Source organism: Callithrix jacchus, chromosome 7, assembly GCF_049354715.1.
Source record: "Callithrix jacchus isolate 240 chromosome 7, calJac240_pri, whole genome shotgun sequence".
NCBI classification, from domain to species: Eukaryota; Metazoa; Chordata; class Mammalia; order Primates; family Cebidae; genus Callithrix; species Callithrix jacchus.
The window spans coordinates 63,712,420-63,825,935 of NC_133508.1; the positions used below are offsets into that span (position 1 = coordinate 63,712,420).

The following is a 113,516-nucleotide window of genomic DNA, read 5'->3' on the forward strand; positions in this document are numbered from 1 at the left end:
GACTACAGGCATGTGCCACCACGCCTGGCTAATTCTTTTGTATTTTTTTAGTAAAGACAGGGTTTCACTGTGTTGGGCAGGATGGTCTTGATCTCCTGACCTCGTGATCTGCATGCCTTGGCCTCCCAAAATGCTGGGATTACAGGTGAGTGCCACCGCGCCTGGCCCACAGGGCTTCATTCTATGTCTTTATGTAACTCTTAAGAAAATCAGGAGTCCATTTGGATCCCCTGGGTGGACTAAATGCAGGTGGAACTCAGGGGATCTGGGGGAGGCAGTGAGGGTGGAGGGAGGGGTCAAGCACCCAGGGCTTCAGGTCATCTGTGTCCATCCCCTGAGGCAGGCTCTGGGCAGCCCTCTCTAAGGAGGCAGCTCTGTCTCCAGGGCCTGGATGGTGAGGGTGACCCAGCCTTCACACCCCTGCCCTTACCCACAGCAGTCGCTCCAAAGCTTGCTGGAATAATCGGAGGCTACCAGTGTCTACAGCATATCGAGCTGCCCATATGGAGCCTGGGACCAGCCCCAGGAAGCCAATCTCAGCTCAAGAGCCAGGATTTTCGTGCAAAGCTGTATGCTGTTCTGTAAACCAGTTTTTCTGAGAAATAGCTAGTGCCTTTGGTAAGCTGGTGGACCCTGGGGAGATGAAACACCTGACTTGTGGCACCTGGGGACCACGTGACCAGAGCTGAGTGCTGTCTGACCTTGCCACAAAGTCAGGTGTGCCCAGCAGTTTCTGTCATCAAGGGGCAAAGGCACATGTGGATGAGGCCTGAGCACAACTGAGCCTCTCATCAGGCGGCTCCTTCCCCAGAGTCCCTTCTCCAGCTTCCCAAAGCCCCTGCCTCCTCCCATACCTTGGAACCTAAGACCGACTGAACACTCGAGCCTGTGTCATGCAGAGAGACCCGATAGATGCCAGCAGAAAGATTGGCGAAGACTAGATTTCCTGGGCAGAAGCACTGACAGACACAAGGGGTCCTGGATGAGGCTGGAGGCATCAGGGAGCAGCGTTCTACTTGTCATGGCTGGGTGCGAGAATGACCTTGGGCAGTGGAGTAGGGCATGAATATTTTGATCTGGTGCCAGCTGTGTGGCGGAGTGTGGGCTTGCATGGAGGCCTCCACCGCTCGGCTCCCACCTCCCTCCGGGGGAAGCTTGAGTTCAGGCACTGCCCCTCCTGCAGGGACAGAGAGCCACTGGTTCCAGCTTGCTGGTTGCCAGGCAACCCAGCATGAGCCTTCGAGGTCATTCCTCAGACAGCTCGGAGCTCACTCCACAGCCTGGGAACAGATGGTTCCGCAGCAGCCAGCCCCAGCTAGAAATGGGTTGCAGAGGCTCTACTGCCTGTCTCCACTGGCAAGAGGGAGGAGAGGCCCTTCCTGGGCCTGCAACAGTCCAGGGTGGATGCCAGCGGAAAGACTGGTGAAGACTGGATCTCCTGGGCAGAAGCACTGACAGGCACGTGGGTACTGTGTGAAGGGCTGCACTTTGTTTGAAAGGAAAGGTGGCCTGAGGTCCTGGCTCTGCTTTAGCCAGAGCAGTGGCAGGTGGCCTTGTGGGGTGGGCCAGTCTTGGAAGTGGGTGATGGGGGAATTTGGTGACACAAAGGCGCTGGCTCAACAACTATGTGGCGGAACTCTCAGAAAGGGCCCAGATGATAAGAGAATGCTTGACCTGAGTGGCCATTCATCAAAGCCCTCCCCCTCAAAAGAGCCTGTTAACAGATGACACCTGTGGGTGTCACCATCTTCCCTTTCTCTATTGTCAGGACCTGGACAAAATTCAGGAAGATGTCCCAACCACACATAGGCCTTACCTTTGATACTACCAATTGAAATGAGACTTAAATTTTAGAATAAGAGATATAGGCTGGGCGCGGGTACTCACACCTGTAATCTCAGCACTTTGGGAGGCCAAGGTGGGTGGATCACCTGAGGTCAGGAACTCAAGACCAGCCTGGCTAACATGGCGAAACCCTGTGTCTACTAAAAATACAAAAATTAGCTGGGTGTGGTGGCGCACTCCTGTAGCCCCAGCTACTTGGGAGGCTGAGACAGGAGAATCGCTTGAACCCGGGAGGCGGAGGTTGCAGTGAGCTGAGATCGTGCCATGGCACTACAGCTACAGAGTTTTGCCTGGTCCATTATCCTGCTTTAATAATGCCAAGCAACAGCTGATCATTATTCCCTGGGGACAGAACTGGTCACCACTAGTTTGTGACTCTACCTCATTCAAAGTGGCATCCAGGGTGATATCCCAGATTTTGTTTTATCTATCTTGAAGCACAATGAGCTAATAGAAATGTTAACTAGCAAGCCAGCTTTTTTTTTTGTTTTTTCCAGGACAAGGATAAATTCCCTTAAGAATTACACAAACATCACGTTTTCTTTCCCCTTGTTGCAATATGTGTAATTGATCTCCTGGTATAACTTGCTTAATAGTTACCGTTTGTTAATTCCATCTGCTTCCCAAGAGGAGGCCATATTGTTACCTGGTGATGTTCTGGGTTCTGTGAGTCTCCCATAAGCTGCAGCTGGTCAGCAAAGAATCAGTGGGCCCATGAACAAAGTGGTCATGGGGGCAGGCATGGGGGCAGGCATGGGGGAAGGCATGGGGACAGGCATGGGGACAGGCATGGGGGAAGGCATGGGGGCAGGCATGGGGACAGGCATGGGGGAAGGCATGGGGGAAAGCATGGGGACAGGCATGGGGGAAGGCATGGGGACAGGCATGGGGGAAGGCATGGGGGCAGGCATGGGGGCAGGCTTGGGGGCAGGCATGGGGACAGGCATGGGGGAAGGCATGGGGATAGGCATGGGGGCAGGCATGGGGGAAAGCATGGGGACAGGCATGGGGGAAGGCATGGGGACAGGCATGGGGGAAGGTATGGGGACAGGCATGGGGGCAGGGATGGAGGTTTTGCACAGCCTCTCCAGTGTGAGCTTCCCTCACCAAATCCTACCTGGTTGCCATCACTTCTGAGTGGCCACACCTGAGCCCTTGTGGCTCAGCCAGCCAGCTGGCGGCTGCCTGATTACACACTTTTCCTTCATGGAAGACAGCAATTTGTCCTCCTGCGATGGATCCTCATTGTCGAGCTGTTCCTGCGTTTTCATCCTCCCTCTGCACCTCCAATCAGGGTCTCACTGAAGGCCACTGGTTGGGGGTCCTGCAGGGCATTGCCTCCCCTCTGAGAAACTCATGCTTCTGTGAAGACTGCAGAGGTGTAAAACAGTGGGCCAGGCCAGGCGCGGTGGCTCACACCCATAATCCTGGCACTTTGGGAGGCCAAGGCAGGTGGATCACCTGAGGTCAGAAGTTTGAGACCAGCCTGGCCAACATGGTGAAACCTCATCTCTACTAACAATACAAAAATTAGCCAGGTGTGGTGGCACACACTGTAGTCTCAGGTACTTGGGCAGCCGAGATGGGTGATTCACCTGAGCCTGTGAGGTCAAGACTGCAGTGAGCCGTGATCACATCACTGCACTCCAACCTGGGTGACAGAGGAAGACCTTGTCTCATAAAAACAGGTGATGCTATTTCTCCTGGACTCAATGTCCATGGGTCTGGGAGCCAGCGCAGGGAGTGGCACATCCTTGGTCCCGACAACTGGGTCCATCAGGAGGTTAAAAAATGATTCCTCTGAAGTGGAAGCTCAGACTGTCACCACCACTGAGAAAACAGATGATAAAATAAGAATCATGATGGTGTTGACCCTGAGTCTCAAAGGGGAACGGAGGCTGCTATCGAGCAGAGGCAGGGAGGATCTGGAGAGAGCCCGGGGTGGGGTGGGATCATCTGAGATGCATCCTGGTTCCTCCATGCCCAGTAACGAAGTCAATGGAGAAGTCCCACCCTACATGGGCAAACACACAGGGTTCAGGTTCTTCCTGAATAAAAGTTTGTGTCGTGAAAGCTGCAGTGCTAGCTAAATAAATGCAAAGGGAACCTCAAATAGGTGGAGCTGGAGAGAAATACTGCCCTCAGGACCAATAGGATGGGAAGCCCCTTCGAGGGGCCTGTGGAGGGACCTGGGGGCTGGACTGGAACAGTCAGAGGGAGCCTGGCCAGTAGCCCCTCCTGGAGTCACCCGTGACCCCGAGTTCTTCCAGCCTCTCTTTCTTCCTTTTCCAGCCCAAGGGGCCTGGCTCTCTGTAGAAAAGGACAGGGCCACTAGCCCTAGAGAATAGTTTGGTCTCATTCCTTCCTTCCAGAGATCCCTACTGCCTTGAGGAGGAGGCCCCACTGCCCCTTTTGGAAGTGGCACTGAGTGGTATCAGAGCCTGGGTCTGTCCTGCTCTGGGTCTGTCCAGTCCCAGCACAATCACTTACTAGGAGTGTGTGTGCACGAGTGCGCATGCGTGTTCCCAAGTGCTACTTAGCCTTTCTGTGGCCTTAGTTTCCTCCCTTATAAAGAGAGAAAAAAACACCATCTTTTTTTTTTTTTTTTGAGTCAGAGTCTCTCTCTGTGGCCCAGGCTGGAGTGTAGTGGCATGATCTTGGCTCACTGCAACCTCTGCCTCCCAGTTCAAGTGATTCTCCTGCCTCAGCCTCTCGAGTAGCTGGGATTACAGGTGTGCACCACCATGCCCAGCTAACTTTTGTAATTTTAGTAGAGATGAGGTTTCACCATGTTGGTCAGGCTGGTCTCAAACTCCTGATCTCATGATCCACCCACCTCTTCCTCCCAAAGTGCTGGGATTACAGGCGTGACTGTGCCCTGCCAAATTTTTATGAGTTGTCAAAATCAAATGTAGAACTAAAACCATAGAACTAGAAGAGAGCAGCAGAAAATCTTAGCAACCTGGGGGTAGGCAATGGCTTCTTTCTTTTCTTTTTTATTTTTTGAGACCGAGTCTTGCTCTGTTGTCCAGGCTGGAATGGAAAAGCAGGATCTTGGCTCACTCACTGCAACCTCCGACTCCTGGGATCAAGTGATTCTCCTGCCTCAGCCTCCCGAGTAGCTGGGATTCCAGGTGTGTCTCACCATGCCCAGCTAATTTTGGTATTTTAGTAGATAAGTGGGTTTCACTGTGTTGGCCAGGCTTGTCTTGAACTCCTGACCTCAGGTAATCCGCCCAGCTTGGCCTCCCAAAGTGCTGGGATTACAGGTGTAAGCCACCACACCCAGTCAGCAATTTTTCTTAGACTGGACACAGAAAGCAATAACCATTAAAAAATGATAAATTTGACTTCATCATAATTTAAAACTCCTATCATCAAAAGTCATCATTAGGCTGGGCATGGTGGCTCACACCTATAATCCCAGCACTTTGGGAGGCTGAGGCTGGCAGACTGCCTGAGGTCAGGAGTTCGAGAACAGTCTGGCCAAAATGGTGAAACCCTGTCTCTATTAAAAATACCAAAAATTAGGCCAGGCGCAGTGGCTCACGCCTGTAATCCCAGCACTTTGGGAGGCCGAGGCGGGCGGATCACAAGGTCAGGAGATCGAGACCATCCTGACCAACGTGGTGAAACCCCGTCTCTACTAAAAAAAATACAAAAATTAGCTGGGCATGGTGGTGCGTGCCTGTAATCCCAGCTACTCAGGAGGCTGAGGCAGGAGAATTGCTTGAACCCAGGAGGCGGAGCTTGCAGTGAGCCGAGATTGCGCCACTGCACTCCGTCTGGCACCTGGCGACGGAGTGAGACTCTGTCTCAAAATAAATAAATAATAAATAAATAAAACAAAAATTAGCTGGTTGTGGTGGTGTGAGTCTGTAATCCCAGCTACTTGAGAGGCTGAGGCAGGGGAATTGCTTAAACCTTGGGAGGTGGAGGTTGCAGTGAGCCAAGACTGTGCCACTTGCACTCCAGCCTGGGTGACAGAGCAAGACTTCGGCTCAAAATAGAAGAAAAAAGTCATCATTAAGAAAATGAATAGACAAGCCACTTTGGAAGAAAATATTCACAAAGCATATATCTTGACAAATGATTTGTTTCCAGAATATAAAGAACTGTTTTAGGCCGGGCACAGTGGCTCACACCTGTAATCCCAGCACTTTGGGAGGCTGAGGCAGGCAGGCAGATCACAAGGTCAGGAGTTTGAGACCAGCCTGGCCAATATGGTGAAACCCTGTCTCTACTAAAAATACAAAAATTAGCTGGGCATGGTGGTGCGTGCCTGTAAACCCAACTACTCAGGAGGCTGAGGCAGGAGAATTGCTTGAACCCAGGAGGCAGAGGTTGCAGTGAACCGAGATCATGCCACTGCACACCAGCCTGGGAAACAGAGCGAGACTCTCAAAAAAAAAAACGAATTTTTTTTTCCAATAATTTTTTTTTTTTATATAGTCTTCCTCTGTCGCCCAGGTTGGAGTGCAGTGGCAGGATCTCAGCTCACTGCAGGCTCTGCCTCCTGGGATTAAGCAATTCTTGTGGCTCAGCCTTCTAATTAGGTGGCATTACAGATGTGTGCCACCATGCCTGGCAAATGTTTGTATTTTTATTAGGTTGGTGCAAAAGGGATTGCTGGTTTTTCCATTTTCGAGTAATAGTGGAGACATGGTTTTGCCATATTGGCCAGGCTGGTCTCAAACTCCTGTCCTCAAGTGATCTGCCTACTTTATCATCCCAAAGTGCTGAAATTACAGGTATGAGCTGCCATGCCTGGCCCGAATATAAAGAACTTCTTTTTTTTTTTTTTTTTTTTTTGCACCTGCATCATCCACCATTCGGTGTTTTATCCGAGAAGAAGGAAAGAACTTCTAAAACTCAATAATAAAAAGCCAAACACCCAATTTTAAAACGAGCAAAAGATTTGAACAGACTCTTCACAAAGAAAGATATGTTCATAGCCAATAGATATAAGATAAAATGTTCAATATCATCAAGGAAATTCAAATTAAAACCCCAATGAGATGCTGTGGAATGAAATGACCCATCAGAATGGCTAAAAATGAAGACTGTGAACACCAAGTGTGTCCAAGACAAAGATCGGCTGAAACTCATACATTGTTGGTAGGAGGTTAAGTTTTCCTTCCTTCCTCCTTCCTTCCCTCCTTTCCTCTTTTTCTCCTCTTTTCTCCCCTCCCTTTCTATCCTCTTCTTCCCTTCCCCTCCCCTTCTTTTTCTCTGCTCCTTCCCCTTCCTTCTTTCTCTCTTTCTCTTTTAGAAATGGGATCTTACTAGCTGGGCACGGTGGCTCATGCCTGTAATCCCAGCACTCTGGGAGGCTGAGGCGGGTGGATCAGCTGAGGCCAGGATTTTGAGACCAGCCTGACCAACATGGTGAAACCTCGTCTCTACTGAAAATACGAAAATAAGCTGGGGTGGCAACAGAGAGAGAAAAAGCATGACAAAAGTTACTATTTTATGTAACCTAGTCATTGAAGTGACATTGCATTACCTTTGCCATATTCTATTGGTTAGAAACAAATCACTCATCCCGCCCACACTTAAGGGCAGGGGCTTATACCAAGGGTTGATAACAAGAGGCAATGATCACTGGGGATCATGGAGTCTGCCCACTTTGTGAGTAAAGGAATTGAATCAGTAGTCAAGTATCTTCCCGTAAAGAAAAATCCACCCATGCCTGCTCAGTTCTGCCAAGTGTTGAAGTAACAATTCTGATCTTACATAAATCTTTGTCCTCATTTCCAATTATTCCTTTAGAATGGGGAAATTAATGCAGCAAAGCTCTTGACAAATGCTGCTGATTTCTTTTCCAGGAATGTTGTGCTAATTTACACTCCTATTATTTCCTATGCCTAATCTCCCCAACATTTTATTATGAAAATTTTCAAACATACAGAAAAATGAAGATTACTGTATAAGTGCACATACACCTAGATTCTTAGTTAATAGTTTGCTCTATTTGCTTTATCATAGAGCTATCCCTCTATTGATTCATCAACAAATTTTTTTAAAGTTATTTTCCAGAGATAGGTTTTGCCTATTCTGTAACTTCATGCAATAAGTTTTTTATTTTTTAGACAGAGTCTTCTTCTGTTACCCAGGCTGGAGTGCAGTGGTGCAATCTTGGCTCACTGCAACCTCCGCCTCCCAGTTTCAAGCGATTCTCTTGCCTCAGCCTCCTGAGTAGCTGGGATTACAGGTGTAAGCCACGGCGCCTGGCCCTGCCTTCTTTTACTAAGCCTAATGTTTTTGAGACTCATCCACACTGCTGTCTGAATAGTAGTCCCTTCTGTTTTATTGATGAGTAGTATTCTATTGTTTGAATACAACAATATTCTTCTTTTGATGAACAGCTGGGCTGTTTCCAATTTTGGACTGTAACAAAGCTGCTATGAACCTTATACAAATCTTTTTGTGGATATATATTTTCATTTCATTGCAGGTAAATATCTGCAAGTGGAATTACTGGTCATGGGTTATTTAGTTTTATAAGAAACTGCCAGAAAAATTAAAAAAAAAAAAGAAAAATAAGAAACTGCCATTGGGAGGCTGAGGCAGAAGGATCACTTGAGCTCAGAAACACAAGTACAGCCTGGGCAACATGGCAAGACCCCATTTATTTTCTTTTGTTTTTTCTCTTTTTTTTGAGATGGAGTCTCACTCTGTCACCTGGGCTGGAGTGCAGTGGCTCGATCTCAACTCACTGCAACCTCCCCGTCCCGGGTTCAAATAATTCTCCCAGGATCAAGCAATTCTCCTGTTACAGCCTCCCCAGTAGCTGGGACTATAGGCACAAACCACCACGCCCAGCTAATTAAAAAAAAATATGTTGCTTTTCCTCCCTGGCTGTCTAAGTATAGGCCGCCATCATGAACGACACAGTAACTATCCGCACTAGAAACTTCATGACCAACCGGCTACTTCCGAGGAAACAAACGGTCATTGATGTCCTTCACCCCGGAAGGCAACAGTACCTAAAACAGAATTTTGGAAAAACTAGCCAAAATGTACAAGACCACACCGGATGTCATCTTTGTATTTGGATTCAGAACTCATTTTGGTGGCGGCAAGCCAACTGGCTTTGGTATGATTCATGATTCCCTGGATTATGCAGAGAAAAATGAACCCAAACATAGACTTGCAAGACATGGCCTGTATGAGAAGAAAAAGACCTCAAGAAAGCAACGAAAGGATCGCAAGAACAGAATGAAGAAAGGCGGGGGACTGCAAAGGCCAATGTTGGTGCTGGCAAAAAGCGAAAGGAGGAAAGGTGCTGCAATGATGTTATCTATGGCCGTTGTGGATTTTTCACGAGAAGCTTAATAAACTAAAAACTTTCATGCGAAAAAAAGATGTTGCAGAGATGGGGGTCCCACTGTGTTGCCCAGGGTTCTATTGACTCTTTGATTGCACACTTTGATGAAGCAAGTGGCCATATTGGAGAGGTTCATCAGCAAGAAACAGAGGGTGTCCTCTGGCCAACAGCCAGCTAGGAACGGAGGCCCAAGGTACAACAACCTTTTAATAACTGGCTGCCAACAACTCTGTGAACTTGAACATGAGTCTTTCCCCAGTTGAGTCTTCAGATCACACCCAGCCCTTGCCAACAACTGCAATCTTGTAAGAGACCTTGACACAGAGCACGCAGCTAAGCCATGCCCAGACTCCTAACCCGCAGAAACCATCAGGTAGCAAATGTATGGTTTTTTGTTTGTTTTTTGAGATGGAGTCTCGCTCTGTCACCCAAGTCACCCAGGCTGGAGTGCAATGATGTGAGCTCAGCTCACTGCAACCTCTGCCTCCCAGGTTCAAACAATTCTCTTGCCTCAACCTCCCAGTAGCTGGGCCTACAGGTGCATGCCACCATGCCTGGTTAATTTTTTGTATTTTTACTAGAGACAGGGTTTCACCATGTTAGTCAGGCTGGTCTTGATCTTATGACCTCGTGATCCACCCACCTTGGCCTCCCAAAGTGCTGGGATTACAGGTGTGAGCCACTGCGCCCTGCCGTAAATGTGTGTTTTTAAGCAGCTGAGTTTCTGGTAATTTGTTATGTAGCAATAGCTAACTAGTGCAACTAGTTGTAGGACTATTCAGATATTTTATTTCTGTTTGATTCCGTTTTGGAGAGTAATAGTTTTCTAGACATTTGTTCATTTTGCCTAATTTTTTTTTCTTCCTGAAATGGAGTTTCACTCTGTTGCCCAGGCTGGAGTACAGTGGTGTATTCTTGGCTCACTGCAACCTCTGCCTCCCAGGATCAAGTGATTCTCCTGCCTCATCTGCCCCCATAGCTGGGATTACAGGTGCCCACCTCCATGCCTGGCTAATTTTTGTATTAGTAGACACAGGGTTTCACCATGTTGGCCAGGGTGGTCTCAAGCTTCTGACCTTAAGTGATTCATCTGCCTCAGCCTCCCAAAGTGCTGAGATTACAGGCATGAGCTGCTGCACCTGGCCCATTTTGCCTAAATCTTTAAATATATTGGTATAAAGCTATTCATACTATCTTCTTTGTGTTTAAAAAGTTGACTGTAAAATATAACTCACAAACAGAAAGGTATATAAAATAGAAGTGCATAATATAATGTGTAATTATAAAATAAACATCTGTGTTTTCATCACCCAACTCAAGAAACAGAAATAATTGCAGCACCACAGGAATCCCCACGTGTCCCTTTGCAACACATCCCTCCTTTCCTCTTAGGGGTTATCATCCTTGTATTTTTATGATAATCTCTGTCTGCCAGTATAGTTTTATGGTTCTTTATAGTTCATCTGTCCCTATACGATATAATTTAGATTTTTCTGTTCTTGAACTTTATGTAAATGGAATCATTCCCTGCAGATCTCTCGTGTCTCGCTTCTCTTGCTCACCATTGGATTTACAACATCAATATATGTTATTGTGAAGTTCTAGTTTGTTTATTTTCATTGCTGTTTAATATTCCACAGTATGATTATAAAAATTATTTATCTACTTTACTACACACACACACATACACTCACACACACATATGTATGTATTTTTTTTTTTTTTTGGAGACAGAATCTCACTCTGTTGCCCAGGCTGGATGTGGTCTTGGTTCACTGCAGCCTCAACCTCCAGGTCTCAAATGATCCTCTCCACTCAGCCTCCCAAATAGGTGGGACTACAGGCATGTGCCACCATGCCTGGCTGATTTTTGTATTTTTTGTAGAAGCGGGGGTCTTGCCATATTGCCCAGACTGGTCTTGAACTCCTGGGCTCAAGTGATCTGCTCACCTTGGCCTCTCAAACTGCTAGGACCACTTTACTATTGACAAGCATTTGAATTATTATTATTTTTTTGAGATGGAGTCTTGCTCTGCTGCCCAGGCTGGAGTGCAGTGGCAGGATCTTGGCTCACACAACCTCTGGCTCACACAACCTCCACCTCCCTGGTTCAAGCAACTCTCCTACCTCAGCCTTCTGAGTAGCAGGGACTACAGGTGCACGCTACCATGTCCAGTTAATTTTTTGTCTTTTTAGTAGAGACGGGGTTTCACCATATTGACCAGATGGTCTCCATCTCTTGACCTTGTGAGCCGCCCACCTTGGCCTCCCAAAGTGCTAGGATTACAGGCATGAGCCACCGCACACAGCCTGAATTATTTCACTTTCAGTGTAAATAAACAATTCTACTTTGAACATTTTTGGACATGTTTTCTGGTACATAGTGCATACACTTCTTCGAGGACTTTTCCCGTCCTGTTTCTGAGTCATGAATATTTATGCCATTTTACTGGAAAATGCCAAACTCTCCCGGGAGGCAGTTATACTGATACACACCAGCAGCACATGAGAGCCCTTGCTGCACCACACCCTCGCCACTATTTGATATTGCCAGGCTTTTGAGGTTTCCTAATTGGCACATGTATCATGGTATTTCATTACAGTTTTTGCATTTCCCTGATTATTTATGGAGTGAAGCACTTTTCCATATATTTATCGGTCATTTGAATTTTCCTTTTCTGTGACATGTCTATTACATTTATTTGTCTATTTTTCTTTTCTTTTTTTTTTGAGACAGAGTCTTGCTCTGTCACCAGGCGCCAGGCTCGAGTGCAGTGGCGCGATCTTGGCTCACTGCAACCTCCATCTTCCGGGTTCAAGTAATTCTCCTGCCTCAGCCTCCTGAGTAGCTGAGAACACAGGCATGTGCTGCCACCATGCCCAGCTAATTTTTGTATTTTTTAGTAGAGACAGCGTTTCACCATGGTCTCAATCTCTTGACCTCGTGATCTGCCGGCCTCGGCCTCCTAAAATGCTGGGATTATAGGCATGAGCCACCGCACCCGGCTCTTTTCTCTTTTTAAAAAATCGAGACAGGATCTCGCTCTGTCACCCAGGCTGGAGTGCGGTGGTGTGATCTCAGCTCACTGTAGCCTTGACCTCCCAGACTCAAGCCATCCTTCTGCCTCAGCCTCCTGTTTAGCTCATGCCATCACACCTGGCTAATCTTTGTATATTTTGTAGAGATAGGGTCTCACCATGTTGCCCAGGCTGGTCTTGAACTCCAGGTTTCAAGTGATCTGTCGGCCTCAGCCTCCCAAACTGCTGGGAATTACAGGCATGCCAATTTGTCTATTTTTTCTACTGCTGGATTTGTCTTTCTCTCTTTTTTTTTTTTTTTTTGAGACGGAGTCTTGCTCTGTCGCCAGTCTTGTTCTGTCACTGCAGTGACATGATCTTGGCCCACTGCCACCTCCAGCTCCCTGGATTTAGTGATTTGCCTGCCTCAGCCTCTCGAGTAGCTGGGATTACAGGCATGTGCCACCATGCCCAGCTAATTTTTGTATTTTTAGTAGAGACGGGGTTTCACTATGTTGGCCAGACTGCTTTTGAATTTCTGACCTCAGGTGATCCACCTGCCTCAGCCTCCCGGAGTGTTGGGATTACAGGCATGAGCCACAGTGCCCAGCTAGATTTGTCTTTTTCTTATTAATTTATAGGAGCACTTTATATATTCTGGATAGAATTTCTTTATCAGTTTTATGTGTTCAAGGATTATTCCATTTATGCCTTGTCTTTTTTATTCTCTTCATGGGGTCTCTGAATTTTAACATACTTAAGGGCATGTGTCTTTTATGGTGTCCCATGGTACCTTATTCCCTTGTTGGCATGGTTAACAGTTTACTTGTTTTTTCTTTGAGACGGAGTCTTGCTCTGTTGCCCAGGGTGGAGAACAATGGCACGATCTTGGCTCACTGCAACCTCTGCCTCCTGGGTTCAAGTGATTCTCCTGCCTCAGCCTCCTGAGTAGCTGGGATTACAGACATGCTAATTTTTGTATTTTTAGTAGAGACGGGGTTTCACCATGTTGGTCAGGCTGGTCTGGAACTCCTGAACTTGTGATCCACAATTCTACTGTGAACATTTTTGGACATGTTTTCTGGTACATAGTGCATACACTTCTTCACCTGCCTTGGCCTCCCAAAGTGCTGGGATTACAGGTGTGAGCCACTGCACCCGGCTTTGCCTCATTATTTATTGAGAGAATTAATGTCTTCAATCACACAGACACCTTTTCCTCTTTCTTCCACAAAATCTGCAAACCCATCTGCCTTTTCCTACCTTGGAGAAGTTGTCTCTACTTCTCTAAAGGGTGTCTTTTTATCTTTTTTTCCTTTCCTTTCTTCTTTTTCTACTTCTTCTTCTTTTTAAGACAGGGTCTTGCTCTGTCACCAAGACTGGAGTGCAGTGGTGCAGTGATGCCTCAATCTCCTGAGCCAAGCGATGCTCCCACCTCAGCCTCCTTTGTAGCTGGGACCACAGGCATGCACCACCGCTAACACTTGGTTAGGTGTTTTGTTTTTTTTGTAGAGACAAGGTCTCTCTATGTTGCCCAGGCTGGTCTTGAACTCCTGGGCTCAAGAGATCCTTCTGCATCAGCCTTCCAAAGTGCTGGGAACCACTGTGCCTGGTCTCAGGAATGTCTTGATTTTGAATCTCTACCTCTTTTTTTTTCAGAGACAGGGTCTCGCTATGTTGCCCAGGCTGGAGTGCAGTGGCTATTCACAGGTGTGATCCCACTATTGATCAGCATGGGAGTTTTTGACCTGCTCCGTTTCCGACCTGGGCCAGTTCACCCCTCCTTAGGCAACCTGGTGGTCCCCCGCTCCTGGGAGGTCACCATATTGATGCTGAACTTAGTGCAGACACCCGATCAGCATAGTGCACTACAGCCCAGAACTCCTGGGCTCAAGCAATCCTCCCACCTCAGCCTCCCGTGTAGCTGGGACTACAGGCACGCGCCACGGCGCCCAGTGAATCTCTACCTCTTTCGCCTTATTAAAGTGTTTCTTTCTCTACTGGGTCATTTCTCACTAGTTTAAAAACCTTTCTAATAACCACTCTGCACCTCCAACACACACACAAACAAAACTAAACTAATGCCTGTATTAGTTTCCTATTGCTGTGTAATACATTAACACAAACTTAGTGGCTTAAAAGAACACACATTTTTTGCGCCACAGTTTCTGTGGGTCAGAAGCCCAGCATATTTTGAGTCCTCTGCTTAGCATGTCACCAGGCTGAAATCAAGGAACTGGCTCAGACGTTGACCCCAGCTGGTGCTCAGGGTCATCTTCCAAGCTTACTGGTTGTTGCAGAATTTGGTTTCCTGCAATCGGAGGACTGAGGTTTCCACTTTCGTGCCGGCTGCCAACAGGGGGCCATTCTAGCTTCTAGAGGCCACCAGTTGCTCACTGACATGCGACCCCCTTCACAAGAGGGCAGTTTGCTTCTTCAAGGCCAGCAGTAAAGCTCTCTTTGAAGGGCTCACCTGATTAGATTAGGCACACCAAGATGAGCTTCTTTTGATTAATTCAAAGTCAACTGATTAGGGGCCTTGATTATATCTGCAAAATTCACCTTTGCTATATAACGTAACCTAATCATAGCAATATCCCACCATCCAGGTTCTGCCTATACTCAAGGGGAGGAGATTATACATGTCATGGATGCCAATAGGCAGGAAACTTGGGGGCCATCTTAGAATTCTGCCAGCCACAACATCTCCTACAGACCCCAGGGTCTCGATTTGTCTCCCAGGCTGGAGCACAGTGGTGTAAACATAGCTCAGTGCAGCCTTGAACTCCTGGGCTCAGCAGATCCTCTCGCCTCAGCTTCCTGAGTAGCTAGGACTTCAGGCAAGTGCTACATACCTGGCTAATACAATTTTTTTTTATTTGTAGAGACAGGGTCTCCCTATGTGGCCAAGACCAGCCTCAAACTCTGGGTTCAAGCAATCCTACCATCTTGGCTTCCCAGAATGCTGGGATTATAGGCATGAGCCACCGTGACTGGCCCCACAGTATCCCGTGACTCTCACCTGCCTTCTCTCTGAGGTCGAGAGCCTAACAAGGGTAGTCCAGACTCACTGTCTCCATTCCTCATTTCCTCCTCAACCCACTCCAGCCTGGCTTCCATCCACTGAGAGAGATCTTGTCAAGTTACAGGTACCTTTCTAGCCAAATTCAATAGGCACTTTTCTTTTGAGTTTTTTTTTTTGTTAACATTTTTATTATGGAATTTTTTGATCATAAATAAAATGGAACAATATAATGAATGTTCATGAACTCAAACACCCAGCTTCAAAAACAACATGCAGCTGGGTGTGGTGCACCTGTAATCCTAGCTACTCGAGAGACTGAGGCAGGATAATCGCTTGAACATAGGAGGTGGGGGTTGCAGTGAGCTGAGATCGCACCACTGCACTCCAGCCTGGGTGACAGAGCAAGACTCCATTTCCAAAATAAGTAAATAAAAATAAATAAATAAAAAACATCAACATATGGCCAATGTTTTGTCTGTACTTCATGACTTCTCTCCCCTCTATTCTTAGGGGCTACTTTAAAGTGAATCCCAGTCACTCGCAAATAAATCACTACTGCAGTATAAATAGTTAAGAGATAATGACTCTTTAAAATCTGACCACAGCAGCACTGTCATGGAAACAAAAATTAACAATGATTCCTTAAATACAACCTAAGGTCAGCCTTCCACTTTCCCTGACTGCTACATAAATGTCTTTTCCAGTGGGTTAGTTTGATTCAAGACCCAAACACAAGCCTGTCATTGCATTTGGCTGATACGTTCCTTGAATTTCATTTAATTTATAACCTCTCATTTTCCCTTTTTTTCTTTTTTTTGAGACAGAGTTTCGTTCTGGTCGCCCAGGCTGGAGTGCAATGGCGTGATCTCGGCTCACTGCAACCTTCGCCTCCCAGGTTCAAGTGCTTCCGCTGCTTCAGTCTCCCAAGTAGCTGGAACTCCAGGTGTGTGCCACCTGTATTTTGTATTTTTAGTAGAGGCAGGGTTTCGCCACGTTGGTCAGGCTGGTCTCAAACTCCTGACCCCAAGTGATTCTCCCACCACAGCCTCCCAAAGTGCTGGGATTACAGGGATGAGCCACCGTGCCAGCCTGGGGGACCTTGTTTCTAGAGAACTCCCCACCTTCTGTACTTGGCTGATGGGATCCCTGTGGTGTTTCCTACCATCAAACGCATCCTCTCAGCAGCATTGAATACCTGCCCCCTTTCTCCTCTTTGAGATACTCTCCCCTCTGGGTTTTGAGGATGCCACATGCCTCGAGCTTTTCTCATTTTTTTTTTTTTTTTCAATGTTGGAAAGGATAAATTAACAAGTATTATCACACACTGGTGTGAAGTGTAAAATGATTAACACTTTCTTTTTTTTTTTTTTTTAAATGGAGACCTCTATTGTGTTTATTTGTTCTGCCTCTGAGTTCAAGTCCTGGATATCGTTATCAATTTGTTGTCTCGTTGAATCTAAATCTCATTATGTGTCTTATGTATCTGGGTGTTAAGATCTCTTATTGTTACATTAATCCTTTTACCCTTGCATCCTTGTAGCTTTGAAATCTATTTTATTAAGTGTGAGAATTGCAACTCCTGCTTTTTATTTATTTATTTATTTATTTAATTTTATTTTATTTTTGCTCTCCATTTGGTTGGTGAGTTTTTTTCCATCCCCTTGTTTTGAGTCTTTGTATATCTTCAGATATATCGTTAGATTTTGTGGATAATGTATATTTTGTGTGTTTAACATGGAGAGCTCTATTGAGTTTATTTGTTCTGGATCTGAGTTCCAGTCCTGGGTATCATTATCAATTTGTTGTCTCGTTGAATCTAAATCTCATTATGGGTCTTATGTATCTGGGTGTTAAGATCTCTTATTATTACATTAATCCTTTTACCCTTGTATCCTTGTAGCTTTGAAATCTATTTTGTCAAATGTGAAAATTGCAACTCCTGCTTCTTATTTATTTATTTTTGCTCTCCATTTGGTTGGTACATTTTTGTTTTTTTTTTCCAACCCTTTATTTTGAGTCTATGTATATCTTTGGATATACCGTTAGATTTTGTCTGTATCTTTTGATTGGGAGATTTGGTCGATTTAAATTTAGGGTTGCTGCCATTTGTTATTAACTGGCTATTTTGTCCTTTCGTTGATAAAAATTCTTCTTTATGTTAATGCTCTTTACTTTTTGGTGTATTTTTAGAAAGGGTCATACTGGTTGTTCCTTTCTGTGTATAATGCTTCTTTTAGAAGTTCTTGTAAAGCAGGCCTGGTGGTAATAAAATCTCTGAGTACTTGCTTGTTCCTAAAAGATTTTATTTTTCCTTCAAATGTAAAGCTTAAATTGGCAGGATATGAAATTCTGGGCTGAAAGTTCTGTTGATTAAGTATATTGAATATTGGCCCCCACTCTCTTCTAGCTTGTAGGGTTTCCGTTGAGAGATCTGCTGTAAGCCTAATAGGCTTACCTTTATGGGTGACTTGATCTTTCTCTCTGGCTGCCCTTAATATTTTCTCCTTCGTTTCGATCTTGGTGAATCTAATGATTATGTGCCTTGGGGTTGGTCTTCTTGAGGAATATCTTTGTGGTGTTCTCTGTATTGCCTGGGGTTGAATAGTGTCCTGCTTTGCTAAATTAGGAAAATTTTCCTGGATAATGTCCTGGAGAGTATTTTCCAGCTTGACTTCATTCTCTCCGTCACATTCAGGTACACCAATCAAGCGTATATTAGGTCTTTTCACATAGTCCCATATTGCTTGGAGACTTTGCTCATTCCTTTTTATCCTTTTTTCTCTATTCTTGTCTTGTCGTTTTGTTTCATTAAGTTGGTCTTCTACCTCTGATACCCTTTCTTCTGCTTGATCCATTCGACTGTTTAAGCTTGTACATATTTCACTGAGTTCTCGTGTTGTATTTTTCAACTCCATAAGTTCATTTGTATTCCTCTCTATATTGTCTATTCTTTTCAACATTTCATCTAACCTTTTTTCCAAGTTCTTAGTTTCTTTACATTGGGTTAGAACAAGTTCCTTTAACTCCCAGAAGTTTCTTATCATCCACCTTTTAAAGCCTACTTCAGATAATGGAACACAGTCCTTTTCCATCAGGGCTTGTTCCGTTACTGATGAGTCCTCTTCCATCAGGGCTTGTTCGGTTGCTGATGAGTCCTTTTCCATCAGGGCTTGTTCCGTTGCTGATGGGTTCTGATTTTGAGTATACTCGGCCTTCTTAGGCTGTTTTTTTCCCTTCATTGTAAATGAACCGCCTTTCTAGTTAGTTTTCTGAGTCGACGTCCGACTTATTGATTCCCAGTGCTGGGATCCGAGCAACCCACTGTGGCAGCCTAAATAGCAGCGATAAGACTGATGGTGCTCTTCTGCCCGGGAATCTCTGGTCTGGCTTCCCTCTTGAGTCCGCAACAAGCGGCTCTGACTTCCTGGAGCTCCAAACTCCGGTCAGTAGGGGAAGCAGTCCCGTTGGCTCTTCATGAAGAGCTGCTGCGCGGAGACGCCGGCAGAACCACTGCGGCGGCCACAAGAGTCGCGCTGGCGACCCGTGGGGCTCCTCCACTGGGAATCAGCTAATCGGTGAGTGACGAAAATTCGTCTAATGATGTGGCATCGTCTCGTTCTCTGAGCTTTCACTGGGAGCTACAATCCTGAGCTGTTAGTGGTCGGCCATCTTGGATCCTAATTTCGATTCTGCCTCGAGCTTTTCTTCTGCCCCTCTGGCCAGTCCCCTTGGTGTCTTTCACAGTTTCTTCCTCTCCCATCGAAACTTGAAAAGTCAGTGGTTCTCCTCCGGGTTGTTGTTCAGACCTGGGACTGGGCCCTTGTCCCTTCGCCAGCCACACTCTCTTCCTAGGTTACCTGCTCTGGTTCTAAGGCTTTAAATGCCTCTTTGATGCTGAAAGACTCATGACCTTTCATCTCCAGCCCAAACATTCCCCTGGCTCCAGATTCATGATGTGGAGACACCTGATAGTACTCATCAGCTCTCATTGGCTTCTCAAACTCGGGCACTCTGGATTTCCTGCTTCCCACGCCTGTTCTCCCTCTCCCTCAGCTGAGCGAGCAGCGCCGTCACCCACCCAGTCCCCAGAGCCAGGAACCTGCCTCTCCCTCACTTCCTGCATGCATCCCAGCCCATCAGAGCTTGTCCCGAAGTCACACACATCAGCTCCATGGCTGCCCCCATGCTAGTCCTGGGCACTAGGTAAGTCCTCTTACCTAGACCTCGGGCCCCTGACTTCCTCCTTCCTGATTCCTTCCCTGCCAGATCCGCTCCACCCATTATCCATACAGCTCAAAGTCATCCTTTCAAAGCATAAATCAGAGAGGTCCCTTACTCAAGTCACGTGAAGTCTTTCTCAATGTACTTCAAATGAAACCCACTTCTTTCTGGCCTAGGAAGCCTGTGTCATCTACTGTTACCACCTCTCCCATACTTCTCTCGCTTGCCCACTCTAGCCACAAGAGGCCTTCTCTCAGGGTCTCCACAATGTCATAGTCCTACCTGTCCCAATGACTGGAACGTTGTCCCTGCTGCTCCTCATGGCTGGTTCCTGCTTTCCTTCATAAAGAGAGCCTTCACTCAGCACTCAGTCCGGGGGGCTCCCTCTGATCACTCCCTTTGTTTCCTTCAGTGCACTCAGAGCAAACTCATTGATGTGTGCACCTGTTTGCTGTCCACCTCCCCCCAATGCTGTGTCAGTTTCCCTGATGCATGAATGGAGAAGCTAGGGCCAACATCCACCCAGACTGGCTCCCAGGAGCTCTCCCAAGTGGCAGCAGGACACGGGGCACTGCACAGACTGGTCATTCAGGATGTGAACTCCATAGCTGGTGGCTAGATTTGTGAATTATAAAAAAATCACTTATTTTATTTTATTTTTGAGACAGTTTCGCTCTTGTTGCCCAGGCTGGAGTGCAGTGGTGCGATCTCAGCTCACTGCAACCTCTGCCTCCCAGATTCAAGTGATTCTTCTACCTCAGCCTCCTGAGTAGCTGGGACTACAGGTGGCCACCACCACACCCAGCTAATTTTGTATTTTTTAGTAGAGATGGGGTTTTGCCATGTTGTCCAGGCTGGTCTTGAACTCCTGGATCCTGATCAAGTGATCCAGCCATCTTGGCCTCCCAAAGTGCTGAGACTACAGATGTGAGCCGCCACTGTGCCTGGCCTAAATTAATTATTATTTTTTTATTTTTATTTTTTATTTATTTATTTATTTTTTTTTCTTGAGACGGAGTTTCACTCTTGTTACCCAGGCTGGAGTGCAATGGCGCGATCTCGGCTCACTGCAACCTCCACCTCCTTGGTTCAGACAGTTCTCCTGCCTCAGCCTCCCGAGTAGCTGGGATTACAGGCAAGCGTCACCATGCCCAGCTAATTTTTTGTATTTTTAGTAGAGACGGGGTTTCACCATGTTGACCAGGATGGTCTCGATCTCTTGACCTCGTGATCCACCCGCCTCGGCCTCCCAAAGTGCTGGGATTATAGGCGTGAGCCACCGCGCCCGGCCTAATTATTATTTTTTTAGATGGAGATAAAACTTACAGTGAAATGTACAAATCCTAAGCATACAATTCAGTGAGTTTTGACAACACACCAATCAAAGATATCAAGACTTTCATCACTCCAGAAATTCCTTCCTGTTGCCTTCCAGGCATCCCAACCTCCGCTGATGGTAGCTGGTGTGATTGCAGCTCACTGCAACCTCCGCCTCCCGCATTCAAGTGAGTCTCCTGCCTCAGCCTCCTGAGTAGCTGGGATTACAGGCATGGGCCACCACGCCCAGATAATTTCTGTATTTTTAGTAGAGACAGGGTTTCACCATGTTGGCCAAGATGGTCTTGATCTTTCGACCTCATGATCTGTCCACCTTGGCCTCCCTAAGTGCTGGGATTACAGTCATGAGCCACCACGCCTGGCAATTTTTTTTTTTTTTTTTTTTTTTGAGATGAAGTCTTGCTCTGTTGCCCAGGCTAGAGTGTAGTGGTGAGATCTTGGCTCACTGCAGCCTCCCCCTGCAGAGTTCAAGCGATTCTCCTGCCTCAGCCTCCCAGGTAGCTGGGACTACAGGTGCATGCCACCACGCCAGGCTAATTTTTTTATTTTTAGTAGAGACAGGGTTTCACTGTGTTAGCCAGGATGGTCTCGATCTCCTGATCTTGTGATCTGCCTGCCCCAGCCTCCCAAAGTGCTGGGATTACAGGCATGAGCCACCACGCCCGGCCGAGATCCATTTCTAATAGTCAGTGTGCTAATGGCCATCCTCTGTGGTTGATGGGAAGATTATAAGCTGCAGCTCTTGTAAGTAGCCCAGTCTGGAGAATGGCTCTTTGGGTTAAATGAGGGCTGAGGACCTCCACCTCCACCCTTCTCAGTGTAAGTTCTCCGACAGGAGCCACTCTTTCGCCTCTGGAGCAGAGATTAAACCAATGCACATCTAACATCACACTGTGTCTGCTAAATTTCAGATGCCTCAGCAAAGTAGAACCAGTGGAACAAGCTAGGCAAACTTTGTGGGGCTGGCTGGTGGGCCTGGAGAGCCACCTATAGGACCCAGCATGGCTGGTCTGCTGAATGAGTGAGTCTGCTTGGGCATGCTCCCAGCGCTGCAGCTGTAGCTCAGAGCAGCCCAAGTAAGAACACATTCCTGGCTGGGTGTGGTGGCTCACACCTGTAATTCCAGCACTTTGGGAGGCCGAGGCAGGAAGAATGGTTGAGCTCAGGGGTTTGAGACCAGCCTGGACAATGTGTTAAGATCCCTGTCTCTACAAGAAATATGAAAATTAGCTGGGTGTGATGGCGTGCACCTGTAGTCCGAGCTACTTGGAAGGCTGATATGGGAGGATTGCTTGAATCCAGGAGGCAGAGGTTACAGGGCCAAGATTGTGCCACTGCACTCCAGCCTGGGTGACAGAGACCCAGTCTCAAAACAAACAACAACAAAACCACAGTCCTTTCTGATCACCTGCCACTTGGTTTAAGAGCCAACCTCTGACCTCGCCCCCACCTTCCACAATGCACCATGCTCTCAGATGCTCCCTTGGGACTGTGGAAGGAGAAATAGCTCCAGAGATGCATGACCAAGGCCACCCTCAGACTTTCCACTTTGGATTTGAACTCCAGCTTCTGGGCTCAATTCTCTTGGTCCTCTTTTCTGAAGTCTATTTCTGGGGCACCCTGGGGGCTAAGGAGGTGGGTTTCAACTCTCCACAGTGCTCCCTTTCAGCCCCTCCCACTTCACTGAGCACAGAACAGCACATGGTGACTCAAGAAATAGTCCTCAACTGAAAATTGCTTTCCTGGCTCTTATATGATCCCTTTGCTGGGTCTATGTTGTGGTAGAAATTATGAATGGCCTGTTAGAGACAAGGAAATGAGGCTGAGTGTGACATCTCCCTCAGCATCCTGCTGCTTCTTCCAGGATACACACACACCCCATACGCCTCACACACCACACACCCTACACACTCCCCAGCCTCCCCACACCACACATCCCACACACCACACCCCACACACTACACACACATACCACAAACACACCATACATCACATCACACACACCATCATACATCACATCACACACACCACATCACACACACAACGCCATACACACACCACACACAACACACCACACACCACATCACACACACACCACACACCCCACATACGACACACACCACACACATCACATATACCACACTTCACACCACATATGCCCCCCACACACCACATCACACACACACACCACACACCACACACACCACATACGCCACATACACCATACACCACACACATCACACATCCCAGACACACCACTCAACACAACACACACACAACATACACAGCACACCACACATACACCACACACCCAACATGCTGCATCACATACACATCATACACACCAAACACTACACATGCAACACATACCACACACACCACACACCATACAGCCCAGACATCACACCACACACACAACACACAACACACACACGACATATACACCAAACACCACACACACCACACCACACACACAACATACCACACCACACACACCACACACCCCACATGCCACATACCCCACATACTACACACACACACCCTATACATCACACCACACTACACACCACACCACACACACACAACACACCTCACATGCCACACCATATACACATCAGACACACCACACCACACACACACCACAGACCCCACATACCACACATATCCTACATACCAAACACACGCACCACACAAACACACCCTATAGACCAAACACCACACACAACACACACATGCCATATACATCAACACCATGCACACAACACACACCACAGACCCCACACAACACACACACCCCACATACCACACACACACCACACAGCACACCACACATATCATACACCACACACACACCATGAACACCAGACACACGACATACACATCACACACACCACACAGACTACACCACATACACACACACCACACATACAACACACACCACAAACATCATACAACCACACACCATGTACGCACCACATACAAACACCACACACACCACAGACACCCCCCATACACCACACACGCACCATATATACTACACACACCATGCACACCAAACCACACAGAACACATAGCACACACACTGCACCACACATACCATGTACACCCGACACACCCCACACACACTATACACACCCTGCACACCACATACCACATCACACACAGACACCACACACACCACATACCACACCACACACCCCATACACCATACCACACACACACATCACACCACACACACACACATACACTACATACACATACCATACACACCCACTGACACCACACACTACACACACCACACCACACACGCCAAACACCACACACAACCACATACCACACACCAAAGACACACCACACACATACCACTCACCACAGACCACATACACCCTCACACCACATACACCCTCACACCACGCTCCTCCTCTTCCCCCAACAGGCTATGGACCTATCTGTCAAATTGCATGGGGCAGGTGAACCTCATTTTTCTTTTCCTTTCTTTTCTTTCTTTTTTTTTTTATTAATCAATGAGAGCTTCTTATGTTACTCAGGTTGGCCTTGAACTCAAAGCCTCACCTCCTCAAGCGCCAGGACAACTGGCCGGAGTCACCACGGCTCCCTTCTTTTCTTTTTTTTGAGACATAGTTTGACTCTTGTCATCCAGACTGGAGTGCTGTGGCACGATCCTGGCTCACTGCAACCTCTGACTCCCGGGTTTGAGTGATTCTCCTGCCTCAGCCTCTTAATAGCTGGGATTACAGGTGCCCGCCACGACGCCCAGCTAATTTTTGTATTTTTAGTTAAGATAGGTTTCGCCATGTTGGTCAAGCTGGTCTCGAACTCCTGAGCTCAAGTGATCCGCCTGCCTCTGCCTTCCAAAGTGTTAGGATTACAGGCGTGAGCCACCGCACCTGGCCCAGTTTTCTTCTCTGTAAAATGGGTGTCATGTCATGTTCCTCTTGACAGTCCAGGTGCCCTCTTCACCTTTCACCGTTCTGCGCTGGGCCTGGAGGTTGACCTCTCCCCAGGCCCCAGCTCTCCCCAGATTCCAGGACCTTCCCTGCTCCTGGCTGCTAAGAGCTTCCCGCTGCTGCAGACCCTGTGTGCTTCATCAGCCTTTCTTGGTTCCTTTAACTCTGCCCAGCACTTTGTAAGAGTCCCTTCATCAAACCCACATTTCTTACCCCTTTGAATGTGCCATCTGTTTCCACACGGGGCCCTGATTGCTGCAATAATTGGTACCAGAATAACTCTGGGAGACAGATCCTTGGGTGGGAGTCTGGGACTGGGTTGCTCACACTTATTGATTATTAGTACATGAATAACCTCCTTGACATAGTGTAATGGACAATGGTCATCTATGGCATGCAGTGTCATCAGAGGTAGTCACTTTATGACCAGTGGTGGCTTGATGTTGGGAGATCGAGTGGCTATGGCATTTAGTCAATATGATGACAATAATGACTAAGAAATAGTGACAAAGACTGTGGCGTGGGCTTCTGACTGCACATCTGCCTGCCCTAGAAACACACGCAAAAGAGCAGATTGAAAGCCTTGAATTCCCAACTCAATGCAAGGCTGGAGATTCCGAAAGGCCCTAGGATGGCTCTGAAAGTCTCTTTGATCTCTACCAGCCACAGGGCAGATGTGGCTGAGAACCAAGCTCAGCCTCTGACTGCGAGGATCACAGATTTGCAGAGCCAATTAAATGCACAGCCTCGCTCAGTCTCTTCTGCTAAGGGAAGGGCCCTAGTTAAGAAGGAATGGAGCCCAAGATGGGGATATTCTGATAGAACTTTGAACACCAGCATCTCCTGAATCTTCCTCGTTGGTCAAGACAGCAGCCCTTGTCTTCAATCTGAGAACACCTGTCTTTCGCAGCATAGAAGTCTTTCCTTTCACTTGAGGCAGTTGCCTTGCCAGGGAAGGGGCACTCCAGGATGCACCCACTTCACCTCTCGTTGCCTCCAGGCCTATAATGAGAATTACATCCCCACAGAGCCCAGCCAGAAAAGGACAAGGTATACCCCAGAAGGAGAGAGTTTATACATTAAAGGAGTTGCAGAACCTTGACAATTTGTATTGGCAGGAGTCTGGGTTGCATTCAAGGCTGCAGACTAAGGAAGACAAAATATAAGATTAGGTCGGGCACGGTGGCTCACGCCTGTTATTTCAGTACATTGGGAGACCGAGGCAGGTGGATTGCTTGAGCTCAGGAGACCAGCCTGGGCAACATAGGTAGACCTTGTCTCTCTTTTCAGTTTTTTTGAAACGGAGTTCTGTTCTTGTTCTCCAGGCTGGAGTGCAATGGCGCCATCTTGGTTTACTTCAACCTCCGCCTCCTGGGTTCAAGCGATTTTCCTGCCTCAGCCTCCTGAGTAGCTGGGACTACAGGCATGCACCATCATGCCCAGCTAATTTCTTGTATTTAGTAGAGACAGGGTTTCACCATGTGGCCCATGCTTGTCTCGAACTCCTGACCTCAGGTGATCCCCCTGCCTTGGCTTCCCAAAGTGCTGGGATTACAGGAGTGAGCCATTATGCCCAGCCAAGACCTTGTCTCTTAAAAAAAAAAAAAAAAGATTAGATCAGGCCAAAGTGACTGATACGGGTGTGCACCCCGTGCTGGGGGTTGTGTTGCGTTGAGCACATGGAGTGGGATTACCAGTCTGAGCTGGTGATTTGCGACCTGGATCCAGTCGTGACCTACAAAGAGGCTGAGATGCTGGCACTTCCCTGGCAAGCTGTAGAGGAAGGCAGAGGGAGAAGGGAACCCCTTCATCATAGTTCCCAAGCTCCATGTGCATTCTCCTCTATAGACTGGAGATAATGTAGGACATGCCAAATGCAATTTGGCATCCTGCTCTCCTGACTCAATGGATGTCATGTCAATGAAGTTTCTAGGAAATGCAGTGGTCTGGGGCATGGCATGTCAGGATATCTCCTCTAAAAGAAGAGACAAGTTGCTGAGCCTTATACTGCCCTCTACAAAGAAAGAGGCAAAATCTTGGATGGGACTTGGATTTTTGAGGCCACATATACCACATTCAGACCCAGCAGTGGGAGAGGCCCAATGGTGGAAATTAACCTTGGAGACCAGGTTCTTTATGAAAAAGCCCAGGGAAGGAGTGACCCTCGTGGGTCAGTGCCATGGCTGATCATGGTGTCCCAGGGGTGATGCAGCTGGAAGGTCAACCATCTATTATTATTATTTTACTTAAATAAGTGGAAAAATTCTACTAGTTCAAGTGGGTAGAACTCTGAGTGCAGTTTTCCTAGTAAGGATTCACTGCTCCTTACCTAGTTTCTCCGACCCCTTGACTGAGGCAAGACTAGTTCCTTTAAGGAAAGACTCTGCAACACTGCTTGAAGTGTAGACTGATTTTCCCCCTGAATCTTCTCCAGGGGGACCTGAAGTCTACTCGTCAAAGAGGAGAGTCCTGGCTATGAACTGATGATGAACCCTGGAGATGCAAATGCCACCACGGCCCACCAGTTAGAGCAGGGGTGTATGGAGGTTGGATGATAGAGTCTTAGCCCAAGTGGATTCAAGGGGGCCACAGACCCATCTGTGTCCAGATATTAATTGGCAGAACAGTCACTGATTTCCTGGCTCATGGAGTGCCAGCTCCTAGGGTCAAGTGGAAGTCCTGAACTCACCATCAAAATAGCAAGCCAAAGGCAATACTACATTCCTAAGGGAATTTCAGAGATTAGTACCACCATCAAAGATCCAGCAGGCGGAGAGGTAGTCATTACTATCATAATCCCATTTAACTCGCCTATTTGGCTGGTGTAAAAACCAGTTGGTCTCGGGTAATGACTATAGATTACTGTAAAGTTAGGTGCAGGCCAGGCGTGGTGGCTCACGCCTGTAATCCCGGCACTTTCGGAGGCCGAGGCGGGCAGATCAGGATCAGGAGTTTGAGACCAGCCTGGCTAACATGGTGAAATCCCATTTCTACTAAAAATACAAAAAATTAGCCAGGTGTGTTGGCACGCACCTGTAATCTCAGCTACTCTGGAGGCTGAGGCAGGAGAATCACTTGAACCTGGGAGGCAGAGGTTGCAGTGAGCTGAGATTGTGCCATTGCATTCCAGCCTGGGTGACAAGAGCAAAACTCCGTCTCAAAAAAAAAAAAAAGGAAGAAGAAGAGAAGAGAACAACCCCTTGATCCACCAAAGCCTGAGCGCCGCTGCATCCTGCACCCAGCACCTATGTCCGCCACCACGCCGAAGAGAGATGCTGAAGGGGATGCTGAAGGAGATAAAGCCAAGGTGAAGGACGAACCACAGAGAAGATCCGTGAGGTTTTCTGCTAAACCTGCTCCTCCAAAGCCAGAGCCCAAGCCTAAAAATACCCCTGCAAAGAAGGGAGAGAAGGTACCCAAAGGGAAAAAGGGAAAAGCTGATGCTGGCAGAAAGGGAATAACCCTGCAGAAAACGGAGATGCCAAAACAGACCAGGCACAGAAAGCCGAAGGTGCTGGAGATGCCAAGTGAAGTGTGTGCATTTTTGATAACTGTGTACTTCTGGTGACTGTACAGTTTGAAATACTATTTTTTATCAAGTTTTATAAAAATGCAGAATTCTGTTTTACCTTTTTTTTTTTTTTTTAAGCTATGTTGTTAGCACACAGAACACTTCATTGTTGTTTTGGGAGAAGGGGCATATGTCACTAACAGAATGTCTCCAAAGCTGGATTGATGTGGGGAAACGACTTTCCCTTCTAGTTTTGAGAGACTTCCTCTTGGCTCCCAGGAGGAGGGATTCCCTGACTTTGACACACATGGCCACCTTGGCACACAAAAGCCTTGTGGTATGGAAAAACAAATTCGCTTTTATGTCCTCTTCTCCCTTTCCGTCTTTCAGCATAGACTTAACTCCCTTAAGCCCAGGCATCTGTTGGGACCTGACCCCCAGTCATTGGTTACCAGTGTGTCAGGCAATCTGGTCTTGCCAGTGATGCCATTGAGATGGCACCTGTCAAAAGAGCAGTGATTCCATTTCTAGATGTGGATCTTCAGATAAATTCTGCCATTTTCATTTCACTTCCTGAAAGTCAGGGTCGGCTCGTGAAAAGTTGTTAAACAACGTGCTAAATGTGAAATGTCAACCCTCACTCTAAACTTTCCCTGTTCAGAGCATCAGATGAAGACTTCATTGGGTTTTATAGTGGCTTTCTGATTTTTGGTAGTCCATCAAAGAAGGGAGTTTGAAAGTTGTTGTATACTGTTAATGATTGTCTGCCCATGTCCTGCCTGAAATACCATGATTGTTTATGGAAAGTATCTTTAATAAAGCTGGATACAGTTTGGTTTGGGAAAAAAAAAGTTAGGTGCACTGCTGGTTGCAGCTTCGGTCCCAAACATGGAATTTTTACTGGAACAAATCAGCACCACCCCGGCCTGCTGTGCATCTTCCATCCCCAGATGCTTTCTTTTCTACTTCACTAAGTGAAGACAGTTGGACATAGTGTGCCTTGTGTGGCAGGGACAGCTGTACACCTTTACTCTCTTGCCTCAGGGCTTTGCCGGCTCTCACAATGTCAATAATAATCTAGTCCAAAGGGTCACTGATCATCTTGACATAGTTCAGAACACCAGGCTGGCCCATTACGTTGATGGCATGTGGTAATTGGCCCCAGTGAGCAGGAAATTGCAAGCACTCTAGTTTCTTAGCAAAATATATGTATGCCAGCTGAAGGGGGTCACACTCCACAAAAATTCAGCAATATGCCAGGTCAGCGAAGTTTCTAGGAGATCAGTGGTGTGGGGCATGGCATGTCAGGATATTTCCTGTAAAAGCAGAGACAAGCTGGGTGCGGTTGCTCACGCCTGTAATCCTAGCACTTTGGGAAGCCGAGGTGGGTGGATCACCTGAGGTCAGGAGTTCAAGCCAGCCTGACCATCATGGTGAAACCCCAACTTTAAAAAGAAAGAAAGAAAAAGAGGAGGGACAAGTTGCTGCACCTTGTACTGCCCACTGCAAAGAAAGAGGTAAAATCTTTTACGGGACTCTGGATTCTTGAGCCAACATATACCACATTCAGCTGTGCTACTCTACCCATTTACTGCAAAACCCATAAGACTGTAAGTTTGAGTGAGGCATGAGCAAGGCAGGGCTCTGAAGCAGGTCCAGGCTGCAGCGCAAGCTCCCTGTCACATGAGCTTATGACTTGGAAGTGACTACAGCGGATGATGCTGTATGGAAAATCTCCAGCAGGAGAATCGCAGTTACTGGCCATCAGGTTTGGGATAAAGTCATGCTGTCTTCCGCTGAGAACTAGTCACCATTTGAAAACTAGCTCCTTGTCGGACACAGTGGCTCATGCCTATAATCCCAGCACTTTGGGAGGTTAAGGTGGGTGGATCACCTGACATCAGGAGTTCAAGAACAGCCTGGCCAACGGAGTGAAACCCCATCTCTACTAAAAATACAAAAATTAGCTGGGCATCATGGTGGGTGCCTGTTATCCCAGCTACTCGGGAGGTTGAGGCGGGAGAATCACTTGAACCCAGGAGGTAGAGGTTGCAGTAAGTCGAGATCGCACTGTACTCCAGCCTGGGTGACAGAGTGAGACTCTGTCTCAAAAAATAAAAAATAAAAAAACAGCTCCTGGCTCACAGCTGGACATGGTGAAGGTGGAAGGCCTGACTGTGGGACACCAAGTGACCCATGCAACCAGAAGTAGGTGTGATCTGATCCACCTGATTGACGGATTGGACATGCACGGTAGCGTCTATTCTTTTTCTTTTCTCTCCCTCTCTCGACCGGTTGCCAGCACTAGAAATGGCATTCTATTACTGAATAGTATATATAAGATCAGGTCTGAGCAAGTCCAGAAGGCGCAAAGAAATTGCATGAGCAGGTGGTTCAAATTCCCAGGGTATCTACCCTTATCGCTTCACTGTTTCTTCCTCTACCCACACTTGGTGAAGTTGCTATGACCAGTTAACACAGAGGAAAAGCACAGACGTGATTTCTAAATGAGTCTGCGTGGTACCTCAGCACAACTACAAAGAGACAACTACTGCATCACAGCCACACTCAGGGTGTCCCTGCAGGACAGCAATGAAGGTTCTGTCCCAGCAGGCAGAACCTCTGACTGTGGATTATCCACTTGCATGGGAAGGAGAGATGACCTGAGGTGCAGACCCACACTGACTCATGAGCAGTGCTAATGAGTTGGTGGCTGGTTGAGGGCTTACAAATCACAAGACCGAGAGACTGGTGATGAGCAGTACGGATGGGCTGCTTGAAATGGGTATAGGTGGTGAAGCTAATTTTAACACACACGAGGACCCTGAGAGGGCATCCATTGTGGTGAAACCCTCAATAACCAGGTGGATGAGATGCAAGATGACCCATCCTGTAGATGGCAACTTCTACCCCCAGCTACCCTGGTTCTTGCTTCATGGGCCCACATACATGATATGGTGTCAGGGATGGCTGGCTGTGTGTGTAACAGCACTCCAAAAATGTCCATGTTCCAATCCTCAGAACTAAATGTACAGCAGGGTACATGGCAAGGGTACATGGCCTCCTGGGTTCAAGTGATTCTCTTGCCTCAGCCTCTCAAGTAGCTTGGACTACAGGTGGGTGCCACCATGCCTAGTTTTTTTTTTTTCTTTTGAGACAGAGTCTTGTTCTGTCGCCAGGCGCCAGGCTGGAGTGCAGTGGCGCAATCTTGGCTCACTGCGAACTCTGCCTCCCGGGTTCAAGCAATTGTCCTGCCTCAGCCTTCCAAGTAGCTGGGACTACAGGTGCACACCACCACACCCAGCTGATTTTTGTATTATTTTTTTTTTTTTAGTAGAGACAGGGTTTCACCATGTTGGCCAGGCTGGCCTCTAACTCCTGACCCCAGGAGATCCACCCACTTCAGCCTCCCACAGTGCTGGGATTACAGGCATGAGCCACCATGCGCACCTGAAAAGGGTGAATTAAGGCAGCAGATGGAATTAAGGTTGCTAATCAGCTGACCTTAAAAACAGAGAGATTATGGTTGGGAGCGGTGGCTTACGTCTATAGTCCTAGCACTTTGTGAGTCTAAGGCAGGAGGATCGCTTCAGCTCAAGGGTCTGAGATCAGTCTGGGCAACATGGGAAGATCTTATTTCTACTACTTAAAAAAAAAATTAGCTGGGTGTGGTGGTGTGCACCTGTAGTCCCAGCTACTTGGGAGACTGAAGCGGGAAGATTGTTTGAACCTGGGAGATTGAAGTTGCATGAGCTACAATTGTGCCACTGCACTCCAGCTCTGGTAACAGAAAGAGACCATCTGAAAAAAGGTGGGGGTGGAGATTTTCCTGAATTATCTGGGTGCGCCTAAGGTAATCACAATGTGAAAGAAGTCTTTTTTTTTTCCTTTGAGACAGAGTCTTGCACTATTACCCAGGCTGGAGTGCAGTGGTGCGATCTCCGCCCACTGCAACCTCTGCCTCCTGGGTTCAAGCAATTCTCCTGCCTCAGCCTCCCAAGTAGCTGGGACAGGCGCAGGCCATCATACCTGGGAAATTTTTGCATTTTTAGTAGAGACAGAGTTTCACCATGCTGGGCAAGCTGGTCTCGAACTCCTGACCTCGCGATCCCCCTGCCTTGGCCTCCCAAAGTATTGAGTGTTGGGATTACAGGAGTGAGCCACCATGTCTGGCCTTTTGTTTTTTTAAATGGAGTCTCAGCTGGGCACGGTGGCTCACGCCTGTAATCCCAGCCCTTTGGGAGGCCGAGATGAGTGGATCACCTGAGGTCATGAGTTCGAGACCAGCCTGGCCAAGATGGTGAAACCCCATTTCAATTAAAAAAAAAAAAAGAAAGAAAGAAATGGAGTCTCACTCCTCTGTCGCCAGGCTGGAGTGCAGTGGTGCGATCTCGGCTCACTGCAATCTCTGCCTCCCACGTTCAAGTGATTCTCATGCCTCAGCACCCCGAGTAGTTGGGACTACAAACATGTGCCACCATGCCCGGGTAATTTTTAGTAGAGATGGGGTTTCATCATGTTGGCCAGGATGGTGTCTGTCTCTTGACCTCATGATCAGCCCACCTCAGCCTCCCAAAGTGCTGGGATTACAGGTGTGAGCCACCGCGCCTGGCCTGGAAGAAGTTTTTAAATCCAGAAGAGTCAGGCAGAGTGATGTGATGTGAGAAAGACCCGACCAGATGTTGCTGGTTCTCAAGATGGCAGAGGGCACCTAGAAACTGGCAAGGGCAAGACAGGATTCTCTTTAGAGCCTCCAGAAAGCAGAGCAAACTTGCTGACACCTTGATTGTAGCCCAGGGAAATGCATTTCAGACTTCTGACTTTTAGAGCTATTAAGCTTGTGATAACTTTTTACAGCAGCCTCAGAAAACTAATACACATAGGCTCAGCACAGTTCCCTGACCAAATCTGACATGGCAATGGCGCTGCTGAGTGCCAAGCTGGCCAACAGCAAAGACCAAGCTGAGTTTCCTACATGGATCATTCCCTGGGGGTCTCCAAGACCCTTGCAGGAGTTGTGAGGTCAAGTCTATATTGATATTAATACTGAGACATTATTTGCCCTCTTTACTGTCACCGAGTATAGAGTGGAATTTTCCATAGGCTACATGACAAGTATACAACAGATCAAATGCTGAAGATTCTAGAATTTTGCTGTCTTCTATTAAGCCAGCTCTAGAGATTTGCCAACATGTCAAATGCCATTCTTCTAACAATTTTTGTTTTGAAACAGTTATTTTTCATTAAAAATTTTATATTTATATTAACATGTAATGGGTTTATTAGTTTTAAATAAATTAATACAGTTTTAATTTCTAATTCAGTAAAATTGATAGCTATAACTCACATAAACAAAAACCCACTGGGATCCTCAAAGATCCCGAATTTGTAAGAGTGTAAAAGGCTCCCGAGACCAAAAATTGTGAGGATCACTTAAGGGGGCAAGCTAGCCAGCTGCCGGCAGATTGGTTACCCCGACTCTGTCATGAAGAGAGCAGCTGTTTCTTTTCTTCTTCTTTTTTTTTTTTGAGACGCACCACCACGCCCGGCTAATTTTTGTATTTTTGGTAGAGACAGGGTTTCACTGTGTTGGCCAGGCTGGTCTCAAACTCCTGACCTGTTGATCCCCCTACTTTGCCCTCCCAGAGTGCTGGGATTACAGGCACGAGCCACCACACCCAGCCGAGAGCACTTCTTTCTTTCCTCTTGGTAATGCGCTCTCCCTGCTTGCTGTGCTTTGGCCAGTGCCACCCTTTCTGGACTTCACAGAAAGCCCTACTTGTCACTCTGCTCTGCCACATATTGTCTACCTACCTTAAAGGACACACAGCAACCGTCTTGAAGGACATAAGCATGGAATACACTGTTTTTTGTTTTGTTTTGTTTTTGAGATGAAGTCTCGTTCTGTCGCCCAGGATGGAGTATAGTGGCTCGATCTTGGCTCACTGTGACCTCTGCTTCCCCGGTTCAAGCAACTCTCTGCCTCAGGCTCCCTAGTAGCTGGGATTACAGGCACCTGCCACCACGCCCAGCTAATTTTTGTATTTTTAGTAGAGATGGGGTTTCACCATCTGCGTGGGCCTCCCAAAGTGCTGGGATTACAGGCGTGAGCCACCATGCCGTGCCTTTTTTTTTTTTTTTTTTTTTTTTGAGACTGAGTGCAATGGTGCAATCTCAGAGATCGCTCACGGCAATCTCTGCCTTCCAGGTTTAAGCAATTCTCCTGCCTCAGTCTCCCAAGTAGCTGGGATTACAGGTGTCTGCATCACGCCCAGCTAATCTTTGTATTTTTGGTAGAGACAGGGTTTCACGATGTTGGCAAGGGTGGTCTCAAACTCCTGGCCTCAAATGATCTGCCCACCTTGGCCTCCCAAAGCTCTGGGATTATAGGGTGAGCCACCGCGCCTGGCCCAGAACGCACTGGTCTTAAAACAGGCCCTGAAACCAGAAGTAGCTGACTGGGCAGAATAGCGTTACAGCGCCAAGTGGGAGCCAACCCCCGCAGCTGAGCTGTTGTTGGGTAGGAGGCAGTGCCTGCTTGAAATCAGTGGCTAATATACGGTCTCAGCTCTCTGACTGCCAAAATGCATAGGCCCAGGGACCAAGGGATATGGGAGAAGCTTTTCTCACTACTATTCCCAATTATCTACAAGAGGAATTTGGCTTCCTAGCCCCTCAATTTTGTGTTCAGTGGGTCTGGAGAGCTTAATGCTCAAAGGAGGAACACTGCCTCCAGAGAATGTGGATATGACTCCTTGAGAATTGGAAGGAGAGAAGCTAGGCACAGTGGCTCGTGCCTGTAATCCCAGCACTTCTGGAGGCCAAGGTGGGCAGATCACTTGAGGTCAGGAGTTCAAGACCAGCCTGCCCAACATGGTGAAACTCCATCTCTACTAACAACACAAAAATTAGTTGGGCATGGTGGCACATGTCTGTAATCCCAGCTACTCAGGAGGCTGACCCACGAGAATCACTTGAACCCAGGAGGTGGAGGTTACAGTGAGCCAAGATCGTGCCACTGTACTCCAGCCTGGGTGACAGAGTGAGACTCTTGTCTCAAAAGAAAAAAAAGAATTGGAAGTAGAGTGTTCTCCCCTGGGCATTTTGAGGTCTGTATGTTGCTTAACTGAAAGGCACAGAAGGGGGTCAGCTGTACTGTACCTGACAGGGTGATCATCCAGGATTGCCAGAGGAAAATAAGTTCCAGCTACACAATGTGGGGAGGTCAGAAGACAATGACGGAAAACGGGATTCATCAGGCACCCCAGTGTCCCAACCCCCTCATCCATTATTGACAGTGAAGGGGAAATGTGACAACCCAACAAACATAAGACAGAAGAGGGCCAGGTGTGGTGGCTCATGCTTGTAATCCCAGCACTTTGGGAGGCCAAGGTGGGTGGATCACCTGAGGTCAGGAGTTCGAGACCAGCCTGGCCAACATGATGAAACCCTGTCTCTACTAAAAATAGAAAATTAGCTGGGCATGGTGGCCCATGCCTGTAATCCCAGCTACTCGGGAGGCTGAGGCAGGAGAATAGCTTGAACCTGGGAGGCAGAGGTTGTGATGAGCTGAGATCGTGCCACTGCACTCCAGCCTGGGCAACAAGAGTGAAATTCCATCTCAAAAAAAAAAATTAAAAAAAAAGAAGAAGAGAGAAGAGGCTGAATTGCATAGGAGTAAAGGTTTAGGACACCCCACTGTATAAAAACTCCCATCAGCCAAAGTGCTAGCACATGGTTAGAGGAAAGTGGGGGTGGAGGAAGGATGCTGGGATTGCTAACTTGGGCCCGGTGACCAGCTGCCAAAGTGGGGCTGTAGCAAGTTTCTGTTGTTATTTGCATGCCCTGTTGTCTTATTTAAAGAGCCCTGGTGATGACTAATGTGTTAAGTAAGGCTCCAGGTGAGTATGACTGAAGGTTAACAAGAATAGGGTGAATCTGACAAGGTGCTGATGAAACTGTTTCTTCCATTGAAAAAAATGAGATGAAATTCACATAACATGAAACCATTTTAAAGCAAACACTTTGGTGGCATCTAGTGTATTCATAGTATCGTGCAACCATCACCAGTCTATTTCCAAAACTTTTTCATCATCTCAAACAGAAATTCTGCAACCATTGAGTAATAGGGACATGAGGTTTTCCCCCAAAGGACAAGAGTGGGTGCTGAGGGGTGAAAGGAATAGCCCTGCTTGGCTCTCCTGTTTCCTTTCCACATCCACACTCCCCATTCAATGAAGGGCTGACCTGCTCTGGCTGCCTTCCTTTCCAGCTTTCAGTTGGGATTGGCCAGTGGAAAGCACCATCATGATGAAAGATGTCCACCCCCAACCTCCCCAGCTCCCTCTCTGATAGGGGCTTTCTAAGCATGACCACAGCTCTAGCTGGGCAGTCTCCTTCCATGATAAAAGCTCCCTCCTCTAGCCCTTTCAGGTCTAGGATTTGTAACAACTTCCTGTAGTGTAAGCCCTGCTGGGTCCCGTCCCTGGTAGGTTCCCATAACCCCACCCACATCTCTAATTAATCCCTTAGTTGAAGGCTTTTGGTGCCCCTTTGAATACACAGTCACCCCTGTACCCTCGGGTTCTGTGGCCTCAGATTCAACCAAGCACAAATTAAAAACATAAAAACAAATAAAAAATAACAATACAATAAAAATACAACTTTAAAAACCAGTATAACAACTTAATTTTTTTAGACAGAGTCTTGCTCTGTTGCCCATGCTGGAGTACAGTGGTGCGATGGCTCACTACAGCCTCGGCCTCCTGGGCTCAAGAGATCCTCCCACCTCATCCTCCCAAGTAGCTGGGACCATAAGATGTGCACCACCATGCCTGGCCAATTTTTCCATTTTTTGTAGAGGTAGGTTTTCACCATGTTTCCCAGACTGGTCTTGAATTCCTGGGCTCAAGTGATCCTTCCAAAGTGCTGGGATTACAGGCGTAAGCCACCGTACCCAGCAGACAACTACTTACACAGCATTTACATTGTATTAGGTATTATAGGTAAGCTACAAATGATTTAAAGCATATGGGGCCAGGCACGGTGGCTCACGCCTGTAATTCTAGCACTTTGGGAGGCCAAGGCGGGCAGATCACTGGAAGTCAGGAGTTTGAGACCAGCCTGACCAACATGGTGAAACCCTGTCTCTACTAAAAACACAAAAATTAGCTAGGAATAGTGGCATATGCCTGTAGTCCCAGCTACTGGGGAGGCTGAGACAGAAGAATCACTTGAACCCAGGAGGCAGAGGTTGCAGTGAGCTGAGATCCTGCCATGGCACTTTAGCCCGGGTGATAGAGCAAGACTCCGTCTGTCAAAAAAAAAAAATGTATATGGGAAGATGAGTGTTAGTTATATGCAAATGCATTCATCTCTTGGTTATCCATGGGGATTGGTTCCAGGACCTCCCACAGATACCAAAATCCACAGATACTCAAGTCCCTTATGTAAAATAATGTAGTATTTGCATATAACATACATACATTTTTCCATATACTCTTTTTGCCACCCAGGCTGGAGTGCAGTGGCATGATCTTGGCTCGCTGCAACCCCCACCTCCCAGGATCAAGTGATTCTCTTGCCTCAGCCTCCCCAGTAGCTGGGACTACAGGCCTGCACCACCACACTCAGCTGATTTTTTTATTTTTAGTAGAGACGGGATTTCACCTTGTTGGTCAGGCTGGTCTTGAACTCCTGACTTCAAATGATCCACCCGCCTCGGCCTCCCAAAGTGCTGGGATTACAGGTGTGAACCACTGTACCCCACCATCTCCCAGATAGGTTAAATCATCTCTAGATTACTTATAATACCTAATACAATGTAAACACTATGTAAGTAGTTGTTACACTTTACTATTTGAATTTTTTCCCCAAATATTCTCAATTGCAGTTGGTTGACTACATGGATGCAGAATCTGTGAAGGGCCAACAGTATTACCCTTTTTTTTTTTTTTTTTTTTGAGATGGGAGTCTCGCTCTGTCGCCCAGGTTGGAGTGCAGTGGTGCCATCTCGGTTCACTGCAACCTCCACCTCCTGGATTACAAGCGTGAACCACCGTGCCTGGCCAGTACTACACCATTTTATATCAGGAACTTGAGCATCCAAGAATTTTGGTTTCCATGTGGGTCCTGGAACCAATCCCCAGAAAATATGGAGGGATGGCTGTAACATCCATTTTCTGCTAGGGCACCGACGAATACAGGAAAAGTCTTTTAATAATAATCCCGTAATTCTCTTGGCGCTGACCCTCTCAGAGTTTGTGAGTCAAACCAGCTCCATACTCTGGTCCCAGGCTGGGCAATGGAGATGCTTCCCTAGAGAGCCCAGGTTCGAAGGGTGCCTGGGGTGCGCGCCAAGGCCCTACTGCCCTCTAGTGGTCAGCTCCAGGAACTGCATCTCAGGACTACAGCCTCTCCTGAACCAAGCCCATTAGCAATCCTTACCCAAAATGCTTGAAAGCAGAAGTATTTCAGATTTTGGAATATTTGCACATATATAATGAGATATCTTGGGGGTAGAATCCAAGTCTAAACACGAAATTCACTTATGTTTCATATACAGCTTATACACATAGCCTGAAGGTAACTATGTATTTTTATTTTTTTTGAGATGGAGTCTTGCTCTGTTGCCCAGGCTGGAGTACAATGGCACGATCTTGGCTCACTGCAACCTCTGCCTCCTGGGTTCAAGTTATTCTCCCTGCCTCAGCCTCCTGGGCAGCTGGGATTATACGCATGTGCCACCACACCTAGCTAATTTTTGTATTTTTAGTAGAGATGGGGTTTTGCCATGTTGGCCAGGCTGACCTTGAAACTCCTGACCTCAGGTGGTCCGCCTGCCTCGGCCTCCCAAAGTGCTGGGATTACAGGCATGAGCCACTGTGACCAGCCCAATTTTATATATTTTAAATAATTTTGTGTAGCCTGTCTCATGAGGTCAGGTGTGAATTCTCCATTCATGGCACAGTGTTGGGTTTTCTGATTAGGGATGCTCCGTCTGTACACACCTGATCTTATTTCACGATGGGGGGGGGCACTGTCCCCACTTTACAGGTGAGAACTTAAGGCCTTCAGTGACTTCCCACAGTTAAGACCAAAATCTTAACTGAGGAGCATGAGGCCCCATCCTTGCCTCCCCTGCTGTCACCCTGACCCAGCCACCTGGCCTTTTCTTGGGTCCCAGTGTTCGTGGGCACAGCTGCCAGTTAGAATGTTTGGGTACTTTCTGAGTCCTTCTCCACCTGGAGGCCTCAGCTCCTTCTTCAGTCCCCTCCTGGGATATCATTCACTCAGGACTCAGGAGGGTCCTCCTCACAGCCCCTCCCTACCCTCTGCCTCTTATTCACCTCTTGCACAAACATTGGGCACTGGTTGGTGCTGTTCTCTCCCGTGGGGCAGGGCGCATCCTGCTTAGCTTGTCGCTGCAGCTCAGCGCCTGGCACGTGGGAACCACCACCCGAGCCACTGACAGTCATGAAGTGTTTCTGTGCCAGCTTCTGAACTAAGTACTTCAGGCTCCCATGCCAATCTCCCTCCTGAAGACCCTTGTCCCCAGGAAGCAGCCCTGGACTCTATCAAAAACTCACATTGATTTATTAGAGTATGAAAAAGATTCAGTTTCTTCTGTACAGGCGGCAGACTGGCAGCAGCTGCGGTGGCTTGGTACATGGTTGCCAATGTCACCCTTGCATGGTGACTCCTGCCCAAACAGCACTTGCATGGAGAGGAGGATGGACAGATGGGCCGAGGACTCACGGCCCAGTCCCCTGCCAAGAGGGACACTCTGACTATTGCACGATCCTGGGGGAGTGCCCTGGGGAACAGGGGAAGGAGTGTGTGTGAGCAAAGGCCTTTTGGGGGTCCAGGATTCTGCCCAGCCCACCAGCCCTGGGAGACAGGAGATTCTCAGGGGAGGCCTTCTCCACCCTCCGCTGCCCCCGCCTCCACAATGGGCTCCACAGCAGGCAGCGTGTGGTACACACGAGTGGAACTTCCCAGGGGTCAAACCGGGGTGGGGGAAGTAAGAGCAGGTCAGCAGGACTGAAGGTCAGGCCCAAGAGGCCCAGCATCTGTGAGGTTGGAGACTCTTGATTAGGAGTGGGAGTCACTTCTGATGTCAGAGCCTTCAGGCCACAGTCAAGAGGTCAGCAGGCAGAGAAATGAGGGGGAGGGGGTTGGACAGACAGGCACAAATGAGGAGGGGTCATTCCTGGAGTGTGAGGAGGGAGTTAGAGGGCAGAGCACTGTTCAGCCAGGAGTTTTCAAAATGTTTTAAAAACAGGAGTGCCCTCTGTGCAAAAACAATCATATATATGGAAGTATGAACAAACGAAACTTAAAAAGGCAGCAGATTCTGGAGCCACAACCAGTCCGTCCCCAGCAGCATCCCCTCAGGGCCAGTGGTCCCCATGGGAGCACAGTTCGGAAAGCTCTGAGTCACGTCACTGTCACCGTAGAAACCACCCCTGCTCCAGGCAGAGACACTCAGAGATGCCCTCAGCCCGCAGCTCTGAGTAAGGACAGGTCGAGGTGGTAGCCAGGGTGACAGAGCTGGCAGGAGGAGTGTGAGACCTTGGTGGCCAGCAGTCCCTCCCCCAGCCAGATGCCTGGTACCCCTGGTGTGTCCCCTGATAAAGCAGGGCCTGCTTGAGGGAGGCCTCAGCTCCCTCCCTTCCTGGGTGGGACCACAGCTGAGCCAGAGACTCTTTGGTTGGAAACTAAGATTGGTCTGAATGAGGACGGGGATGGCAGAGGGAGGAGCCTCCGAGGCCCTAGTCCAGGTCCTGGAAAAGCCTGGATCTAGGGAGGGGCAGGACCGGCCTCACCAGCCCGAGCAATTCTGCCACATGGATTGGGGAGGCAGTTCTGGTGCGGAGGAGGCTTCCCAGGAGGTGGGGGAGGAAGAAGCTGTGCTGGGGTGGGGGCTGTGGGCCCAGCTGCCATGCGGTAGGGGGAGGGGCAGGGCCCATCCGGGTCAGGAAGGGCAAGGGGAGCCCCCAGCAGCCCCTGCTCTGGTGGGAGAGTCTGTGAGGGGACGGGCGCTGCCTGCTGGCCCTGGTGCTACTGCCCCTTGGGGATGAACGGTTCTCCCTCCCCAGGCTCAGGGTGTGGGCCTGGGTCACTGAGGCAGCGCTGTATCCTCTGGGAGCTGGGGCTGTCACTGGGCCCGGGGGTGAAGACATCATCGGTTCCTGGGGACGAAGTCCCCTTGCTCCGCATCACAATGCCCCCATCGTCATCCTCGTCCTCCTCGGCCACCTTCGCAGGATCCCGGCTCAACCCCAAGCCCTTGCCCTTCAGCTCTTCATTCACCAGGTCCACAGACTCGGGTGACTGTGGGGAGGCAGGGTCAATGGTGATGACAGGCAGGTCCTCCTTCGGCTCATAGGCCAACGGGTCTGGGGACCAAGAGCAAGGCACAGGCTGGGTTTGGCTCCTGAGCCAGGCAGGGCACGCGCCACTCAGCTGTGTCAGCGCCTCCTGCAGGCCTCCTCACCAGTGCAGCTGGCCTGGTCCTGACTGGCCTCAGAATCGGGCCTCTGTGACCCTCCAGCCCACAATGTCTCTTCCTCAGACTGTGGCCCTCTCCTCTGCCAGGGACTCCCAGAGGTGTCCCTCCATAGCCCAAACCTGGGGCTCCCCCGAGTCACAGTCTGCCCTGGGGCCCTGCCCTCCTTCCCCACACGTTGGGATCCCCATGGGGCAGACACCCTGCCTTCCGGCCAGGCCAGGCCCCCTGTCTCTCCCAGCTCCTTGCACCATCCTCACCCAAGGGTCTCTCTCCCTAGGGATGGCCCCTGACCTGAAAGCAGCTCACGGCTTGGGAGGGGCCCCTGGGGTCAGCAAGGGCAAGGTCTGTCCTCCAGGTGGTGGAGGCCCGTGCCCGTCCTCAGGAGGCAGGGGTTCAGAGGCCTTACCTGAGCCGATGCGGGCCCGGGACATGGTGGGCGAGTCCAGTTTGTGGGCTGGCACTGTCAGGTAGTTGTTGATCTGACAAGAGAGGATATGTGGGGTGAGCACAGGCAGCTGGGCAGAGAGAGCCCCTCAGGACAGCACGCGATCATGCACACCCCACCTTCCGTGGATGCGGGCACTCGCGCCCCCTCCCTTGTGCCTGTGCCTTAAACAGGCACCTACACTGCCTGGCCTTAAACGCACCCATTCCTGTCCCTGCCACTGCCCTAACCCAACCACGCCCCCACCTCCACGCCAATCCCTTGCTTAGAACTCTTCACGGCTTCCCACGCCCTTACACTGCCAACAAGCCCCTCGAAAGCCAAACCCTGCTTCTAGAATGGGCGCAGTTCCTCAGAGGGCCGTGGCGGAGTCTGGGTGAGTCGGGAGGGATACAGATTCCCGGAGACAGGCAGTGGCTACCTTCTGCTCCAGCTGCCGGGCCTTCTGCCTCCGGAGCAGCATCTGGTTCCAGGCTTCTTCATAGGGGTCTGCCACCAGTGTGTGTCTGTTGTAGGACCGCAGCTGTGGGTAGGACAGCATCAGGGCAGGGCAGAAAGCTGGGCCTGGAAGGCTCTAGTCATGGAGGGGCACGGGCAGTGCGGAGGCCAGGCCAGCCCTAGGGTTGGTGCCGAGGTGCAGGGCAGGGCAGGGCTGTGGGGAGAGGGCCAGGCTGGGAAGCAGGTCCTCACCCGCTGCCTGGTCTTCTGCAAGTTGTTCCTCAGAATTTTGCGGATCTCCTCCTCCTTGTCCTTAGACAGTGCGGGCAGGATGCGCTCGGAAGGCAGGGACTTGGGGTGGATGTTCCTGGGGCAACAGGGCAGAGGTTAGGTCCCCAAGACTCCTGGGACCCTGGAGCCTTCCAGGCTGGGGCAGAAGAAGGTCACCCTGGGGATGACCCAGGTGGGCACAAAGCCTCAGGTCCTTGGTTCGAGCCCACAGCTCTCTTCTCCACCCCAATAAGACAACAGAGGGCCCCACCCCCAGCTGGGCTTTCGGGCTGGTGTGTGGGAGAGAAGCCCTCTGGGTGGCCCCGGCACTCACTGCATGGAGACGGTGGAGACGGCAGAGGGGATCTTGCCCATGCCCCCACTCTCCACCAGCTCAATGGCCTGCTTCATCTCCATCTTGTGGTAGAAGGCAATGAGCTGGGGCTCCTTGGAGCGCTCGCCAGCTATCAGACACTTCTTCACATATTTCTTATTAAACCGGTTGAGCCTGGTGGGAGGAGGAGGGAGACGATGGACCCAGCTCCCAGGAGTGGGGAGATGCCCAGGCTGGGGAGTCCCTTGCCTGCCCCTCCCTGCCTGCCCACCAGGCCTGCTACCTACTTGTCCTTCCAGTGGTGGTGACCGTAGTGGCCACAGATGTCCTCGATGCCTGTCAGAAGGTGGTCCAGGAACTGAAAGGGGCCCAGGGCCAGGTCAAGCCTCGCTGTGGGGCGCCTTCCCAACCAAGACCTCTGACTAGTCCTGCTTCCTCCCCGAGCTGCAGCCCTGCTGGGTCCAGCCCTGTGGTTCCATGAGCAGCCAGGAGGTGGTGTCCACACCCCACTCATTGAACCCACTAGCCCTGACTCTGGGTATCTCAAACCCTCACCTGTCTCCGGCTGAGCCCCCTTCTCTAATCCCACCTGGGACCCATGCCTGGCATTGGTTTCAAATGGAAGCAGAGATGGCATGATGCCCCCCTCCTCAGGCTCCCAGCTGCTCACACCACACCTTCCTATGGCTAGACCCTGGCGGCCTCCTGAGCAGAGGGAGCCCCTGGGCACCAACACAGGGAGGAGGGGCTGATGGGGGGCAGGGACATGAGGCACAGCTGCTCCCCGCTCCTTTTCCTGCAACCGAGGACCCAGCCCGCACTCCAGTACCTGTGTGTGGATCTCCTCGTTGATGGAGCGCTTTGTCTCTTGCTTTTTCTTCACAGCTAACAGGTCTACCAGGGGTCGAATGGTCATGCCCTGTTGGGGGCAGGCAGGTGTCAGGCACTCCAGTTCTGCTACCCAAGTAGGGAGGCCGCAGAGCCTCCCTCCCGCACCCCAGGCCCCGAGGGCTAGGATGCCCTCTCTATTTTGCCCTCTCCCAGGACCCAAGGGTGTGAGAACTCCCCCACCTCCCAGCACTTATCTAGAGAACCCTGCCTTCCTGCCAGGCCCTCGTCTCTCCCAGCTCCTTGCAGGGTCCTCACCCATGCAAGGTGAGGTCCTTAAGGCCTGCCTCTTCCTGGGGACATGGCCAGAGGTTTGACCACCAAATGACCCCCACGCTGGTCATCTGGCCTGGGCCAGGTGGCAGAGAGCCTGGGTTCAGATGTGGACTGTACCATACACTTGCTCTGCAAGCCCAAGGAGGTCAGGCCCCACACAGGGAGAACCACCTCTGCACTGCCTTCCCCCAAGGACTGCTGGGAGGACCCAGTAATAACAGCAGCAGCAGCTTCAACTGCATGCTTGCCATGTGACCAACGCATGCGCTTGTAAGTCTTCTAGTATCAGCTCTCCAGTACCCACAGCACTAAGTGGGAGACCCTTCCTTGTTCCTATTTAACAGATGCAGAAACTAAGGCTCAGAGAGGTTAAGCGGCTTTCTAAGATCCCGTAGAAGCAGTACAGCCATGATTCAAACCCAGGCAGGCTGGCTCTGGAGGGAGGGCTCCTCCCCAATGCTGCCTTCAATGGGCTTGGAAAATCATTAGCATATAAAAAAATTTTTTTGAAGACGTAAGCAGGGCAAGACAACAAAAGTGGCAGCCTCCTCTCCCTTTTTTTTTTTTTTTTTTTTTTTGAGATGGAGTCTCACTCTGTCACACAGGCTGGAGGAGTACAGTGGCACAATTATGGCTCATAGTTGCCTCAACCTCTTGGGTCCAAGCTATCCTCCCACTTCAGCTTCCCAAGTAGCTGGGACTACAGGTGTGCACCACCACACCTGGCTAATTTTTTTTATTTTTTGTAGAGACAAGGTCTTGCTATGTTGCCTAGGCTGGTCTTGAACTCCTGGGCTCAAGGGATCCTCCTGCCTCATGCACCCAAAGTACTGGGATTATAGGTATGAGCCACTGCACCAGGGCACCCTCTCCTTTTAAAGGACAGAAAATAAGCCCAGCCCCAGGTTTCCCCTATCTATTTTTCTCAAGAGAAAGCAAAGATATATCCCATCTAGGGCTTTTTGAGGATTAGTGCCCAGAAAAGACAGACAGGATGGTAAAGAAATGGAGGCTCAGGCCGGGCGCGGTGGCTTACGCCCATAATCCCAGCACGTTGGGAGGCCAAGGTGAGCAGATCGCCTGAGGTCAGGAGTTCGAGACCAGCCTGGCCAACATGGTGAAACCCTATCTCTACTAAAAATATAAAAATTAGCCAGGTTGTGGTGGCACATGTCTATAATCCCAGCTATTTGGGAGGCTGAGACAGGAGAATCACTTGAACCTAGGAGGTGGAGGTTGCAGTGAGCTGAGATCATGCCACTGCACTCCAGCCTAGGTGACAGAGCAAGACTCTGGCTCAAAAAAGAAAAGAAATGGAGGCTCAGATAGAGTATTTCTCATTTGTCCAAGGTCAGACAAAGTCAGGTAAGGTGGAGTAATCTGTACCATCAGATTACTGTACAGGCTGGGCTTCCTTGGGGACCTTAGGCAGGAGAGTGCTCTTAGCTAAGCCTGGGCCATTTAAATATACAGAAATCACTGACCAGCAAACTGGAAAGAATCTTGGGAATCACCTCGCCCGGTTTCCTCACTTTACAGATGGGAACTGAGACCCAGAGAAGGGAGGGTCTTTCTTAGGGTCAAAGAGACAACACAGAACTAGGGCTGACCAGGCCTCCTGCTGCTGGCTCAGAGCCCTTTCCAGTTCCCCATGCTGTGATATTATTCCCATTTTACAGATGCAGAAACTGAGAACCTAAGATATGAAATCTCTTGCCTAAACCCATACAAAGAGTTTGTAGCAAAGAGAGATCTTGGGCCTGTTGTCTGCACCCACTTCTCTCGCTCTCTCTCTTTTTTTTGGAAGATGGAATTTCACTCTTGCTGCCCAGGCCAGAGTGCAATGGCACGATCTCAGCTCACTGCAACCTCCACCTCCCGGGTTCAAATGATTCTTCTGCCTCAGCCTCCTAAGTAGCTGGGATTACAGGCATGCATCACCACACCCAGTAATTTTGTATTTTCAGTAGAGACGCGCTTTCACTATGTTGGTCAGGCTGGTCTCAAACTCCTGACCTCAGGCATTTCACCCACCTCAGCCTCCCAAAGTGCTGGGATTAGAGGCGTGAGCCACCGCGCCTGGCCAATACCCACTTCTCTTAATGCACCATGGCTTCAAAATTATGTTGGGCAGCATTCTGGTTCCTTTACATTCTGATCAGTCACTCTGCAATGACTCATCACAATTCTCACTTTACCATTGAGGAAACTGAGGCCCAGAAAAGGGGAGTGGCTTGCCCAAGGTCACACAGCAAGTTAGTGGTAGAGCTGGGACTAGAATCACATTTGAAATCACACGCTTTCCTCTCTTTCCACGGGAGCAGCATCAGGGTCCCCAAGGCAAGGGCCTGCTCTGCTCTGTCCCAGCACCTGCACAAAGACGGTAAAGAAGATGACGGTGATGATGGCAGTGAGGAACAGGTCACACATAGGGAAGTGCTTCTTGTCCAGGAGGTAGCCCAGAGAGAAGGCGATGGCCCCTCGCAGGCCCCCATAGGCGATGATGAACTGGTCCTTGGGAGTCAGCTTCACGATGCGGAACTTGTTGATGAACCAGGTCAGGCCCAGCACGCCTGCAGGGGAGGGCAGCGGGGGTAAGGGTCAGGTCCAACTGTGCCCAGCCGCTCCTGGCTTCTGCACCAGTGATTTCTCTGCATTCAGGAAGTCTCCACTACTAAGCCCACCCTGCTCACTCAATTCCTGGGCCCCTCAGCCCAGAGTGCCCTGAACTCCTCAATCCAAGAACTGGCTGGATCCTGAAGGGGCTTGCCCAGCCTGGATGTGCTTTAGAGACATCAGGGGGCCTCCAGTGGCTGGAGGGTGGGGACAGGAAGGGGGAAAGATCAAACAAGATGGGTCACAAGTCGATACTTATGTGATGGGTATGTGGGGGGTCATTATCCTATTTGCTCTACTTTTCTAAGTACTTGAAATTTTCCATAATAAAGCATAAAAAATGTGGAGGGCTGGGCCCAACCTCCACCCACAGAACCAGAATCCCTGGAGGATGAGGCTCAGGAACAAAGGGGATTTCAAAAGTGCACCAAGTCAGTGCGAGGTCTGGCCAGGCTCAGGGACACAGACCTAACTCAGAGAGGAAGTGAGAGAGGCCCTGGGGTGAGGTGTGTTGGGCATACGTGAGTGAAACCCGTGCACCTGGGGTCTGGTCCCCATGTGTACCCCAGCCTACTGCACAGGTTTGGAGGACTGCATGCTCCTCTGCACGTGCTCATGTCACCTGTGCTTGAGACATTATCGCCTATGGGGGCCTGTGAGGGGCCACAGAGAGCACTCAGCTCAGAGTCACAGACCTGGGTTCTGTGGGCCTCAGGCCCCTCCTCAGGGCAACCACAGGCTCAGAGTCAGAGGGTCTCAGGGCCCCCTCACTCTCACACAGCATGACTGTCTGCAGAGACGACCACAGCCTGGCTGTGACACAGGCTGCTTTCTCCCTGCTCAAGGGCCCATCACGGAAAGGGGAAGCCCCTCTTGTCCAGCTGTGCTGGGAGCAGGCAGGAGTCAACCAGGGCGCTTCCATCACAAACTGCATCACACACACACACACACACACACACACACACACAAACACACACAAACAGCCCCTCCAACACACACACACAGCCCCTCCACACACACTCAGCCCCTCCACATACACACACCCCCAGCCTCTCCACACACACACACCCAGCCCCTCCACACACCACACCCAGTCCCTCACACACACCCAGCCTCTCCACACACACACACCTAGCCCCTCCACAAACACACCCAGCTTCTCCACACACACACGTACACCCAGCCCCGCCACAAGGTACTACACACAGCACATACACTGCACCACAGCCTAAACCCCCCACAGCTCAGCTTCTCCACACAATGCAATATATACACACCATACACATAATATGCATACACATACCACAGCCCCACCCCTCCACATAACATAATACTTACACACTATACCACAGGCACACACCACACAGCCTGGCCCCTCCACACACCGCACCACAGCCCACTCACCCCCACACACCACACCCTACCCACCTACCCTGCCCCAACCCTGGCCCTCACCCAGCACGCGGGCGATGAGGCAGAAGAGCAGGGTGCTGATGACGAAGGTCCAGTTCCAGTGGTGGGAGCCGGCCACGGTGGAGACGCCAAGGAAGATGAAGATGAGGGTCTCGCTGACGCTGCTCCACATCTTCAGGAAGTACTTAATGGTGGTGTGGGACTTGTGGGAGATGTTGGCCTCCACGTAGGGGCGCATCACCACTCCCGAGGCTATGAGCCTGGAGCAGGAAAGAGTGGGTTCAGGACTCTGCGTCGAGCTGCACCTGCCTGAGCCCCTCCCTGGCAGGGGGTGATGGGGCCATGACCAAGGTGCCCGTGTTCCAAGCTCCTTTATGGGCCAGGGGCCTGCTGCCTGCTTTACACCCTGTTCCCACTCATCCTGGCATCAACCCTACAGACACAGGTGTATCCCTCCATTTTTAAACTGAGTGATCTTGGCTAGGCTGGGTGGATCACACCTGTAATCCCAGCACTTTGAGAGGCCAAGAAAGGCGGATTACTTGAGGCCATGAGTTCGAGACCAGTCCTGGTCAGTGTGGCAAAACCCTGGCTCTTCTAAAAACACAAAGCTTAGCCAGCCACGGTGGTGGGCACCTGTAATCTCGGCTACTTGAGGAGCTGAGATGGGAGAATCTTTTGAACCCAAAAGGTGGAGGCGGCAGTGAGCTAAGATTGTGCCACTGCATTCCAGCCTGGGTGACAGTGGGACCATGTTTAAAAAAAAAAAAGATGAGGAGTCTGACTCTAAGACAAAGAAAGTTACCTGCCCACTGTCATGCTGCCTCTGGGCAGCAAAACCAAGACACAAACCACACTGTGTCCAGCTCCAGAGCCTGTACCTTTGCCCCGAGGGCACACATTGCCGCTCCACCCAATAGGAATCAATGGTGCAGGCCCATGGTCTCTAGGAAGTTTGTTCCCCTCAAGGGTGGCATCTGCCATTGCACACAGGGGTCTCTGCAGGGAGCTTTGTTCCAAGCAGCTGCTTGGAGCTTGGAGTCCTCCCAGCCCAGCACTCACACCCAGGCTCTGCTCCTGGGAGCCAGGTGCCCTGAACCTCAGTTCTGCCTTCCCTCTGCACTGGAACCCCTTTGCCCCTCACTGCCTGTCCACATCTCATTCTCCCCATTTCCAGGCCCAGCAGGGCCTCAGGACCGCCAGGACTCAGGCCTGGTGAGACTCCTTGCTTCCACAGAGGCCTCCAGCCTCCAGCCTCCTAACTGGGGCTGCTGAGGGGACTCCCTTTGAGACAAGTGAAGTAGCAGGGCTGTGGCTTTCCTCAACTGGAAGTTTAGTAGCTTCCAAGGTTCCTCCCTCCTGTGCCCTGGGCTTGCCCTTGTGCAGGTCACTTTTGCCTCATCTGCTCATAGCCTGAAATGCCCTCTCCATATTCCTGGACCCCAGGGTGCCCAGCGGAAGTACCCCTCCTCTTTTAGGAAGCCACTGATGACCTTGGCCATTTAAATGTCTACCAAGCAGGTCTGGAGCCTGGAGCTCATGTCTCATCCCTGGAGCTCAAGGCTGGGCCCTGGGAGCTCCATGACCCTACGAGCCTGGGGAAACCAAGCCGGCAGCCCCTGCCCCCACCCCGCCAAGCCCGCTGCCTGCTGTGCGCAGACTCACGCCATGATGCCTGACAGATGGAAGAGCTCGGCTGACAAGTAGGCCATGTAGCTGTAGAGGAAGACGAAGAGCGGCTCGATGACCCGGATGTGGGAGGTAAATCGGGAGGTGAAGGCTGCGATGACCCCGTAGACCACGCCCACAAACACCCCGCCCAGGGCCACCACGAAGAAGCTCAGGAAGCCGAGGAAGATGTCCACGATGCCCACGTGTTCGTAGTTGGCAAACTCCTCAAAGAGGTGATACAGGACCTGGGGAGGATGTGCAGACTGGTGGGTGGGAGGAGAGGGCCCTGGCCTCACGGCTCCCTGGGGTCTACCTGGGGCGATCCTGTCCTCTCCGTTAACCATGGTCACAGTCACAAGAAGAGGCCACAGGGTAGCAGAGAAATCGTATTGCCAAGCAGGTGCTCAAGACCTTGGCCTGGGGCTGAGGAGCTTGCTCTGAGTTGGCCGCGTGCCACACTGGTGAAGGGGTGGCCCTGGGGAGCTCTACGACGACCCTGAAGCCAAACTGTCTGGGCTGGAATCCTGGCCCCGCCACTCCTGAGCTGTGCAAGGAAGCAAATTCATCTCCCCGTGTTTCAGTTCTCCCATCTATAAAATGAGGATAATCACGCCAACTTTTAGGACTGCTGTGAGGACTAAATTAGTGAATAAAGTGCTGGGAACCTTACCTGATGCAGGGTTAGCTACACATCAAGTCTGCCTCTCACTGCTTGACCCTGGCATATCGTGCCCATCACTGGGTTTCAGTCCCTCCTTCAGCACAAAAAAGGCAAGTTCACACAATGAACTAGAACATGATTTCTTAACCTCTGAAGCTTTCCAAAAATACACATGTTCAGGCCATACTGGACTTGGACTCTCTGGGACAGGGCCAAGGAATCTCTATGTAACAAGTTCCCCAGGGGTTGCAATGAACAGCCAAGTTCAGATGCTATGGAACTAGAGGCTCTCTAAGGCGTCCCTGTCTCCTGGGCTGGGAAATAGATGGTCATTGCAAAACTATCATCAGATGTTTAAGTGGCATTTCATACACTGTAAAGCCCTTTGATGTGGCCAGGTGTGGTAGCTCACACCTATAATCCCAGCACTTTGGGAAGCTAAGGCAGGCAGATCACGAGGTCAGGAGATCAAGACCATCCTGCCTAACACAGTGAAACCCCATCTCTACTAAAAATACAAAAGATTAGCCAGGTGTGGTGGCACATGCCTGTAATCCCAGCTACTTGAGAGGCTGAGGCAGAAGAATGGCTTGAACCCAGGAGGCAAAGGTTGCGGTAAGCCGAGATTGCGCCACTGCACTCCAGTCCTCCCGCCTAGGCGACAGAGCTAGACTCTATCTCAAAACAAAAAAAAAACCCCTTTGATGGTCTTTATCCAAGTTGATACTCAACAACCATATGAGGCAGGTGGGTCAAGGATGCTCCTTGGCTAAACTGAGGTTCACTGCAGTAAAACAACATGTCGGGGGCCCCCAGCCCAGAAGCAGAACTGGGCCCAGAACTTGTTCCTGACAGCCATGGGCTGAGACCTCCCCAGCAGACAGCTTTGAGGATCTGGCTCCTATTGCTGGCTTCCTGAGCTGCCTGGCCTACTCAAGTCTGTCCTAAACAGCTCTACCAGGAAGGAGCAGGGAGTTTCTAGGCCTGGGGGAAAGGAGGGGAGGACCTGATGATCCATGAGAGGGAATCCTCCAAAGCCCCCAGGACCTAGAGCAGGAGGAATGGACTGTGAGAAGTGACCTGCTCCAGGGCACAGACCTGTGACCAGGCAGCTGAAAGTCAGCCTCCAGCTTTACTCTCTGGGAAATGGGGCACTCACACCTATGCCCAGAGCTCCAGAAAGGCCTGACTTGGGCCAGGCAGGAAGGGGAGATGCTGAGCACTGGCCAGGCCTGGTGCTGCCCAGCCCCAGCCATCTGAGGGATAAGGCAGGGCTGCAGCAGCAGACTCATTCCTGAACTGAGGGGATTCATGGGTCCTCATGGTCCACCACATGGGCCCATGGAGTGGGCACAGACAGGAAGGTCCTCCTTTCTGGCCTGGTGCTATTATCCCTGGAACTACAGAGAAGCAGAGTAACACAGTGGCAAGCCCTTGGGCTTTGGACTTAGACTACAGATTTGAACCTCAGCTATATCATATATCAGGCTAATGTAACCTCTCTGTTCCTCAGTTTCCTCATCTCAAAGAACTAGGATAATAACTGTGTCAACCTCATGGAGTTACTGCACAGATGAAAAGACACAACGCAGGCCGGGCACAGCGGCTCACGCCTGTAATTTCAGCACTCTGAGAGGCCAAGGACAGAATGTCTGTGCCCAGCAGTTTGAGACTGGCCGAGACAACATAATGAGACCCCACATCTACAAAATAAATGAACAAATAAATAAATTAGCTGGGTGTGATGGCTAGCACCTGCAGTCCCAGCTACTCGGGAGGCTAAGAGGGGAGGATCATTTGAGGAGTCTGAGGCTGCAGTGAGCTACAATTGTGCCACTGTACTCCTGGGTGACACTGCGTGACAGAAGGAGACTCTGTCTCTAAATAAATAAATAACAATGAGGCAATACACATTCAGACAGGAAGCACCCAGTGAACACCAGCAATCACTACCACCACTGCCATGGCCTTTGGGAGACATGACCATTGGTTCACAAGTGGCCAGGTCTATTACCTACTCGATACAACCGTGCCCCAAGCTCCACAGCAGCGCTAAACTGAACCCCAACACCCAGATCCCACTGGAGAGGGCTTTATCTTTGGCACCCACTGGCTTCACAGACAGTAGTGAGTCATACACACTAATGTAACCCTGTAAGAAGCCGGGGAGGACGACAGATTACTGTAATCCCTGTGTCACAGATGGGGAAACTGAGGCTCATGTGGTAACCCTGGGCAAGAGCTGGTGCTGGAGGAGGCCAGGACAAAGGCCTGCCTGCTCAGGCCAGGCTTCTGCTCTACCCAGCTCCATGAGTAGGCAGGGAGGAACAGGAAGCCGAGGCTGCTGGCAGCTGAACACCAGTCAGTCTCTACTCTGAGGTGTTGCAGAGGAGGGAGGCATGGCCTGAGCATGCACATGTGCCCTTGAGCTTTCCTGTGTGTGCAGCTGCTCTGAGGGGGACAGCTTAGGAGGGGGTAGGAGTGTTCTCACAACACGATGTGAGTATGCACATGCACACATCTGTTTCCCAAGGAAACCAGCTGGGAGGAAGGGTGTGTGAGGTGTATATGGCGTCACCAAGTGCAGACCCTGGAGGAAAGCACTCTGCCACTTTGTAGCTATCAAAGGTGAGGCCTGGCCAGGTATGGCGGCTCACGCCTATAATCCCAGCACTTTGGGAGGCCAAGGCGGGCAAGATCATCGAAGGTCAGGAGTTTGAGACCAGCCTGGCCAACATGGCAAAACTGTCTCAACTAAAAACACAAAAATTAGCTGGGCATGGTGACACATGCCTGTAATCCCAGCTACTTGGGAGGCTGAGGCAGGAGAACTGCTTGAACCTGGGAGATGGAGGTTGCAGTGAGCCGAGATTGCGTCATTGCACTCCAGCCTGGGAGAAAGGGCAAGACTCCAGCTCAACAGCAGCAACAGCAACAATAACAACAACAACAACAACAACAACAACAAAGGTGAGGCCCACAGAAGCACAGCATTTGCTTAAGGTCACACAGCAAGCAAGTGGCCAACTTCTTTTACTCATCACCTTCTGGAGATTTTGGAGACAAGGCCCTTCCCATAATCTCTGCCCAAAAACTGTGCACAAACCAAATTCTAATGAAAGATACAGCCAACATGAGAGCTGAAAGGCCCCTCACAGATGATATGGTCTGTGAAGAGGAAACTGAGGCACAGAGAGTATAAGTAATTTGCCCAGATCATATTAAAATATAAGCAAAGGGCCAGGCTTAGTGTGGCTCAGGTCTATAATCTCAGCACTATGGAAGGCCGAGGCAGGAGGATCATTTGAGGCCAAGAGTTCAAGACCAGTCTGGGCAACATGGTCAAACCCCATCTCTACAAGAAATTTAAAAAATTAGCCAGGTGTGGTGGTGCATGCCTGTAGTCCTAGCCACTCGGAAGGCTGAGGCAGGAGGATCTCAAGCCCAGGAATTTGAGGCTGCAGTGAGTTATGACTGCACCATTGTCACCAGCCTAGGAGACAGGGCAAGACCCTGTTTCTTAGAGAACAAAAAGCAAGTCAAGTCAAGGGGGGAGCACATAATCCAGCAAAACCAAGAGCTCAGGCCCGGGAGTCAGACAGACCTGGTTCAATCACAGATTGGTTCACACTCCAGTAGGTTATTTTACTTCTTTGGGCCTGTTTCCTCTTCTGGAAAATGAGAATCATAAGCACCTCCTAAGGCAGCCATGAGGACTTAAATGAGATAATCCATGTCGAAGGGCTCAGCATGGTGCCTGGCACACAGGAAGCAGGAATGGCCTTAGCTGTTTTTATTACTATTTTTCGCGGGCGGATGAGGGATTCACTGCTGGGCCTGGATTTGGGTTTATACCCTGTTTGGACATGGGCATGGCCCCTAGCCTCCTCACCACAGTGACGGCATCATTGAGCAGGGACTCCCCAAAGACAAGGATGTGCAGCAGCTCATTGATGTGAATTTCCTCAAAGACAGCCAGAACCGCCACGGGGTCCACGGCAGAGATGATGCTGCCGAAGAGCAGGTTGTCCAGGAGGCCGATGTTGTTGATCTGCTCACCGCCCACCAGGCACACGGCGTACATGAGGCCGCCCAGGAAGAAGGCGTTCCACAGCGTGCCCACCACAGCAAAGATCAGGATGGTGCCCAGGTTTTCTGTGAACTGCCGCAGCGGCAGGAAGTAGCCCGCATCCAGGATGATGGGTGGCAGCAGGAAGAGGAAGAAGACGTCGGACTGCAGGAAGGGGGGTGTCTCGCCTACACCCTTGATCAGGCCCCCTACCAGCAGCCCCACCACGATCAGCAGGCAGCTCTCCGGGACGATGCTTGAGATAGTGGGGATCACATGGAAACCTGCGGAGGGCGAGAGAATGGGAGGCCATGGGCTTTCGGAGGAGTCGGGAGAACAGAAGGTTGGGGACGGGCCAGGGAGGAGGAGCGCAGCTGGCGAGGGGTGCACAGGCTGGGTCTCAGAGGGCTGCTCTGTTAACTCTCTGAGCCTCTGCTTCCTTGCCTATAAAATGGAAGGGACAATGCTAGCTTCACAGCTTTGCCATCATAAACCAAGTGACAGTGTTTTTAAAGCACTTTTTTTCAAAGGATATATATGTGCTATCTCTGTTGCTGTCATTGAATGTTAGAAAGCAGCATTCTATATGCCTCCAGAAGGCAGAAATTGTAAACTGATTACTGACGTGCCAGGTACCTAAGGGCATCGCCTACGCCTGAACCCAAAGCATTTTTCCAGGCACAAGTTCAGGGAGGCAGATCTGAGCTCAACCTGAGGAATAACAATCTAACAATTCTGTCTGAGGGAAGATGGCAGTTCCCTATCATGGAGCTGTTTAAGCAGAAGGCAGACAACCAGCTGGTGGGGAGTGGCATAGGAGACAGAAGAAAGCACAGAAGAATCTAAGAATACCAGCACGGGAAGGAACTTGGGGATAATGAGGCCTGGGGTCTGCAAGCCTGCAAAACAGTAGGCTTTCCTGCTGAGTCCAGGCAGCTGTTCGAGACACGGCTGAAGGATGTCAACGGCAACCAGCTTTGGCAGGTGAGATGAACTCTATTTGCTATCCTGCTTCTAGCTCAATGCCATCCACTTTAAAGATGGGGCAACTGAGGCTCAGAAGAGGGAAGGGACTTGCCCAAAGTCACACAGCAAATGGGGAGCAGAACCAGAATAGAACCCAGGTCTGATGACCCGGTTCCCATCAAACTGTACAGTTCTGTAATTCAAGCTCTCCTATCTTTCCCTTCCATCAAGGCCTCCTCACACCCCTCTGCCTGAGACCCACTAGCCATCTCCCCAGGCCGTGTCCTGGTCTGCTGTAGTCCACCTGGAGGCTCCAAACCCAGAGCTGAGAAGTAGCAAAAATCCCCGTGAGAGGGCCTCTCTCAGTACCAGGTTTGGCCCCAAGCTCCTGTGAGTGGTTTTTATTGTTTGTTTTGTTTTGGGGTGGGTAAGTGGGTGGGAAAAAAAACCTGAGCATCTAGTTGCATGTTGGGCACCATACTCCCAGGGTCAGCATGGCCAAGAAGGTATGACCCTTTGCTCAAGAGAAAAGCTCTCTCTGGCCTGGCACAGAGGCTTATGTCTGCAATCCAAGCACTTTGGGAGGCTGAAGCGAAAGGATCACTTGAGGCCTGTAATTTGACACCAGCTTATACAACACAGGGAGACCTCATCTTCTCTTAAAAAAAAAAATAGCTGGGCATGGTGTGAGCCTGTAGTCCCAGCTACTCAGGAGGGCCAAGGCAGGAGGATCGCTTGAGCCCAGCCTCAAAAAAAAAAAAAAAAAAAAAAGGATAAGGATGAAAGCAAAGCTGTCTCTCCTCCCCTTCTCTATCTTGCAAGCTCTGTGCAGGCAGATGCCGTAACTGCTTATCATCATACACCCAGAGCTAGGACACAAGATGAGCTCAACGAATATCTGCTGACTTGAAAATACACAGGGCTGGGACAGCACCCAAGATTTCTGATAACCTGTCTGCCTGGCCAGGCCTCTGCTCTCATTATTTACTCCTGAGATCCTTGGGACAGAGGAGGAACTTCCATCTCCATGCTCAAAGAACTTCCTACACTCAGGTAGGGATCTGGGCAGTGCTAGTACAGCTACAAGTCAAAGTTCACACTCTTGACTGGGCACGGTGGCTCAGGCCTATAATCCCAGCACTTTGGGAGGCCGAGGTGGGTGGATCACCTGAGGTCAGGAGTTCAAGACCAGCCTGACCAATATGGTGAAACCCTCCTGTCTCTACTAAAAATAGAAAAATTAGCTGAGCGTGGTGGTGCACGCCTATAATTACAGCTACTCGGGGGCTGAGACAGAAGAATTGCTTGAACCCAGGAGGCGGTAGTTGCAGTGAGCTGAGATCTCGCCACTGCACTTCAGCCTGGGCAACAGAGCAAGACTCCGTCTCAAAAAAAAAAAAAAACAAACAAATTCACACTCCGAACACTATCCAGGCCCAGAATCCTGGCACAGTACCAACCAAGCACCCTGGTGATACTCAAAACACATTAAGAAAAAAGATCTCTCCATCCTAGGCCAGGAGGACCTCACAACCACCCTGTGCATTCTCCTGATTTCAAAATAGACCTGACCAAAAGTCACTTTTTGTTCATCTACCTCCTATATCAATAAAAGGGAAAATAATTCTAAGATCACCCCTTTTGCTGAAAAGTCCCCCAGTCTTTGTACTGCCCACCAGTCAACATCCAGTGTGTAGCCGGCTGGTCCCCTGGGAAGGGCTAGTCATGTTGGTCCCAAGTCTCTCTTGCTGTAGAAGATAAAGCCCACATTTTCAGCACTGCCTCTGTCATCTGGTCTTGCCTCATGTTCCATTCTCCCCACTGTCAACTCTTAGGTTTCAGCCTTGCCAAATTCCTTGCAATTGCCCCATATGAGCCACATCCTCTTTTGTCTGCCAACCTTTGCCTAGTCTAGTTTCTCCCTCTAGAAAATCATGCCTCTACCTCTACCCCCACTGTATGTGGCTGACACCATATTCTCTACCTGCCTCCTCCTCCAGGAAGTGATCCCTGACCACCACTGTCTGCACAGGTTAGGGCAGGAATCTTCTCCCAGGTTCCTCTCTCTCTCTGGCACTTACTGAGATCAGTCAGACAACCCAGGCAGAAGCAGCTGAGACAAAACAATGATGGCACAACACCCCAAAGACCTGCAGTGTGCTGGAGGGGTCAGACACAGTGCAGGGGGGATAGGCAGGCATGAGGGCAGCAGAGCTCCTATAGGCAGGGGCCAGAAAGCAGCTTCCCAAGGCCAGAAGTCCAGCTCCAGCCAGCTGCACTGACCCATCTCCACAGCCTCCCTGTCCCTGCCCTGGTATTAGCACCATGAGCTGCCTTAGGAGAAGGCACAGTCTAAAGAGCTAGTCTGGGGCAGGCAGATGATGGCTTCCATCTCCGCCTAAGAGGTCAGGCTCTAAATATGCCTCCCACCCCACTCTGTGCCATCAACCCAATCCACAGAGCTTTCTTGGCCCCATAAATCACCATATAGTGCCAGGGAGACCCAGAGAAGAGTTGGCCACAGCTCTTGCCTGGGGAGGGGACAGGCATGTGAAACAAGCCAAGAGCAGCAACATGAAGAAGGCTCCTCAGCTCTGAAGGCATCCCACGAGCCAGAACTGTGCTGGGAGCCTGGAATGTACCCTCTGTCAGTCCTCACCACAGCCCTTGGGATGGGTATTGTCCCCATTTTGCAGAAGACAAAGCTGGTTATGGCGCTTCCCTAGTGTCTAAGGGAGAACCCTCTGTTGTAGCTTCGGTGTCTCAAACCTGTAGCAGAGAGCGCCAAATAATTCTTTACTCAAAGCTCAGTATTTTCTCTGAGCCAGGCCATAATGGACACTGGGGACATTGAGGTGACTCAGACTTTGAACCTCCGAAGCAGCTGATGGGGAGGGTCATGCTATTCCAGACCTTGGAGTCTCTATGACCAGGCAGACAGACAGCTGGCATTATATTGGACACAAGAAAAACGAGCTGGGTCCCAGGCCTCCTGACTGCAGTGCAGGGACTTCCTTCTCCTTTAGCCAGCTCCAGAGTACCTGGGGCTGGAGCCGTGTTCCTGGAGCTGGTTTCCCTGGCTTTCCTGTTCTGGCTCCAATGCTCAGTGAGCTGAAGGAGCTCTAGGCCCTGATGGGCTCTCTAGGACCGAGGGGAGGGGAGGGGAGGGGAGGGGAGGGGAGGGGAGGGGAGGGGAGGGGAGGGGAGGGGAGGGGAGGGGAGGGGAGGGGAGGGGAGGGGAGGGCCTGCCCAGGCTGAGGAGGAAGGTCTGAGATCTACTCTTGGCTCCCTGCTCATGGGTAGGCAGCACATTACTGGAAAGCGCTTCCAGAGCTGGGGAAGGGAGGGATTCTGTCATCAGGAGGAGGCTCCTTCAGGAGCAACGGCTCAGGGAAGTGGGGAACAGCCCCTGGGCCTACACTAGCTTGTGTCTCTCCCAACGCCCTGACTCCACCAACTGCGATCACCCTGAATCTCTGCAGAGTCCCCACAAAGTACAGGGGGCTTGCTGACATCCAGTGTGGTGAAAAGGGCACAGAAGGATGGCTGGGGCCACTAGCACCCTGACAAAAGCCCCACATGGAGGCAAGATCCCAGGATGCCAAGAAATGAGGCAAAACTTTCAGGGCCCAAATGTACAGCAGCAGTGATGTCACCAGGGTGAAATCAGGGGTGGGAAGAGGCAGTTAGAGTAAGAACCAGAGACGTGAGAGCTGGAATGGATCTTGGAGAACATCTAAATTCTCCATTAGTCAGGGAAATGAAGACAGAGACAGCCAGTAGCCTGTCAATGATCACATGTCCAGTTCTACCCCAACAGTCCCGTGGCCTGCACAAGCCACACAGCCTTCTTCGAGGATGTCCAGTCCTCCCAGAATAAGGAGGCACAAAAGTGTGGAATTCAGCATCTCCAAGCCACAGCCACAGGCTAAACCCTCTGACACAGTTCAGAGTTGGCTCTCCTTTTAGAAGAGGCAGGGGGAAGGGAGAAGTGGTTTTCATTCTATCTAGTGTAGGTGGTATCTGGAACGAACAGTACACACACACACACACACACATACACACACACTCTCTCTCTCCTCTCTCTCTCTCTCCCTCCCTCTCTTGCTGAGCAGACATTTCACCAAACTTCCACTTGATAGGGGGCTACTAGTCCCCTGCAGCTGCTCTGCACCACAAGAATGTTTTATTTATATCTCATCGGACTGTCCCCATCTGCTGAGACGGGCTCAGTGGAGCAGGCAAGGCTGTCCCACCTCACCCTGGGTTGCCAGGGTGACCAGACCTGCCTGATCACCCTTCCTGTAACCCTCCCCTGGCCTGGGAAGTCAGAGGGGAGGGCTAGGAAGAGGGGTCTCTTTGGCCCACGGTGCCAGGTAACCCAGGGGCACACTGAGGGCTCTGTCGCCCTACTTCCAGGCCTGAGGACTGCTCTGGGGCTGCAACTCGGCCAGATCCCAAGGGATTCCTGGTTGCACAATGATTCCATTTCTTTAACTCCCTCTTCAACTGCCCCGGCAGCCAGTCTCAACTACGGCAATGAAATACTTCCCAATGAAAGCCCAGCACTCTACAGTTCACAGCAGCACACTCTGATACTTCTTAACCCATTTGCTCTTCACCACAGTTCTGGAAAGTCACAATAACCAACCCCTTATTTTACAGATGAGGAAACTGAGGTGTAGAAGGATTAAGCAACTTGCTCAAAGTCACACAGCTGGTAACTGGGATTCAAACCCAGGCAGTCTGGCTCCAGAGTATGTGTTCTTGGCCACTTACCGTATCATCCCTGGCTTTATTCTTACTTTGTTTTTAAGGGGTGTACGAGCCTAGGACTAAAGATTCCCGAAGCAGTTTCCAAAGGGCCAGAGGTAGGTATTTCTTTCCATGAGCTCTTCTCCAGGGAAGTTTCCCACTGCTCCCCTTCTACTCTAGTAGCCTAGTAAAGACTTCATGAAATCCTTCCTATCTTCTAAGGCTGCCCACTCCAGGAAGCCCTCCTGAATTAACTCAGCCAGGAGGGGTCAATCTTTTCTAACAAACTTATGGAGCAAGAAGTGATAATTATTCAGACTGTTGAGGCCCTGCCTGGCTGATCTGCGCTCAGCCCTGGTATCCACTGGGGCTGGGGATCCATGGGTCTGGGAGGGCTCTCTTTTTGAGTCTGATTGTTCTCGGGCTGATTCTTCCTACCACCAATGTCAGCTATGAGGACCAGGGAGAAAGATAAGCCACATTAAGATAGACTTAGCCTCAGCAGCTTCACAGCCAGACCTGCAGAGGAGACAAAGACACGTGGCGCTAGCCACCCCACCCTATGTTCCCACTGTCAGAAAACTGAGTTCTAATCAGAGTGCAGCCACAACTTGCTGAGTGGCTTTAGAAAAGTTACTTTACATCCCTCCCCTCAGAGTTTCTCCATCTGTGTTAAAGCCTATTTCAGAGGGTTTCTGGAGTACAGAGGAGATAAGGATAGCGAACACTGAGCAATGATGGTACTCAATGTTAGCCAAAGGTGGTGCCTGCTATTACTATTGCAATATTCTCTAAAACCCACGTATAATACAAATCACTCTGCATTATCATGACCCGTTGGTGTGTGTGTATCCATCACTGGGCTATATAAGCTCTCTGAGGGTAGGAACTGTCTAGATTTATGTGGTCTTCAGCTCCCAGCACAGAGTAGGCATCGACTGTTCGGGAACTGAAACAAAACTGACCCCAGCACTTTGGGAGGCCAAGGAGAGAAGATTGCTTGAGGCCAGGAAATTGAGACCAGTCTGGCAATATAGTGAGACCCCATCTCTACAAAAATAAAAACAAAAATAATTAGCTGGGTGTGGTGGCGTACGAGGCAGGAGGATTGCTTAAGTCTAGGAGTGTGCTATGACAGCACACTACCCTCTGGCCTGGGAGATAGAGCAAGACCTTATCTCTAATTTAAAAAGGAAAAAAAATGAAGTAAACTTTACTTGTTAGATGTGAAGTATGGGAAACGAGGAGGTGGGGATGGGTCTGGACTTTCAAGACTAAGTGGTGTTCCCAGAGCAGGAACCATTTGAATTGGGCTTTGAAGGATCAATACAAGTTTACCAGAAGAGAAGGGTTTGTAGCCTTTAAAAAGTCTAGTCTATATTTTCTGAATTTGAATGTTGGCATAGAAATAACAAAATAAAAATTTTAAAAAGTAGTATAGTTCCTTGCACATAGTAAATGGATATGTGGGTAATGAAAGAAAGAAAAACAAGTAAAGAAGGCAATAGCAGAAAGGCAGGCTGACTTCGCCAAGCTTTTGGCAATATCCAAACAAGGGCACTCTTGTGAAGATAAATGAGATGTCGTATGTAAAACACTTAGCACAACACCTGGTACATGTGTCTTTCAGTCTCATTTCCTCTCATATTAAAAGCAACTTTGAGATAATTTAATTACAACTCCCATCCCACAGCAGAAACTCAATGAATAATACTTTTTTTTTTTAAATGTAGCAGCTGGTTGGGCGTGGCAGTTCACATTTGTAATCCCAGCACTTTGGGAAGCCAAGGTGGGTGGATCACCTGAGGTCAGGAGTTCTAGGCCAGACTGACCAACAGAGTGAAACCTCATCTCTACTAAAAATACAAAAATTAGGCCAGGTGTGGTGGCTCACACCTGTACTCCTAGCACTTTGGGAGGCGGAGGTGGGCTACTCACCTGAGGTCAGAAGTTCGAGACCAGCCTGACCAACATGGAGAAACCCCACCCCTACTAAAAATACAAAATTAGATGGGTGTGGTGGTGCATGACTGCAATCCTAGACACTTGGGAGGCTGAGGCAGGAGAATTGCTTGAACCCAGGAGGTGGAGGTTGCCATGAGCCAAGATTGCACCATTGCACTTCAGCCTGGGCAACAACAGTGAAACTCTGTCTCAAAAAAAAAACACCCAAAAAACAAAAAATTAGCCGGGCTGGGTGGTAGGTGCCTGTAATCCTAGCTACTCAGGAGGCTGAGGCAGGAGGATCACTTGAACCTGTTAGGCAGAGGATGCAGTGAGCTGAGATCCCACCATTGCACTCTAGCCTGGGCAACAGAGCAAAAAAAAAAAAGACAAAATCTCCAGCACACAGGCGACAAACACTGGACACTTGGAGAATCTGATGTGAGGCTCTGTGCAGGGGGCTTTTACATATCCCCTCTCATTTCATCTCGAATCCTGACCCCCAATTTGAAAGAGTAACAAATCCAGGTTCAGAGAGGTGAAGTGACTTGTCCAAGGCTACCTAGCTGGGAAGTGGCAGGGTCATAATTAGAATCCAGGTCTCAGAACTGCTAGTTCTTTGGGCCATGCTGCTTCAATGAAAACAGCTTGTCAGGATCACCAAGAAGAGAAATCAAGTCTGCAATAAATATGCCTCCCCCACAAAAACAGCCATAAATAAATCTGTTCCAAGTTCCTGGGCAGGCATCCTTCCCATACCCAAGGTAATCAGCCTCTCTCTGTACCTTTCCCCATCATTCTTCCAAACAGCACTTTATTTCTTGCTTGTTTCAATCCACATTTCAGGGAGTCCTACTATGTTGGAAAGACAGGGTCTCACCCTCTGGGATCATCAGGTCTGGATGGGAAAGCAGGTAAAAAGCAGTCAGAAAACACAAGCAGCATACACTGAGCTACCTGAACTGTGGAAAAGAGAAGACTGCATCAGGAGGCCATAACCCCGGGGGCCCCGCTCTGCCCTTTAGTAACCATGAGCTTCGGGTAAATCACTACACCATGAAGAGCCTCCATTTTCTTGTCCGTAAACAAGTGAGAACAGGGTCTAGACATAGGAGCACCTTGTCCACTGTGAAGTGGCAAAGATGACTGAGAAAATAGAGGCAAGGCAGGCTGGGGGGCCTGGGCAGCCCCTGGAGTGATAAGCAGCAATTTACCCGGCAGCAACTGCCCTTAGAGACCTGGTGAGAGAGGCTGTTCCAGATGCAGGCATGTTGTGATGGAGGATTCCAGGCTGAGGGGCCTTGGCACTGGTTTACAAATCCCTCACCATGCATAGCCTCTCTCTCTCCACTTCAGTTCTCCTCTCACCTGTCCCATCTACATCAACCCCGATTCCAGTTGCCAGAAGTCCCCAAACCTACCTCTAAGCAAACAGCGGGAAAGGGAAACTCTTCCTCACCTGGAACGTCTACCCACCTTTCAAAACTCAGTGCGGGGCCAGGCGTGGTGGCTCACACCTGTAATCCCAGCACTTTGGGAGGCCAAGGCAGGCGGATCACCTGAGGTCAGGAGTTCAAGATCAGCCTGGCCAACATGGTGAAACCCATCTCTACTAAAAAAAGAAAAAATCAGCTGGTGCATGCCTGTAGTCCCAGCTACTCACGAGGATGAGGCATGAGAATTGCCTGAACCTGGAGGCGGAGGTTGCAGTGAGCTGAGATCATGCCAATGCACTCCAGCCTGGGCGACAGAGTAAGACTCTGTCTCAAAAACAAAAACAAAAACAAAAAACCCAGTGCAGGTGTCGCCTCCTCGGAAAGCCTTCCTGGAACCACATCCCACCCTGGGATGCCAGCGTGGCATCCCAGCACACAGCTCTGGGCCCCCAAAAAGTGATGCTCAGAAAAAGAGGGTTAAGGGAATGATGACCACTTCCTGGAGGATGTAGGACTATAGTTTGGTCTCAAGAGTGGGTGACTAAATGGAGAAGAGTATGAACACACGAAAAGAGAGGAAATCTCAAAAGCCTTCTGAGAATCCTGAAGCCTGCAGCCAGCCTGGAGATGAGAGTGAACAGTACAGGAGACACTGGCAGGTAGGCCTGACCCAGGCAGACCAAGGAAGGAACTGAGTCAAGGAGCCTGAGCCAACACAGCAGGCCTCAGAGGGTACCCTGACCTTCAGCCTGCCACTGAATGCCCGCCCCATCCTAGCCTGCAACCTGGTTCTCTCACCACCAGCCTTCTCCCTGGGTCTCAAGAACCCATTTCCATAATCCCTATACCACCCCAAGCTGGGGCAGCACCTCTTGGTATATCTACCCCGACCTTCCCAATCATCCCAGCTCTGCATAAATATTTGTTGAATAAATTTCACTCCAGCAGCTTGCCCCTCCCCCTGCAGGAAAGGCGCTGGATCAAGAGTCCCCATGCAGTGAAGCAGAGGATGACTCACACGGGAGAAGGGAGGGACAGGGACTGGGCTGGCAGCAAACAGCCGGTGTGTGTTGACAAGAGGCAGAGCTCCAACAGGCCCAACAGTGCCTGGCAAGGGAGAGGTGCCAGGCAGCGGGTGTTTACCTGGGGAGGTGGCGGGGGGCAGCTCAGGAGGTGGACTTTACTTGGGGCAAGGACAGGACCTCAGGATCCAAAGACTCTCATGGCTGGACTGGGTGTCTGGTAGGTGACCATATGATACACACTGGTTTCTTTTGATTTTCTCAGAATGGAAATATATTGCTTTAGTGATTTTATTGATTGAGACAGGGTTTCACCTTGTTGGTCAGGCTGGTTTCGAACTCCCCACCTCAGGTGATCTACCCGCCTAGGCCTCCCAAAGTGCTGGGATTACCGGTGTGAGCCACCGTGCCTGGTGGTGATTTTAAATAAAACACATGGTCATTAAAATTTTTTTCTAACAGCATATAAGTGTTTAAGTAGAAGGAGAATCATCTCGGAGTGATTCTACCCCTTCCCCTTTACTGACTATACCAGTATCCCCCACAACCAAATCTCTATTAAGTCTGGTATATATTCTTGCAGACTTTTCTGCATCTATAGGATATTTAAAATTATGTGTGAATGATAAATCACACAAGCTGTGTTAAAACTGCTTCAATGGGTCAGAGACTGCGATAAGTACTGAGGTGTCGCATTTAATTCTCTCAACAACCTTAATGCGGTAGGTATGATTATTATCCTCATTTTATTTTTATTGGACATTTTTTTTTTTTTGAGACAGAGTCTCGCTCTGTCAGCAGGCTGGAGTGCAGTGGTGCAATCTTAGCTCACTGCCTCACGAGTTCAAGCAATTCTCCTGCCTTAGCCTCCCACGTACCTCGGACTACAGGCGCCCATGACCACATTCAGCTAATTTTTGTATTTTTAGTAGACATGGGGTCTCACCATATTGACCAGGCTGGTCTCAAACTCCTGACCTTGTGATCCACTCACCTCGGCCTCCCAAAGTGCTGGGATTACATGCGTAAGCCACTGCACCTGGCCTAAAAAATTTTTTTGTAGAGATGGAGTTTCACTGTGTTGTCCAGGCTGGTCTTGAACTCCTCGGTTCAAGCGATCCTCCCACATTGGCCTCCTAAAATGCTGGGATTATAGGCATGAGCCACTGTGCCAAGCCTATTATCCTCAAGTACAGGGAAGGTCAGAGGATGGTCACTTACTTGCCCCGTAATATGGTTTGGCTGTGTCCCCACCCAAATATCATCTTGAATTGTAGCTCCCATAATTCCCATGTGTTGTGGGAGGGAACTGATGGGAGGTCATTGAATTCTGGGGGTGGTTTCCCCCATACTGTTCTCATGGTAGTGAATTAAGTTTCATGAGATCTGATGGTTTTATAAGCCTTTTGCTTGGCTCTCATTTTCTCTTGCCTACTTCGATGTAAGACATGGCTTTTGCCTTCTGCCGTGATTGTGAGGCCTTCCCAGCCAGGTGGAAGGAACTGTGAGTCTATTAAACCTATTTTCTTTATAATTACCCAGTATCGGGTATGTGTTTATTAGCAGCATGAGAACAGACTAATACATCCCCAAGGACACACAGCCATGGCTACAGAGCGGTGTTCAGAGCCACTGGAAGCAGGGCTGACCCAACTCCTCCTACCTCCTCCCACGCCTTGCCTGTGGAGCAGCCTCACTGTACGCATGGCTTTGGCTGTGCCACGGTAACTGAACAGCCCCCCCCAACAATGGCATTAGGGTGAAGGCTGGTTTTTCATACTCTGATATCCTCTACTAAGAGCCTCAGGCAGGCCTTGCCTGTGTTGCGGGCAATGAGACCGGAGAGCTTCAGCTTCTGGTTTCTCTGCACCTTCATCTAACCCCATGGTACCACTGACATTAGAAAAACCTAAATGACAGGCTGGGCGTGGTAGCTCATGCCTGTAATCCCAACGTATTAGGCAGCTGAGGCGGGTGGATTACCTAAGGTCAGGAGTTTGAGACCAGCCTGGCCAAAATGGTAAAACCCCATCTCTACCTAAAATACAAAAATTAGCCAGGCATGGTGGCACATATCTGTAATCCCAGCTACTTGGGAGGCTGATGCAGGAGAATCAATTGAATCCAGGAGGTGGAGGTTGCAGTGAGCCAAGATTGTGCCACTGCACTCCAGCCTGGGTGACAGAGTAAGACTCTGTCTCAAAAGAAAGAAAAAAAAAGACGACGACGAAAATCCTAAATAACATTCAGAGCTGGGTGCTGTGGCACATGCCCATGATCCCAGCTATGAGAGAGGCTGAGATAAAAGGATTACTTGAACTCAGGAGTTCAAGACTAGCCTGGGCAACACAGTGAAACCCTGTCTCTAATAAAAATACAAAAATTAGCTGGGCATGGTGGCACACACCTGTAATCCTAGCTACTTGGGAGGCTGAAGCAGGAGAATCACCTGAGCCCAGGTGATGGAGGTTGCAGTGAGACCCTAACGCTAAATGAATGAATGAATGAATGGATGAATGACAATCCTTATAAAGGTGGTCCTTCTTAACTCCCCAGATTTCAACCTTGGAGTGTGGAAGAGGTGAAAACACAAAATGCTTGAGCTGGAAATGAGACTGAGAATAATGTGGTTTCAAGCCACCATCTCCCTCCTTCCCAGTGTCCCGGGTGTGTGGCTCCCCAGCTCAGGTGCACCCTTCCCCACGCCATCTCCATCCCTGACCCATTCTTGCCTCTTGCCAGACTGCTGTCGGGACTTACAGATGGTATCAGATGCTCCAGGCACCAGTTTGCCCCACACCTGGGGTGGGACAGAGGTAGGGGAAGAAACAGAGGCTCAGTAAGAGAGCTTCCATTTGTAGAAACTTTAGAGCCATGGGAAAGCTAGATTTTTCTTTCCTTTTTGCTGGGAGTACAATAGAGCTTGCAAAATGCAAATCTGAGAGAAAAAAATGATTATACCAAATTTCTGTGGTTCCTAGTATTGCTTCCAGTTGAAAGTCAGTTAGTTTAGAAGCTTAACAATGTGTTAAATCCATTATATATAACTTGAACTTGCTCAAAATCTCATCCTACTTGGCTACAGAGAGGTGGAGTATAGAGAGGTAGCAGTAGGAAAGCAACATGAAAAGAAATTCTACAATTTCCAGGACAATTGCCCTGCAGAAAGCAAGTCACAGTGTCCTATTTTCAGTGCTACAAGGAAAGCGGGGGAACGCAAAGGAAGAACAAGACCCAGGTGGCACTGGCTGAGTGGGGAAGAGAGACCAGCAGCCTCTGGGAGGCAACTGGGGCCCCTTCTATCCTTGTAGCTTAATCAGCTTGATGGGGTCTATTATGTGCTTCACAGCATTTGAAGGTAGTGATGAGGAAAGGGGGCTAACCATCCTCCACTTGGGTGTTTTAGTGACCTCTCAGAAAGGCATCAGTGAGAGAAAATGACTCTCAGAGGACAGAGCTTGGAGTAGAGCAGCAAAGATGGGGAGTCTTCCTAGAGGGGTGGGGTGCAGCCTTAGGCTGCTGTGTTACGGTGTGGTTTCTCCGACCTCAGTGACCTCACAAGGTTGTTGTGAGGATTACATGAGACCACAAACATAAAAGCACTAGGTGAACCACAAGACCTTGTCAGGGTGGCTCACCGTCAGCTTGTCCCTTGGAGAGCCACTCCTCCTCCAAGGTGCTACTCAGCAGCTTTTCCTAAATACCCCAGGGAGCAGAACCCAGGTGCGCTCAGTTCTGTGGGCCTGCAGAGCCTGGGACCACACAGCCCTTTATTAAGAGTCTGATGACAGGCATAGTTGGTTGGTCTGTCTCCCCCTCCAGACCACAAGCAAGTTTCTACCTGCAATTAAGGGTAGGGACCCTGGCCTATTCATCTGTAACTCTCCAGGCCTCAGCACGGAGCCTGACACATGGTAAGGATAAAGTCTTGTTGAGGTGGCAGAACTGTTTGAAGGCAGAAGTCCTGTCTGGTTTTACTTTTTTGTCCCCTCTTTTGTATTTTTTTTTGGGGGGGGTGAGGGGTTTAACTTAATCTCCAGTGTTTGGCACTAAGTACATGCACACTAAACTCCAGCTGAAATGGCCTTTTCCTTGAAGGAAGCATGAGAGTTAGGCACCAAGAAAGCCCGGCAGGCAAATCAGCAGCATTTGGAAAGGCAGGACAGGGAAATGAATGTAGTGTAGGTAGAGGATTTCTTTTTTGGCTGGGGGACGGGATGGGGAAAACAGAGTCTGGCTCTGCTGCCCAGGCTGGAGTGCAGTGTTGTGAACACGGCTCACTGCAGCCTTGACTTCCTGGGCTCAAGTGATCTTCTTGCCTCAGTCCCCCAAATAGCTGACACTACAGGAGTGCACCACCATGCCTGGCTAGTTTTTGTATTTTTGATAGAGGCGGGGGTTTTACCATGTTGCCCAGGCTGGTCTCAAACTCCTGAGCTCAAGTGATCTGCTGCCTTGGCCTCCCAAAGTGGTGGGATTATAGGCATGAGCCACTATGCCTGGCCCAGGTAGAGGATTTCTACTGGATCAAATAGCAGTGGACTGGAGAGGAAATCATTACTTAGATGCTGTAAAGCAGCCTTTTCACTCATCCTCACCACAAGCCCCAGCAGTGGGCAACAGATGAGAGAACAGACATTGAGAGAGGTCTAGACGCAGGCCCATGATCACATGGGTAGCAGTGGAGACAGGTCACAAACCCAGAACTGCTGACTCCCAGTCCAGTGCTCAGCCAAGGCCAGTTATGAAAGGCCTCAAGGCTGGGAGTGGTAGCTCACACCTGTAATCCCAGCACTTTGGGAGGCTGAGGGAGGTAGACCACCTGAGGTCCAAAGTTTGAAAGCAGCCTGGCCAACATGGTGAAATCCTGTCTCTACTAAAATACAAAAATCAGTTAGGTGTAGTGGCGCACACCTGTAATCCCAGCTACTCGGAAGGCTGAGGCAGGAGAATTGCTTGAACCCAGGAGGCAGAGGTTGCAGTAAGCCGGTATTGCACCACTGCACTCCAGCCTGGACAACAAAAATAAGACTTCTTCTCAAAAAAACAAAACAAAACAATAAAAAGGCCTCAAATATCCTGTGGGGAGAGAATTCCCAAACACCCTGCTGAGCCAGGCAGAATTGCTGGAGGGCTCTGACCTGGGGAATAACCTGAATTTCTGCCACTGACACCTCAGGGAGGTGGTCAAGGGAGACAGCACTGGTCACCCAGGCTCAGCACCTGGGGTAGGGCAGAGTTGTCCAACTGCACAGCCATTTAGTCTCAGTTTCAGACAGCGGGCACTGCCTACTGCACAACAGCAGGAGGACGGATGAGCCCTCCCCGGTCCTACCTCCAAATGCCTCAAAAGACCAGAAAACTACAATTCAGAGAAAAGGCCCGAGTCAAGCCGAGGCTGGGGATCAGGGAACCTGGGCTTCAGTCTAGACTCAGCCACTAACTAACTTCAGCCACTGAACAAGCCCTTGCTTTTCTTGGTCTTGGTCTCAGTTTCTCCATCCTCGGGGGCTTGTTGAGAGCCTCTCTACCTCTGTCATCTGACTGATGAACTCTGCAGCTGGACACAGTAAGGTTCTGTGATACCATCTCTGTCCATGCCAGCAACCGCAGCATCTGGCTACAGAATAGCATTTGTGCCATAGCAAGCCTGCACGAGACAGCAGAGGGCAGCATAAAGAGCTCTGGTCTGTCAAGCAGGGAGGTAGTTTCTGTCCCAATTCTAAATCTTAACTTCTCTGTGACCTATGGCAAGTCATGGTACTGCCCTGAACCTTGGTTTCTTCCTTTCTAACACTGGGATGAACAATGTCTATGGCACAGGGTTGCTGTAAGAGGAGAGAATAGAGATAAAAACACTCAGAAAAAAAAGCAAAAACAAAAATATATGCCCAGGTTGGGTGAGGTGGCTCACACTTATAATCCCAGCAGCTGGGAAGGCCGAGGTGGGAGGATCATGACGTCCAGGAGATCAAGACTATCCTGGCCAACATGGTGAAATTCCGTCTCTACTAAAAATACAAAAATTAGCTGGGCATGGTGGCGCATGCTTGTAATCCCAGCTACTCAGGAGACTGAGGCAGGAGAATTGCTTGAACCAGGGAGTTGGAGGTTGCAGTCAGCTGAGACCGTGCCACAGCGATCCATCCTGGGGACAGAGCGAGACTCCATCTCAAAAAAAAGAAAGGCCAACCTGGGCAACATGGTGAAACCCATCTCTAAAAAAATTTAAAAATTAGGTGGGCATGGTGGTGAACACCGGTAGTCCCAGCTACTTGGGAAACCGAGGTGGGAGGATTACTTGAGCCCAGGAGGTTGAGGCTTCAGTGAGCTAAGATCATGCAATTCACTCTAGCCTGGGCAACAGGATGAGAGCCTGTCTCAAAAAAAAAAAAAAAAAAAAAAAAAAAAAGCAATTAATTATGACAACTCTGCTTTCAAAGAAGACATGAGGGAGCAGATAACAGCATCTTGGATGGAGGTGTGTGATGCCAAGGGGCTTCTCTGTTCTGAGGGAGCAGAGTATGTCTGCCCTCCAGGGCTCAGCCTACTCTGCAGCCCAATTGTGGGTTCAACAAGAGCACAGCAGGGGTGCAAAATCGGAGGGGCTGGGCCTCCCACTAGAGCAGATGTTACTTACTGCCTGGCACACTGTCTCTGGAGGCTTAGCCTTGCCCCACCGCTAGGGCCCATGAGAAGAAGTCCCACCAGTCTGAGCAGCAGCCTACGCCAGGCAGCTTCTCACTGGGGCTGGGTAGGCAGTACTCTGAGGGCCTAAAGTAGAGGGATGAAGCCTGAGCTAGGAGGACAGCTGGGCTAAGGGAGGTAGTCCCACATGCAGGCTGGGAGATCCCGAGGAAGGTGGCTGGAAAGGAAGGTACATGGAAGAATAAAGCAGCAGTATCCTCAGGGATCTGTCCAAAATTTCAACCCAAACTCAGCTACCAGCCAGGGGAGGCTGGACAGCCCCAGAGCTTTGAGAGCACAGGAATGGGAAGCTAGTCCTGCACTGTTAGCCAGGTATCTTTGGCAGGTACCTAACTTGGGTCTCAGTTTGTCTGAAAATTGGGGTTGAGATAATCCCTCTATCTCAAAGGGGTGTTCTGAGGATCCTGTGAGATTTCATATCTCAAGCTGGAGCTATTAAAAAAAGCACTCAGGCTGGGCACAGTGGCCATGCCTGTAATCCCAGCACTTTGAGAGGCAGAGGCAGGTGGATCACCTGAGGTCAGGAGTTTGAGACTAGCCTGACCAATACGGTGAAACCTCATCTCTACCAAAAATACAAAAATCACTGGGTGTTATGGCACGTATCTGTAGTCCAAGCTACTCAGGAGACTGAGACAGAAGAATTGCTTGAACCCAGGAGGTGGAGGTTGCAGTGAGCCGAGATCACACCACTGCACTCCAGCCTGGGTGACAGAGTGAGACTCTGCCTCAAAAATAAATAAATAAAAACAAAGCATTCAGCAAAGGGCCCCATTCCATCTCTGTGCCCTGGCCCCAGCCCTGCATCTGAGCACAGGAGACCCAGGCCACAGCAGAGGCAGCCCTGCAGAGGCAAAGCTTGGCACTCTGTCCCTGTCATCCCTGGCTTCAGGCTAAACCTGGCTGGCAGGAGTCTCCTGAGGTGCTAAGGGCTGGGGCTGAGGGAGGGAGATGCTCCCTAGAGCCCCACTGAACCTGCTTCTTATTACTTATAGAACCTATAAAATGTACAGGTCCCTGAGTACAGGTCGCAAGAGCTGTGGATGTGGCTGGGCTTCATAAAAGCTAAACACTCCTGTGCATATGTAGGTTCCCTTAAACTAGCAGGGCAGGGTCCCAGAGGCAAGCCGGCAGCACCAGGGAGACAAGAGCTTCCCCTAAGCAGGTACCTGAGCAGGAAGCTGTCCAACTGTACAGCATTAAGGCTCCAGGGACAGCAGGCACTGCCTCCTGCACAATATCAGCAAGATGGGTGAGCCCTCCTGATGCCGGATCCCCTATCTCCAGGGGGTGCCCAGAGGGTCTCCCATATGCTTCTAATAACAATCCAGCCGGCTGGACTCTGTGTGTGGTGAGAGAGAGTGCATGCTTGGAGGGCCTCTCCCTGCCTTCTCTCCCACCACACTGGGGATAGTTTCTGACTTTGGGCCTCTAGGAGCCACAAGATGTACTGAGTGGATAGGATAACTGAGCATGCTCAGAGGAGACTGCCCTTTAGAGGACACTGCAGAGAAAAGATGAGGACATGGCCAGCTGCAGGGCTTGGTCCTAGTGCCAGGAGGGCCCAGGTTTCTAGGAACGGCAATGGGAGGTCAGGTCTTTCCTGGGAGAGAAGAGGGGCAGCAAGAAGTCAGAGATTAGAAGAGGCAGGGCCCTCTGAGACCATCTAATCCAACCCCTCTGTTTCACAGATGCAAAGGATGAAGCCCAGAGAGGGGATGGAACTTGGCTGAGGTTAAACAGCAAAGTGGTAGCAGAATTGGGACTCACACCCAGGATGGTCCACTCCAAAACTGTCCCTTGCTTGGAACATGGTGCCAACCCCCATTCCACTTCCACTTTTTTTTTTTTTTTAAACTACCTTCTATTGAGTGCTTCACTTTGATGCTCTGTATACTTCAACCACATGATTCTCCTAGCAGCCCTCTGACACGGGGATCTCCCTCCTCATTCTACAGCTGAGGAAACCAGGGCAGACAGAAATGTTCTGATGCCAGAGCCATGACTGCAACCATGCTGCCTGCAGCTCTGAGCCCCAGTTTTCTGCACCAAATGGTGGGTGTGGGGAGCAGGAGTCCTGGTTCATTGCCAGGTCTATCACTCCTTTGCTGTATGACCTTCAGCAGGTCACTCACCCATTCTAAACTGCTGGTCTCTTTAAGACCCCTAGCAGTACCAGTGTGCCCTGGTTCTGTGTGTGCCTTCAAGGAGAGAAGCAGGAGTTATCTGGTACCTTAGTAACAGGGAATGTAGCTACGCTGGCAGCAGCTCCCCAGACTGGGTCTAGTTTGCAGGCCTGTGCTCAAAACCCATGTGCACTGCCTTGGGAGGCACAGTGCAGCACTCCAGTGCATGCCACTGTGGGAAGGGGGAATTACTACCAAGCCCTGTGCCTTTTCATTTAGCCTCAGCAATGCCATGAGGTAGATACTACTGTTTCCATTTTCCAGTAGAGAAATTGAGGCTTAGAGCTTAATGAACTAGCTCAAATGACACACACCCAGTAAATAACCAAACTGATATTTGATCCCAGAAGCCAAGCTCTGCCCTTGAGCCAGGCCTGGTAACTGCTTCCTGCTGGCACTCTGGTCCTCAGGGCACAGGTTCTAGAGTAAGAGCCCATTGGTGATAAGCTGAGCACAGAGGGCCAAGGGGTTCAGCCAGGCTGAGAGGTTGCCTGCCTGCCTACTTGTCTGCCAATCAGCCCACCCCATAGAAATGCCCCATGCCCAGGAAGGAGATAAGGAAGGCTTTGTCAGTGCCTGCTTCCGCCTGGCCTGTGCTGGCTGCTGAGACTGGGCAGAGCCCATCGTGTGATCCTGCACATGGCACTGGCACGAGGTACACATGCCTCCCTGCGGCAGGGCAGGGGAGATGCCCGGGGCAGCCAGAACTAAGGAAGTAGCCACCACTGGGCAGGACATAGGGGGTCAAGAACTCAAACAGGAGCTGTGGTTCTTTTTTCTTTTTTGCCACTCTGCCCCCAGACAGTAGTTCTAATGAGCCCAGTCACACAGCTTCCAGTTGAAATGGGGATGTTAACAATAGTGGCTGGGTGTGGTGGCTCATGCCTGTATTCTCAGCACTGGGAGGCTGAGGCAGGAGGATCACTTTAGGTCAAGAGTTTGAGACCAGCCTGCCCAATATGGTGAAACCCTGTCTCTATTAAAAAAAAAAAAATTGGCCGGGCATGGTGGCACATGCCTGTAACCTCTAATCTCAGCTACACAGGAGGCTGAGGCAAGAGAATTGTTTGAACTCAGGAGGCGGAGGTTGCAGTGAGCAGAGACGGTACCACTGCATTCCAGCCTGGGCAACAGAGGGAAACTCCGTCTTGGGGAAAAGAAAAAAAAATAAATATATATATATATATATATATATATGTATATATACACACATATATATAATTTATAAATATATATATATATATTTATAGCTAGCACTTATTGAAGGCTTCTTAATCCTCACAACTATCCAAAGAGATAGGCACTATCACACCCATATCACAGATGAGGAAACTGAGGCTCAGAGAGGTTAGGTTACAGGGCCAAGCAGGACTCAAGCCCAGAAACTGCCTCCAGAGCAGACAGGTGCTCATACTCAACTAGTTCTTCATATGAGCCACTGAGAAAATGATCTGGATGAACATTTTCTCAACTCTCCAAAAAAGAACATACCCACGATTCTCCCAGAATGTTCCAAGAAACAGGCTAGGGGCCTCGGTATGGTAATGGTGACTGTTATCAACAGAAAGGAAAGAAAACTGTTCCTGAACACCAGTCCCCACATTACCCTCTTTCGGTAGGTGGTGACATGCTGGGTCTCAGGTTTGCTCAGCCATATAAAGAGGGGAATAGACGATGTGACCTCAAATGGCTCTTTCGCCCTGACTCCCTAGGATTCAAGGTCACCCAGTTCCACTACTTCCTTGTGTGTTCGATCCTGGGTAAGTTCGTTATGCTCTCTGGACCTCAGGGTCTTTCTTTCCTTTCTTTCCTTCCTTCCTTTCTTTTTTTTTTTCTCTCTCTCTCTCTTTCTTTTTCATTCATTGATTTATTTAGAGACAGAGTCTCACTCTGTTGCCCAAGCTGGAGTGCAGTGGCACAATCTCGGCTCACTGCAACCTCCACCTCCCGGGTTTAAGTGATTCTCCTGCCTCAGCCTCCTGAGTAACTGAGACTACAGGCGCTTGCCACCACACCCAGCTAATTTTTTATTTTTAGTAGATATGGGGTTTCATCATGTTGGTCAAGCTGGTCTTGAACTCCTGACCTCAGGTGATCTGCCCACCTCAGCCTCCCAAAGTGCTAGGATTACAGGCGTAAGACACCGCACCCGGCAGGGTCTTTATTTTTAAAACAGAGATGCCTCTACCCTCCTCTCAGGGTCAGGTGAGGACCCCTCAAGATGATGAAGGCAGAGAGCCTAGCACGGGGCAAGGCAAGTACTGCAATGTGAGGTGGGAGTGCCTCCTACTCTTAGAGCAGGACTTCTTCTCATCACTGTTCACTGCCACTAGAATGAGTGTCACTCCATGACCTCGCCCTGAAAGCAGATACCAGGGCTAGCAGTCCTTCCCCAACCCCCAGCCTGGGCCAACAGGGCACTCCCAGGCAGCCCCGCCTGTCTCCCTGATTATCACTGCTTTCTTAATAAGCTGCGACTCCAGGGAAGGGCGGAAGCTGGAGCACCAGGAGCCATTTCCACCGCCTGGTACCTGGTACTGCGAGTGGTAGCTAAACACCCGGGAGAGTGGGTCCCACCTGGTCCAGTACCAGGGAAATCTTATCATAACAAATGCTTCCTGGGAAGGAGCAGGGTGGGTGAGGTAAAGGCCCAGTCCATGTCAGTCAGGGTTTCGTTTCCTGATTTTTTTTGTTTTGTTTTGAGATGGAGTCTCACTCTGTTGCCCAGGCTGGAGTGCAGTGGTGCGATCTCGGCTCACTGCAACCTCTGTCTCCCAGGTTCAAGTGATTCTTGTGTCCCAGCCTCCCCAGTAGCTGGGATTACGGGCGTGCACCACTACACCTGGCTAATTTAAAAATTTTTTTTAGTAGAGATGAGGTTTTGTCATGTTGGCCAGGATGGTCTCAAACTCCTGGCCTCACGTGATCCACACACAGTTGGCCTCCCAAAGTGCTGGGATTACAAGCATGAGCTGTCGTGCCTGGCCCATTTCCTGATTCTTGACATCAACCTAGGTTGTAATCTCATAAGTATGAGGGCCCTTTCTTTATCTTCTTGAAGCTGAGGAGACCCAAACACTGAGCTAGAAGAAGTGTAAGAGAATACCCAAAGCCAGGACTTCATGTGACTAAGAGGTCAGAGAGTGGGGTCCTGGCTTGACTTCTTGGGGATGGGAGTTAGCTTGGTGGGAGCAGAGAACTGAGGCTCAGGTTTGGAGGTACAGTTAAGAAGGAAGGGTGCTGTGGCCTATTGGGGCAGCATCTCCTGCCCCATCCAAATGCCCACTCCCCTGCTTTCTTACACCAGAGGATGCTGGGCACACTTCACGACCTGGAACTTCCAGTGACCTCAGCTAGGGAGCGGGGGAGAAGAACTGGAGCCCTGGACAGTTTCTAAAGTGCCTTTCCTCTGTAGCAGGGAGCCCTACAGATAAGAAGTGAGTTGGTCAGAGCTGAGCTCTGGCCCAGAGAGAGTGAGAACCCTCCAGGGGAGTTCCCACTGCCCAGGAAGAGGCACAGTGCAGAATTCTGGGAGTCAGAAACCCTTGGTTTAGTTCTGGATCCGTTACTTGCTGGCTCAGTGACCTTCCCTGCGCTACAGTTTCCTCATAGATAAGATGATAGGGCTGGGTTAACTTCTCAGACAGCCCACAATTTTACATAATAACCAACACACATTGCTTTTCATTTTGCTTTGTTCTTTCATGGACATTACTTCATTGAAACCTCATGCTATCTCTCTGAGGGTCCTCCTATGTTAAAGATGAGAAAACCAGAGCACAGGGCATTTAAACCTGAGGACACACTCAGAAAGGACACAAAAGAGGCAAGATTTGCACCCAGGGTTCCAGAAGCCAAATCCTGAGTACCACCTAGAAGGAAATCCGCCCGGCCAGGGTGAAAAGCCGCAAGTAATTGGTTTCAGAGTCCATCTCAGACTCTCACTCTTGAAGTGATTCCCTTGATGCAGATAAGGAAACTCTTTCAAAAGATCAGATTTATTTAAAAAGTTAAGCTGCAAAAGAGTACAGACAGCATGACTGGTGTTTTCTGTTTTGTTTTGTTTTTGAGAGGGCATCTCGCTCTGTCACCCAGGCAGTACAGTGGCACGATCTTGGCTCACTGCAACCTCTCCCTCCCGGGTTTAAATTATTCTCCCACCTTAGCCTCCCAAGTAGCTGGGACTACAGGCAGGCGCCACCACGCCTGGCTAATTTTTGTATTTTTAGTAGAGATGAGGTTTCACCATGTTGGTTAAGCTGGTCTCCAACTCCTGACCTCAGGTGATCCGCCTGCCTCAGGCTCCCAAAGTGCTGGGATTATAGTCATGAGCACCTAGCATGGTTGTTTTTATGCCACCTTTTTTTTTTTTTTAAAGACAGAGTCTCGCTCTGTTAGGCTGTAGAGCAGTGGCACCATCATGGCTCACTGCAGCCTTGACCTCTTGAGTTCAAGCAATCCTCCCACTTCAGCCTCCCAGGTAGCTGGGACCATAGGCTTCTGCCACCATGCCTGGCTAATTTTTAATTTTTGCAGAGACAGGGTCTCCCTAGGTTGCCCAGGCTCGTCTGAACCTCCCAGGCTCAAACAATTCTCCCACCTTGGGCTCCCAGTGCTGGGATTATAGGAGTGAGCCACTGTGCCCAGCTTAACTTTTTTTATGAAAAAGTGGTTCACACCACTGTAGAGAAAAGCCTAGGATGAACTATTCAGAGTGCTCAGCCTGACAAACAAGGGAGTGAAAGGGGTATGACTTGCGTTTTTCTTCTTTATATACTTAAGCAAGGTTTGAATTATTTTTTTTCTTCCTTTTTTCTGAAAAAAAAAAAAAAAAAAAAATCTGGGGGGAAAATGTTCTGAGCACTTGCTCTGAGTCAAAATTCAGTATTAAACACTTTACTGTCACAGATTAGTTCATTTAATTCTCGCAAAAACCCTGTGGAGTACAAGAATGCTCAGAGCAGCTTTATTCATAATTGTCAAAAAAGGGAGCCAATCCGAAAGCCCATCGACAGGAGAGTGAGCCAACTGTGGTGTATCATACAAGGCAACACCAAACGGCAATAAAATGAACAAACCTCTGACACATGCAACAGTGAAGAGGAATCTCACAGACAGGCTGAGCAAAAGCAGCCAGACACACAAGAGTACCTATGAGTCCATTTAGATGAAGTTCAAGAACAGGTAAGATCAACTGATGATGATCGAAGTCAGAATTGTGGTTACCCCAGAATTATCTGCAGAAAAATGATACAGATCTGATAATCAGCCTACAACAATATAGCAGGCAGGTAGTGGAGTCAGGATTCAGACAGGTCTGTTGGACTCTGAAGTCTCTATTGACCCCTGACTGCCAAAAAGTATGCCTTGAACCTCCACCTGCAGAGCCTTCCAGACCCCTCTAGAGGCAGTCTCACTCCTGGCTTCAGATGTGGGGAGCCCCTTGTCCTCAGTGCTAAGCACCAGTCTCTGCGGTTCAGTCACTAAGGGAAGCCTGGTTCTCCAGAAACCTCAGCATGTGAAGAGCTGCTGCTTAACTAGCAAAGGGACAGTGCCAGGTTCACAACTCAAGCTCTAGGCCTACTGGGAGCAGGGGGCAGGAGAAGGACTGCTCTCTGCCAAGGGAGGATGCCCAGTGCACATTCACCACTCCTAACCAGCCCTGGCCCACAATAAGGGAATTTCCAAGCAGAGCTGGGCCTGGGCTTGGCCCCACCCACTTGGCCACACTGCCTCACACTTTCCCCAGCTCCTGTTGACCCAGAAAAGTCAGACCCTGCCAGTCACCCTAATCCCTCTCCTCAACCGAGGACAAGACCAGGAGTTTTGAGGGACTCAGCTCCCCTAGAAGCACCTGCATCCTCCCGCTCTAAATTCCCAGCCCTGCCCAGGCTTCCCTCCCTCCCCTCTGAAAAGAGCCACCACCTGCTGCTTGGCACACATCCCTCTCTTCGGCTACATCCTCTCCACTCTCCCCCCAACTCCTACACAATCCCTGCCCCAAACAATTTCCTGCAGTTTCCCATCTGATCAGTCTCTTCGGAAGGATCATTATCCATGGAAGGAGGGCGGAAAATTCCCAGAGCTGAGAACACTGGGGAAAAAGCTTCATCTAGTCCCTTCTCCATCAGTCAGGAGAGCCCTCATTCTAAACACAGGCCAGTCATGGTCATGCCTCCTCCAGAACCTCCGCAGTTCCCTCATCTACAGGGAAGAGCCTACACCCCTCTGCATTGAATCCAAGGCCCTCTTGATCTGTTCTAACTTAGGTTTGGGCCTTGTTGCTGCTCCATCGTAAGCGGTAGTGCCAGATGGAGGCCCATCTGCCCTCAGGGCCCACCTGCAACGTGCTGTGTCCCTGCAGCACTTCAGCCTGCCTTGTGTTTTAGCTGTTTACGTGTCTGTCTCCCACACACAAGTGTCAGCGCCAGTGCTTCCAGGGTGGGAACCACCAGCCACACAGCTGTGTCTGCTGCATGGTAGGTGCTCAGAGGCAGGCTGAAAAGAAAGTGGGACAGGCAGGAGGCTACCTCACCTATGCAGAGAGAATGATGTGGGGAAAAGGACCACTTATATCATCACAGGAGAACCTGGACTAGAGGTCGGGGAGCTGAGTTCAATGCAGCTCTGTGGTCCTTGAGCAAGTCACTTCGGCCTTGGCCTCTGCTTCCTCTGTGAGCTGGGGAGGTTGGGCCGGGCTCTGTCATCATGTCAGACATTTAGAAGCCCTTACTGCTAGGTGCTCGCCAGAGTATTCTCACTTAATCTCCACACCTCTGCACATGGGGACCACACAGCTGCAAGTGGGAGGCAGGGTAGGGAGCAGGGATTTCAGTCCACACCTCTTGATTCCCTAACCCCTTATCTTTTCCTCCTGGACTCCTGCAGTCTCTAGGATCCCTCCCAGTGCTAAAGTCTGGTTCTGATTCTAGGTCTGCCCTTTCCTGACCTGACAACTCCCCAGGCTAGGACCATAGGGTTCAGCTGAGAATAGTCATGTCTAGCCCTGGTGCTCAGCAATGCCACATCTCCCACATGACAGGTCTGGTGACTATCCGCCTGCAGGCGCTGAGGCTGGGCAAGGGAGGGATGGCCAGCAGGAGTCCAGCAGAGCCTGGTGCCACTCAGCCCCTCCCTTCTCCACATGCCCTTAACTCCACGTCCACTCCACTCCAGTGCCCTGCTTGCCCCTCCTAGGCTGCAGCTTCCATCCACTGCTAGCTTGGCCAGAGGTGCCTGTTGGGAAGCTTTACTCTGTGTGCCCCCATAGACCCAAGCCAAGCTGCTGGTAGGCAGGGCACTCTGGGGCCAGCCCAGAGCGTGAGCGGACACTACTGCACTCCCAGGCTGTCAGCACATCTCTCCTCAGGTCAGACCATGTCATGCTACTCAAGAGCCTTTGATGACACCACACAGCACCATGAATCCTAGCCCCAGGCCCATGGGACTGGCATGATCTGGCCCCTGCCTTCCTCATATTCTCACACCACGCTTCCCCTCTTCCCCTGCACTCCAGGTTCCTCAAACACATCCTCCTCAGGGACCCTGGTCTTTGGAAGATGGGCTCTTCTTGTCCTTTGAGTCTCAGCTCAGACACCAGCTCCTTAGAGAACCCTTGCTGGCCATCCAGCAGCCCCACTTCTCCCTCATGTCTGCCTTCTTCAGGACACTTACCACTGCCTGACACTGCTGTGTCCACATCCAATGCTCCATGCTGGCATGGGAGCCCCCTGACATCAGAAGCCTCTTCTGTCTTGTTCCTGGCTGTGTCCTCAGATCCAGAATAGTGTCTGACATGGAGGGAGAGGCAGCTGGTGGGGCATATGCTGTATGTTAGACTGGACAGTCAAGGAGGCCTCTCTGAAGAGATGACGTATGATCTGGGGCCTGAAGGAGAGTGCTGGTGTGCGGCAGTCTATGGGCAGGACTCCAGGTTGGGGAACAAGCAAGTGCCACAGCTGTATGAAGGAACGGGCCTGGCAAGACAGATGTGCATGAAGGACACAGGAAGGCCGTTGTGACTGGAACAGGGGAAAGGGCAGCGGGGCATGAAGTGCAGAAAGGGGTAGGCCATGCTTTCCTTGCATTTTCTCCCAAGTTCATCAGGAAGCATTTGAAAGATTTTCAGCACAGGAATGCCATGCTCTGGTTTACAGGTCTCACAGTTCCCTGTGGCTGCTCTGTGGAGAGCTGCCTGCAGGCAGACAGGAGTGGAGCAGGAGACCATTCAGGAGGCCCAGGAGTTACCAAGGTTGGAGATGCTCGTAGTGGAGATGGAGTGAAGGGGCAAGCCTTTGACAGGTATGGTTGTGTTTGCCATCAGTCTGAGGAACCCTGGCCAAGCCTACACACCTCTACAGTTCCAGATGCTCCATCTAGCACTGCCCACCTACCCAGTCTTATTTCTCACTGAGTCTTCACCCAGACTCTTCCTGCAGCTGGCTGGACGCCCCTCTACACACACACAGGTACCTGCCCATACCCAGTGCTCAGAGCCTGCAAAGAGCCTTAGCCAGTGTCATGGCCCTTCCCTGATCAGTCACCTTCCCTCCCTCTTAGGAGGGTTTGGTGAAGGTGTCTGCACAAAGGTCTCTCTTCTCTGTGCTCATTCCAGCCATATTTCTTCCCTCCCTAAAGGTCTCCTGTGCTTTGAGGCAACAGCACAGCAATCATCAAGCATATAATTATTCCCTGTTACACTTTCCTAGAGTAGCTGTAAGCTAAATAAAGCTAGATACCATAACTCGCACCCTTCGGGGCTGTGCCATAGTGCAGAAGACAACGATGCACTATGCGAAGCCCTTCGCACAAAGCCAGGCACTGCAGGGACTCAGTAAGTGGTAGGTGGCACTGTCCTCACCGCCTATACCAGGGCAACAGCCATCACAGGTGCTCACTGCCCCACACGTGCGGTTAGCTTCTCTGCCCAACCAAGCAGGTGAGTGAGGGGTGAGGTGAAAGGGTTGGAAACATCCCAATGGGTTTCAGAAGCAAAGGTCAATGGTTCTGCATGATCTATGGCTCTGTATCATCCATGTCTCTGTGCTCTTCTCCAGTTCTCTCCTCTGTGTCAGCAAAGCACATTCATTCATTCTTTTCTTTCTTTTTTTTTTTTTTAACAGAGTTTCACTCTGTTTCCCAGGCTGCAGTGCAGTAGCATGATCTTGGTTCACAGCAACCCTTGCCTCTTGGGTTCAAGCCATTCTCCTGCCTCAGCCTCCCAAGTAGTTGGGATTACAGACTTGCCCCAACACACCTGGCTAATTTTTGTGTTTTCAGCAGAGATAGGCTTTCACCATGTTGGCCAGGCTGGTCTGGAACTCCTGACCTCAAGTGATCCACCCACCTCAGCCTCCCAAGGGGCTGGGATTACAGGTGTGAGCTGCCATGCTTAGCCAAAACACTCATTCCTAACCTTCAGGACCCAGCTCAAAGCTCTGGGAAGCCTTCCCTGACCCACCCACCTCCACCCCTCCCTCCCATGCCCCCACAGCTCTGCAGGCCCTGCTGCAGCACTTCACAGCACATCAAAAGTGCCTGTTTACATGCCAGCCTCTCCCTTGAGGCTGGGATTATATTTATCCATCTTTCCATCTTCAGTACAGTACTTATCAGCACAAATTCATTTGCTGAATATGTGTCTCCCCACCTCCCAACTAAAGAACGAGCTCAGATAATTCAGCTCACGGTCTCATTTGCACCCCTAACCTGAGTACTCAGCTCACCCTAATGCTCTCCAGTCCCTATACCTAAAACCATCCTCCAGGACTTGACCCCACACTCACCTCTTCCCTTAAGGCTCCAGGAGTAGTAACAACTCCCATTACTGAGCACTTACAATATGCTCAGGGCTTTACAGACACCACCCCCTTTAGACTGGGGAAACTGAGGCTTTGACAGGGTGATGTAGCTTAAAAAGGGCACGCCTTCTCTCATTAATATTGGCATCACTCACCTGGCACTTATCGTAGCTGGGCCGATTTTTTTTTTTTTAAGACAGGGTTTCACCATGTTGGTCAGGCTGGTCTCAGGTAAACTCCTGGCCTCAGGTAATCCACCCGCCTCAGCCTCCCAAAGTGCTGGGATTACAGGCGTGAGCCACCATGTAAAAAAATAGGCAGCTGGGCCTATTTTTAAAACCATCATCTGTTCTGCAAAACTTGAATCTTTTATAGCTACATATCAAGTTGTTATACAAAGTCACGCTTTGCTCATTAAATGTTTCAGGCGATCGGTCTTGCTACTCCAGCTAGGTGGGGTAACATAACATAAAGTTATGTAGGAGAAATAGCACAGGACTTGGAAGGGGGAGCACTGGAGTCCAGCCTCAGCTGTGCCACAGTCAGGCTATATGACACTAGGCAGGTCACCTCTACCTCTGGGCCAGGCGTGGCAGCTCATGCCTGTAATCCCAGCACTTTGGGAGGCTGAGGTGGGTGGATCACTTGAGGTAAGGAGTTCAAAACCAGCCTGGCCAATATGACAAAACTCCATCTCTACTAAAAATACAAAAATTAGCCAGACGTTGTAGCACAAGTCTGTAATCCCAGCTGCTCCAGAGGCTGAGGCAGGAGAATCGCTTGAAGCAGGGAGGTGACGTTGCAGTCAGCCAAGACTGTGCTCCAATCGGGGTCACAGAGTGAGCCTCCATCTCAAAATTAAAAATTAAAAAAAAATTTTTTTTAAACAAGATAAGTGACTTGCCCGAGATCACAGTGCTATGAAGTAGTGGAGCTGGGATTTGAACCCAGGTCTGTCAGGCTGCAAAGCTTGTGTTTCTAAACAGCATGCCCCATGTTTCCAAAAGGAACGGCTCTGGGACACTCTTCTGCAATCCAGAGGTTCTGCCCCAAGTAAAAGCTTGTGGCTGTGTCCACTAAGAGTTCATTGAAGTTTCTCATCTAAATGCCACACATACTTCAAGGCCTAGCTCAGTGACCACTCACTTGCACAGCCTCCCGGGATCTTCCCAGGTACAGAATTCTCTCTCCCACCTCTAAACTCCTATAGAATTCCATATGCACTTCAAATCATACCCACTTCCTACTGTCTGACTGCCCTGCATCTGTACTGCATTTCTCAGACAAGTCCTTGAGTTCAGTAAGAGAAGTAGTTTTCATGCATCTCTGCACCTTCTGCCAGCCAGGCAGGTGGGGCTCAGTCAGGGAAAGAGGTGGGGTAGGGTGCCTGCTCCCCCTCCCCCATCTTGCTGTAACGTGAGTCTTAGGCTTTGCCCAGCTAGGTGAGTTGGCCATGCCTCATGCTGGCATGATGCCTACCTGGTACAGCATCCAGATTCCTGTGGGCCCTGGCCCACAACTGGGGAGATAAGATCTTATTCCCTGGCTTGATGGCAAAGACGCTATAAAAAGCACAGTACCCAAGCTCGACATTGGCTTGTGACGGACTAAAGGACCTGAGGGATTCAATGGGTGAAGGGAGAAGCCTCTGGGCTGGCTCAAAGGTCCTAAGACCTGTACTTGGCTCCCCTGTAAGGACTAGTGAAAGGACCAATGGTTTCGCTGCCAAGGACAGCTCCCTAATAGATACCCCAGGAGGAAGCTGCCCTTCTTTAGGCTTAAAGGGCCCACTGGAAAAACTGAGATTTGCCAGTGCTACCGATATCCAAGCCAAAAACCACAGCCCCTCCTCTTGGTCCACTGTCCAGGTCTTATGGCCTACAGACTCCTGAGTTAGTTAACAGAGCAGGGAAGAGGCCTGCCTCTGCCATTAATTCATGTGTGGCCTGGGACCAATCCTCTCTGGGCCTCAACTGGAAAAAGAGAGAACTGGATCAAAAGGTCTCCATTTCCCCTTTGGGCCTGGGGCTTACAAGCTATGATATGGATCCTTTCCACTTCTAACATTCTAGAATTAGAATATTCTATACTTTCACTCCCAGAAGCAGAGTGAGAACAGAGAACAGGGACCTTCAGCCCAGAAAACAGCAGAGGTAAGTCAGGGCTTCCTAGCTGCATCCTCAAAGCCTGTCCACCTTCAGAAGCCTGTCCACAAGCTTTCTCTTGTGTCTGCTGCCTCAAAGGTTGCTGCTTCCCTGCTAGCAGAGCCTCAGAGGTGTGCTTGGGCCCTGGCTGCGTTAGGGAAATGGGCAGGAAGCCTGAGTCACCTACTGGGGTGTAAGCTGGGCTCACCATGGCAACCCAGCAGACCCAGAGGGCATAAAGAAGCCAGTGCTTTCCCACCTGCACAGTGTAGGTGGAGCATGCTGCATCTGCTTTCATTTCCAACCCAGAAAATTTCCTCTCTACTTTTGTTTTTTGAGATGGAGTTGTGCTCTAGTTGCCCAGGCTGGAGTGCAATGGTGAGATCCTGGCTCACTGCAATCTCCGCCTCCCAGGTTCAAGCGATTCTCCTGCCTCAGCCTCCCAGTAACAGGGATTACAGGTATGTGCTATCACACCTGGCTAATTTTGTATTTTTAGTAGAGATGGGGGTTTCTCCATGTTGGTCAGGCTGGTCTTGAAATCCTGACCTCAGGTGATCCGCCTGCCTCGGCCTCCCAAAGGGCTGGGATTACAGGCATGAGCTGCTGCACCCAGCCAGTTCCTCTCTACTTTAAGGCTCGTTTTCCCTTCCCTTCTTACAGAACACAGCTTCCTCTCTCTGGGGTCCTTCTCCTTGCCTGGAAGAAACCTGCAGTCCCCCAGGCAAACCCCACTCATCCCAGAATTAAGTACCACTTCCTCCAAGGATTCATCCCAGACCAGTTAGTCCTTTTCCCTTCTTCAAATCCCCACAGCACAAAAGGCAGAAGCTCTTAACCTTCAAAATCTGTGGCTTACACACTGACAATCAACTATGTTTAAAAAAAAAAAAAAAATCCAAGTCTACTATGGGCCTTCTCTCCTTGATAAAATCACACATATACAACTGTCTGCAGACTATTTTGGGAGTTCCACAAACTTCATCATGGACTCAGAAACAATCTTAGAAACCTAGATCCTAAAAGAACATAGCATCCAGTCCATCCTCTCAACTAACCCAGAATCCCTTAGCAACCTCCCTGAATGATGTTCCCCTTCTACCCTGGCCCGCCTCTCAAGGCCACCTCCTTCAAGTAGCTTCCCTCATCTCTCCTCCTCTCCTGATTCCCCCAAGCATCCCTGCCTGGACCACACAATTCCCTACCTGTGCTTTCTCTCTTGCATGTTGTCTCACCTCCCCCACAAGAGAGCTGGTTCCCTGTGGGCTCATTTCTTCAACCTTGTAATGACTGCCCTTCCCACAGGACAACCCCAGAAAGCCCTTCCAAATGAAATAGACAGATAGGGAAACTAAGGCCCAGGAAGGCAAACATGGCTTAGCAAAGGTCAATATGCAAGAAAGAAGTGAGCCAGGACTAGGATCCAGGTTCCCAGTTCCCAGCCTAGAGCTCTTTTCTTTTACACAATGGCTTTATGAAAACTAAATGTGCCCTGCATGCACACACACTCACATGCTCAATATATGCATGGCGAATTTCTAAAAAGATGGACAAGACAGTTAACAGTGGTAACCTCTGGAATGTATGACAGTGCAGGTGGTCAGAGAAGTGATGAGGGAGACTTTTCCTTTTCACCTCAATACCCTCTGTACTGTTGGGTTTTATTTTTGTTGTTTTGGGGTTTGTTTTGTTTTTACCATTAACATGTTTTATTTATTCATATTATAAAAATAAATCTGCCAAAGAAAGGAGACTCGGGCCCAGCCCACCCATTCCTAACACACATAAAAGCAAAGAGAAGCCATAAGTAAACCCGTGTCCAGGTACAACTATAAATTAACAAGATTGCCTTCTTGTATGGTTTACAGCCACTGGTCTCATTAATTCACAGTCACAGAGCAGTTTATGGCTTGAGGAATCTTCTCAGGAAAAGCTTAATTCAATTAGGGCTCTCGGCAGCTCCCCAAGGAAGCTCTGGTATCTTGCTTTTACTTACATAAATTGAGGGCAGACCAAACAGATCCAGATCTTCCCAGAGAGATCCCGCCCAGCCCAGAGAGGATGCCCTTGCAGACCCTACATTAGAGCCATGCTAGGGAGGTAGCCACGGCAGTACCACTTAAAACACTGCCTGGCGCCTAAGGCATCATTCTGTGAATGTCACTCCCAGCAAGCTCAGTTAAACTCCCTGGCTTGGCATTCAGTCTGGTGCCAAGGAGCCTCTGCAACCTTTGCTTTCCCTTCTCTCTGAGCAGTCAAACTGGTTTCTTGTCTGCCCCAGGGCTTTGCAGAGATCCTATCATTACACTGGAGTCAATCACATATTCATTCATTTATTCCTTCCTCAAATATTTATGAAGCCCTTACTCTGTGCCAGGAACAGACAAGAAAGTGAACAGGCTGGGCGTGGTGGCTCACACCTATAATCCCAGCACTTTGGGAGGGTGAGGTAGGCAGATCATCTGAGGTCAGGAGTTTGAGACCAGATTGGCCAACATAGTAAAAAAAATTTAGTTTCTACTAAAAATACAAAAGATTAGCTGGGCATGGTGATGTGTGCCAGTAATCCCAGCTACTCAGGAGGCTGAGGCAGGAGAACTGCCTGAACCTGGGAAGCAGAGGTTGCAGTGAGCTGAGATTACGCCTCTGCACTCCAGCACTCCAACCCAAGTGAGACAGCCAAGACCCCATCACACACACACAAAAAAGTCAACAAAGGTCCTGTCCTCAAGAGGCTTAGATTCTTACAGGAATCAGTCCTAAGTATAGCCTGCTTATCTAATTCCTTTCTATCCTTCAAGTCTCAGATTCATGTTCTACCTCCTTTGGGAGGCCTTCTCTAAACATCCCAGTCCTCAGGGACTGCTCACTCCCTCTGCACTTTGCCTCTGCCAGGAGTCTGCCCAGCCCTGGCAGGCTGGAAGCTCCTAAAGAGCAGAACCTGGGTCTACTCTTCTTTGTTCCCTGATGGCCAAATGCTAAATGCCTGCCGGCTGATTTCAGCTGACCTGCCTCTTCCACCCAGGATCTTAGCAAGCTGCTCTTGGTACTGGCTGGCCGGTGCAAAGACACTGCCTCTTCCAACTTCACTTGGCATATGGCAAATGCTATGCAAGTGTTAGCTATTTATTAGTTTAGTGAACTTGTGGGCTCTAACACAAAACTGTGACATCACTCCTCCGCCTTCTGTGGCCTGGTCTCAAATAGGCTCAGCACTGTGGAAAGGCCAGTCTAGACTTAGGGTAAGTGCTCCCCAAGGGACAAGGAAGGGGGCCTGGGAAGGAACAGAGTTTCTCATCCTGAATCTCAGTTAGTGCTGCTTAAGGACATATCTTTTCAGGAAAGAACTTGCTGGGGTAATTTGGGGGAGCTCCAGATTCTCGGCAAGTAGTATAAGAACCCAGGACTCAGGTCTAGCCTAATAGATCCCCAAACCGGCCCTGTATATCAGATGAGCTTTAAGGGTAAGAAAATGAAGTCAGCACTATCCCAGGGAAGCGGGGCAGCCTACTGATCCAGGCCCAACCCAAAACTTAGTTCAGTTAAAATTAGATTAGCCCATAAGATTAAAATACCCACATATAATCACGGGCTGCTTTAAAGTATCAGTTGATGTTTATCAGCATCTAAAGAGACGGTTTGGCCCAGTGCAGTGTGTGCAGACAACCTTGGGGAGACATGTCTGACTCAGACGTTTGCAGGGGGAGCGAGTGCTGCAAAATGAGGCCCACAGAAGCGATGGATGACTCAGGAATAACCCAGGTCCTGGCTTTGCTGAGCGAGCCTTCTCTCCCTGCTCAGGAGGAAAGGGGGCAGGTGGGAGAGGCAGTGAAGAGGAAAGGGGGCTGTGTATGGGCTGGCATTCCCAGAGGGAGCCTCAGGCCACCAGCTCCAGTTCCCTGTCACTCCTGTGTTTTTCTGCATGCTGCCATCTCTGAGAAAGGTTATTTGCTTGGGGGGACTTGGAGGGGGGTCAGCTTTTTCCCCAAACCCAAGATGTGATCCACAGAAAGCAGCCAAAGTTCAAAATACTAAAGCCTTTAAATCTCCCCAGTTCAAAGTGATTACAGGAAAAATTAAATTTCTAAACTGAAAAGGCCTTGGAATCAGGGCATGAGGATGAAAAGAACGTAGGTGCTGAAGTCAGACAGATCTGGGCTTAAACCTCAGTGTTTTCTAGCTGTGTGAATACCTTTCACGGCCTCTAAACTAGGATATAAATAAGTGACAGCTTAGCTGAGTGTGGTGGCCTGTGCCTGTGTTCCCAACTACTCAGGAGGCTGAAGTTGGGGAATTGCCTGAGCCTGGGAGGTTGAAGCTGCAGTGAGCCATGATTGCACCACTGCACTCCAGCCTGAGAGGTAGATGAAATCCATCTCAAAAATACATAAAATAAAAAATTAATAAGTGGCAGCTAATATAATTAACAAGTATGTAATAAAAATATCACCAATTACCAGCCTGGTGCAGTGGCTCACACCTGTAATCACAGCACTTTGGGAGGCTGAGGTGGGTAGATTGCCTGGTCAGGAGTTCGAGACCAGCCTGGCCAACATGGCAAAACCCCGATCCCACTAAAAATACAAAAATTAGGCCAGGTGCAGTGGCTCATGCCTGTAATCCCAGCATTTTAGGAGGCTGAGGCAGGAGGATCACCTGGGATCAAGAGTTCAAGACCAGCCTGGCCAACATGGTGAAAACCCATCTCTGCAAAAAAAAAAAAAAAAAAAAAAATTAGCCAGGCGTGATAGCGGGTGCCTATAATTCCAGTCACTCAGGAGGCTGAAGCAGAAGAATCTCTTGAATCTGGGAGAAGGAGGTTGCAGTGAGCCAAGATCACACCACTGCACTCCAGCCTGGGTGAGAAGAGTGAGACTCTGTCCCAAAAAAATAAAAATAAAAATAAAATAATAGGGAGCTAGGTGTGACAGCTCACGCCTGTAATCCCAGCTACTCAGGAAACTAAGGCAAGAGGGTCATTTGAGGCTAGGGATTCAAGACCAGCCTGGACAACAATGTTGCAAGACCCCACTGCAAAAAAAAAAAAATCTAAAAATTAAATATCTATATTATGAATTAGAAAACAGGGGCTCAGACTGGGTATGGTGGCTCACACTGTAATCCCAGCACTTTGGGAGGCCAAGGTAGGCAGATCACCTGAGGTCAGGAGTTCAAGACCAGCCTGACGAACATGGCAAACCCCATCCCTACTAAAAATACAAAATAAGCTGGGTGTGGTGGCGCATGTCTATAGTCCCTGCTACTCGGGAGGCTGAGGTAGGAGAATTGCTAGAACCCAAGAGGCAGAGGTTGCAGTGAGCTGAGATTGTGCCACTGCACTCCAGCCTGGGTAACAATAGCAAAACTCCATCTCAAAAAAAAAGGGGCTCAGAGAGGTTGTGCCTTGCCCAGAGTCACACAACTGGGCAGCAGAGAGCTGAGACTAGACTTCAGGTCTATTGACCTTCCACCCCATCCTGCGTATTTTTCATTGTAATCACTTCTCTGCCTCTCCTTTTCTCTCCCAGAGGGCATACAACATTTTGGGGGAAAGGACAAGTCTTCCATTTCAAAGATTTGCCTCTTCATAGACAAGGGCTATGAGAATGACAGTCCCCAGTGCCACTCTGGCCCTCATCCTCCTTCATGCAAATACAGGTATGTTCAAGGTGTAGAAAAGAACCTGGAGCTGAGCCAAAGCTGTCAGGGCTCCAGACCACCCAGACCCTTCAGGCCTTTCTTCCTACTGGAGGAACTGGTGTCCCTCCTGACAATCATCCAGGTTACCAATGTGGATGTGTCGGCTCATTTACTCCCCTCAAAGGCCCTTTAAATCTCTCATCCTGCCTGATGCAGTGGTTCACACCTGTAATCTGAGCACTTTGGGAGGCTGAGGCGAGTGGATCACAAGGTCAGTAGTTCAAGACCAACCTGGTCAAGATGGTGAAACCTCGTCTTTACTAAAAATACAAAAAAATTAGCCAGGCGTGGTGGTGGGCACCTGTAATCTTAGCTACTCGGGAGGCTGAGGCAGAGAAGTGCTTGAACCTGGGAGGCAGAGGTTGCAGTGAGCTGAGATTGTGCAACTGCACTCCAGCCTGGGCGACAGAGTGAGACTCCATCTCAAAAAATAAAAATAAAGCCAGGCGCGGTGGCTCACACCTGTAATCCTAGCACTTTGGGAGGCCAAGGTGGGTGGATTACCTGAGGTCAGGAGTTCAAGATCAGCCTGGCCATCATGGTGAAACCCCATCTTTTAAAATAAATAAATAAATAATAAATAAATCTCTGACCCCCCTTGATTCAACACGAACCCAGGATGTTGGCCTGGCAGGAGAAAGTTTGGCCTTAAGTGATTAGTCTCAGTCTTCCTAAGTGACCTCAGGCAGGTCACAATCAAAGGCTCGGTTTCCTTAGATGTAAAATGATCAATATCACATGTTGTTCTAACCCACAGGACTACTAAGGAGATCTAACTTAAACATTGTACACGAAAGTGCTTTGGAAACAAATTTCAGTACTAATGAGAAATACTATTAAACTCCTCCTACCTTGTAGAGCTTAACAAAGTTGTGCCACCTGCTCCTAACAGAAGCTGCCTCTCAGGGGATTCTGCTGGGCCCTGAGGGTAACCAAAAGCAGTCTGTCACCTTTTCTGCTCAGAGGCAGGAGGTCATAAGGTCAGTTACCCCTTGTGGCTAAAGGAAACCACCCTTTACCTGGCACTCCCCTGCCCAAGCAGGGACGACTCAAGCTCTGGTCTGATGGCTGAGAGGGCACTGGCAGAGAGATGTCAGGGAGGGTCACTAGCAGAGAACAAGGGATAGGCCCTATCTGAATCCTGCAGGATTCAGGTGCATCCAAGGTGACTCACAGGAACAAAGGACAGGCGCACAGCCAGACACAGAGCACCTACAGCTTTCTCTAGGCAGGGACAGAGACAGGGCTCCCACTAATGACATGTGCCCAACTCTTAGAGGGAGTCCTACAATTCCTGAGTGCAGGTGCAGTGAGCTGGGTGCTTCTCAGTGCAGAGCTGTGTGCATCTGCTGCGGGGAATGCCAGAGGCAGGAGATGCAGCTGCACCCCTCTAGGAAGCTATGCCAAGACTTGAACAGAAAATAAATAGCAATTCAACATCACTGAAGATAACCTCTCTGAGCCATTTCCTCATCTGCAAAACAGAGACAGCTTTTATCTCATATGATTTGAGTAGGGATTAAATAAGATTGCTTTTATAAAGTGCCTGACACTACTCTGTAGATACCAAGTGGCAACTATTATTAAAATACACACACACACACATTCAACACAGGAGATGTCACAAGGCATGCAAGTCCTAATGCCAATGTCATGGATAAACAATAAGGGAAAAGGGTTTGGGGGAGAAAGAGAAAGTGACTGCTATGGGCTGGGAAGACCTCCCAAAAGGAGAAGAATCTGCATGGCCCTGAAAGTTACTACAGTGAGTTGGGCACTCTACCAGGCACCCAGGTTCAGCTTCTACATTGGTCTTAAGGATGAGGCAAGTCAGGTTCAGAGAATGAGGTGCACGAACTTCAAGGTTCATGGTCACACAGGTACCGAGAGTCAGTGTCAGGAGCAGAAGCCAGGGCTTCTGAGCATGTCTTTCCTTTATAACAGGGCTGGACGCTAGGGGGCTGGCTGGGAAGGAGAGGAAAGGGAAGCTTTGTGGGGGCTCAGCTAAATGAAGTCTGGGCAGTCTGACCAACTCAGCCCTCTAAGTGGCTTGGCACTCCTAGAGACACGTGTCCTACCTGAAGCCTTCCTCCCAGTCCCCAGCTGACCTCCCTCCCACTGTTCTGCAGTCAATTTGCTATTTTCCCAAAAAGAAAAAGGTCTTCTCTTTCTTTTCAGAGTCCCACCTGGGCTTCTTGAGACAGTTTCAAGGTGACCTTCAAGCTATTTGTTCTTCTCTTCTTTTGAGAAGTGAGAGACACCTTCTAGTGTCATTCTTACAGGAAACCAGTTGCTGGGTCTGATATCCATGCACGTGAAGTGGGCAGTGACCCCATCTCCCCATTCACAGATTTGTTCTACAGAGGAGATGGCAGGATTCACCTTGCAAAGACCAAAACCAAAAAAAGCTCTAAGATGTAAAGGGACAAAAGAAGTCTTTTGTGTCCCTGGTCAGGAGACAAGATGAATACCTGCTTTATGGGCTCCCGGGCCTCTGCCAGGCATTCTGGGTTAGGAACACGGGTAAACAAATGCAGGAGATGCCAGTGGTGAGCTGGGTTACAGTGAGGCTCTCCCTTGGAACAAGTATTAGCCTGGGAGTCAGGTGAACTCAGAACAAAACAGAGTTCCTGTAAGGTCCAAAGCACAATGTGGGGTGGGGAATGCACATAACCCCTAAGGCTTGACTGATCCCCATAGTTTTCCCAATAGGCGAAATCCCCTTCATACCACCAGCCCCTCCCCACTAAGGAAAAGCAAGAATTTCTTACTGTTGGGGAGAGAAAAGAGGCCCAGAGAAGGAAGGTGACTTGCCTAATGTCACCCCCTGTCAGAGGTAGACTAGAACCCAGAAGCAATTATTCTAGAACTTCAGCTCCCACCCTGCTCCTCCCACCCCAGTCTCTGCAAGAGTCTACCTGAGACTCTGCTCCATGGTTAGGGTAGGAAGGAGAACTGCACAAAGCACGTTCTATTCTTAAAGGAGGGTAACCTGCAAGGGAAGCAGCTGCCATAGATGACAGAATGAGGGCTCCAATGTAACTCCTACCCACGCTGGGGTGTTGAGAGAATAGGCAAGACCCCAAAATAAGCTCCCAGGCTCTTGGGTATCAGAAAGTACAGAGGGAGCATGGCCTCAGTCCCCACCACTATCCCACAAGGCAGCTGGTGCCATCTTCCCTCCCGCCACGACCAGCTCAAGTGAACAGAACAGGACACATGGAAACCCTGAAACCTTAAGGAAGGATACCAGTGGCAGCCTAGGTTTGAAAGAGTTGTAATCCTTCAGCTCAGAGGAAGGTTGTAGGAGGCTGAGGTAGCAATACATTTGCGTAGGAGGTTAAAATATTAACAGGGGCAGCTGCCACTCATTGAACACTTCCTGTATATATAAACTCAAATTTTTTTAACTTTTTTTTTTTCTTTTAAAGAGATGGGGTTTCTCCATGTTTGTCACGCTGGTCTCAAACTCCTGACCTCAGGTGATTCACCCATCTCAGCCTCCCAAAGTGCTAGGATTACAGGCGTGAACCACAGCACCCGGCCATGAACTCGATTTTATGTGCATTGATTTATTTGGTCATCACATTAATAGCACTATAACTGGATACTTGTAGTTCTCATTTTATGATTTTTGGGGCGGGGGACAGAATTTCCCTCTTGTTGCCCAGGCTGGAGTGCAATGGCGCGATCTTGGCTCACTGCAACCTCTGTCTCCCAGATTCAAGCAATTCCTTTGCCTCAGCCTCTCGAGTAACTAGGATTACAAGTGTCCACCACCACGCCCAGCTAATTTTTTGTATTTTTAGTAGCAACGGGGTTTCACTATATTGGCCAGGCTGGTCTCAAACTCCTGACCCCATCAAGCGATCCACCCACCTCAGCCTCCCAAAGTGCTGGGATTACAGGCATGAGCCACTGTGCCCTGCTTAGTTCCCATTTTATACATGAGGAAACTAAGGCTCAGAGAGACTGCAAACTGGCAGAGTGGTAGCTTAATTCTACACTGCAAAGGCGAAGCTAGGGAAATGGGCTTTCATTTTTGTGGCCTGGACAGGGACTCTTCAGATCTTCTGGCCGCCTTTCTCTCCACTCATGGCTAGAACTCCTGTTTTCAGAGGCAGAAACAGACTTTTGGAAAGGAGACCACGTCCAGCCTCATCATTTTACGATGGGAAAACTGAGGCCCAAGGCTAAGTGACTTGCCAGAGTTTCCAGAGTCAGTGGAATGACAGAAATATCACACCTGGAAGGGACCATGAAGATCAACTGATGGGTAGGGAGGTGTGGCTGGTCCAAGGACAGAGGGAGGTGGGAAGAAAAGCCAGGTTTTCCCGACTTCTAGACTGATACAGTTGCCATGGCACCATCTCTGCACTCCAGCTGCCCAGGGTCCTGGGCACAGCACTTGGGTGGTGGCAAAGCAGGCCAGGCCAAGCTGACCTCATTAGCACTAGAGATATCAGGCCTGCAGGGACAAACTTCTGACTGCCTAGAGTGGAGTCTGTGGTCATGCAGTCGTCCCAGCAGCAGGCATGGAGACTCAAAGAGTGCCTGCCAGCCCTGAATGCCCGAATATAATGCCAGGTGTGGTGGGGAGGTGAGGGGATCGGAGACAGGAGGCAATTTATATATAGCACTTGTGAGGTCTCCTCCTGGTCTCACACAGTCAAATGACATCACTGTTACTTCAGCTTCTTACAGCAAATAAGATGATGTTTCATGACTTAATTGATATGGTCAAATTGAGAGTCTTACCCATTTCACAGGTGAGGGAGACCTGCAGAAAAAGGCCTCAGCTATTCAAGGTCATGCATTTATGTCGGAATCAGTACACATGATTCCCCTTGTCCAGTCCTTGATTTTTCTCCAGGAAGCTAACTGCCATCAGGGTATAGGTACTGATGGCTTAGTTCCACGTAAGGCTCTGCTACTGTGACCAGTTTGGCACAAGAGCCCGTCACCAGGAACCCAGCTCCTGGATCTATCGAATCAGAGGCACTACTTCCCTCCTGCAGCATGTCCCAGAGCCTGCTCACACCAGCCCGGCAGCACCACTCAACTCCTCCATGTCCTTGAGAGAGTTGGAAGGTTTCCTGCCAAATCTCCAAACCTAAATCTCAGGCAAAGGGGACAGCAAGTCCCAGGATCTCATGCCTTCCACAGACAGCTGGGAGCAAGCTGAAAATGCAAAGGCAGCCTTCAAAGTCCCCTGGACACCACTTCCAGGGACTTCTGGGCTATGTAGGCTCCAGTGAACTCCCCCACTCAGCAAAACAGGGTGCTCAGGCCTAGCAGGGAGACCAACACTCTGAGAGGGAATAACTTTTCTGTTTCGTTCTCCCCAAAAGAAGGTTTCTAAGTTTCTTTAGGCTTGAACATCCACAGGCCCTCCCCCTATACCTCACCTACTTAATTGAGCAGCAGGCCAGAAGACAACCTGAGACACAGCCAGGCAGCAACCTGGGGGCGAGCTGGGCTCAGACCAAGCCTCAACCTCCTCTACTCTCCCTCGACTCCCAAAACAGACTTCAGAAATTGTCCCACAGATTGTATAAAGTATGGCATTCCTGGGCCGGAAACTGACTCAGGGGCTCCTAACCAGCCTGAGCAGGCAAAGCTGACAGATAACATTCTGGAGATGAAGGAAAGGTGAGAATATGGGGATCCCCTGTGTTCCACCACACTTGTAAGTTTCCTGTGTTCAGGTCTCCACTATGCTCAAACTCCTCAAGCAGGCCAAGTAGAAATATACCCCATCCTGGAACACACTCCAGTGAAGCCTGTCATAAATTGCACTGGTTGCTGTTGACAGAGCAGAATGTGCCACTCACCAGAAGACACTCCTTTCTGTCTCACACACAGCAGGGTGCCTGGCTCCCCTGGGAGTCTGGTCCAGCCAGAGGAGACTTGCCAGTCGTGGAAGCCTTACTGAAGGAACCCAGGATAGGAAGCATCCCATCTCTAATCCTGCTCTTTTCTGTGCACAGTGCTGGCTCCAATCTGGGGAAGCCTCAGGTCACAGATCAGAGGCCACAAAGCTGGAGCTTTAGAAGGACCAAGATGGCAGTATGGAGACTGGCCTACCTTATGGGGGTAGTTCAGATACTTATTCCTGGACAGCCCCAAATGGTGTGAGATGGGGCAAGCTCACCAGTCTGGTGACGACCGCAGCATCGGAGCGAACAGGACTTACCTATCTTCATGAGGCAGGCCAGAAGGATCCAGAGGGAGATCTCAAAGGGGGTGCGCACGTGTGTGTAATCGATGCCCAGGACTGGAAAGGCCTTGCGCGGCTTCATGCCATGATCAGTGACGGAATGATTAACAGGGCGGCTCTCTGGGGTGACCTCCGGTGGGGCGGTGGTGACATCCCCAATCGAGCGTTCCCGCGGTGGCTCTGAACTTCGAATGGTGCTGGCAGTTGGGCTGAGCTGGAGGCCATGGCTCCTGAGAACAGGTAGGAGCCCCACCAAAGCAACCACCACGAGCAAGGAAGGGAAGATCCGAGGTGGAGAGAGGCCATAGATGCCAGACCACAGAAGCATGGTGGTGCTTCCTGAGCCGGCCTCGACCTTAGCCAAGTGAGAGTAAAACCCGGCACATACGTAGCAAGGGGTCAGCAAGTGGGAAAACAGACTAACGCAGTCTCTAGGAAAAGTTCATGTTTTAGAGAGGCATTTCCGCGGAATCAATTTTCTGGGGGTGGAGGGAGGCTGGGTTTGCAATCTGGAACTCTAAAGTGGAGAAAGGAGACAAGGACCCAGGAAAGACCACGGAAGGAGATCAAAAGGTCTGGAACTCCGGGCCTGGGAGGAAGGGAGGAGGGATGCGGGAAACTGAGCCCTAGGTATAGAGGAAAGGGCAGGATAGGCTGGACCCGTGCAAGGGAAAGGAAGAGGGGAGGCTGGGACCTTTGGCTGAGGAAAGTGACTGAGCAGCTGGGACTCTGGGCTGAGGGAAGCGGTAGAAAGCCTGAGCTAAAGGAAGGGGACCAAAGGGGGTGAGACCCAGTCCAGGAAAAGCAGAGAGGGAGCTGGGAACCCAGGGTGCAAAGGAGTGAAACCGGGAAGCGGCCGGGAGCTTGTCCACCCAAAGAAGGGCAGGGGTCCAGGCGCACCGGGCTGAGATTCCGGGGAAATGGAGAGAGGCGGAAGGTCGGAGGCAGGCGGCCTGGCGGGAAGGCGCCTCGGCGGGGGCTGGGGCGACTCGCGGTGGGCCAGCAGCAACACGCCCCTCCTTTCGGCCCCGGCGCGGCGGAGCGCTCCGCCCCGGCCCAGCTGCAGCTCCTCCTGGTCCGGCTCCAGCACTAACCCCGGCCCCGGCCCCGGCGGCAGTGGACTGAAGCCTCGCTGAGCCCGGCGCTGCCACTTATAGGCACCAATGAGCAGCCGGCGCGACGGGCTAGAGAGACCGTCCGCGCCCGCGCAGCGCAGCGGCCCCTGTCGCTGAGGGAAGGAAGTATCGTGTAGGAAGAGGAAGGAGAGTCAGAGATGACAAAAAAAAAAAAAAAAAAAAGAGATCCTCACTAACGCAGGTAAAATGCCAACTACTTACAAAACGCTTTCACGTCCACATCTGCAGTCTCATAAAGGCTTTCCAATAATCCTGTGAAGAATATATTGTTTATGTATTTAGTTACCGTGTGACCTTGAGCAAGTTACTTAACCTCTCTGTTTCATAACTTTCTCGTCTGTTAAGGGGAGATAGTAGTACTGCCTATGTCAAAGGGACGATGTGATGACTGAGACATCCGTGTAAAGTATTTGGAATGCACCCTGGCACATGATTACAATTTCAGCTTTACAGACGAGTAAACAGGTGAAGAGAGGCCCCTGGCTACTATGTAAGTAATTGTGTCCTTTACTAGGGCTGCCGTAACAAAGTACCACTAACTGGGTGGCTGCAACAACAGGAATTGATTGTCTCACAGTTCTGGAGGCTGGAGGTCGGATCTAGGTGTTGGCAGGGTTGGTTTCTGCTGAGGGCTGTGAGGGAGAATCTGTCCCATGCCGTTCTCCTATCTTCTGGTGGTTTGCAGGGAATGTCTGGTATTCCAGGGAGTTCTCTCTGTGTCTCCGTCTCTGGGTCCAGATTCCCCGCCCCCACTTTTTTTTCTGAGTCAGAGTCTCCTTCTTGTTCTCCAGGTGTGATCTCAGCTCACTGCCACCTCTGCCTCCTGGATTCAAGCAATTCTCCTTCCTCAGCCTCCCGAGTAGCTGGGATTACAGGCGCCAGCTTGTATAATAGACATGGGGTTTTTAAAATAGAGATGGGATTTTTAATAGAGATGGGGTTTCACCATGTTGGTCAGGCTGGTCTGGAACTCCTGACCTCAGGTGATCCACCTGTGTTGACCTCCCAAAATGCTGGGATTACAGGGGTGAGGCACCATGCCTGGCCAGATTTCCCCTTTTTATAAGGACACTAGTCATTGGATTAGGAATCCAACCTAATGACTTCATCTTAACCTGATCATCTTCAAAGATTCCATCCCAATTAGTCCATGTTCTCAGGCACTGGACATTAGGACTTCCAACTTCTTTTGCAGGGACACAATTCAACCCAAAACAGTGGCATGGTTTAAGTAGTGGAACTTAAATCTGAACCTATGATTTGTTTGAAATTGGTGAGGTTCAAGGAATAATGGCTATACAATGGAATCACTGGAAAGCTTTTTAAAAACAACCATCGTCTGATAAAATTAGCTGGGCATGGTGGCATGCACCTGTAGTTCTAGCCACTTGGGAGGCTGAGGTGGGAGTATTGTTTGAACCTAGGAGTTCGAGACTATAATGAGTTATGATTGCATCACAGCACTCTAGCCTGAGCAACAGAGGGAGACCCTGTCAATAATAATAATAAGCTTTTGTGAAATACCATTGCTTAGGATCCACCCTCAGAGATTTAGATTCAGTTGCTTCGGGGTAGTGCCCAAGTATTTTTTTCAAAGACTGATGTACAACTAGGGTTGGGCAGTATTGAAATCACTGAAATGCTGTCCCTGTTTTGCAGAAGAGTATATTAAGGCCAACACAAAGTGTCTAGCTCAAGGTCACATCACAAGTGCTTTTCGTTCAGTTTAGTTTAACAAATGTTTACTGGGCCTCTTGACAGGGCTGTATGCTGGGCTTTGGCAATACAGAGATAAGCCAGAGGGAGGAAGGAAGTGGTAGGAATTGGGAGGGGGCATCATGTGGCCACAGTGAGGGCTTCTAGAATGATGGTAATGTTCTATTTCTTTACTGGGTGACAGCTACAAAGGTTACACCGACGTAGTTGTTTTGTGATAACTCACTGAAGACTCATGATGTGTGTACTTTTTTCTAGGTATGCTATCCTTTCACGAAAAAATATATTGAAATAATAATAAGCTGGGAGCAGTGGCTCATGCCTATAACCTCAACAACTCAGGAGGCTGAGATGGGAGTTATCACTGAGACCAGGAGTTTAAGAGCAGCCTGGGCAGCATAATGAGATCCTGCCTCTAAAACAAATAAATGAAATAAAATAATAATACCCAGGTGCAGTGGTATGCACCTATAGTCCCAGTTACTTGGGAGGCTGAGGCAGGAGAATCACCTGAGCCCAGGAATTCGAAGCTATAAAGCACTGTGATTGTGCCTGTGACATAGCCACTGCACTCCAGCCTGGGAAACATAATGAGACCCATTTCTAAATATTAATTAGGCTGTGCATGGTGACACACACCTGTAATTCCAGCACTGTGGGAGGCTGAGGCAGGTGGATCACTTGAGGTCACGAGTTCGAGACCAGCCTGGCCAGCATGGTGAAACCTTGTCTCTACCAAAAAATACAAATTTGTCTGGGGGTGGTGGCGCATGGCTATAGTCCCACCCAGCTACTCAGAAGGCTAAGGTGGGAGACTCCCTTGAATCCCTTGGAGGTTGCAGTGAGCCGAGATTGTGCCACAGCACTCCACCCTGGGTGACAGAGAGACTCTGTCTCAAAATAAATAAATAAATAAATTTTAAAATAAAATAATTGGTCAGGTACGGTGGCTCATGCCTATAAGCCCAGCATTTTGGGAAGCCAAGGCAAATGGGTCACAAGGTCAGGAGTTTGAGACTAGCCTGGCCACCATGGTGAAACCCTGTCTCTACTAAAAATACAAAAATTAGCCGGGCATGGTGGCATGCACCTGTAATCCTAGCTACTCGGGAGCCTGAGGTAGGAGAATCGCTTGAACCTGGGAGGTGGAGGTTGCAGTGAGCCGAGATCATGCCACTGCACTCCAGCCTGGGTGACAGAGTGAGACTCTAACTCAAAATAAATAAATTAATTAAATAATTAATCAATAATAGAGTGATATGATAGTAACTGAGGGGGGCGACATTAAACTGAGTTCTCTCTCTCTCTTTTTAATAATCTCATGCCTAAACTGAGTTCTCTGTACCTCACATTCTCCAGCTACAAGTTCCAGCCACCTGGGAAATGACAAAAGAGCCTTCAGAAAAGGGCAGCGGCCTTGTGTCATCTGGGAGCAAATGAAAGAACATCAGCTATAATGGAAGTAACCAAAGATCATTTAGAGCAAGGATCAGAATAATAACAATAATGCCTCACAAGTGTTCAGCCCTTTACGGTTCACAACCAAGTGCCCCAGGTTTATCAATGATCCAAATCCTGGGAGGCTGGGCGTGGTGGCTCACGCCCTAATCCCAGGCTGGGCGTGGACAAGATAGGTGGATCACCTAACGTCAGGAGTTTATGACCAGCCTGGCCAATACGGTGAAACCCCGTCTCTACTAAAAATACAAAATTAGCCGGGCATGGTGGTGCATGCCTGTAATCCCAGCTACTTGGGAGGCTGAGGCAGGAGAATTGCTTGAACCTCGGAGGCAGAGGTTACAGTGAGCCAAGATTGTGCCATTGCACTCCAGCCTGAGCAACAAGAGCAAAACTCTATCTCAAAAAATAAAATAGACAAAGACCCAGAGACATAAAGCTATTTGTCCAAGGTCACACATCTATTATGATACAGATCCATGCCTGGCATGGTGGCTCACACCTGTAATCCCAGCACTTTGGGAGGCTGAGGCAGGCAGATCATTTGAGGTCAGGGCTTTGAGACCAGCCTGGCTAACATGGTGAAACCCCATCTCTACTAAAAATATACTAAAAATACAAAAATTAGCTGGGCGTGGTGGCGGGCGCCTGTAATCCCAGTTACACAGGAGGTTGAGGCAGGAGAATCACTTGAACCTAGGAGGCAGAGGATGCAGCAGCGAGCCAATAAAATAAAATTAAAAAATTTAAAAAGAAGCATATCCAGGACTTAAGTCAGATTTCTTTCTTTTTTTCTATTTATTTTTTTTTTTAAAGAAAACTTTAATTTACTTTTTTTTTTTTTTTTTTTTTTTTAGAGAGAGGGTCTCGCTACGTTGCCCAGGCTGGAGTGCAGTGGCTATTCACAGGTGCGATCCCACTACTGATCAGCACGGAAGTTTTGACCTGCTCCGTTTCCGACCTGGGCTGGTTCACCCCTCCTTAGGCCACCTGGTGGTCCCCTGCTCCTGGGAGGTCACCATATTGATGCCGAACTTAGTGCGGACACCCAATTGGCATAGCACACTACAGCCCAGAACTCCTGGACTCAAGTGATCCTCCCACCTCAGCCTCCCGAGTAGCTGGGACTACAGGCATGCGCCACCGCGCCCGGCCTTAAGTCAGATTTCTAACACCTAAGTCCAGCACTCTTTCAAAACTTCACAGGTTCTGAGTAGAAAGAAGAAAAGAGGGAAAGGATGGGACTGGTGGAGTGACTTTCCACAGGTGCCCTGGGGCCAGAAGCCCAAGACCTACTGTTCTTTCCAGTCTTTTTTTTTATTTCCAAGCCAAACTGTATCCAGCTTTATTAAAGATACTTTCCATAAACAATCATGGTATTTCAGGCAGGACATGGGCAGACAATCATTAACAGTATACAACAACTTTCAAACTCCCTTCTTTGATGGACTACCAAAAATCAGAAAGCCACTATAAAACCCAATGAAGTCTTCATCTGATGCTCTGAACAGGGAAAGTTTAGAGTGAGGGTTGACATTTCACATTTAGCACGTTGTTTAACAACTTTTCACGAGCCGACCCTGACTTTCAGGAAGTGAAATGAAAATGGCAGAATTTATCTGAAGATCCACAATCTAGAAATGGAATCACTGCTCTTTTAACAGGTGCCATCTCAGTGGCATCACTGGCAAGACCGGATTGCCTGATACACTGGTAACCAATGACTGGGGGTCAGGTCCCAACAGATGCCTGGGCTTAAGGGAGTTAAGTCTATGCTGAAAGACGGAAAGGGAGAAGAGGACATAAAAGCGAATTTGTTTTTCCATACCACAAGGCTTTTGTGTGCCAAGGTGGCCATGTGTGTCAAAGTCAGGGAATCCCTCCTCCTGGGAGCCAAGAGGAAGTCTCTCAAAACTGGAAGGGAAAGTCGTTTCCCCACATCAATCCAGCTTTGGAGACATTCTGTTAGTGACATATGCCCCTTCTCCCAAAACAACAATGAAGTGTTCTGTGTGCTAACAACATAGCTTAAAAAAAAAAAAGAAGGTAAAACAGAATTCTGCATTTTTATAAAACTTGATAAAAAATAGTATTTCAGACTGTACAGTCACCAGAAGTACATAGTTATCAAAAATGCACACACTTCACTTGGCATCTCCAGCACCTTCGGCTTTCTGTGCCTGGTCTGTTTTGGCATCTCCGTTTTCTGCAGGGTTATTCCCTTTCTGCCAGCATCAGCTTTTCCCTTTTTCCCTTTGGGTACCTTCTCTCCCTTCTTTGCAGGGGCCTTTTTAGGCTTGGGCTCTGGCTTTGGAGGAGCAGGTTTAGCAGAAAACCTCACGGATCTTCTCTGTGGTTCGTCCTTCAGCTTGGCTTTATCTCCTTCAGCATCCCCTTCAGCCTTTCTCTTGAGCATGGTGGCGATGGCAATGGGACGTAGGCGCTGGTCGCGGGATGCAGCGGCGTGTGGGCTTCGGTCGGTCCAGGGGTCGTTCTCGCCTCCTCTTCTTAACACTGCTCCTCTTCCCAGTCTTGAAGGCAACATTCGCTGCTGTGCTCCCCACTCTCTCACTCTTCCTCACTCAGGCCTCAGTGAGTCTTTGGGTGTCAGTCTGGGACGTGGTGGATCCCGGGACAACCAGGAAATGCCAACCCTGAGGTCCTCTATGGCCTGGAGAAGGTTGTAACAACAGGACAATATCAGGAAACAGTCCTTGGGAGAAACCACCTGAGATTGCTGATGGCCAAGGCCCAGCCCTGGGCAGGAAGCATAGAATAATAAATAGCTAAATGCAGGAGCTGCCAAACATGGGTAGCCACATTCTCTCCGTTCAGTGCACCAGTACCACCGCTGACTAGTCTTAAGACCCTGGGTGGCCAGGCGCGGTGACTCACACCTGTAATCTCAACACTTTGGGAGGCCTAGGTGGGCAGGAGTTGGGCAGGCCAAGGTCAGGAGTTCGAGACCAGCCTGACCAACATGGAGAAACCCTGTGTCTACTAAAAATACAAAATTAGCCAGGCATGGTGGCACATGCCTGTAATCCCATCTACTTGAGAGGCTGAGGCAGGAGGAGAATCACCTGAACCTGGGAGGCAGAGGTTGTGGTGAGCTGAGATCCCACCATTGTACTCTAACCTGGGCAACAAAAGTGAAACTTTGTCTCAAAAAAAAAAAAAAAGACCCTGCTGGGCAAATCAGTCCCTGTTCTGCAGCTTCTTCCTCCATAATGGGGGACAACAATAGTGTCAACCTCATGGGGCTCTCATGAAGATATTAGCCAATGTACGTAAAGCATTTAGCACTGCCCCCAGTAAGTACCACATGTATTTACCATGATTCTATTTATTCACATGCACTGAGGACCTCAAGAGTAGACTTCATGTTGGGACCACATGAGTTATGCCTTCAGTCACAGAGACAATTGACAGGCTAGAAAGCAGACTCTCACATCCGTAAGATGGGTCCCACCATCAGACCACCACCTGCAGCATGCTATGAATTTAATATCTGTAAATAAATCACATTGCTGTGTGTAGTATGTTAAAAGCCTTATCTTCTTAAAGGTAATCAGTTAAAATACATAGCAATATTTGTAACCATGTCTAAGCAAGTCATTTTTTTTAAGACAGAGTCTCGCTCTGTCACCCAGGCTGGAGTGCAGTGGCACAATCTTGGCTCGATACAACCTCGGTCTTCTAGGTTCAAGTGATTCTCCTTGCCCAGCCTCCCAAGTTGCTGGGATTATAGGCACCTGACACCACGCCAAGCTAACTTTTGGTATTTTTAGTGGAGACAGGGCTTCACCATGCTGGTCAGGCTGGTCTCGAGATCCTAACCTTGTGATCTGCCCGCCTTGGGCTCCCAAAGTGCTGGGATTACAGGCGTGAACCACCACACCTGGCCAAGTCCTCATTTTTTTAACCATTCCAGACCCACAGTGCCTTTGACTCAAAGAGGCCAGGTCTCTGCAGCTCCTTCCCCTGCAGATCCAGGACAGCCTCAGGAAGCCTGGGCTCTGGGTGGCATCTCCCCCCGCTTAAACCATGTCTGCTCCTCAATCCCCTCCTTGACTCCTTTCACTAAAAGTGTTTGTAGTTGTTTTTTTTTTTTTTTTTTTTTTTTTTAGATCCGGTCAGGCAGAAGTGCTTGTAGTTTTATGGCACATAATGCATGGCACTAGGAAAGAATCTGCCCAGCCCCTTATTAGCCATGCATTATGAGCTAGTCACATTTTGTTTCTGTCTCTCAGTGTGTTCATGTGTATGAAAGGTGGATGAAGTCACATTACTTGCTTTGTAAGGCTTATTGTAAGGATGAAAAGGCAATGTATGTCAAGCATGGTTCCTGGTACATAGTCAGCACGCAGTGACTGAGTTCATTTCCTTCATTTTGTTTCTTGAGACAGAGTGCTAGAGTGCAGTGGTGGCATCGTAGCTCACTGCAACCTCAAACTCCTGGGCTCAACCGATCCTCCAGCCTCACCCTCCTGAGCAGCTTGGACTACAGGCACATGTCACCACAACTGGCTAATTTTTAAAAATATTTTTGGTAAGAATAGGGTCTTACTATATTGCCCAGGCTGGTTTCAAACCCCTGGTCTTGATTGATTTTCTTGCCTCAGCCTCCCAAAGTGTTGGGATTACAAGCATGAGCCATTGCACTCAGCTGCTCCTTCTTTCATTGTAATGTCACAGCCCAGCAAAGCCTTCTTCCAGTCACCCCTGCACTCACTTCACCACTGCCTCCATGCTATTTCTCAAACACTGGCAGAAACACTTCTGCCTCGGGGCCTTAGCACTTACTATACCTTCTGCCTGGAACACTCTTCCCCAGATATCCCCTCCACTCGTTACCTGGCCTCCTTCAAGCCTTTCTGCGAATCTGGCTTCCTGACATGGTCTACTACATTATAACCCTATGTAATAGTGACGCTTCCTCTGCCCAGTCACCACCACTACCACCCAGCCCCTTCCCCTACTTTTTTTTTTTTTTTTTTTTTTTTTGAGAAAGAGTCAGGCTGGGCGCGGTGGCTCACACCTGTAATCCTAGCACTTTGGGAGGCCAACGCGGGCAGATCACAAGGTCAGGAGTTCGAGACCAGCCTGGCCAATATGGTGAAACCCCATCTCTACTAAGAAAAAAAAAATACAGAAATTAGCTGGTTGGCCAGGCGCAGTGGCTCACACCTATAATCCCAGCACTTTGGGAGACCGAGGCGGGTGGATCACGAGGTCAAGAGATTGAGACCATCCTGGTCAACATGGTGAAACCCCGCCTCTACTAAAAATACAAAAAATTAGCTGGGCATGGTGGCGCGTGCCTGTAGTCCCAGCTACTCGGGAGGCTGAGGCAGGAGAATTGCCTCAACCCAGGAGGCGGAGGTTGCGGTGAGCCAAGATCTCGCCATTGCACTCCAGCCTGGGTAACAAGAGCGAAACTCCGTCTCAAAAAAAAAAAAAAAATTAGCTGGTCATGGTGGTGGGCACCTGCAGTCCCACCTACTCAGGAGGCTGAGGCAGGAGAATCGCTTGAACCCGGGAGGCAGAGGTTGCAGTGAGCTGAGATTGCACCACTGCACTCCAGCCAGGGTGACAGAGCAAGACTCCGTCTCAAAAAAAAAGAAAAAAAAAAGAGACAGAGTCTTGCTCTGTCACCCAAGCTGGAGGGCAATGCCGTGATCTCGGCTCACTGCAACCTCTACCTCCCAGGTTCAAGCGAGTCTCCTACCTCAGCCTCCAGAGTAGCTGGGATTACAGGCACCTGCCACGATACCAACACAAAAGTTTTTGTATTTTTTAGTGGAGACAGGCCAGGCTGGTCTCAAACTCCTGACCCCAGGTGATCCGCCTGCCTCTGCCTTCCAGAGTGCTGGGATTATAGGTGTGAGCCACTGCGCCTGGCCCTTTTATCTTTTTTTGTATAGCACTTTTCACTTTCTCACATACTGTATAATTCACCTATTTATTACCTTTTTTTTTAACTGCATTTTTCTCCCTTCAGGATGTGAGGTCCAGCAAGTGCAGGGACCACATCTCTCTCATCCATCACTTTTTCCCTACTACCTAAAACAATGCCCAGCGCATATTGGTACTCAATGAATATTTGCTGAGTGAATGAATCACAGCATACATTATTTGCACATGAGAAAACCAAGGCTCCCAGAGGTGAATTGCTTGTCTGAGACTACAGAGCTGGGAAGAGGAGTCAGATTTGGATGCAGGTCTGTCTAACTCTGAAGTCCAAACTTTTCCCAGTTCTCTAGGCTGATAGCTACCATGAAAAATCATGTATATCCTGGGCGACTAGAAGAGAGTTTGGAGGTTGGTAAGGAGTTGGAATTTAGGATCCAGTGAATTGCCTTCAAGCTAAGTTCATAATTTTACAATAAACATTTAGTGAATTCCTACTATGTGCAACTGCCTGTGCTTTCCACTGAAGGAAAAATCAACAATGGATTCAGTAAACGCCCATCGGCAAACTTGACACCCTAATGTTCACGGACTGGATAACCCACAGGCACCTCCATCAACTTCACCCTCCATTTTCTACTAAACCTGCCCCATTCCACACTGTCAGCATCGTGTGTGTGTGTGTGTGTGTGTGTGTGTGTGTGTGTCCATGCTGGAAAAGTTACAATTTAGCAGACCTGAGGGGACAGGTCCAGGATTGACCTTTTTTTCTTTTGAGATGAAGTTTTGCTCTTGTCGTCCACTTGCAGTGGCACGATCTTGGCTCACTGCAGCCTCTGCCTCCTGGATTTAAGTGATTCTCCTGTCTCAGCTTCCTGAGTAGTTGGGATTACAACAAGCACCTGCCACCATGCCCAGCTAATTTTTTTTGTATTTTTAGTAGAGACAGGGTTTCATCATGTTGGCCAGGCTGATCTCAAACATCTGACCTTAGGTGATCCACCCATCTCGGCCTCCCAAAGTGCTGGAATTACAGGCCTGAGCCACTGCGCCCAGCCTACACAGCTTTCAGGAAGAGCTGTTTGAGCCATGGTCATCCCCTGTTTAGATAGGTAGATACACCATCCCAGCATGGCACTCAAAATCCTGCACACAATTTGGCCCTCAAACCTTTTTTTTCCCCCTCTAATTATTTATAAGAAATTTTTAAAGCTGGGTGTGGTGGCTCACACCAGCAATCCCAGCACTTTGGGAGACTGAGGTGGGCAGATCACGTGAGGTCAGGAGTTTAAGACCAGCCTGACCAATATGGTCAAACCCCGTCTTTAATAATAATAATAATATTTATAAAATAAAAATACATTTAAAAAGAAAATTTTAGAGTATAAAGGTAATAGCAAACATCCAAATTTTCAACTTTCAGAATTGTCAGCTGTAACAGTTTGTTATATTTACTTCCAATAATATATGTATGTTTTGGCTAGACACGATAGCTCACTCCAGTAATCCCAACACCTTAGGAGACTAAAGTGGGAGGATCATTTGAGCCAGGAGTTCGACACCAGCCTAAGCAATATAATGGGAGACTGTGTCTACAAAATAACTTATGTATTTATTTGTTGTTGTTTTTGGTGGTGGTGGTGTTTTAAGGAAGGTCTCACTCTGCCACCCAGGTTAGAGTGTAGTGGTGTGATCATAGCTCACTGCAGCCTCAAACTCTTGGGCTCCAGCCATCCTCCCACCTCAGCTTCCTGAGTAGCTAAGAGTACAGGTGCATGCCAATAGCCCCAGCTAATTTTCTTATTTTTACTTTTAGTAGAGACAAGGTCTTGCTATGTTGCCCAGGTTGATCTTAAGCTCCTGGGCTCAAACAGTCCTCCTGCCTCAGCCTCCCAAAGTGCTGAGATTACAGACAGGAGCCACTGTGCCTGGCAAAATCATGTGAAAATTAGCCAGGCATGGTGGTGTGCACCTGTTGTCTCTACTACCTGGGAGGTCAGAGGATCACTAGAGCCCAGAAGTTCAAGGCTACAGTGAGCAATGATCATGCCACTGCTCTCCAGCTTGGGCAACATAGCAAGACTCTATCTCTTAAAAAACTGGCCAGGTGCTGTGGCTCATGCCTGTAATCCCAGCACTTTGGGAGGCTGATGCAGACAGATCACTTGAGGCCAAAAGTTCAAGACCAGCCTGGCCAACTTGCTGAAGATCTGTCTCTACTAAAAATACAAAAATTAGCCAGGCATGGTGGTGCTTGCCTGTAGTCCCAGCTACTCGGGAGGCTAAGACATGAGAATTGCTTGAACCCAGGAGGTGGAGGTTGCAGTGAGTAGAGATTACACCTCTGCACTCCAGCCTGGGTGACAGAGTGAGACTCCATCTCAAAAAAACAAAACAGAAACAAAAACCAGTGTGTGTGTGTGTGTGTGTGTGTGTGTATGTATGTGTGTGTGTGTGCTTTTGATGTATTTTACAGATATCTGTAAAATTTTTACCAAATTTTAAAGTCTTTTAAACATCAATTACACTTTTCTCCCTTCCTGCTGCGCCCAGGCAACCTCTATCGTAAGTGTAAGTATCATATGTTATTTTAACACTTTAACACACATCCCTTCATCCTGCACCCACCTCCAAGCACCGCCAAGTACTGCCAAGACAAAGAGAGTTGTCTACATTGGCTGCATCGTTTCTCTCTCCTATTGTCTCAAACTGGTCCAGGTGGGCTTTGCCTCTCATATGCTGTCCCTGACCTGCTCTTGGTCAGGTGCAGTGGCTTATGCTGGTAATCCCAGCACTTTGAGACAGTAAGGTGGGAGGATCGCTTGAGCCCAGGAGTTTAAGACCACCCTAGGCAAATAGTGAGACCTCTATCTCTAAAAATATATATAAAGAATAAAAACAGGCCGGGCGTGGTGGCTCACGCCTGTAATCTCAGCACTTTGGGAGGCCGAGGTGGGTGGATCACCTGAGGTTAGGAGTTCAAGACCAGCCTGGCCAATATAGTGAAACCCTGTCTTACAAAAAAAAAAAAAAGGATTAAAACAAATAAAATAGGCCAGGTGCAGTGGCCCATGCCTGAAATCCCAGCACTTTGGGAGGCTGAGGTGGTGGATCACCTGAAGTCAGGAGTTTGAGACCAGCCTGGCCAACATGGTGAAACACTGTTTCTACTAAAAATACTAAAATTAGCCGGGCGTGGTGGTGGGTGCCTATAATCCCAGCTACTCTGGAGACTGAGGCACGAGAATCGCTTGAACCCAGGAAGCCGAGGTTGCAGTGAGCTGAGATCATGCCACTGCACTCCAGCCTGGGTGACAGAGCAAGACTCTCTCTCAAATAAATTAATTAATTAAATAACTGCCCTTGTCATTGTTGCCAGTGACCCTCCATGTTGTTCAATCACATGGTCATTCCTTGATCGTCACCTTTCTTTCCCCATCAGCCGACTTCAACACATATACTCCTTCTGAAATCACTTTCTTCAATTGCTTATGAAACCCTGCAACCTCCTGGCTTTCCTCCCACCTCATTGGCTGTTCCTTCTCAATTTTTCCTTGCTGACTCCTCCTCCTTCTCTACTTCTTCCCTCTCCTCCACAATCTTTAAATTCTGGGAGCGCAGGGCTTGGTTCCTGCCTTTTCACTGCTCCATCTTCTTTTCTCTGATGAACCTCATCCTTTCTCATGATTTCAAGCCCCATCTACATGAGGACAACTCGTAGATTTCTATCTCTAGCCCCATTCATTACTGTAAACTCCAGACTCCTACATCCAACTGAACATTCAATATTTTTACCTGATCGTCCAACAGGTATCTCAAACTCAACAGGTCCAAAACTGAACTCCAGACCTTTCTACCCTCTCCCAAACCTGTTTCTCCTGCTGTCTTCTCCATCCAAGAGACAGTCTCTCCATCTTCCCACTTACTCTGGCCAAAAACTTGAGTCATCCTTGAGTCCATTCTTTCATATCAATCCTCCACAAAATAGTGTCAATTCAATATTCAAAATATATCCAGAATCCAACCATTTCTAACTACCTCCATTGCTACCACTCTGGTCCAAGCGGTGGCATTCCTCCCGCCCCCCAGATTATTGTTTCAGCAAAGTAGCCAGAAGGATCCCTTTAAAAGACTAAGTCAGATGCTGTCATCCCCTGCCAGACCCCCACCTGGGTCCTTATTATGACCTACAAAGCCCCACCCAGTCTACTCCCACCTCTCTCTCTGCCTCCTCTCCTTTATTCCTTCCTCTTCCCTTTTCTCTCTGTGTTAGCCACTCCAGGTTTACCCCTATCAGAGCCTTTAAGCTTACTGCTACCCCTAGATAGCTACATGGTTTCCTCCTTCACTTCCTTTCGATCTTTATACAAATGTTATCTCTCAGTGAGACATTCCCTGACCAGTCTATTTTAAAGTACAATAATCCACCCCATAGTCCCTCTCTGCCTCTGCTTCTCCATTTTATTTTTCTCTACTGCTCTTTCACTGTCTGACATATATATATTTCTATTGCCTGCGTTGTTGACCCACTAGAATGTAAGTTCCTCGATGGCAGAAATTTAAGGCAGGAGAGCATAATGATTAATAGGCTGACTTGGATCCAAACTGTCTGGATTCAAATGCTGTCTCTGCCACTATAATTTCTTTTCTTTTTTCTTTTTCTTTTCTTTTTGTTTTTTTGAGACAGGGTCTCACTGTATTGCCCAGGCTGGGCAGCGGCACAATCATGGGTTGGTGAAGCCTTGACTTCCTGGGCTCAAGCAATACTCCTGATTCAGCCTCCTGAGTAGCTGGGACTACAAGTGTGCACTACCACATCCAGCTAATGTTTTATGTATGTATGTATGTATTTATTTATTTATTTTGAGACAAAGTCTCACTCTTCCTCTAGGCTGAAGTGCAATGGCGCAATCTCAGCTCACTGCAACTTCTGCCTCCTGGGTTCAAGCAGTTCTCCTGCTTCAGCCTCCCAAGTAGCTGGGATTACAGGCACCTGCCACCACGCCTGACTAATTTTTGCATTTTTAGTAGAGGCAGGGTTTCACGATGTTAGGCCGGCTGATCTGGAACTCCTGACCTCAGGTGATCCACCTGCCTTGGCCTCCCAAAGTGCTGGGATTACAGGCGTGAGCCACTGTGCCCAGCCTATTTATTTTTGAGATGGAGTTTTGCTCTTGTTGCCCAGGATGGAGTGCAGTGGTGTGATCTTGGCTCACTGCAATCTCTGCCTCCTGGGTTCAGTTGATTCTCCTGCCTCCCAAGTAGCTGGGACTACAGGCACATAACACCATGCCCAGATAATTTTGTATTTTTGGTAGAAATAGGGTTTCACCATATTGGCCAGGCAGGTCTTAAACTCCTGACCTCAGGTGATCCACCTGTGCCTCGGCCTCCCAAAGTACTGGGATTACAGGTGTAAGCCACTGCACCCAGTCTTAATGTTTTATTGTTTGTACAGATCAGATGAGACCTTGCTATGTTGCCCAGGCTGGCCTGAAACTCCTGGGCTCAAACAATCCTCCTGTCTCAACCTCCCAAAGTGCTGAGATTACAGGCTTGAGC

The 113,516-nt window shown here is 49.4% G+C and overlaps 1 protein-coding gene and 1 long non-coding RNA gene across 2 annotated transcripts; one reads left to right on the forward strand and one right to left on the reverse strand.

The window, feature by feature from the left end:
* Window positions 1-39,835: 39,835 nt before the first annotated feature.
* Window positions 39,836-98,854, reverse strand: SLC9A1 (solute carrier family 9 member A1). The gene is made up of 12 exons (XM_002750488.7): window positions 97,708-98,854; window positions 54,674-55,134; window positions 50,115-50,365; window positions 48,492-48,709; window positions 46,791-46,993; window positions 44,086-44,175; window positions 43,544-43,614; window positions 43,257-43,430; window positions 42,905-43,019; window positions 42,636-42,737; window positions 42,176-42,248; window positions 39,836-41,656 (listed from the first exon to the last, which is right to left on the reverse strand). Exons 1-12 carry the CDS (start codon window positions 98,057-98,059, stop codon window positions 41,319-41,321), a joined length of 2,448 nt encoding a protein of 815 aa, XP_002750534.1. The 5' UTR covers window positions 98,060-98,854; the 3' UTR covers window positions 39,836-41,318.
* LOC118155375 (uncharacterized) lies at window positions 85,785-102,043 on the forward strand. The gene is made up of 4 exons (XR_013519887.1): window positions 85,785-85,820; window positions 91,340-99,048; window positions 99,213-99,357; window positions 101,943-102,043. It is a non-coding gene; the product is annotated as an uncharacterized LOC118155375 (long non-coding RNA).
* Window positions 102,044-113,516: the final 11,473 nt, after the last annotated feature.

Coding starts and splice junctions, on each gene's coding strand:
- SLC9A1 (XM_002750488.7), bottom strand. CDS start 98,059: ATGCTTCTGTGGTCTGGCATCTATGGCCTCTCTCCACCTCGGATCTTC. Junction 55,135..97,707: donor GGCCTGCCTCATGAAGATAG/GTAAGTCCTGTT, acceptor CGCCCTCCGCAG/GTTTCCATGTGATCCCCACT. Junction 44,176..46,790: donor TCTTTACCGTCTTTGTGCAG/GTGCTGGGACAG, acceptor TGCCCCCAACAG/GGCATGACCATTCGACCCCT.